The 124,593-nt window shown below is 48.2% G+C and overlaps 4 protein-coding genes, 2 long non-coding RNA genes and 2 pseudogenes across 6 annotated transcripts; 2 read left to right on the plus strand and 6 right to left on the minus strand.

The window, feature by feature from the left end:
- The first annotated feature begins 36,103 nt into the window (after window positions 1-36,103).
- LOC136661084 (apolipoprotein A-IV-like) lies at window positions 36,104-40,397 on the plus strand. The gene is made up of 3 exons (XM_066638104.1): window positions 36,104-36,146; window positions 39,232-39,319; window positions 39,854-40,397. Exons 1-3 carry the CDS (start codon window positions 36,104-36,106, stop codon window positions 40,395-40,397), a joined length of 675 nt encoding a protein of 224 aa, XP_066494201.1.
- Window positions 40,398-42,188: 1,791 nt separating this feature from the next.
- On the minus strand, window positions 42,189-52,735 carry LOC136661549 (galectin-5-like). Its single transcript, XM_066638839.1, has 8 exons — window positions 52,491-52,735; window positions 51,783-51,871; window positions 51,123-51,318; window positions 50,085-50,204; window positions 49,172-49,210; window positions 48,644-48,682; window positions 43,618-43,732; window positions 42,189-42,690 (listed from the first exon to the last, which is right to left on the minus strand). The coding sequence occupies exons 1-7, from the start codon at window positions 52,503-52,505 to the stop codon at window positions 43,679-43,681; spliced, it is 552 nt and encodes a 183-aa protein (XP_066494936.1). The 5' UTR covers window positions 52,506-52,735; the 3' UTR covers window positions 42,189-42,690; window positions 43,618-43,678.
- A 1,589-nt stretch (window positions 52,736-54,324) lies between these two features.
- LOC136661085 (32 kDa beta-galactoside-binding lectin-like) lies at window positions 54,325-98,006 on the minus strand. Its single transcript, XM_066638105.1, has 12 exons — window positions 97,992-98,006; window positions 96,940-97,025; window positions 96,412-96,610; window positions 95,334-95,450; window positions 87,548-87,588; window positions 70,224-70,422; window positions 68,223-68,342; window positions 66,524-66,571; window positions 64,966-65,062; window positions 63,144-63,230; window positions 55,622-55,725; window positions 54,325-54,503 (listed from the first exon to the last, which is right to left on the minus strand). The coding sequence occupies exons 1-11, from the start codon at window positions 98,004-98,006 to the stop codon at window positions 55,715-55,717; spliced, it is 1,020 nt and encodes a 339-aa protein (XP_066494202.1). The 3' UTR covers window positions 54,325-54,503; window positions 55,622-55,714.
- LOC136661551 (uncharacterized) lies at window positions 71,424-73,347 on the minus strand. The gene is made up of 3 exons (XR_010794938.1): window positions 73,150-73,347; window positions 72,891-73,039; window positions 71,424-71,512 (listed from the first exon to the last, which is right to left on the minus strand). It is a non-coding gene; the product is annotated as an uncharacterized lncRNA (long non-coding RNA).
- LOC136661824 (5S ribosomal RNA) lies at window positions 74,640-74,760 on the plus strand (annotated as a pseudogene).
- On the minus strand, window positions 77,546-85,762 carry LOC136661550 (galectin-9C-like). Its single transcript, XM_066638840.1, has 6 exons — window positions 85,649-85,762; window positions 84,994-85,079; window positions 84,192-84,390; window positions 81,831-81,950; window positions 80,473-80,514; window positions 77,546-78,050 (listed from the first exon to the last, which is right to left on the minus strand). The coding sequence occupies exons 1-6, from the start codon at window positions 85,661-85,663 to the stop codon at window positions 78,036-78,038; spliced, it is 477 nt and encodes a 158-aa protein (XP_066494937.1). The 5' UTR covers window positions 85,664-85,762; the 3' UTR covers window positions 77,546-78,035.
- Window positions 98,007-109,329: 11,323 nt separating the features above from the next.
- LOC136661552 (uncharacterized) lies at window positions 109,330-110,910 on the minus strand. The gene is made up of 3 exons (XR_010794939.1): window positions 110,843-110,910; window positions 109,997-110,077; window positions 109,330-109,416 (listed from the first exon to the last, which is right to left on the minus strand). It is a non-coding gene; the product is annotated as an uncharacterized lncRNA (long non-coding RNA).
- A 1,951-nt stretch (window positions 110,911-112,861) lies between these two features.
- LOC136662042 (5S ribosomal RNA) lies at window positions 112,862-112,981 on the minus strand (annotated as a pseudogene).
- Window positions 112,982-124,593: the final 11,612 nt, after the last annotated feature.

Genomic DNA, 124,593 nt, shown 5'->3' on the forward strand with positions numbered 1-124,593 from the left:
CATAAAGATGCCTACTAAGCCTGCACTTTAAACCACTGCTAATGGCACAGCTACACCAGTGGGTTGAAAAGTTGGCAACCTCAGTTATATTTGTCACACCATTTTTTTTTAATTGACCCTATTCCTGGGCCTAGCATGCAAAAATTGAGCAGGTGGTGCTTTCCACTCACCCATTGCAGCTTCATCCCAGGAAGACCTTAACCTGTTTAATTTTTATATATTAGCCTCTTAAAAAAGCAGGCATGGGAGCAGGGTGGATTTGAAAAGCTGGCAGCTCTAAGAGGGCTCATTACGTGATGGGGTAATGATGAATTAGAATAAAAGACTGGGATGCTGGGAAAGGTCCCTCCAGAAAGAAGCAGCTCTCCAGCACCCGCCCGGCTTCCTGCCGCCTGCTGCGTGCCTCCCATCTCAAGCTCTGACCCAAAGTAACCCTACAGTGTATTGAGAGCAGAGGTCGGGGTGATACAATCAGAGGATGGCAGTGACGTGGAAAAACAGCTGCAGGTTTTATTTTTTTTTCTAGGAGATAAGCAAAGAGATGTGGTGTGGCTTGGAGTCCCTTAGGCTAAGCTCTTTTCTTCCTCACCAAATCTCTGCTTGTCTCTGTTGCATTTCAGGCAGAAATTTCACAGGTACAGCTTTGGCCAAGGTTATGAAATGCTACTTGTTCACCTCTGTTCCGGGGTTGCTTGATGGTATCTAACAGCTGCATGAAAAGGAGAAGTCCATCAGGGGATTGGTTTTTTGCCCCCCACCTTGGAGATGCTATGACGGGGAGAACCACCAATTGCCTTTCTCTGATACACCCGGACAATATTTACTTATTTGTTGAATGCTGACTCTCCTTCTAGCCTCCCCCTGGGATTATACTCTAAAGTAGAAGGGAGAGCCTCTATCAGTGGAGGGAGAGAGCCTGTTCTGCGCAAAGTATTGGGAGAGACATTCCCGTAAAAGGGGTTTCAACCCCCTCTTATTCTAGATTTGTAGCTTGCAGGTACCCCGTGACCCTCTCAGCCCCATAGCATCTCATATTAGAACTCACGTGTGGGGATGTGTGCTATTTACCACACCTTTGACTCAAATGGTGTAAAGAACCAGATGCTGCAGTGGTTGGGAACTGGACTTAGGGTGCAATCCTGGGGGGGGGGGGATTGTGCCTGCCCACCAGTCTCACGCAAGTGCCATAAAGCACTTTCATGTAACTGGGAGAGGAGGGAGGCTGGCCCAAGCCCCGTTGGGCCAGCACAAAAGGCAAGCCTGCACCAGCCGAGCTAGGCCAGCATCAGGGTTTGGGGGTGTGTGTGGCAAGGGCAGAGAGGAAGTGTTTCGGGGGGGGGGGGAAGGCAGGATCAAGGTGGGACCATGGATGGGTGGTGGGTGAGGGGGTCAGAGCCAGGATCCAGCTTTCAGGCGCCCACAAAACTTAGGATCCAGCTTTCAGGCGCCCACAAAACTTAGTGCTTTGCCCCCCTCTAGCTACGCCACTGCTGTGACATCACCCAAGTAAAGCTTGCGGGTTGCTCATGGCAGGTCTGTTCTGCATATGGTCTGCCAGGGCTCACAGTCCCTATTTGCGGCATCTGAAATCATTCTGCTCCTTAATTCTTGCACCCTGTCGACTGCCTTGAAAGGCTTTTGGCGTAAACAGCCCAATAAAATGATTTAACGAACAATTAAAAGAAGAAGCAGCAGAGGATTTTCCAGGACAGGAAGCAGCAAACTCGAAACATCTGAACTTGTTAAGAAATGGGCTTCACCCACCAGGGGTAAACACAGTAAAGCAACAGGCATTTGGGTTCTCAGCAAAGGCTCTGCTTCTTCGCCCCTGCAAAGGAGATCCAACTCCTGGATTCGTCACTTGCATGTGGGAACGCCAGTCTTCTGCCTGGTCTTCAAGGAGGTCAGAAACCAAGCGTTATCTCCTTGCCACCCAACGTGGCAATTTCTTGCAGTCACAGGGAGCAAGAACAAGAGTCCAAGAGCACTCCTATCTCGTTTTGCGAACAGCGAGGGGAGGAGTGGCAGTGCTGCCAACAGCACTGTCGACGCAGATGACAAGAGGTGAGGTTGGAGCCTCAGGTTGGCAAAGGTGAGATCAGCACCTTCCTTCCCACCTGTCCCTGGGCCCTGCAGTCTCAGCAAGAGAAACTCTCTGCAGCTTTGATGTTGTCAGGGATGGAAGGAGCTCCCCTTGAGGTTCTTTTTACTCCTCTGACTTGGACATCTTGCCTTAGCTTCCAAACCGTTCTCTACATTTGGCACTTGGTGAGATGCAGTGGCCAAATGGAGACTGGGGGGCTTCTGCACCCACCTTGGCCTCCCAGCCGCTAAATGGCAACCAGTGCCGGCGGGAGGCAAATGATGTCATCGTCCACATGGTTTGATGGGTAGTCTGGGATTATCCATGCTTTCTCAGGAGTAGAGTTTTTCTCCCAAGTAAGTATGCAGAGTATTGCAGCCAGTGGTATAGCTAGTGGGGGTGCAAAGCACTAAGTTTGGCAGGGAGTGTCACCGCAGCGTGCAAGTTCCTCCTCCCCTTTGGGGCCATTCCAGTTTAGGCCTCCGTTTTGCTCCCTCTACCTGGAATGGCTCCGAAGGAGAGGGGGAGGGGCCCCTTGCATGCTGCGGTGACACTCCCTGCAAACTTAGTGCTTTGCACCCCCTCTAGCTATGCCACTGATCGCAGCTTTGCCTCAATTACACGTCACATATGCAGTTTGTTCCTCTGCACATTTTTTTAGGCTATAATTCTATAAGCCAGTAGTTCTCAAACTTTTAGCACCGGGACCCACTTTTTAGAATGAGAATCTGTCAGGACACACTGGAAGTGATGTCATGAACGGAAATGACCTCACCAAGCAAGAAAATTTCACAATCCTAGGCTGCAATCCTATCCACACTTACCCAGGAGTAAGTCTCATTTACTATCATTGTTAAAAGCATATACATAGTAGCCTGTTAAAAGTACAGATCTGTAACATTTCCCTGAATGCAGTCACATACCAAGGTAGCATCAAGTCTAATATATTAACAATAAAATATTGAAATGAATGGGGACCCACCTGAAATTGGCTTGCAACCCACCTAGTGGGTCCCATCCCACAGTTTGAGAAACACTGCTATATGCACTTTGATGGGATTAACCTCATTGAATAGAATGGGATTGACTTCTGAGATAGCGTAGATAGGATTGTGCTGTGAATCTCCAGAAGGGGGAGAACAGGCTGCCAGATCCTTCCCCCTTCTGGCCCTTTCCCAACTCACAATTACCCTCTCTAAGGGAGCAGAAGCAAAGAGACAAGATCACAGCTCTCTCTCTCACACACACGCACACACACCCTGGTAATTTTCTCAGACGTAAAAAACAGTTTCAGCCTCCCTTGAAACTCTCCAGCAGCACCATTTATCCCAAGGCAGAACTTCCAAAGCGGCTCAAAAATTCACTTGGGGCAAAAATGGATTGCAACTGCTTGCAGTCATTTGACATCCTGGGCAGGCTTGGAGCCAGATGTTTTGCGATGGTGGCAGGGCCAGGAGTGCACGGGGGGGAAGCACCCTAGTTGAACTGCAAACAGCAAAACAGTAAGAACAGGGGATCGCGTGTGTCCACAAAAGTCACTTGCCATATATTTCAGAGGTGGTAATAAAGTTTGATTTGAATCAAACTCCAGCTCTGCATCCCACACCTCCTGAAGCCGATCCTAGCAATCTCCAAAGTATTTGCTTCCAAAGTCCCTTTGGGCTCACCCCCTTCCAACCTGCTTGTTCCCCCCCCATCTCCCCTTGACCACCTTTTGCAAAAATGTCTCCATATAAGGAGGTAGTGTCATCCCACTGGGGCCTCCCCCCCCCCACTTCTAGCCCCTGCTGTTCCCAGGAGTGGCACAAATCCCTCTGTCAACAGAACATTTTTTGCTGAAGATAATCAGAAACGCGAAGTCTCTCTCCCCCTCTCCTCGGGACGAAAAAGCCTTTGATCACTGACCTCCCCATCATCAAACAGATCTGGGAGAGTTCCTGGAACAAGAAGACAACATTGTCTCCAGAGTTTGACTGATGGGAAAAAATCAGGAGGGTGGGCCGGTTAACTGGTTCAGGGTCAAAACATGACTGGGTGGGTGGGGGGTGAAATCAGGAATAAAGAACTGAGACTTCCTGACCCCAGAGCCCCATCTCTCATGATCACAAGACTGAACACCTGGCTCTATTATGATTAAGTAAATCCAGAGGGCGTCCTGAACCATGATGGTGGCCAGCTTTCAATAAACTGAATTTTTATGATTTGTTATGCAAAGGACTCTCTTTACAAGCCAGTGGGCTCAGTCCTATCCAACTCTCCAGCACTGATGCAGCTGTGCCAATGGGGCGTGCACTGCATCCTGCAGTTGGGGAGGAGGTCAGGGGAGCCATGGTGGCATCCTCAAGGAAAGAGAACTTTTGCCCCCTTATCTTGGGTCTGCATTGTGGCTACGTTGCTGCTGGAAAATTGGATAGGGTTGGACAGAAGATCTTTATTTTCTTCGAAAAGCACAGCAGCTGCAGTGGAAAGGGGGAGGCTGAATTTAACTGGGGCAGCAATGCTAGAGAGGAGAGTTAAACCTGTTACCCCGATGCCGCTTTACTAGACTCAGTCCTAAAAGGATAGGGCCCAATTCTATCCAACTTTCCAACACTGATGCAGCTGTGACGAGGAACGCATTGCACCCTTTGTAGTCCCAGAGGCCTTCTCAAGGTAAGCGAATGTTTAATCTCTTACTTTGGGGCCAGTGGCATAGCTAGAGGGGGTGCAAAGCACTCAGTTTGGCAGGGAGTCTCACCGCAGCATGCAAGGGGCCCTTCCCCTCCCTTCGGAGCCAGGTGTTCACCTCCATTTTGCTCCCACCACCTGGAATGGTTCCACAGGGGAGAGGGGAGGGCCTCTTGCATGCTGTGGTTGAGGCTCCTTGCAAAACATAGTGCTTTGCACCCCCTCTAGCTCGGTCATGTTGTGAGAATGGATGATGGCCGGATCCCAAAGGATCTCCTCTATGGAGAACTCGTGCAAGGAAAGCGCCCTATAGATAGACCACAGCTGCGATACAAGGACATCTGCAAGAGGGATCTGAAGGCCTTAGGAGTGGACCTCAACAGGTTGGAAACCCTGGCCTCTGAGCGGCCTGCTTGGAGGCAGGCTGTGCAGCATGGCCTTTCCCAGTTTGAAGAGATACTTGGCCAACAGACTGAGGCAAAGAGGCAAAGAAGGAAGGCCCATAGCCAGGGAGACAGACCAGGGACAGACTGCACTTGCTCCTGGTGTGGAAGGGATTGTCACTCCCGAATTGGCCTTTTCAGCCACACTAGACGCTGTGCCAGAACCACCATTCAGAGCGCGATACCAGAGTCTTTCGAGACTGAAGGTTGCCAACAATGAATGATAGCTGCACCACTGCTTGAGGCTGCATTGTGGCTTCATCAGCGCTGGAATGTTGAATAGGATTGGGCCCTTAATGACAGATCTGAACATGCCTTGGCCATCAGTTTGGCCTGAAATGATCAGAGCGGTGATTAAGGGCGAAAGAGCAGGTAAGGTCCTTGCCGGCTCAGCTCTCGCCTGTGTCCCAGGAAAACACCTCGATAGACAGAGGTACCCCATGTTTGTGAGTAGATGGTGGGTGCATAACCACCGGGATTTCCCATATCTGGAGCTAAGCCTGCTTAGCACTATGAGCACATTTCCCACTAGTGTTTGCACTGGTGAAAGGTCATGGGGGGGGGGGCTTTTTCTTGCCTTTCACTGCAAGGCCCAACAAGGAGAAACTGTTCCCTTTTTGCAGTTCCCATGCTCAGCAGTTTCCCCTTCTCGCCAGACTTGGCTGCAGAATCCAGAAGTTGTGGTTTGTGTAGGCCTCAGAACTCAGTGCCCTACATAGCACACAACAGTCTCTCTCATACACTACCCCGAGTGTCGGCAACCCTGCTCTATGACTCACAGTCATTTGCTTTAACCACAGAGGTCAGCCAGCCCCGCTTCAGACACTGGGGCAAATGTGTCCTTTGGCTTCTCTAGGCACAACAGCTGAGGTAGCAAATTGTCCATGTGATTTTTTTTTGGGGGGGGGGGGAGGTAGGGGGTCAGAAAAGCTGGCGATGTGATCAGCTCTAACAATCCAGCCAGGCAGAGGCTGAAATGCAAGGATTTGGGAGCAGGACCGGAGCCGTTGCAATCATGCGGCTCATGGAGAGAAAGTATACGTGGACACACCACTGTGCCGGTTCATGAAACAAACTGCACACTCTTTCAGTCTGGAGCAGGGCAGCGGTGTGGGAGGGATGGAGGCAGAGCCAGCCCCAAACCTCCCAGCACCTGAAACACCAGGCCAAATGTCACCGCCCAGACCCAGCAGCACACCAGCTCTTGCCTCCACCACACTTCCTCTGCTCTTGCTCCTGGGATTTGAAAAGGACCAGTGATGGAGCAGAAGAGGACGTGTGGAGGCGAGGTGGGCTTGAGCAACGGAGAATCTCCGCCATGCTTCTGCTCCATTTCAGGTCCTTTTCAAATCCAGGGAGGGGAAGGGGGTGCAGAGGTGGGTAGTGTCAATCTGCACCCCCCCCAGGTGGTAACCTCAGTCGGCCTCATGGATGGACCTGCCCTAGAGGGAGGGAGAGAAATTCCAGTACATAGAAAATGATTCTCAACCAGGTAGAGGACCAAACTAGACACAGCATGAAACATGTCAGCATCTCTCTCTCTCTCTCTCTCTCTCTCTGTGTGTGTGTGTGTGTGTGTGTGTGTGTGTGTGTGTGTGTGTGTGTGTGTGTGTGTTTTCCCCCTTTAAAACAGCAGCTCAGAGGACGGGGAAACAACCCTGACCAAACCACAGGGCAGGTGAAAGCAGAACTTATTGCTTTCCACTCTTGCTTTCTTGCCACTGAAATTTGCTGTAGTAGCAACTTCAGAGTCACATAGCCTCTTGCGGGAAATTTTGATAGGGCAATGGTGCGGGTATAATATTTTAGGAGCTTTGACTGTGTTGAAATTTCACATCCCGGAGTAACCAGAGCAAGGTTATCAGCACAGGACAAACAGTCACGATTGTTTGAAACACACGCAGGAATTTGGGCTGTTAAAGTGTTTATCACAACAGTTCTATATGTAGAACCCACCCACCCCCAACTCCATCTCAAGAAGGATCTTGGCTTCCCAACAGGGGCAAAGGGTGAAGCTTGCTACATTTGGCAGTCCAAAAACAGATACAGTCCAGTTGTGTTGACCAAGGAGTGACTAAGCCCAACTGCCTCCTAAATTGGGAAGTTTGAGGGGGCGGCAGGAGGAGTTACGAAGGGGAAGGATATTTCAAAGAAGAACTGAATCACTTTGAAAAGAATGCCCGGAGTGCTCACACGAAGGCCAAAGGTCACCCAAAGATGCTTCCAGAAAGCAAGCACCACAAACGTTTGCCCTTTGAACAGGCTCACTCCGGCAGAGGTTGCGTGGCGGAGAAAACTGCGGCGTCCTTCAAAAGCAAAAGCAAAGAGAAAGCTTGTATATTATTGTTTCTGACTCAGGGATGGGATGGCTTTCTGAACTGAACTCGTGCAGGGACCACCCCAGGGGGGAAATAGCTGTGGTTGCCCCATCTTGCAGCTCCTATGCGCCTCCCCACCCACCCACAGCAAATTAAAACAGAAAAACAGAGCAAATGCACAGTCGGAAGCATGTTGAAAACACGAGCGTAACCTGGGCTGTGGGGCCCAATGCAAAACATTTGTGGACAGGCTTGCTCCCCGGAGCTTGAGTGGCGGGCGAAACTGCCGTGTTCTTCAAAATAAAAGCAAAGATAAAATTTTGTATATTATTGTTTCAGAATGTCTCAGTTTTGTTCCCACCGCCCAGGATGACTCCAAAGAGAAGGGGGAGGGGCCGCTTGCACACTGCGGTGAGGCTCCCTGACAAACTTAGTGCTTTGCACCCCCTCTAGCTACGCCACTGAACCAAGGCCATGTGTTCTAGACCAGGGGTGCCCAAACCCCGGCCCTGGGGCCACATGCGGTCCTCGAGGCTTCTCAATGCGGCCCTCAGGGAGCCCCCAGTCTCCATTGAGCCTCTGGTCCTCTAGAGATTTGTTGGAGCCCACACTGGCCCAACACAACTGCTCTCAGTGTGAGGGCGACTGGTTTGACCTCTCGCATGAGCTGTGGGATGAGGGCTCCCTCCCCTGCTTGCTGTTTCTGTGATGCAGTAGTGGCAGCAAAGGAAAGGCCAGCCTTGCTTTGTGCAAGGCCTTTATAGGCCGTAAGCTATTGCAAGCATTCATTCATATAAGTTCATCTTTAATATATTCATTTATGCAAATTTATTCAAATTTTAAATGTAAATTAATTCTTTTTTTCCCCCTGGCCCCCGACACAGTGTCAGAGAGATGATGTGGCTCTCCGGTCAAAAACTTTGGACCACCCCTGTTCTAGACACCCACTAAACAGGGAAAAAGGAATGGAGTCTGGGGTCTATTGGGGTCTGGGAATTCTATGAACTGAACAGAGTGACTTACTACTGGGGCTGAGTAGTTTTGGACAGAAAGTGTAAGTTTCACTTTCTCCTGTTTGAATTGTACTAATACATGTTGGTGTTTAAGGAAAAGACCTGGGCTGCATTTCCACTACAGTTTAATCCACTTTCAATGCACTTCTATTCCTTCCCCCCAATGCATTTGGGGGGACGGGAGACCGGACTGTAGTTCATTGAGGAAGCTGAGACCTCTTAGAGCTGCCCTTAACAAACTGCAGTCTCCAGAAGGTGTTGGGGGAATAGAAGTGCACTGAAAGTGGATTAAAGCGGTAGTGGAAACACAGCCCTGGACAGGCTGTGTTTTTTTTTATTGTGTAGTTTGTTTTGTCATGGCCCTACCCCTGGAAGCCTGAGCGAGGGGTCCAAGCTTGGAGCATACCCTCCTGCCCCCCCTCCTCAGGCCAGGGGGGAAGTGCCCCCCACTTGTGACTGTAAGCAAGTGGGGGGGGAATCTATCCTTGTCTCCATGAGTCGCAGAAGGATGGCCTGATTGCCTTTGGAGAGACAAAAAAATGGGGAGGTTGAGATACTGTGGGCAGCTGCAGCAACGGAGATGGCTTGTGACTGACTAAATGCACATTTGGTGTTTGTGAGTGGCGGCTGCAGAAAGCCCATTGCTCCCGCTGAACTCCCCACTGAGGCATTGTGAGTGCGCTGATGTGGCCGTCCTTCAGGAGCTGATGTTTGGGGATCCGCCTGTGGAGGGGAAATAATCTTATCAAACCCACAGACAATGCTCACTCCACAAACAGATTGGAACTCAGTGTCCAGTTACTGTTTGTTCCCTTGCCACATTCCCTGGCTCCAGTCCTGCCGCGAAAGTGAGTCAGGAGCATTTGGACAGCAACTGGAGAGTAGCTGATGTGCAGCAAGCGAGGTGGCTGCTGTGCCCTGCCCCTCCACTGCCTTCCCCAGCGTTTGCTTTACAAAAGGGGTGAACTGAAATTCCTCGTATGAACTTTGGGGTTTTTCTGGACGGGTGAAACAGGGCTTAAAGTTTTGCCCCGCCTTCTTCGCTGCTCCCTGTCCTGTCACGGGGCAGTTCCCACTGGGTGATCACCATATATACCTCTCCAACTACTGACATTGTGTTATCACACAGTGACAAACCAAGATATATTCTGGGGAAAAACAGCACTTGCCATTTCCCCCCCCCCCCCCAACCCTTCTGGTGACATCACTACAGCATGATGATGGCATTGTTCTGAGGTTTACTGCTGAAACACAGGCGCCTGCGTTGGCTCGGTCATGTCGTGAGAATGGATGATGGCCGGATCCCAAAGGATCTCCTCTATGGAGAACTCGTGCAAGGAAAGCGCCCTACAGGTAGACCACAAGCTGCGATACAAGGACATCTGCAGAGGGATCTGAAGGCCTTAGGAGTGGACCTCAGCAGGTGGGAAACCCTGGCCTCTGAGTGGCCCGCTTGGAGGCAGGCTGTGCAGCATGGCCTTTCCCAGTTTGAAGAGACACTTTGCCAACAGTCTGAGGCTAAGAGGGCAAAGAAGGAAGGCCCATAGCCAGGGAGACAGACCAGGGGCAGACTGCACTTGCTCCCCAGCGTGGAAGGGATTGTCACTCCCGGATTGGCCTTTTCAGCCACACTAGACGCTGTGCCAGAACCACCTTTCAGAGCGTGATACCAGAGTCTTTCGAGACTGAAGGTTGCCAACAGTCTGAGGTTTACGTCATCTGATGCAGGAGACCAGCATGTCACACACACACCACCCCCATGGGCCTCTTCCCACGCTGTGGTTGGGGCAAAGCCCCAAACTATGGGTGTGGTAATGCACCAATTGCCCGCCCCTGCTGGTTTTTTGGCTACAACTTTTGATAGAATAGAGATATTTCAGTGCAGTTTGTTTCACTGCATACTGCATGAAATTACGCATCGAATGATATATAGCATAGTTCTATTGAGAATACCAAGATTTTGGCTGGTAGTGGTGTCATCCCCCCATGTGTGTCACACAATGTATCCCACGCTCCCCGGACCCTTCTAGCAACTCCACCCGGCTCTGAGGGACGTTGGGCATGAGAGGAAATGGTGACTTCCAGAAGGAGTGCTATGACTGACACAGCCACCAGCTCACCAGCAGCACTTGCCTGAGACCATGGCCAACTGAGGAGGTCAGCTCGAGCAAGTGGACTGACAGGGGCACCTTTCTCCACCTGCCTGACTTGTTTTGTTGCCTCTCCCCCTCCCATTTCTGAGACTTGAAAAAGAATAGGGGGAACAGGAAATATGGAGAAAAAAAGAAGTGTGGGCTAGAGTGTTGTCACTTTCCTGTCCTCCACACTTCTTCTTCCTGTTTGAATGAAGAGGGGAGAATCATGATGAAAGTGGGGACTGGCAAGCCCCTGAAGACGGGAGGGCAAAGTTTGGCACCCCTCCCTCATATTCCAGGAGGTTTGGGGGAGACCCTGGCCATCAGGACGTTTTGCCCCCAAATTTCATGCTCACTGAAAACAAACAAACAAACAAACAAACAAACAAACAGATTCAATTCAGCTGTAACAACTGCTAACTAAACTCTTGGGAACCTCTTCTACATAAACTATCCAGTGCCCCCTAGTGGCAGATAATGAATTTTAATTTTGTTTCGCAATTGGACAATCTTTTTTAAATAATGTACAGTACTTCCTTTCCTGGTTTGTAAGCCCAGAACCGCTGAGAGCTGGCATTGGGCCTGAGGCAAAATGCCTGATTGCCCTTCCCCTTCCTAATAAATAAGACATTTGTTTTGTACTGTATTGTTTGTTTCGTCATAGCCGGGGCCCATAGAAGCCCGGGCTTGGGGGGGGGTTGTCCCCCTGCCCCCCCTCTCCTCACACTTGTGTGTGCCACAGAAGCAGAAGAAGACCTGATCAATGGTCAATGGTCTTTCTCACTATTTCTCAGGCTCTAGACCTGAAGAAAAGAAGCAGGGCTCTTCTTCAAAGGGATCTAACCCATAGGTGTCACTATCAACATTTTGGAAACCAGTTAAGCATTTCTAAGCCAGTTCAAGGAGATAAAGGGGGAGTCTAGGAATGCTGATTGCTTTAAGGTCCAAGGATTTGTATTTTTGTAGTTTTGGGGGCTACTTTCTCTGATGACTTATCAAACTGAGGTTTAGTTTCTTCAAACTGCTTCCTTTATTTTTTTTTTCCCCCTCTCAGTGGTTTTGGAATGAAAGTAGTGACCTTGGGGAAGGGGCTGCACCTCCCTATCTCCTGGAACCTGGAGCCCCTGTGTTAATGAATGACAAAAGGGTGGGGTGGGATCCTATATCCCCCACTCCCCAGGGGCTCCGACTGCTCAGAGACAGCCAACGCCTTCATCTCACCAGGATCCCGGGAATCTCCAACATGAAGTTCCTTCTGGTTACGCTGGCCTTTGCCATTTTCACAGGTAAGTGAAGAGTCAGTGGCATAGCTACAAGGGGGGCAGCACGGTAACTACTGTGGGTGCCACACTGTGCTACATAAGCTGCCTCTCTTGTTCATAATTGGAGCCATTTCAGGCAGCGACAGCATTGCACAGGCGCTTACTGCCCAGAATGGCTCCAACAGCAAGTGGAAGGGGCCACTTACATGGTAGCCCCCCCGTAGCTACACCACTGTGGAGGGTATTCTACAGAGGGACATCCTGGACCTCCCTGTTTGCACCTATCCTTAGGATGGATGAGGCCTGATTATTTTAAAGAGTTGGCGGGAGGGTGTTTCTTAAAAAAAATCTGATTAGATTGAAGCTGCTCCATTAGTCCTTCAAAAAATTCAGGTATGATATTAATTATTGTCATTGTTATTATTGATAATGATATACTGCTTTTCAACCAAAATTATCTATTTAATTTTCACCTGCTTATATGACCCTTCCTCCAAGGGGCTCAGCGTAGTATACATAGCTTCTTCTCTCCTCACAACAACCCTGTAAGGTAGGTGAGGCTTCACCCAGGAAGCTTCATGACTGAGGGGATTTGAACATGGCTTTTCCAGGTCTGGGTCCAACTCCCAAACCACTCAACCACCCCCGGCTGTTAACATAGCTAAACAAATCAATAAATGGTTCCCTGTCCCCAGCGCTTCCAATCTAAAATAAGGTGGAGAAGAGACACCAGCAACAGTCATACTGGAAAAGACGCCCCATGCTGGGACAACAAGGGACACTTGCTTTCCCCCTGCTAAGAAGACACCAGTTTAAAAGATGCCTCTTTGCCCACTTAGCAGGGGTTAAAAATGCTTTGGAGGTCATCTTTTGTTGACCAATATGGAGGTCAACATATTGGTAAGGGTAGCAAGATTTCGGGTCACACAGAATTCTGCAAAGATTTCTGTCCCAGTCACCACTTGCAATGGAGAACCAATGAGTTCAAATTTGGGGGCAGTAGGAACAGGTATGCACAGAGACGCCTGTGTTGGCTCGGTCATGTCGTGAGAATGGATGATGGCCGGATCCCAAAGGATCTCCTCTATGGAGAACACGTGCAAGGAAAGCACCCTACAGGTAGACCACAGCTGCGATACAAGGACATCTGCAAGAGGGATCTGAAGGCTTTAGGAGTGGACCTCAACAAGTGGGAAACCCTGGCCTCTGAGTGGCCCGCTTGGAGACAGGCTGTGCAGCATGGCCTTTCCCAGTTTGAAGAGACACTTGGCCAACAGTCTGAGGCAAAGAGGCAAAGAAGGAAGGCCCATAGCCAGGGAGGCAGACCAGGGACAGACTGCACTTGCTCCCAGTGTGGAAGGGATTGTCACTCCTGGATTGGCCTTTTCAGCCACACTAGACACTGTTCCAGAACCACCTTTCAGAGCGCGATACCAGAGTCTTTCGAGACTGAAGGTTGCCAACAACAACAGGAACAGGCTACAAAACAGGATATTTGTCCCGATGAATATTTACATCTAAACTCCAGCAGGAAAGTTCATAAGAACTGATGAAAATGATTCCTCTGAAATGGGTCGTTTTCTTTAATGTTGAAGTGGCTCCTCCTACAGAAACAAGTTTTGCATCTTTTTATGACACCAAGCAAAGGTTTGGTTCACGGTATGCTCTGGTGTAAGAAACAAATCCCCCCCCCACCTCACCTCCTTTAGAAGCAAAAGTCATGGGTGGATTTGCTGTTTTACAGGCTCCCAGGCATCTGTCATCAGGGAGGAGGATCCAGACTCCAAACTGGCCCAGTTAAACCAGCAGTTGAAGGTGCTCCTGAGCGACATCACAAAGGGAGTGAATGAAACCGTGGGCTTGATCGTGAACTCGGAGCTTGGCCATCAGCTGCTGTAAGCAAGTCACACATTACTAGTGGCGCAGCTAGAGGGGGTACAAAGCACTAAGGCTTGCCGGGAGCCTCACCACGGCGTGCAAGCGGCCCCTCCCCATTCCCTTCGGAGCCATTGCAGGAGGTAGGAGCAAAATGGAGGCAAACGCTTGGCTCCAAAGTGGAGGGGAGGGAGGGGGTCACTTGCCCACCATGGTGAGACTCCCAGCAAAACTTAGTGCTTTGCACTCCCTCTAGCTAAGCCTCTGCATATTACAGTATTTCATCACACTGTTGTATTTGTCCTGACTCAGAATACCAAGGCTGTTTCCAAACAATGTCTTTTCCCTTGAATTACTGCCCTTTATTCAATGTTTGAACAATATTATTAAGTGCCTGCAATTACAGTGGGTCCTCTGTATCTGTTCCCAGACCCGCAGGGGATACCAAATTCTGCGGCTAATTAAATCAGGGGGGTGCCCATGGTGCCGCTATTCCTTATCTGGGAACCATGCCTGACTCTCCAGATGTCATATGTGGCCTCCTGGCCTTCTCAGAAGCCTTCTGTCCCTTCTCCTCTGAGGTCCTCCAGCTGCAGGCTGTAAATGGATACAGCACCATGTTAAGGGCTGTACCCCTGCAAGGTTATAGGGCTCTGGTGTCGGTGCAAAAGGAGCCCAGGACACTGTGCATAGAAATGGCCTCTGTGCTGAAATCAAGCAGGACTAGACGTGCGCTCACTTGCAGGACCCTTGTGCTCCGTGATGGGAGGAAGGCAGGATGTGAAGCAATACAAGCAATGGATTAACAAGTCCCCTGTTTGTGTACAGCCCCCCCCCCCAAATTCCAGTTTCTCTTACTGCTAGCACCGCTGGCTGAGACTCCCTTAGTTGGCTTTCCAGGGCTGTGTAGCTGGGTCCCAGCCTCTATAACTGGCAAGCATGCAGAGTCTTCCTCCTCTGGACTGGACGCCTTTAAAAGGGGATTGGACAAGTTTCTGGAGGAAAAATCCATTATGGGGTACAAGCCATGATGTGTATGTGCAACCTCCTGATTTTAGAAATGGGCTGTGTCAGAAGGCCAGATGCAAGGGAGGGCACCAGGATGAGGTCTCTTGTTGTCTGTTGTGCTCCCTGGGGCATTTGGTGGATCGCTGTGAGATACAGGAAGCTGATGGGCCTATGGCCTGGTCCAGTGGGGCTGTTCGTATGTTCTTAACTACAATTCCCAGAAAGCCTTGCAGGTCTCTTGTTATCTGGTGTGCTCCCTGGGGCATTTGGTGGGCCGCTGTGAGATACAGGAAGCTGGACTAGATGGGCCTATGGCCTGATCCAGGGGGGCTGTTCTTATGTTCTTAACTACAATTCCCAGGAGGCTTTGCAGGTCTCTTGTTATCTGGTGTGCTCCCTGGGGCATTTGGTGGGCCGCTGTGAGATACAGGAAGCTGGACTAGATGGGCCTATGGCCTGATCCAGGGGGGCTGTTCTTATGTTCTTAACTACAATTCCCAGGAGGCCTTGCAGGTCTCTTGTTATCTGGTGTGCTCCCTGGGGTGTTTGGTGGGCCGGTGTGAGATACAGGAAGCTGGACTAGATGGGTCTATGGCCTGATCCAGTGGGGCTGTTCTTATGTTCTTAACTACAATTCCCAGGAAGCCTTGCAGGTCTCTTGTTATCTGGTGTGCTCCCTGGGGCATTTGGTGGGCCGCTGTGAGATACAGGAAGCTGGACTAGATGGGCCTATGGCTTGATCCAGTGGGGCTGTTCTTATGTTCTTAACTACAATTCCCAGGAGGCTTTGCAGGTCTCTTGTTATCTGGTGTGCTCCCTGGGACATTTGGTGGGCCACTGTGAGATACAGGAAGCTAGACTAGATGGGCCTCTGGCCTGATCCTGAGGGGCTGTTCTTATGTTCTTATGCCAGTCCCAGAACAAAACCAACAAGGAAGGAGAAGCCCCACTGCAACCACGTGGTGGGGCTAAATGCACTTCTGGCTGTCTCTTCCTCCAAAGAGCACAGGGTAACACAGGCTGTTCTTACTCAATTCTTTGCTCACAACATCCCTGCGAGGTAGACTGAGAAGTAGTGACTTGACCAGGTTCACCCTGTTGAGCTTCAGAGCTAAGCTCAGGAATAAGTCCTGTTGAGTTCAGGAAGGCTTACTCCCAAGTAAATGTGTATAGGATTGCAGGCTTAAAAAAAATCAGCTGAACCTCTAAAACTTTAAGAAGCTTTTAAGTCCCTGTCATGCACACAAAACCACATGCATTAGTGGTTCAACATGCTATCAGACACGGATTGGGAGGAAGAGAGTAGCGGAAGGTAGATTTGCCACTATTTTCTGAAGGGGGTGTGAGTTAAGCAGCTTTGTGTGACCAGCTGTGGAAAGGGACATTTCAATCCATGCACCAGAGATCTTTAGAGGCCCATCCGTGAGGTCAACTGAGGCAATTGCTTCAGGCAGGGGAATGGTGGAGGGGCAGCCACTTTAGTCCACTCGCTCAGCTCCAGTGCTCCTCTCCTTTTGCCACTCCCTGGACTGGAAAAGGAAGAAGGGAACAGAGTGGGAGAGGAAGTGTGGAGGAGAAGAAAACAATGGGCTAGAGTGTCCAATAGAGAGCTCTAGTCCACACTCTCCACTGTCTCCTCCTTTTCTAATTCAGGAAGTGAACATCCCTGGTTAAGAGGGGGCTGCTTTTGATTCTTGGAAGTCTTGGGCCAGCCCTGGCTGGAGATGAATCACAGAAGGACACAGCTGGGCAACATTCCCACCTTGATTGTTTGGCAACAAGCCTTTCCAGCTTTTCTTTGCCCCTCTGGAAGGAGCTGAACCAGGCAAGCCAGACTACTTTTCATGTCGGAGGTGCAACACAAGGGTCAGCTCCTAAATCCAAAAGTTCCACATTCGGCGAGGGCGCCCTGCCCACTTTGCCTAACTCCCCCAACCTCTGTTCTTCTTCCACAGAGACCAAGTCCACGACGGCTTCTCAAAAGTTGGCAGGCGCTTGCAAGCCTTGGAGGCTAAGTTACCCGCCAACGTCACACAGGCGTTCAAGGTGGTGGTTGGAGCTTCATGGGGCCTGGGGGAGAAAGCCCTCCACATGCTCTCTGCCTTGAAGCAGAAGGTGAGGCCTGCTTCACAGGAGGTGTCCGAGAAGCTCTATTCCATTCTGGCCCCGTATGCCAACTCAGTCCTAGAGACAGTGGGCCCATACACAGAGGCCCTGCAGCGTGCCCTTGCCACTGCCAGAACTGAGGGCCTGAACCCCAAGCTGATTGAGAAACTGAGGCAGCAGCTGGAAGAGCTGAGGACCCAACTGTCTCCTTATGTCGAGAAGCTCCAGGCCCAACTGCAAGAACTTCAGGCCAACCTGGTACAACCCATCACTGATCAGGCACAAGAGAAGTTCAAACAAGGTGTGGAGAAAGTCAACCAGAGACTGCAGCCTTATGTCGCCCCCATCCTGAAGGCCCTCCGTGAATACGCCGAGGACATTAAGAAGTGGGTGAATGGCCCTTCTGTTTCCTAAGGCCGTTTTGCTTTTCCTGACTAGTAACATAAAGTGGACGCTTGGGCAGCCTTGAAATGAGCGCTGGCAAGGAAAGGTGTCAAACGGTGTATGCACACTACAACTGGGGGAACTAGACAGTTATCAAGAATGTCTTGCAGCTTGGGGTCACATAATAAAGGAAATGTCCCAGATACTGCCTAGTCCACGTTCCGGCTCTGTGATGTTGTTCTGCCAAATCCCAATCCACTGGGCCTTGTGCCCGCTTAAGGCTGATTAGTTTCCCTTGTGAAACTCACCACTGCAGCAAGCAAAAGTCAGAGTCCAGTTCCATTCCACAGATTCCAAGTAAACCAGTCCAATCAATGAGAGTTGCCAAATCAGAGTCCGGAGCCAATAAGCCGAGTTACAGTCCGAGGTCAGGTTCCAGGTAAGTCAGTCAAATCAGTCAGGGTATCCAAGTCAAAGTCCAAAGTCAATACGCCAAGTCACAGTCCGAGGTCAGATTCCAAATTCAATAAGCCAAGTCAGTCTCATCTCCTCCCTCCAACCTGCACTCCTTCTACAACCCACACCCCTTTCCTGCCTCAGGTGCTCCTTATAGCCCTGAGGGCCCTATTGCCTTCAAGTGGCTGCAGCTGTGCAGCACACTCTGCTGGATGCCCAGGCCTTACCCTTAAAGGGGCCACTGCTGACATCACATCTACCTCCTCACCAGATCTTCCAGGATTCCAATCCAGATGTCAATTTCTTATGACTCTGTGGCAGCAGACACTGACTGGTGAAGGGTTGTGTCTACACAATCAAAAGTCAACAAGAACAGGCTGTTAAATGTTAGTCAACTTCTGCAAGAGGTGGTGGGGGGTCTGTATCACGCAGTTCATACCATACACACAAGGACATGCTCCACTCAGGGCTGACTTTAAGCCAATTGATTGCTCTCAGTTAGACCCCATGCCTAAGGGGGCCCCTTGCTAAGGTCATCTACTCTAGTCTTGCATTAAATTTCACATTAAAATGTGCTTAGATTCATTTGGTCCATTAACCCACATGTACCTTTTCAGCACACATTTTGCTGGCTTTCCATTCATATCTTGTTGGCATCCTTCAGTCTTGGAAGACTATGGTGTCATGCTCTGAATGGTGGTTCTGGAACAGAATGTCCTCTCCAGTGCGTGAAGCCTGGGTAAAGTAGGTATGGAGGATAGGCTGTTACCCATGCAGCAAATCCCCCCTCTCCACGTCGCTGAAATGGTCCAATGGAAAGGCAGAGGCCAATACGGTTGGTTCCAGCGGCGCAGGAGTTGCCAGAACGTGACTGTGTTCAGCCATGAACTGCCTCAGGGACTCCGGCTCCAGATTTTGCCTCAAGGTTGGCTCCTGAAGCCTTTTCCATAACTGGATGTAGCCACAAGGCAGTGGAGGTTTGGGATCAGAGTTTTCCTTCTCTCAGATGAGCTGCCTTCCCAGGCTGACGAGTCCCATCTACCTGGTGGCTGTTTAATCGCTTCTTACGACAAGTACAGCCAAACTGAGGGCCTCTTCTTATCCCCAGCCCCCAGGGGAACCATTCATATACAGAGGTATAAAGTCTATACTACATTTTATTGATATCTCTGAGCTCCTTGACTGTGAATCTGGGGCTCTGCAAAAAAGGGTTTCCAATTGGGCCCTGCAGTGCCCAAAGTCTGCCCTGATCCCCCTCTCCTCCTCAATGGTGTGTTTTTCATTTCCCCAGAACGCTCTCCCCTTTCTTCCAAGATAAATGTCATCTTGTGGGTGGTGTTGTGCAGCAGGTGAGAGACTGAGGATTTCGAATGAGGATTTCTCCAGTTCAGATTTCTCCTCTGACCATCTCACAGTGGCCTTAAGTGAGCCACGACCTCTTTGCCTCAGTCTTCCCCACCTGCAAGCCCAACCTTCTGCTTTTCCCCCCCTCCACTTTTTCAAACCCAAAGAGTAATGGTGATGGCAGATGGCTGGATGAAGATGGGCACCCACACCAGTTGGTACCTGAGGCAACTGCCTCAGTTGGCTTCATGACAGGGCCTGATCATCAAACCACCACAATATTCAGCCTAGCCAAGCAGCCTCACAACACACTCAGAGCAGCTAAGTAGCCATCCTTCTCTCCCTTCCGCATTGCATTGGTACCCAACAGCATCCCCACCTGTCCGCAAACACCTTATTAACTTTGCTGGCAAGGGAGATGGGATAGGCAGGGGATGCTCTTCACTCTTCCTCTGCCCCCAAAGGACTCTGAAAGTCCTTTGCCAGCCATTTATCCCAACTGGAGAAAGAAGAGCTGGTGGTGTGAGGATTTGCAGGGAGGAAACAGCAGAGAGGAACTCGGTCTCCACACAGCACTGTGGCAAGGACCAAGTCTGAGGAGCTTCCCCACTCTGTGGGCCCAATCCTATCCAACTTTCCAGCACCAATGCAGCTGCAAGGCAGCCCCAAGGTAAGGGAACAGCCCCATTCCACCCCATTGACACAGCTGTACCTGCACTGGAAAGTTGGATAGGACTGGGCTCTGATACAGATCCTGAGGATCAATACCCTGAGTTAATGAATGACAGGAGATGGGGTGAAAAGGGTTGTTTATCCCCCTTGGAGCTCCCACCACTCAGAAACGGCTGTTCCTTTGATCTCAGCAGGTTCTCAGAAGTCCCCACCGAGGAGAGATCATGAAACCCCTCCTCATCTTGCTGGCCTTGGGCATCTTCACAGGTGAGTGGAGGATCTGAATCAGGAGGAAGGAAATTCCAAACTCTCTTTGCAGCTTGGATGGGTGACCTTTAGAGAATGGGCAACCCCACCCTCACTAACTTTCTGCAGTGTAGCAGTGCTGAAATGGCCTCCGATGTATCCAGTGTAGGAAGAGAGGCTGCTGGAGGTCTCCCCAAGGAAAGGGGAGACTGCTGCCCTATTACCAGTGGCTGCCAATAGGGCACTACCTTCGAGAAACCCTTTGGGTGCAGGGGGTACAATGGATGACGTGTGTTCCAAATCAACTGCCTGGCATTCCCCCCCCCCCCCCCGTTCACTGACTGCAGCCTCATCTCCCCACTTCATGCCCCATGTACCAAAGATCCAAGGCTTGCATTGCTAGAGCAGAGTCCATGCTACACATCACAATATTTCGTTAGGACAGGAGCCATGAACTATACACACACAATCTCTGCACTGATAGCACAGCAAGGTTAGGTGATTGAGGGAGAAAAAGGACAGTGCAGCAACTGTTACCCTGCACATGCCTGATCTTGTCTGATCTGGGAAGCTAAGCAGGGTCAGGCCTGGTTAGTACTTGGATGGGAGACCGCCTGGGAATACCAGGTGCTGTAGGCTTATACCATAGTCTTTTGAGACTGAAGGTTGCCAACCATTCAGTCTGAGTAGCTACTACGCTGGCAACCTCAAATACCCCTTCAGTCTGAACATAGCAGTTGGCTGAGGTCCTAGCAGGATCCTGCAACACACAACTGGAGCCACTGATGGAAGCTTGGAACCAAAGGAGCAGGAATAGAATATCTATATCTATACACCTTCTTCCCCTCTGCAGCCCCTCGTGTCCAAAGCCGCCCCCAAAGCTGCTCTTAAGGGTCAGAAAACCCCTGGAATCAGGGGTGGGTACAAGCAGGGATGGAATTCCAGCTCAAGACCCTGTGATCCAGTGAGGCCAAAGGGGGCCAGAAAGCATGTGTGAGAATGCCGAACTGACAACTGTTGTCCAGAATGGGAAGCCCAATCTACCAGGGCAGCAGTGCCGGTCTCCAGTGCACTGCCCTGGCAGTGGCTGCTGCAAAAGTGCCAGAAAGCACTTTGAGGCAGCCAAGCGGAGGCCAATGTGGTTGGGCGCTGAGCCTTTGAGCCGGTCGGAGAGGCACCAGGTACCAAAGGCAGTAAGTTCATCACCGAACAGCACAGAGGCATTCTGGGGCAGCAGGAGGGCAGGGAGTGGGTGATACATTGAGGGTGGCACAAGGTGGGGGTGGGCGGACTGGGACCAAAAGGGGGCGGGGACAATGGCAGAGACTGTCACCACATCCTATACCCAATCCACTGACACAAAGCTGCAGGTGCAATTTTACTGGTGCAGGACTGAGTAGCCCCATTGCAGCTTCTGGGACTTTTCCCAGGGCAAGGGTAAAGTTGCTCATGCTGGATACAGTGGCGGCCATTTCGGGGCCGCTGCATCGTGGTGTGGGCCATTCAAATAGGATTGGGCTGTAAAGCTTGACATTTCTTATATGATCTTCCTCAAGAAGAGCAGCTTTTGCAGAAGGTGTGACGCTGTTCCTCTTTCTCTGTCCTCCAGGATCCCAGGTGTTTGTCCTCAGCGACAAGCCAGACTCCAAACAGGACCAGTTACAGCAGACATTGAAGGCCTTCTTCCGAAATCTCACTGCAGACCTTCAAGAAAAAGGCAGCATTGTTCAAAGATCTGAGTTTGGAGCAGGACTGTTGTAAGCAAATTTTCCTACAGTGCTCTCCAAGTATAGAGGATTTAGGGCAGGAGTCAAGCATAGGATTGCCATATCCAGTGGCATAGCTAGAGGGGGTGCAAAGCAATAAGTTTTGCAGGGAGCCTCACTGCAGTGTGCAAGCAGCCCCTTTTTCTCCCCTTCTGAGCCATTCCAGGCAGGGGGAGCAAAACAGAGGTGAATGCAGGGAGGCAAATGCTTTACTCCCCTCCCTGCCCAGAATGGCTCCGAAGGGGAGGGGAAGCTTGCACACTGCGGTGAGGCTCCTTGCAAAACTTAGTGCTTTGCACCCCCTCTAGCTACACCACTGGCCATATCACTTAGTTTGGTGGGGTTTTGTGGCTCTTAGGTCTCCTGTTCGGGGCCAGTTTTGCCCACTAGCTTGCCCGGATTGCCAGAGTTCAATGTTATTTTAAAAATTATAATAAATCAAATGGTTTCTAGGTGCTCTGGAAAGGAAGTCAAGACACACTCTTGTCCCCCTGTGCATCAGGAGAGCCTGAAGGGAGGTCCTTCCAGTCCTAGTCTAGCCATTGGGGGACAGCAAAGCTGAGATTGGCCTGAGAAGGAAACAGGGATCAGATCACACTCTCTCTGTCCCACTCACAAATGTGATCCATAAAGCTAGGAAAAGACTAGAGTTACAGTTGTCTGACCTCACTGCCCCCAATTTTAAAGCAAAGTGTATGGGAAATATCCTCACCCCCTTTTCTAGTCCAGGAGGGAGCAGGAGAAGCAGGTTTTATACAGCAATGATTTTAAATTTCTTCTGGATTCTTAAAATGTCAGTAGTTTTGTTTGCCATTTTGTTTGCCGATTTGTTTATGCCATGTATATGACATTTTTTTTACAATACTTGAATGACATAATATGTTGATTAAATACAGAACATTACAGACATTTATTTATCTGAAAAAAAGTTAAAGAGATAAATATGTCACTGTTTACTTTTCAAAGGCAATCAACACATTTTGTTCATTGAGCTCTAGGCTGACATGGATGCAATTTTATATTAAAATGTGCTTAGAGCCATTTGGTGCATTAACTCACATGCACTTTTTAAGCACATATTTTGATTGCTTTCCATTCTACAATACAGCTAGAAAGTAGATAATCAATTTTCTTTAGAGCTTGAAGATTCTGCACACCTTGGCTGTGAGCCTGGGGCCCTGCACCAAAAATAAAAGTTTCCAACTGGGTTCCGCGGCTCCTAAGGCCAGCCCTGAAATGCAGAAGACCTTCTGCTTCCTCTTCAGTGTGGGAGGCCTACCTGCTTCGCTCAACCTCTTGTCCTTCTCCTTCCCTCTCCAGGGGCCTTCTGCATGGTGCTTATGTCCAAGCCTCCCGGCGCTTACGGAAACTGGAGGCTGAGTTACCCACTGAAGTCACAGAGGGGTTTGACGCAGTGGTCGGCATACCAACAGGTGTGGTGGAGAAAGGTCTTACGGTGCTATACGAAGCATGGAGAAATGAGAACATAGAGTTGCGCCTGAAATGGGCACTAGCGGATTGGTATGCCAATGGAACTCTAGGCAGGGGCGTTTCGTACGCGGAGCCTTTTCTGCTCAACCTCCTCACCAGAATCCAGGACACCAACCAGAAGCTGAACAAAAACCTGAAGCACAACCTGGACAAGTTGCGTTCTTATGCCCAGGATGCTCAAAGCCAGGTGTACGAATTCCAAGAGCTGGTACAGCCCATCGCCGACCACACGGTGGAGGTGTTCAAGCTGGTGGTGGAGAAGGTCAACGTGGTCACAAAGCCATACTTTGCACCCATTCTGAAGGCAGCGCGAGAGCACACTGTGGAATTCAAGAAGTGGGTTTCTGCTCCTGTGTTTCCTCCCAAACAGTGACATTTCCCCCCTCCCACAAGCAACGGAAATTAGATCCTGGGCCAAGTGGTGTAGCTAGAGGGGGTGCAAAGCACTAAGTTTTGCAGGGAGCCTCACAGCAGCATGCAAGTGGCCCTTCCCCCCTCTTCATTCTGGTCGCTGGCAGCAAAACAGAGGCATTCCACTCCGAAGGGGAGGAGGAGACGCTTGCAAGCTGCAGCGAGTCTTCCTCAAAACTTAGTGCTTTGTACCCCCTCTAGCTACACCACTGCCTGGACCAACTTCAAAACAGAAATCAGCAAGAAAAGGCATACTGGAATATGTGTCCTCCACCACATGGCAGGAGGGGTCTTCTACCTTGCTCTCCTGCAGATCATGCAATAAACAAAACACCTACCCCCCCCGCATCTCAAAGCCTCTCCCCCCCCCAATAAAGCCTCATCTGTGATCTGTTCATATGTGTCTGGGTCCTCATTGCCCTTCAGAGCCCATGTCCACTGCTTCAAGGTGCTGTTTACACAAGCAAAAGTGAACAGCATTAAAATGCATCTGCAGGGCTTCTATGCATTGTTCTGTTCACATGAAACTGTACATAAGACATAAAGTCTACACGCAGAAGGATATCAAGGCATCTCCCAGAGCTCTCTGCTCTAGGGAGGAAATCATGGAGAGAATATCATGGAGTCAGAACCGAAAACACAATCAAGAGGCTGGACCACATTCCCAACTAGGGAGGGCTAAAGCAGGCAGGAAAAAGCCACCACGCATGGTGTGGGGTGTCACAGAGGCTTGTAAGGTTCTACATGATCAGAGACTATAAAGAGAGAAACTCTTCTCCCTTTTTCCTACTACCAGACCTTAGAGTCACCCAGTGAAATTTATTTAGATACCACAGAACATATAATTATGAGATTTTGAAGCCCCAAGATGTAGACTAGAAACTTGTTGTGAGCTGGAGAAGACGTTCACGCAGCTGGCTGCCGTCTGACTGCTCATCTTGCCTATCTCCCAAGGTCGGAGCGCACACGCTCCTGGCGACAAAGACGATACAAGGCAGAAGTCCTCCACCAAACGCGTCTTTACTATGTACAATATTTACAAGAGCAACAGTCCAAATAGTACAAATGGTACAGGAATCACTGATCACACTGATGTAGCCTTCGGCACAAAATCCACTCCGCATCTCCCACAACCCAGCTTGCTCCTGCTGGAATATATATGCGTGACAGCCAATCAGAGAGCAGTAAAATCTGCAGAGTGACTTGGCATGTGCTGCCACACACACACACAGAAAATGTCACCTGGTCTGGATCACCAGATATTACATCATCCTTTGCTCCCAGGATGCTGTGCTGGCTTAGTCAGGCCAAGGCTTCAGGCCTGCTACTATTCAGCCAGTAAATTACCTAGCAGTCCCTGGGATGAACCCTTGACAAAACTTTAATTTCTGAATCACTTTAGAAGGGTGTAACTCCTGCAGAAATACAGTCTAAACAAGAAAGTCAAAAGAGGCTAAAAGAGCCAAGGAAAGGTCTCCAGTGGCCGGCAGCAAGGACAGCGATCTCAGATGGCAGAATTCCGGTGGCTCCAGACCATGTCCAGATATCCCCCCAGGAAGATGCGGTTTCCTCCACCTCTGCACTAGCCTTGATGCAAATGTTGGGGTGATAGCAATTTGGTGTCACCATCATTGTCGTCTCCATCAGCTGCCTGACCATTGCTCCATACCAGTGAATGGAGCCCAAGTGTCCATTCATTTGTAGGGAACAGGGAAAGGGGAGATGACCCATATAAGAACATAAGAACATAAGAAGAGCCCCACTGGATCAGGCCATAGGCCCATCTAGTCCAGCTTCCTGTATCTCACAGCGGCCCACCAAATGCCCCAGGGAGCACACCAGATAACAAGAGACCTGCAAGGCCTCCTGGGAATTGTAGTTTAAGAACATAAGAAGAGCCCCACTGGAGCAGGCCAAAGGCCCATCTAGTCCAGCTTCCTGTATCTCACAGCAGCCCGCCAAATGCCCCAGGGAGCTCACCAGATAACAAGAGACCAGCAAAGCTTCCTGGGAATTGTAGTTAAGAACATAAGAACAGCCCCACTGGAGCAGGCCAAAGGCCCATCTAGTCCAGCTTCCTGTATCTCACAGCGGCCCACCAAATGCCCCAGGCAGCACACCAGATAACAAGAGACCTGCAAGGCTTCCTGGGAATTGTAGTTAAGAACATAAGAACAGCCCCACTGGAGCAGGCCAAAGGCCCATCTAGTCCAGCTTCCTGTATCTCACAGCAGCCCACCAAATGCCCCAGGGAGCACACCAGATACCAAGAGACCTGCATCCTGGTGCCCTCCCTTGGCCACTTGACCCACAACTTGACCCACAACTGCTGTAAAGAACGATACAAGGAAATTCAGTGGAAGAGAGCTGGACCTGGCCATCAGCTGAATGCCCAGGAATGGCAGACAAGAAAAAGGCAGGTTAACCTATTTCATCTTGGAGGGGAATGTGGATGTATCATAGCTGTTTTCCAGGAGGCAAAAGGAAGTCTTGCTGGTGGATTTCTCAGCTGGAAACAGGATATGGACCAGATGGGTCCAGATGGCTCTGATCTGGCCTGATTCTTGCAAAGCCTGGTCCTTGCTCTATTGCCACCCTCTTGCTTGGCATAACAAGATGCAAATTAGTTTCTCCTTGTTGTGGCCTCATCCCTTTTGGCTTTGGACATGGTGGCAATGACCTGGGAGAGAAAGGGGAAAACTCCCCTTTGCCCAGAGATACCTGGCCAGTTAATGACTAATGAGAGAGAAGGGTGGAAAGAACCAGATTGTCCCAGGAAATCCGACCACTCAGAGGCAGCTGGTCCCTTCATAACTGCAGGTTCTTGAGGATCTTCGCCATGAAGCTCCTTGTCGTCTCCCTGGCCTTGACCATCTTCGCAGGTGAGTGAAGGGGCTCCACCAGGGATGGGAAATACAGGAAGCATCTTCTTTTGCTGCCTGAGGATCCCCAGCCAACTACAAGGCCTTGGGCAGCCCGATTTGCTACTCCTTCCTCTTTCCAACCTCCCTATGGATGTTTGCAAGGGCCAAAATGAAGGACCCCCACTGCAAATTCTGCATCAGAGCTGAACTTAACTCAGTTCTTATCTGTATTGGGATTCATTTTGAAATTTTGCAACAAAAATATAAGCCAGAACCAAAGAAACCAAAAATAGAAGCCAGAACTCTTGCAAACAAGGCAAAATTAGTGTCACCTGTTATGTTGGCAACCTTCAGTCTCGAAAGACTGGTATCGCGCTCTGAATGGTGGTTCTGGCACAGCGTCTAGTGTAGCTGAAAAGGCCAATTCGGGAGTGACAATCCCTTCCACACTGGGAGCAAGTGCAGTCTGTCCCTGGTCTGTCTCCCTGGCTATGGGCCTTCCTTCTTTGCCTCTTTGCCTCAGACTGTTGGCCAAGTGTCTCTTCAAACTGGGAAAGGCCATGCTGCACAGCCTGCCTCCAAGCAGGCCGCTCAGAGGCCAGGGTTTCCCACCTGTTGAGGTCCACTCCTAAGGCCTTCAGATCCCTCTTGCAGATGTCCTTGTATCGCAGCTGTCACCAGTGCTGAGCAATTTTGTGCTCTGAGACAACCATGGAAGCAGGTTGAGTGTGCTCCAGAAAGATGACCCATATCATACATTAACATTCTTGATACTAAGCCATTATTCTTCCTCTTATTATCCTTTTAATTTGAATTTACCTTCCGGTTATAACAACAAGAATTGCATTTGAGAAGTTTTACCTTGACAGTTGGCGAAGTTTTCTAGAACTTTGGTTCTTCCTGTATTGCACCCGTGTTCTTCGGCTTGACGTTAATTATCACGCTTTGCAATTAATGAGGACTGATGAATTTTGTTCTTAGAAACAAAAAAAAAAATGAAGAACCCCTCAGTCAAGAGTCAAAGGATCCTCCGTGACAGAAATTGGTTTGGTTCTGATCCAGATGTGTCCAAGACCCTTCCCTGGGACTAAACACCTTGCAGTAGAAGATACCATGATTCACAATTGTTCTTTGTTCTCCAGGGTCCCAAGCATTTGTCCTCAGAGATGAGTCAAATTCCAAGGTGGATGAATTAAAACAGGAGTTGAATCAATGTGTCGAACAGCTCTTCAACGCATTTTACGGGAAATATCAGATGGCAGAGGAATCAGAGATTTACAAGGCACTGAAGTAAGCAAATCAGCCATGTTTCCCCAGACAATGGTACTTGCCAGGCATAGGGGTTCTGGGCACGAACCTCAGGGTCAGAGCTAGGACTGGTGTTGCCACATTATCCATTTGGAATGGAATATGACCAGAGAACCCACCCAGAACAGCCCCATCTCCTTTGCTGTGCCGCTATCGGTGAAGTGCTCCTGCTGTTGGGAGGGTGGAAAGCCCGGGAAAAAAGAAAACCTCAGAGCAGGAAAACATTTTGGAAGGTAGCTGAGCTGCCAAAATTTACAGAAACCATTTGTCTGAGAAAAGGGGAAAAGATACTCCCCCCCTACCAGTACTGGCCTTCTCTATCTGCCCGACATCCCCTCCCATTCACATTACCACATTCTGAAGGTCCCATTAATTTTCTGTGTTGTCCGTCCATCCACCCCCCCCCCCAATCCCAAAGGTCCTTCAATTGCAGCTCCAGCAAGCAGTCGCTTCTGGGCAGACAGGAGGCAAGAATTCCAGGGTCTAACAGAGGCCCCGATTCTCATTCATCTGGCACCCTGGCCAAGGCGTCACCAGCCTTCCCCACTTTACTAGGTTTGCTGGTAGCCTGACAGCAGTACCCTCTTTGGGCACATCAGGTCAATGTCCTGTGGTTGGGACATCATTTGGCGAGGCCAAGCAGGCCCCAAACCAAAAATGAAGCCCATGCCTGTTTATCTCCACTTATCTTTCTCCCAGCGGCTCAAAGATTAGCTGCAGAGAGAGAGGGAGGGAGGGGGGGGGAGATTGCACACACACCAGGGACAGAGGGCAAAACGAGTCAGTTGGCCAGTGGCTCTACCATTGCTGTCAGTCTTGACTTCAGATCTCTCCAGTTTCTGTCTGTCTTTTGGGAGAGAGGTGAACATGCAAAGCAAGGATGCTTTTCATGGGGGAAGTGCAACAGAGAGGATGGATCTTGAAACTGACACATTCCAAGAGAAGGACTGAGAGAGAGACAAAGGAATCTTGTCTACTGTGACCCAGTCTTTCATTCTTTCTTTCACAGTTCCTGGTTTAACGACCACCAGGAGAAATTTCAGCAGCGTAAGAAAGCCCTGGAGGATGCACTCCCCCCAGAAGTCAAGGAAATAGAAGGCCAGGCGTCGTCAGCATACCGGGACGTGCAGAGGAAGTTTCGCAACGACCTGTGGGCGTTAGATGGAGAGGTGCATGCTGAAAAAGAGGCCTTCTATCAAGCGCTGGAGCATGACCTGAATCCAATCCTAGAGAAGCTGGATCCGTACACACAGCCTGTGCGCCATGGCCTTGTCAGAACATGCACAGAGTTGGACGAGAAACTGACTGAGTTTCTGAAGCCACACCTGGACAGGCTGCAGCCCCTTGCCAAGGAGATTCCAAGCACGTTGCAAAACATGAAGGATTCCCTTGATCCTGCTGTAGATCAGGTGCAGAAGTACATCCTAACAGAAGTGGGGAAGGTCCACGATGTCTTGCAGAAGTCTGCTGCCCGCGTTCTGGGATTCTTCAACAAATATCTGGGGGGCTTCGATCAGTGGGTCTGTTCTTCTCTGTTTCCTGAAGATCAGTGATTCCTCTCGCAGGCAATCCAGACTGGCTCCCTGGCCAGCTTCTAAAATGTGCTAGAACATGTATCTTCAGCAGGTCAGAAGGGCATATCCATCACACCTCCCTCCTCTAGATTGTGCAATAAAGGGGAGATCCCGAACGATGCCTGTTGTGTGTGTTCTCTTGGAGCAGCTGCAGTCCAAAGGCTCATCATCCTGTTCACACATGTCAAAGGGAAGAGTATTAGATGTGGGTTTCACAGGGTTGGTCTGCGCTGTCCGGTTCTCGGGACCCACAAGCGTACCAAACCCTCTCCTTGCTTCAGAGGATTCTGTTCAACAGATATTCCCACTGTTCCATTCTACTTTCTAGCCAGGGAATCCTGGTAGGAATACAGGGGAGGTGGAAAGGGGAAAATATAGATTTTTTAAAAAATGATGCTTATTATGGAAAATATAGACTGAGAAAATTAACTAATTCACAATTTTTACCACTCTCTGGTGAGCACATGATGTAGCTATGCCCAGAGAGGGCTGACGATCACTGAACTGACACAGCCCAAAAATTGACCATAAGAACATAAGAAGAGCCCCGCTAGATCAGGCTAGAGGCCCATCTAGTCCAGCTTCCTGTATCTCACAGTGGCCCACCAAATGCCCCAGGGAGCACACCAGACAACAAGACCTGCAAGGCCTCCTGGGAATTGTAGTTTAAGAACATAAGAACAGCCCTGCTGGATCAGGCCATAGGCCCATCTAGTCCAGCTTCCTGTATCTCACAGCGGCCCACCAAATGCCCCAGGGAGCACACCAGATAACAAGAGACCTCATCCTGGTGTCCTCCCTTGCATCTGACATAGCCCGTTTCTAAAATCAGGAGGTTGCGCATACACATGGCTTGTACCCCATAATGGATTTTTCCTCCAGAAACTTGTCCAATCCCCTTTTAAAGGCGTCCAGGCTAGACGCCATCACCACATCCTGTGGCAATGAGCTCCGCAGACCAACCACCCTCTGAGTAAAGAAATATTTTCTTTTGTCTGTTCTAACTCTCCCAACACTCAATTTGAGTGGATGTCCCCTGGTTCTGGTGTTATGTGAGAGTGTAAAGAGCATCTTTCTATCCACTCTGTCCATCCCCTGCATAATTTTGGATGTCTCAATCATGTCCCCCCTCAGGCGTCTCTTTTCTAGGCTGAAGAGGCACAAACGCCGTAGCCTTTCCTTGTAAGGAAGGTGCCCCAGCACCATAATCATCTTGGATCCCCGTGGATAACGAGGGCCCCTGTATTCAGGGTCTTGACAAGGGCATGTGTAGGCATCCTGGTGCAAATGGCTGCAGAGATGGCAGTTGATTAAGGCTTCTGTAACTCGGGGGGAGGGGGTTGCACCCCGGTCTGTTGTTGATGGTCACAAGCCCTTCATGGCTTTGAATGGAGCAAAATTGTCCTATCCATTATATAAAATGGAATAGAGAAAAGGAACTGCAGCCAAGAAACCCCTGACCCTGGGCAGAGGGGAAGACCCATAATTGCCCCACCTCTTAATAGTAAAATACACAGTAAGGTGGGGGATTAGCATTCTTTTTTTTTTTTTCCTTAGAGCAGCAAAACAGCCTGAGCTGGCTAGAACTGCTGCCTTTCCTAACAGACACAGAGCCAAAGAAGGAAGGTGACCAGCAAGAAGACCTTTGAAGAGCAAATATTTTCTTTTTCCCCAGCAATGCTAATTGATATAATACCCTTCACCTCCTTTGAGTACTTCTCCAAAGAGGCCTGACCCGTAGAAGCCACCAAAAAAGGCACTCTCCAAAAATGGAGACAAACAGAATGTGACCTTTTTTGAGTTCAGGGATATTTAAAAAAACAAAACAACAACACATCAACACTTTCACTAACTTGACTTTGTCCCGCCACTGCCCCTGTTTGGACAGTGTGACAATGGCCCTGGGAGGTCGAAAAGGAAGCTCCCTCCTGTTTTCAGAGATGTGGGCCCTGCATTAATGAATGACAGGAGGTCATGGCGGAAGGGATCATTTATCCCCTCCAGATCTCCCTCTAGTTGGAGAAAAGCCGCTCGCCTTGTGCCGTCAGGTTCTCCAGAAAGCACAAGAGAGTGGGGCAAAGCTGTCCATTCATTCCTAAGGAATGATGGACAGAGTCAGAAATACCCTTGCAAGGGAGACAACCCCTTTTGGCTTTGAACTCAGTGGCAATGACAAGGGCGAAAGAGGGCAAAGCTCCCCCTCGCCTAGAGATACCCGTGGCCAGTTAATGAATAATGAGAGAATAGGGTGGGAAGGATAATTGATTGTCCCAGGAACTCCCACTGCCCAAAGGCAGCTGGTCCCTTCATCACCGCAGGTTCTTGAGGCTCTTCACCATGAAACTCCTTGTTGTCTCCCTGGCCTTGACCATATTTGCAGGTGAGTGAAGGGACTTCATCAGGTGGAGAAAAATCATGAAGCACAGTCTTCTGTAGCCTGAGGACAAGGCCTTGGGCCACCTGACCGGCTATTCCTTCTTCTTTCCAGCCTGCCTAAGGACAGTTGTAAGGGCCAAAAGATTCAAGCACACCAAATGTGCCACTGAAAATTTTGCACCAGAACTGGCTGCATCACAGTTCTTGAAAGCCCCAAGGAGTTAGGCTCCTACCTCATTCCCAGGGACATTTGGGATGGTATTATCATGAACTTTCCACATAAAAGAAAAAAATAAGAGCTGGACGGTGGAGAGCCAGAGGGGAGTCAGCAGTCCCGATCTCTCCTGATTTAGTTTTCTATATTTAACTCACCTTTTCCCCAGAAAACAGGCCCCGGAGGTAAAGTAACTCATGACTCCCTGAATTCCTAAATACAAGACACATACAGAATCCAAAGATGGCAATAGAGGATACCATGATTCACAAGTGCTCTTTGTCTTCCAGGGTCCCAGGCTTTTGTCCTCAGAGATGAGTCGGATTCCAAGGCGAGCCAATTGAAGCAGGAGCTGAGGGAATATAAAGAAAAAACGACTGATGCATTGATAACAAAATTCATCTTGGTTGAACATTCAGATGTTGGCAGGGCATTGAGGTAAGCAAATCAGTCACATCTGCTGTTCTGGTCGCCGCATCTCAAAAAAGTTCTGGTCGCCGCATCTCAAAAAAGACATAGTGGAAATGGAAAAGGTGCAAAAGAAAGCGACTAAGATGATTATGGGGCTGGGGCACCTTCCTTATGAGGAAAGGCTACGGCGTTTGGGCCTCTTCAGCCTAGAAAAGAGACGCCTGAGGGGGGACATGATTGAGACATCCAAAATTATGCAGGGGATGGACAGAGTGGATAGGGAGATGCTCTTTACACTCTCACATAACACCAGAACCAGGGGACATCCACTAAAATTGAGTGTTGGGCGGGTTAGGACAGACAAAAGAAAATATTTCTTTACTCAGCGTGTGGTCAGTCTGTGGAACTCCTTGCCACAGGATGTGGTGCTGGCGTCTAGCCTAGATGCCTTTAAAAGGGGATTGGACAAGTTTCTGGAGGAAAAATCCATTATGGGGTACAAGCCATGATGTGTATGCGCAACCTCCTGATTTTAGAAATGGGTTATGTCAGAATGCCAGATGCAAGGGAGGGCACCAGGATGAGGTCTCTTGTCATCTGGTGTGCTCCCTGGGGCATTTGGTGGGCCGCTGTGAGATACAGGAAGCTGGACTAGATGGGCCTATGGCCTGATCCAGTGGGGCTGTTCTTATGTTCTTATGTTCTTATTTCTTTAGACTGCCCAAGCATGGGAGTTGGGAGGAAAGAACCTCAGGGGTTGGAGCTGGGTTTGGTGTGGCCAAGTTATCAGTTTGGAACCCCTGAACCCAAGTCACAGACATCCCTGGCATAAATTGGAGGGTTACAACCCATTGCGTGGGGCGCAGTGGCTGTCGGAGGACCCGCCCCCAACTAGAGCCATGTCTAGAGTAGAGGCAGTCTATTAGGAACAAATCAACCCCTGACCAGAGCAACAGACAGAGTGGATAGGGAGATGCTCTTTACACTCTCACGTAACACCAGAACCAGGGGACATCCACTAAAATTGAGTGTTGGGAGAGTTAGAACAGACAAAAGAAAATATTTCTTTACTCAGCGTGTGGTTGGTCTGTGGAACTCTTTGCCACAGGATGTGGTGATGGCAACTGGCCTGGATGCCTTTAAAAGGGGATTGGACAAGTTTCTGGAGGAAAAATCCATTACGGGGTACAAGCCATGATGTGTATGCGCAACCTCCTGATTTTAGAAATGGGCTATGTCAGAAGGCCAGATGCAAGGGAGGGCGCCAGGATGAGGTCTCTTGTTATCTGGTGTGCTCCCTGGGGCATTTGGTGGGCCGCTGTGAGATACAGGAAGCTGTACTAGATGGGCCTTTGGCCTGATCCAGCAGGGCTGTTCTTATGTTCTTAACAGAGAAGGAAGGGAGCCCCATCTCCTGTGCTACAATTCCACTGGTGAAATGCTGCTGCTGTGGGGATTGGGCAACTCAAAGCCAATCCCCTCTGCTACAGACAGGGATCAGGAAAGCTTTTTGGAAGGTAGTTGAGAATCCAAAACTCATAGAAGCCATTTGGCTGAGATAAGGCAAAAAGGAAACTCCCCCTTTGGTTGGTACTGGGCCCCTTCTCCAGCTGTCCAGCAAGCCCTCCCATTCCATTGCCCGACTCTCGCCAAACACATCCTGTTCCCCTAAAAGTACCTGCTCTGGCAGGCTGTGCCAGAGTAAAGTTGCATCAGGACAGACATACAAAAATCCTTTGGCCGGTGGATCCTCCCTTGTTGTCACTCAGACTCCAGATCCTTCCAGTGTTGGTGTGTCTTTTGGGAAGGAGGTGAACAGGGAAAGCGAGGATGCTTTTCACGGAGAAAGTGCAATGTGGAAGGCGCAAGTGTCGGCGGCCAGGACTGCAGGATGAAGAGCAGAGTCTGGAGAAATGGAGGCTCCTAAGAGATTTCCTCTAAGAACAGGGGTTGATAAAAGCTCATTGAAAAATGGGGTTTATGTTCAGCCTGCCTATGTAAACCACCTTGAGTCTATGAAAAAGGTGTAGCCAGGTGAGCACCAGGTTGTGTCTGTTGTCTTGTGTGCTCCCTGAAGCATTTAGTGGGCCACTGTGAGATACAGGAAGCTGGACTAGATGGGCCTTTGGCCTGATCCAGTGGGCCTGTTCTTATGTTCTTAAACTACAATTCCCAGGAAGCCTTGCAGGTCTCTTGTTATCTGGTGCGCTCCCTGGGGGCATTTGGTGGGCTGCTGTGAGATACAGGAAGCTGGACTAGATGGGCCTAAGGCCTGATCCAGTGGGGCTGTTCTTATGTTCTTAACTACAATTCCCAGGAAGCCTTGCAGGTCTCTTGTTATCTGGTGTGCTCCCTGGGGCATTTGGTGGGCCGCTGTGAGATACAGGAAGCTGGACTAGATGGGCCTTTGGCCTGATCCAGCAGGGCTCTTCTGATGTTCTTATAAGTTCTTATGTTCTTGTGAGATATAAATACATGAATGAACAGGGAGGTTGGCTCTTAAATTTGAGACTTTCCAAGAGACAGAGAGAAAAGGGGAGAGAAATCTGTCTGACCCAACACTTTTGTTCTTTTGTGCACAGCTCCTGGCTTAGTAAAACATATGAGAACGTTGAGCAACACCTGGAAGCCCTGCAGGCCGCATTGCCTGCAGAAGCCAATGAGGTCAAACGCCAGGTGTCCTCGGCATTAAGGGATTTGGAGCGGAAGGTTGCCAATGGCCTGCGTTCAATACATAATGAGGTGGCTCCTGAAAGAGAGGCCTTCCGTCAAGCTTTGGAGCACGACCTGCATTCAAACCTAGAGAAGCTGGATCACTACATACGGCCCTTGCGCCACGGCTTTGTCAAAACCTGCTCGGAGCTGAACGCGAAACTGGACGAGATGCTGAAGCAGCAGATGGAGAAGCTGCAGCCGAAGGTTGAGAAGATTCAGAGCTGGGTACGAAAAGTCCAGGACTACCTCGAGTCTGTCACAGATCAGGTGCAGGAGCACATCAGAATAGAAGTGGAGAAGGCCCATAATGTCTTGCAGCGGCCTGCTGCCCGCATCCTGGAGGTATTAAAAAAACACAGGGAGGCCTTCAATCAGTGGGTTCGTACTCCTCTTCTTCCTGAAGATCACTGATTTCTTTCACAGGCAGTCAAGACTGGCCCCTTGGTCAGACTCTAAAGATTACCAGAATACGTATCCTCAGCAGGTCAGTGGGGCATGTCCATCACATCTCCTCCCTCTAGATTGTGCAATAAAGGGAAGATCCTGAATAACGCCTGGTCTGGGCTCTGTCTTTGTCCTGAGTTCTTGTTGTCCTAGAGCAGCTGCAGACAGAAGGTTCACCGTCTTTGTTCACGAATTTACTCTGGTTAGGGACCAGAGCATGGATGAAAGTAAAAAATGGATGCCTCTCAAAGTAGAGCCTTCTATAGCCTTTTTCATTTATGCAAACTTATGTAAATTTATTCAAATTTTAAATGTGAAGTAATTTCCCCCCCGACCCCCAACACAGTGTCAGAGAGATGATGTGGCCCTCCTGCCAAAAACTTTGGACACTCCTGTCCTAAGTTAATGAATAATGAGAGAACAGGGTGGAAAGGATAATTGATCGTCCTGGGAACTCCCATCGCTCAGAGGCAGCTGCTCCCTTTGTCGTAGCAGTAGGTTCTTGGGACTCTTCACCATGAAGCTCTCTGTTGTCTTCCTGGCCTTGACCATCTTGGCAGGTAAGTGAAGGGACTCCATCAGGTGGAGGAAGATCATGAAGTACAGGCTTTTGCTGCCTGAGGATCCCCAGTCAATGATACCACCTTGGGCAGCCCGATCTGCTACTCCTAGTCTTTGGCTTCTGGGTCCCCTTTTTGACCCTAGGCCTGGGAACAAATTACCCACTTTACCCCCCTCTGAGGGTACTTGTCAGGGTCAAAACAAAGGACACCAAATGTGCTGCTGCAGCTTTTGCACCAGAGCTGACGTTAAAGCAGTTCTTGGAAGCTGTAAGGAATTAGGGTCCCTCCACACGTCCGGAGATATATGGGATGGTATTGTCATGATCTGTCTTCCCCAAAGAAGAAAATAAAATAAGGAAGAGAAATATCCCAGATTTCTGCTGGCTCCAGCCAAATCCTATTCCTGGGGCCGCCACCAGTTGCAGCATGCCAAAACAACTATTGCTCCACTGGAAATACTGAAGGTCTCCTTGGAGGAAGGAGACTTTTGTCCCCTTCCTCTGGGGAATGCCTCAGTTCCCGCAATGGGGCTTCTCGAGGTTGCGCCGCCTATTTTGCCAGCACAGACTTGAGAGCCTCTGTGTCAGGTTTTGCAGCCTGACACAGTTAAGATACAGCAAAGGAGGGCTCCTTCAGTCCCACCCCCTCCCACCCCAGATCCTCCCCACCTTCCCCCTGCCCCAACAGACCTTATCGCCACCTGGAGCTCTTCCCTTGGTCTGGGCAGCATCCGTCCGGCATGTGCTTTATGGCAAGTTTACAACACCCAGTGCCCACGCTGGCGCTGGCCCAGGATAAGATGGGGCCCTTAACTTTGTGTGTTTTCACATTTCTGCCATAAAAAAGGCCCCTGGGACACCTTATGATTCCATAAACTATCACAGAACATTGGCTTATAGGAAGACAATCCCTGGTGCATTTAGCTCACTACAATCTACACCAGGTAGCAGAGGCTCACAGGGTTTCAGAAACAGGGTCTTCCTCACTCCTAACAAGAAGATGCTGGAGATCTGGGCCCTTCTGCATGCAAAGCAACTTCTGGACCACTGAGCTAAGGCCCCACCATCAATCCCCCCAACAGAGAACTTTCAATGATATTAAAAAAATAATTATAATCAACTCCAGTAGTTCATCAAACAGGCCAATTACAGGAACCATGAACAGCTATAAAAATCCCCAGAATCCTTTGTATGAGAACTACGTTGTTGGCAATCTTCAGTCTCGAAAGACTCTGGTATCGCGCTCTGAGAGGTGGTTCTGGAACAGCGTCTAGTGTGGCTGAAAAGGCCGATTCGGGAGTGCTCCCGAAATGAACACTACAATATACCGTTTATCTTTAGACAAAGCAAGAAATAATGCTTTGGAGGTTGGAGGCTGGACAAAGTAGCAGGACATGTTATCTCTGATTGAAAACAAATTTCCACTCATCTCCCACCATTTGAGACAACATTGCAAAAAACACTTTTCCTCTTATAAACACTTTTCCTCTTTTTATAAACACTTTTCCTCTTTTCCTCTTATAAAGAGTGCGATACCATAGTCTTTCGAGACTGAAGGTTGCCAATATATCTTATAAATAGCATGAGATCAACCCTAACTTTGACCAGAGCCATTGGTGTTGCAATCAAAAACAATCAATTGTTGCAATCAATTGTTGCAATCAATTACAAACAGTGTTGCAATCAATTACAAACAGATCTGACCCATATAGAGTGGAGATGTTGCTCAGTCAAATACCTGGAAAAATCCTAAACTGTGCCACCTCTACAATACTTTTGACAAGCCCGCTAGTGAGGTACGGCCAAAATCAGGTTGAATTGGGGGGAAGAGTTTGATACAGGACTTTTTCACAGCTGCGAAAAACCTTGAAAATGTGGTATACCCGCATCAAAGGTGGGGAGAACCTACAGCCAGTGGTGTAGCGAGAGGGGGTGCAAAGCACTGAGTTTGGCAGGGAGCCTCACTGCAGCATGCAAGCAGCCCCTCTCCCCTTCGAAGCCATTCCGGGAGGGGGGAGCAAAATGGAGGCAAACACAGGGAGGTGAACACCTCTGTTTTGCTCCCAACGTCTGGAATGGCTCCAAAGGGGACGGGAGGGGCCACTTGCATGCTGCTGTGAGGCTCCCTGCCAAACTTTGTGCTTTGCACCCCCGCTACCTATGCCACTGCCTACAACCCCAGTTTTGGCATTCCTGGAGGCAGACGTGTGGGGAGTGGGAGGTGGGGCCAGGATTTGGTAGTTATGCCGAATCCTGATCCCATTCCCAGGTGGCGCGGAGCAGCCTCTGATCACTCTGTTCTGCTCAGATTTGTGCCACCTCCTGAGTAGGCCCATTGGGGCCAGTGCAATGCGACACACGGTAAGGAGAAAGTTTTCCCCTTGCTTTGGGTTGCGCCAATTCTGGCCCCAAACTTGTGCTGGATACAGCGCATGTCCATTGGCCTGCCTGTTCCCACACAAGTTAGGCTGTAAGACTGTAATTTACCTTCTGGTAATAACAACAAAAATTGCTTTTGAGAAGTCCCCATGCTCTTTGGTTTGACATCAGTGATCTTGGTTTGCCATCATCTTGGAAGGATATGTTTTGTTCTTTGAAAACACAGGCCAACACACATTTTGCTTCCTTAACCGTTACACCAATTCCTGGGTATATTTGGGGTGGTGATTCTAAAAATGGTGTCCGTTTTGCCCTATCACGTCTAGTTTTGGAGATATAGTATAGCCTCATTAGTGACTGGTTCAAGCAGCTTCCTCATGAGGAAGTCTACACCATGACTTCCTCATGAAGCAGCTGCTTGAACCATTCACTACTGAGGTTATACTATATCTCCAAAACTAGACGTGATAGCGCAAAACGGATGCCATTTTTGGAATCGGCACCCCAAATTCATATCAAGCCACCATAAAGTTTGGGAAAAACCTATCTGACCCTCAATTTTGTAGGCCTGTGAAATCAGGCAAGAAGAAATCCTCAGTCTCAGCCAAGAAACAAAAGATCTTCTGTGATAAAAAATAAATAGGGTTGGTTCAGATCCTTGCAAGAGAAGATGCCATGATTCAGAAGTGCTCTTTGTCCTCCAGGGTCCCAGGCTTTTACTGATCTTCAGCTTCCAGAATTGTCTGAAAAAGGGCAGTTGGCTCAAGAATCAGAGATTGGCCAAGTGCTGTTGTAAGTAAATCAGCTACATTTCCCTAGACAGCAGTTCTTCACAAGTGTAGGGGACGTGGCATAGGAACACAGAGGATTGGAGCTGGTGCTCGTGTTGCCAGATTATCCATTTGGAACCCTTGAAATAGAGCTTCAAAGCTCCCTGGCATGAAGGGGTTCAACCCATTTTTTTGGGGGGGTGGAGCAGAGTTGCTGTTGGATGAAATCAACCCCTGGAACCCCCTGAAACAAAGAGGGAAGGGAATCCCATCTCCTGTGCTGCACTGCCGTTGGTGAAATGCTGCTGTTGCAGGGAGTAGAAAAACACACAGCAGCCCCCCCCCCCACACACACACACACACAGCCGAGGGGAAAAGACATTTGAGCAGGAAAACATCTTTTGAATTCCAAAACTTAGAGAAACCAGGATGCTTGTCATGAGAAAACCACAAAATGGAGGCTGGATCTTAAATCTGACACTTTCCAAGGGAAATAGAGAGGGGGAGGTCTACTTTGGGTCTACTCTGACCCAAAACTTCGCTCTTTTTTCCACAGCGCCTGGGCAAGTGACAGATTTGCCCGAGTGAATCAGCGCCTGGACGCCCTGAGGGATGCCGTCCCCCCAGAGGCCCAGGAGGTAGGCAACCAGATAGCCCAAGCATCGTGGGATGTGATGAAGAAGGTTTACGACACATTGCGTACACTGAATGCAAGGGTGGCTCCCGAAAGAGAGGCCTTCACTCAAGCTTTGATGTCCGACCTGAATCCAATCCTAGAGAAGCTGGATTCGTACACACTGCAGTTGCGCCACAGCGTCACCCAAAAAGGCCCGGAGCTGAACGAGAGAGCGAACGAGTTGCTGAAGTGGCTGCTGGAGAAGGCGCAGCCCCTGGCTCAGGAGATTCAGACCAGCTTGCAAGCGGCACAGGATTCCCTCGAGCCTGTTGTTGATCGGGTGCAGAAGGAGATCCTAACAGAAGTGGAGAACACGCGCAATACCTTTCAGCAGTCTGCTGCCCGCGCGCTGGGGGTATTCAACAAACACAGGGAAGCCTTCGATCAGTTCATCCGTACTCCCCCATTTCCTGAAGATCACTGATTCCTCTTGCAGGCAATCAAGACCGGTTCCCTGCCCAGTCTCTTAAAAATACTACAATATGTATCCTCGGCAGGTCATGTCCGTCACACCCCCCTCCTCTAGACTGTGCAATAAAGGGGATATTCCAAAACAATGCCTGGTCTGGGCTCTGTCTCTGTGTTGTGAGTTCTTGTTGCCCCGGAGCAGAGGTGTTCAAACTTTTTGGCAGGAGGGCCACATCACCTCTCTGACACTGTGTCGCGGGCCGGGAATAAAAAAAAGAATGAATTTACATTTCAAATTTGAATAAATTTACATAATTGAATATATTAGAGGTGGCATTTATATGAATGAAAGAAGGTCTTGCAATAGCTCAAGGCCTATAAAAGGCCTTGCACAAAGCAAGGCTGGCCTTTCCTTGGCTGCCACTGCTGCATCACAGATGTGAAACAGCAAGCGGCGGAGGGAGTCCTCGTCCCACAGCTCACATGAGAGGTCAAACAGTTGCCCTCAGCTGTGTTGGGCCAGCACGAGCTCCAGCAAGTCTCTAGAAGGCCAGAGGCTCATTGGAGACTGGGAGCCCCCGGTGGGCTGGATTGAGAGTCCCTGAGGGCCGCAAGTGGCCCCCGGGCCGGGGTTTGGGTACCCCTGCCCTGGAGCAACTGCAGCCAGAAAGCTCACCATCATGTTCACACACATCAAAGGGAAGAGCTTCAGATGCAAGATTTGCAGGGCTGGTTTGTACTGTCCTGTTCTCATGGCACACAGGAGTAGCCTCACCTCGCTGGAGAGGATTCTGTTCAATAGATATTCCTGAGCACACGTGTGGCTAGAGCAGTGCCAGCAGCGCTGAGCGACACCAATTTCGGGGGTGTTTGGGGGGTGACGCCACACTGCACCTCCGGGGCTCTGTGGGTTTTCTTCCACCCCTCAGAGTGGCTTCTTTATGTTTTCACAAGCAAAGCAGTTGCAAATGGCCAACCAAGGGGACTGGACACATTGATGGTTGTGACACCCCCTTGGCTTGTCTTTCTTGGGTGGTTCCACCGTTGGTTCAGAGATGGAGCTGCCAAACACAGCGGAGCAGGGGGGCACCATCTGGCTTGTCTTTCTTTGGCCAATCCAGCCCACTTGGTGTCTCAGGTTACTGACGGTTACGTGATGACATCAGTCACGTAACTGACGGTTACGTGATGACATCATCACATCAGTGCCAATAACTTGTGCACCAGGTGACATCCGACCTTGCTGTGCTGCTGTTTGAGTTCTGATCTGCTCTGCACTTTAGGCAGAAAATCCTGGAGAGTACACAGAAGCGGTGGCATAGCTAGAGGGGGTGCAAAGCACTAAATTTTGCAGGCAGCCTCAGCGCGGCACGCAAGGGCTCCTCCCTCTCCCCTTTGGAGCCATTCTGGGCTGTGAAAGCAAAGCGGAGGCAACAGGGAGGGGGAGGCTCCCTGCAAAACTTAGCACTTTCCACCCCCCCTCTAGCTACACCACTGTACAGAAGAAATACTGGAACCCCTTTTCTATGGAGTCCTTTGCCTCTTTACAGCTTTGTCCAAAACTGGGTTTGTAATTGATAAATTGATTTTAGGGCGGTTTAAATTCCAGATGGTTGCCTTGGAAGCCTCATTCGCAAAGCAGCCTCCCACAAACTGTTCCAGCAAATAAACTCAACCCAGTTGCCCCCTTGGGAGTTTTGTAGTGCAGAAATCCAGACACCCCACCCAACTTCACATCCCTCTGATCTTTCCGTGCATCTCTAACCTCCCAGCCCAAGGAAGGCCTCAATGAGAGTATCCATCAGGAGACATTTATTGCCCTGCAAAGTGCAGGCACCGAGTCATGGCAGAGAGTGAGGACAGGTGGTGGCAGAGGATCTTTGCCAGTGGGTTCCCATGGCACAGACTCACCTCCCTCTCTCCTTCATCCCGCACCTCCCTTCCTCTTCTGCTCTTGGTTGCTAGGCTGGACTTTCCCTGGGGGTTCTCCCCCAAGCCCCCAGTGAAGAGATGAGTGTTTCCATCAGGGACTTGGCGCAGGGCAAACCTTTTGGCAGACTTGCTGGGCATAGGGCGCCATGCCTTCTTGCACCTCTTGAATTCTGCCTTCCAGTTCCTCTGTGTATGACTGCCACTGGGGCTTCACCCTCTGCTTCATTTGTGCCAGTACCTACTTAGCCAGGTCTTCCATCAGCGGCTGCACTTTCTGATCCACGTCCGCTGTGACCTTCTCCCTCGGCTGCCCCAACTGCTTCTGGACTTTCACTTGGTAGTTTTTTAATAAGTTGATGCCCTCAGTGAAATGGGTGCTGCGAAGAAAGAGTGGACGGGTTAGCCTGGGAGGAAGGTGCCTAGGGGGCAGCAGCCCTGGAATAAGGAATCACTTTTTGGGTCTGCTTGGGTGTGACTACGCAGATGGCCTTTGACAGCTGGCTCCAGAGTGGGTCTTTGGCAAGGTGCTGAGCTCCCTTCTACATGACAGGGCCCCCTCAAGGTTCCTGGCAGGGCTCAGGTTGCTCCAGTGCGCCTGTCTATCTTTGAGATACTCTTGTTGGCATCCTTCAGTCTCGGAAGACTATGGTGTCACGCTCTGAATGGTGGTTCTGGAACAGAGTGTCCTCTCCAGTGCGCGAAGCCTGGGTAAAGTAGGTATGGAGGATAGGCTGTTTCCCATGCAGCAAATCCCCCCTCTCCACGTCGCTGAAATGGTCCAATGGAAAGGCAGAGGCCAATACGGTTGGTTCCAGCGGCGTCGCAGGAGTTGCCAGAACGTGACTGTGTTCAGCCATGAACTGCCTCCGGCTCCGGATTTTGCCTCGAGGTTGACTCCTGAAGCCTTTTCCATAACTGGATGTAGCCACAAGGCAGTGGAGGTTTGGGATCAGAGTTTTCCTTCTCTCAGATGAGCTGCCTTCCCAGGCTGACGAGCCCCATCTACCCGGTGGCTGTTTAGTCGCCTCTTACGACAAGTACAGCCAAACTGAGGGCCTATTCTTATCCCCAGCCCCCAGGGGAATTGAGATACTAAAAGCACAGAAAAAAAATTGTCCCCCATTCCAGTGCTCAGCAGTGACTCTCCTATCAAGGGCAATGTGGTTTTCTGGCAGGGCAGCGATGTCAGCCTTGCCCTGGGTCAGTACAACCTGTGCTTGTGACAAAGGGGGGAAGATGAGGGAGGGGGGTGCTGTTTGCCCATTTCACCAGCTTCCAAAAAAAAACCTGGTCCATCCAAGTACTTCATCTCTTGGCCCGCTTCTGCGTTGAGAAATGACTCTGTAGTCTTTCCAAAAATGGTGCTCAGGCGGTTGAAGATGTCGCTGGGCTCCTCGGTCCCAGGAGAGGCCTGGGAGCCTGTGGGAGGAAGGGAAACCACAAGATAAAACCATTTGCAACAGAATGTCCCTGGTCCTCTGACCTTAGTGCAACACTCCCGTGCAGTGTGACGAAGGGCACAATCCTAACCAACTTTCGAGCACTGACATAGCTGCACCAACGTGGCGTGCACTGCATTCTGCAGTGGGGAAGCAGTCAAGGAGGCCTCCTCAAGGTAAGGACATGTTTGTTACCTGACCTTGGGGACTGCATTGCAGCTAAGTCAGTATTGAGCTCCACTTCCGCTTTAGCGGAGGCGGGGTGCGACTGCTCCGCTTTTACATTCACTGCTGCGAGGAGCTCTAACAAAGGTTCGCACCGGGCTCCCTGCACCCTGAGGAGGCTGCAGGAGGCTTGGGTAAGTGCTCCCAAGCCCCTGCAGCCCCTTGAGTGGCGCAATCCTGGGGATCGCGCCGCTGCCTTCCACCCACCCCCACTGCCTCACCCGCCCCCCCGCAAGAACTTACAGTAGCTCAAACTCTCCTGGAGAGTTGGAAAACCACTGTCCTATAGAGAAACACTTTCTCCTTGCTTTGTCTGAAATTTAGGTGTTAACTCTTTGCAAGTTTGGCTGCTGGCTTTCTGACCTTAACAAACATGATTTTGAGCCATGGAGGGCTCTGATAGCGCTGGTTAGGGAGCCACGAAGACCTGCTAAGGTTATGCAAACAAGCTGCTTTCTTGTGGTTGCTTACCTGATGGAAGGTTAATTGACACCTCTCAGGTGTTTCCAAAGCTCAGCTGGAAATATAGAGTTTCAGCTGTTAAAAAAGCACATGCGGAGGGGATTTAAAGTTTGATCTACGGGCATGCTTTGGGGGGGGGGGGTTGTGTGGAACCCTTGTTTCAAATTGGTGCGGTGTTTAAAAGGCCAGGATTCAGTTCTTGCCAGAATGCGGGAGGAAGTGCCCACAGTGGAGATGAGGGGTGCAGGCAGTGGAAAGCATTTACCTCGGGGCTGCACTGCGACTGCACCAGTGCTGAAAAATTGGATAGGACTGGGCTCTTTCTTTCTTTCTTTCTTTCTTTCTTTCTTTCTTTCTTTCTTTCTTTCTTTTATATTAAACAGTAGAAGTGATCCAATAAATCAGTAAAAAAAAAAAAAAAAAGGCAGCAGCCAACTTGATGACACTCTCTCAACTGAATAGAATTTTTAGTATTGGCTCTGATACATGGAAATGAGAGCTGATTCATACTGACACCTTATTGGTTCCCTGCTGCGTCAATCATAACATCTCATTGGCCAGTTTTGAGTTAAGAAAATCCACTTTTTGTTACATAAGGCAGTTGTGTTTATAACATGATGGTATTATTCATAAATACAAATTTTCCAAGTGGTTTCCACAATTTTGGACACTAATACTGTCAGCGCTCCCTCCAAGGGTGTCACCCATGTGGTCTCCCACTCCCCAGTAATGCCACTGCCAGAGATATTGGTTGGCAACCTTCAGTCTCGAAAGACTATGGTATAAGCCTACAGCACCCAGTGTTCCCAGGCGGTCTCCCATCCAAGTACTAACCAGGCCTGACTCTGCTTAGCTTTCGAGATCATGGTATAAGCCTACAGCCCCCGGTATTCCCAGGCGGTCTCCCATCCAAGTACTAACCAGGCCTGACCCTGCTTAGCTTTCGAGATCAGACGAGATCTGATAAATCAGACGAGATCTGATAAACTATGAACTGATAAACTTTCTCTCCATGCAATGAAAAAGCTTCCTCTATTAATTTCCACAGATCAAGCTGCTGCGAAAGACTCAGGAACTGGCTGAGACAGTCGTTTCCCATCAGTTGCCAACTCTGATCTCTAGCCTCTTTGGTTCTCCATGGTTAATTTCTTTGAAAGAGAAGTATGTGTTGGGGCAGGGGGGCTCAAAACATTTCTGGAAGCAAGCCTGATCCCTCATATCACAGAGCAGTGCAAGGTGAACTGTAGCGGTGCAGAAAATGTACTCTGCACATGCTTCAAGGGACGGTCTCATCTCTTTTGATTTTCTTGCCAAAGGCATTGAAAGACATGAGCTTTGATGCTGTACTTTGGCTCATGCTCAGCTCTTCGATCGTTTTGGGCAGCCCTGAAAAGCGGCTGACATTTTAGATCAGGGCAACCCCTGTTTACAAGGTTGGGTTCTGGAACTGAAGCAGCTGCTGTGGCTGTCAATTTCTGGCTCCCATTAAAGAAAGATCAACAACTGCCTAACTACTGCCCCCATTTCCAGAAGCCATTCCAAAGAGTATGATAGAAAAAGAGCTTTTCTTCCTAGGGCACTGACTAAATAAATTGAGTTCCAACTGAGCCCCAGGCAGTGCTTGTTCCCTGTTGACAAGGGATCCACTCCCCCTCCCTCACAGCCCACCCCAGCCCTTGATGGGGATGTCAGGGGTGGTTCCAGTAGATGCCATTAACCTGTGGCCACCCTTGTCCTCACAATAACCCAGCAGAAGAAGACTGCTTTCAGGGCCTACATCTGTCCTATGACATGCTTCCCCTCTTCATGTGGCCCTCCATTATTTTGTATGTGTCCTTATCGGTGTTCTTTTCTCCCCACTGGCTCTCCTCTCTCCATGTGCTTCTCCTCTCTCACATCTGTGCCCTGCAATCCCACGTGTGGCCTCAGTGTGGCCCAGAACCAACCACAGACTGTGCCACTCCAGCGACACCTGATTCCCACTCCTGGTCAGACTGAACGAGCTGGAAGAACCTAAGATGTGGACTAGCTGTGGGAGCTACAGGTAGTGTGGTTGGGGTTGGGTTTAGAATTCCGTAGCAAGAGGCAGAATGTCAATGTTTGCAAGCAAGATGTTCACCAGATTCCACAGATGTTCCATGGTGATCATCTTGGTGCCAAACAGTGGCACAAAAGACCTTTGGTGTGAAGCATTTGCACAAATGATTGTGCACATTGGAAGGGGGCATTGCTAAGAAAACCTCTGACTCCCTCAACCTCAGAACACTGCTTATCCCTTTTCCATGAAAAATTCACCACCAGCTGCTTTTGTCCTGATGCAGAAAAGATGAGTGTACCCAAGGCAGGGAAAAATTCTCCCAGGCAAGGAGAATTTTAGGGGAGACACTGCCACGGCATTCACCTTTCCCAGCTCTTCTGACTATACAACGCCACCTGATTTCTTTACTCAGCATGTGGTGGGTCTGTGGAACTCCTTGCCACAGGATGTGGTGATGGCGTCTACCCTAGATGCCTTTAAAAGGGGATTGGACAAGTTTCTGGAGGGAAAATCCATTAGGGGGTACAAGCCATGATGTGTATGCGCAACCTCCTGATTTTAGAAATGGGCTATGTCAGAATGCCAGATGCAAGGGAGGGCACCAGGATGAGGTCTCTTGTTATCTGGTGTGCTCCCTGGGGCATTTGGTGGGCTGCTGTGAGATACAGGAAGCTGGACTAGATGGGCCTATGGCCTGATCCAATGGGGCTGTTCTTATGTTCTTAACTACAATTCCCAGAAAGCCTTGCAGGTCTCTTGTTATCTGGTGTGCTCCCTGGGGCATTTGGTGGGCCACTGTGAGATACAGGAAGCTAGACTAGATGGGCCTATGGCCTGATCCAATGGGGCTGTTCTTATGTTCTTAACTACAATTCCCAGAAAGCCTTGCAGGTCTCTTGTTATCTGGTGTGCTCCCTGGGGCATTTGGTGGGCCGCTGTGAGATACAGGAAGCTGGACTAGATGGGCCTATGGCCTGATCCAGTGGGGCTGTTCTTATGTTCTTAACTACAATTCCCAGGAAGCCTTGCAGGTCTCTTGTTATCAGGTGTGCTCCCTGGGGCATTTGGTGGGCTGCTGTGAGATACAGGAAGCTGGACTAGATGGGCCTATGGCCTGATCCAGTGGGGCTCTTCTTATGTTCTTATGTTCTTTAATGAAGGAAATCCTGGGAATTGACTCATACACTATGCTGACATCAGGGGCTGCTCCAAACAGATTCTGTGTTGTTCAGGTTCAAAGGGGAGCCAAAGGGAGCCAGACAACATGTTAGAAAGAACAAGATTTATTGATTTACAAAAGAAGAAAGGAGTTAAAATATAGGTCAATGTACATACATTAGATGAAAGACAAAAACAAAAAGCCAACAAAAAGCCAAAGAAGAAGCATTCAAACAACATCCCTGGTTTTGCATCCCCTCTAGCAATGCAAATGTACTACAAAATGTACTACAAATGTACTACATATGCACATGTATATGTATGTATGTGAATATATGTATGTATCTAGCAAATGTACTACACAGATGAGCTACAGTCAGTTCTTGGTATCCAGGTAGGTTCTTGGAAACCCCAGCAGATACCAAATTAGTGGATTGCGAATCATTGACCCTATGGGGACAGTGGGGTTAGGGGGAAGGGACAGCTTACCAGCCAGCGGTGGAGACCCTCAGGATTACAGCACAGACCTCCAAAATGGCACTTGCGCAGAGAAGCATGGAGCACTTTAAAATGGCTGTGGGAACCTTCAAAATGGCATGGATAGCTTCTCCACGGGCATTTTAAAGCTTCCCATGGCCATTTCAAAGAGCTCCGTGCTGCCCCGTGCAAGTGCCATTTTGAAGGACTGTGCCGCATCCTGAGGGTCTATGCTGGCATTCGGAATGCAGCGAAGACCTTCAAAATGGCACGGAGACCTTTAAATGGAACCCACGAATAGCTTCAGGATGACCACGAGTGCCGGGGAGACATGAACGCTGAGGATCACTGAGAACAGATCGTGCATACAGATAGTTAGGTGGCAATCCTGGTCCCCACACATAAACAAATCCGCAGGTCCCAAATCCATGCATAGAACTGACAGAATATGAATAATCACCACCAGCCCGATCCCTTCTTCCCTTTGCATATAAAAGAGATACATAAGGACAAGATGAGCGGTAGACCTACCATGGTAGCTGTGGTGTTTGCATTGGCAGGTGGTAGATCCTGAAAGACAGAGAAATACATGCCAGGAGATGAGATCTAAAATAAATCAAATTATCATGCTATATAGATGACCTATATGAATAACACAGGCCTACAAAATTGAGGGTCAGAAACGTTTTTCCCAAACTTTAATGTGGTTTGATATGAATTTGGGGTGCCGATTCCAAAAATGGCATCCGTTTTGCCCTATCACTTCTAGTTTTGGAGATATAGTATAGCCTCTTTAGTGAATGGTTCAGTGGTGTAGGCTGACTCATGAGGAAGCTGCTTGAACCATTCACTAAAGAGGCTGTACTATATCTCCAAAACTAGATGCGATAGGGCAAAACGGATGCCATTTTTGGAATCAGCACCCCAAATATACCCAGGGATTGGTGTAATGTTTAAGGAAGCAAAATGTGTGTTGGCCTGTGTAATCTGCACCAGCTCTATCCCTTCTTGCCTTTGCATATATAGGACGTAGATAAGGAGTGGGGAGGGGTGACCTACCCAGGTGGCTGCAGTTTTCTCATCAGCAGGAGGTGGACCCTGAAACACACAGAAATATGTGTCCACAGATATGAACCAAGCAGCCCAATCTTAACCTGCCCGCAGGATTGGGGACAGTTACGGCTCAGCCCGGGGTAAGGGGAATTCCTTCCCCTTACCCCGGGTACTGCTGCAGCAGCCCCAGTGGGGCTACTCAGATCTGTGCCACCTAAAGAGGTGGTATAGATACAAGTAGCCCCATAGGGGTAGCTGCCCACGACACAGGGTAAGGGGAAGGAATTCCCCTTACTCCAAGTTGCACTGCAGACATGCCAGGCCTTGCTCTGTAAACAGCACAGGTCAGCTGGCTTGCCTGCTCCAGGGCATGTTAGGATTGGGCTGGAAGGGAATTGGCACCTCCAGAGTGGGAAGATGGGATAAAGATCCACGAATAAATACATAAATTGCTAACAGGAGATGTGCATGGAGTCCGGAAGACAGAAATGTACATCTGGAGATTAGAATTGATATTAAGAGGTATGCCAGGTGACCCTCTGGACCTCCGTTTCCAGTTGACCTCCTTTTCCAGTATGGCCCTTGTTGACTGGTCCTTTGATGAGGCCAAAAGAGGCAGTTGCATTAGGCAGTAGACAGTTGGGGGTGAGTAGTGCTCTCCTCTGTTGGGCCACTCACCTCCCTTGATTCCCTCCCCCCCCCCCGACTTTTCGAAGAGGGGGCAGAGCACAAAAGTGTGGAGGAGAGGAGAGCAGGGAGCTAGATTGTTAGCAACAGTACTAAACCACCAGGTATCTTCAAATTGAGATGGCCAGGTTCCTAGGTGCCCTCACAGGGTGCCAATTGGCTCCTTCCTGCATGATAAGCAACATCAATTAAAGCTGGGAAGTTCAAATGGGAGGCAAAGAATGCACCTCACCTTTTCTGATGGCTGGATGACTTCCTCAACACTGATATCTCCTCTAAACTCCAGTTTCTTGACAGTGTGGTAAGGAAGACGGTGTTCATATCTCAGGAAATGCTTCCCGTTGACAGAGACCTAGAGAAGGAGGGGAAGTGGCTTGACAACCCCCATTCTCAACCCCCATTTGGAAGCTTTACAACCCCCACTGCAGTGGCTCCCAAACATTTTTGACCCGCAGCTCCCTTGGCCTACTGGCCGTTGACTGCAGCTCCCCGTTACATTCCATGGCAACAGTCAAGATCCCCTAGGACGTGAGGAGCCTGTCTGAAAAACCACAGTGACCCCTGGAGCCAGGGCACCCCTTAACTCATAACACACACTCCTAACAGTGATGGCCATCTCAAACCATGTTCACCAGTGTGTTGCAGCTGTCAAAGATCCCTGGCATTTTTCTGGCTAGCAGAGTTTATTAAGAGCTAATAGCCTTCCTCAGGCCAGGAACCCCAAGGCAATCCTATACAGCAGTGATTTTCAACCACTGTACCGTGAACAGTCCAACGGTTTGCCACAGGAATTTGGGGGATAGGAGTTGGTCATTTATTTGTAGGGCCATGGGGGATGTGAGCCCCTGGTTGGCAGCGCGGAGTGCCTTGTCCCTTGTCAAAAAACTGATGGGATGCCTTGACAACTTTAGCACCTTGTCAGTGTACCAACAGATGAAAAAAAAAAGTTGAAAAGTGCTGCTATACAGTCATCATGTGAAAGTCAAATCACGTTGAAATGCCACCGTCCTCATCAATACAATGTTGCAGCCACTCCGGCTGCGATTGACCCCTCCTTCATAGGAGAGGAAAAAGGTGGCCTAGCGTGGCTCCCCAAATCCCAAGGACCCCACCTCTATCCGCTTGCTGACTGCCCTAATAATAAGACCATCCGCTTCCACAACAGCAGCAAAGCCTCAGCATCTTTTACAACAACAGTCAAGGCCCCTCAGGACACAAGGAGCCTGTCTGAAAAACCACAGTAGCCCCTGGATTTAGGGGCATTCCTTACCACATAATAAGCACTCCTGACAGTGATGGTCATCTCAAAAGATTCACCCTTACGGAAAGGCAATCTGGAAGTCCGCTCCGCTTTCCACCACATGTATGTCCATGTGTTGCATACGACCAGAGGTGGGGATTCATCAAATCGTGGGTTGAAATGGAAGGCAATGTCACCATTCGAGCAAGTCAGATCAATGGAAAATCTAAAATTTGAAGGGGTTTTGAGGTGAAGCTGGTTGACTGTGGGGTAACTAGAAAAAAAGCCTACATGAAAAAAGTCCACACAAACTTTGACAACAGTGATTAGGGTTAAGGTATTGGGGGGGGGGGAATTCAATGGATTAGTGTTAGGGTAGGGTAAGGAAAGGTATCTGACCTGCATTTCTGTCCTTCCTCTAGTTTTTTTTCTATTAAATATGCAGGAATGACCAAAGATGCCCTGCGAAATGCTGATTTATCCCAAGGTATCTGGAGACTTATAACCCTTTTTGCAGAGAATAAACTTACGAGTTTATACCACACCTTTTACAAATCAAACTCCAATATCAGACACTACCTAACTAAATTTTAACCACAGAAGGAGAAGGAGCTCGAATGAGGGATGGAAATTGACAGGGTGGTGAAAATACCAAAGTGGATGGATGGTGAAAAGGAGGGCAGGGCGAACCTCTTTGCAGAGGAAGCAACCCGGGCTTTGATCAAAATCATTCTCCCCTCCTCCAGGGTCCCTAAAATGTATTGGGTCTCAACAAGACTCTGTGGAATAAACAAGCAAGAAATTAGGTCAATTTTTGATAGCCCTACTAAAATATATATATTTCATATATATATTTCATATATATATATTTCAAATATATATATATATATATTTCATTATTTCAAGCCCCCAAATTAAAAATCGGGATCTTTTTATTTTATTTTTTTAAAGGACTTTGGGCCTGAAAGATTGGGAGTGGGAATACCCTGAGCAGAAATCTAACTCAGGGCTGGAAGAGAGAAAAAGAGGAAATGGGGAGATGAAGGGGCCATGTTTTGGCTGCATCAACTTGAAGGTCACAGACAAGGTCGCTACTTCACCTGCCTGCAGGTAGTGCCTTGAATGTCAGGTGAAGGGGTGCCCATCTATCTTGTTTCTGTTCCGCATAAAGTGTACATATGTTTCTGACCCTGGGAACAGAGGCAGGGAACAGAGGCAGCTCTCTGTACCCACGTCTGAACATCTCTGCTTTTGCCCTTGTTTTGAGTGCCCCTTTGTTATTTATGAAACACCAACTGTGCCAAGTGATCTACAAAATGGATCGAGACCTAAGCCAGATTTCCTTCTGTCTGTCCCCTGCACTGAAAGTCTCTCCCCCCCCCCCACACACACACTCACCTTTCCCGCACCCATTATGGAACCTCCTGGAACCCAGCACTGAGTGCTTCAATTCCCAGGTTCTCCAAAGATGAGTGAAAAAGATTGGTCTGGAAAAAATAGTTTAATGAGATGAGATATAATGGTCTCCATTATGGTTGGCAACCTTCAGTCTCGAAAGACTATGGTATAAGCCTACAGCACCCAGTATTTCCAGGCGATCTCCCATCCAAGTACTAACCAGGCCTGACCCTGCTTAGCTTCCGAGATCAGACAAGATCAGGCATGGAAAGACTATGGTATAAGCCTACAGCACCCGAGATTCCCAGGCGGTCTCCCATCCAAGTACTAACCAGGCCTGACCCTGCTTAGCTTCCAAGATCATGGTATAAGCCTACAGCACCTGGTATTCCCAGGCGGTCTCCCATCCAAGTACTAACCAGGCCTGAGCCTGCTTAGCTTCCAAGATCATGGTATAAGCCTACAGCACCTGGTATTCCCAGGCGGTCTCCCATCCAAGTACTAACCAGGCCTGAGCCTGCTTAGCTTCTGAGATCATGCTATAAGCCTACAGCACCCAGTATTTCCAGGCGATCTCCCATCCAAGTACTAACCAGGCCTGACCCTGCTTAGCTTCCGAGATCAGACAAGATCAGGCATGGAAAGACTATGGTATAAGCCTACAGCACCCGAGATTCCCAGGCGGTCTCCCATCCAAGTACTAACCAGGCCTGAGCCTGCTTAGCTTCTGAGATCATGCTATAAGCCTACAGCACCCGGTATTCCCAGGCGGTCTCCCATCCAAGTACTAACCAGGCCTGACCCTGCTTAGCTTCCAAGATCAGACATCCGCAGGGTAACAGTGCTGCTAGTTACCCATTATAACGCTCCATATTATAATTATAATATTATCTCCATTATAACACTCTCCATTTGAAACTTGAAATTTATTTATTATTATATAACCATAGGTCATTACAATATATGAGAGCACATATTACAATATATACATATAAAAGCACACAATAGCATTACAACCTACAAAACACGTAAAATAAGGCAAGAGATTTTAATACTTAACGTAGGTCAGAACCGTAAAATAGAGGATATTTTTGGAATAGTTCAAAAGTGAAAAAAGCTTAAACAATTGTCAGGATCTTGCAAACTAATAAAGAGGACAGAGAAATTTGAGTTTAAGACAACACAAATTTGGCTCGTATTTTCTTTGCCACAAGGGCAAAGATAGCCACAAAGTGACATCAGGGTCAGAGTCAGCAAGAAGCCAGCAGATCAAGGCTGAGGTGGATCTCTCTTGGAACAGAGCAATGATATTAAATAGATATTTTGTTCTAGGAAGCTCATATAAAGGACATTTTAATAGGTAGTGAGAAATATCCCCTATTTCACCTGAGTTGCAAATGCAAGTCCTAAGATGGTAGGCAGTATTTTTATATCTGCCTTCAAGGACCGTAGTCTGCATACCCTGAAAGCACAGGGCAGTAAAGGCTTTGCGCAATGCTGGAACTGTAAGATAGGTTAAATAATTTTCTGATACAAATGATAACTTATACAATGGGAGCCAGGATGAGTAAGGTGAGCTGGAGCTCTCCATTTAAGTTCAAGAAGTCAAACCAGAAAAGGCACTGACTACTTATCCTCTTGGCACTGGTGTTCCTGGAAGGAGGGCAAAATGCTGAGTTTCTTTGGGAGCCGGGATGCCAGGGTAAAGCATCTCCCTTGCCTTCCACGCCAGTCACAGCTGCAAAAGAAAAACAGAGGTGTTCTTGGCTCAGAAGCCAAGGGGAAGGGGCCACTTTACACGGGCATCCTGAGATCTGAAGAAACTTACTGCTTGTCCCCCCGCCTCCAGGAATGCCAACGCCATTTGGTGATTCTGTTTGAATAACTGCCCAGTTCTCCTGTCCCAGGTGCCTGAACTCTTCTTTATTCTCATGCATGATCTCCCTCTTTCTGAGTGAAGTGGGTGGGCAAGAAAGGCAATTCATGAAGAAAGTCTCGGGTGCAAGCTCACCTCTTCAGGACAAAGGACGAGGAGCAAAGATGATTAGCAGCTATAAAACTGCTATGCAATAAATCAGCGGTTGCCAACCTGGGGTATGTGTAGCCCCAGGGGTACTTGCCAGGACCTTTAGGGGTACTTGAAATTGAATAATGGCTGAAAAAGGCAGGTCTGTATTAGAATGCCTTGTGGGGCTGGCAAGGCAAGAAGGAAGGTAGCTAGCTGGCTGTGAAAGACCCACCGACTGCTAGCCTAACTGCTATCACAGTGTTTCTCACTCTTTTAGTGCCAGGACCCACTTTTTAGAATGAGAATCTGTCCGGACCCACCGGAAGTGATGTCATGACTGGAAGTAACATCATCAAGCAGGAAAAGTTTTTACAATCCTAGGCTGCAATCCTACCCACACTTACCAGGAATAAATCCTATTGACTATCATTGTTAAAAACATATAGAGAGTGGCTGGTTAAAAGTACAGATCAATAACATTTCCCCAGTGCAGTCACATGCCATGGTAGCATCAAGTCTAATATATTAAAAATTAAGTATTGAAATGACTGGGGACCCACCTGAAATAAGCTCATGACCCATCTAGTGGGTCCCGACCCACAGTTTGAGAAACACTGTGCTATCAGATATGGACCAGTAGTGAAAAGCAGATAAATTTAAAAGAACAGAAACTATATTAATTACAAACATTTTGCTAATAGGAGGGGTACCATTTATAGAAAGGAGCTGCCAAGGGGTACCCAAGTGGGAAACATTGGAAACCACTGCAATAAATTGCATGACATAGAAAATGAAAATGAAAGTACTGATGCCTTGCGTTGAAACTCAGCAGTTACAGGAAAACAGGCTACTGCTGTTGACGGCTGTTTACCACCTTTTGGATCTTGTCCTGGTGTCCCTTCCCAGGAGAATTCAAGCTTTCCTGCCTCATCTACCTTATTAAAACAGGGTCGGTGTGATGACTGGAACTCACCAGCATCTGCATAGAGGCAGCTAATGCTCCAGCCCTAACTGCACAGGGTAGTGTTGATTCGTCCTCACATTAAAAAGGGAGTGGATAGAGGAGGGCAAAGAATGCAATGCAAGAACATAATAAGCTGCATCACACATGAGAATTTCTTACCTTCTAGAGAAGCAATTTGTGACATGGATCTTCTCCGGGACTGGAAACACTGTCACCACGCAGGTCTTCCTGTCATCTTTAACAGCTGTGTCACTAAAGGCTTTCTGCAAAAGAAAAAACAATTAAAATGTAGATGGGAAAAGGGAGGGGACCGATCAGGCAGATTTGGTGCCCATGAAAAAGGCCAGATACCAGATTCTCATAAAAAGCTGCATCCAATGTGCTGACAGACAGGCAGACAGGAAGGACACTGTGAAGCTGATGGGCAAGACAACCAATTCCCTAGGAAAGTTGACAAGTTCACCTCGTTAGGGCAAAGAGCTACATGCAAAGAACATAAAGCAGACTCAAAACCACTTTGCTGCAATCCTTATGAAGTGAACAGAAAGCAAAAGGGCTGCTGTCCTGACTGAAACACAGGCAATTTCCAGGAATTCACGTTGCTGATATTTTGATCTCAGAGGCAGGCCAAACAGGGAGAATGGCAGCCTTGCCTTGCAGCTCAGACATCACTGTTTTGGCAGCTGGTCAAACTCTGGGACAATAGCTAAGAGAGCAACTATTCACTGTGGCTCAGATGTTACCATGGGGCCAGTGTTTCCCAAACTGTGGATTGGGAGCCGCAAGTTGGTCGGGAGTTGATTTTTGGTGGGTGGTAAAAATTTCTGAAATATTTTCTTAAAAAGAAAAACTTTGCAACTTGCCTAATTTGCAAAACCTTTGCAAAAATAAAAACTTGCCTGGTTTGTAGAAGAAATTTGCAACAGAAGGAAATTCAGGTGAAGAGACCGCTTTGATGGCTGGAATGCTAATCTGTGGTATGGGGCAAGCTTCATACCCCCAAACTAAAATGTCACATTTTCCTATTTTCTCTATTGGTGTGCCGTAGATCACATGTAAACCCAGTTTCAACCTTTTGTCTGGCCTGGAAGTCCTTAACTCCACATTTTGCTCTCCACTTCAGCTTTCTGTGTACCCTGGAATGATTGTAAAGGTTTTGGGGAGCAGACTTTGAACTCCATTTCTAGGGAGAGTGTAGCAAATATCTACTTGTATTGGCAACCTTCAGTCTCGAAAGACTCTGGTATCGCGCTCTGAAAGGTGGTTCTGGCACAGCGTCTAGTGTGGCTGAAAAGGCCAATCCGGTAGTGACAATCCCTTCCACACTGGGAGCAAGTGCAGTCTGTCCCTGGCCTGTCTCCCTGGCTATGGGCCTTCCTTCTTTGCCTCTTTGCCTCAGACTGTTGGCCAAGTGTCTCTTCAAACTGGGAAAGGCCATGCTGCACAGCCTGCCTCCAAGCGGGCCGCTCAGAGGCCAGGGTTTCCCACCTGTTGAGGTCCACTCCTAAGGCCTTCAGATCCCTCTTGCAGATGTCCTTGTATCACAGCTGTGGTCTACCTGTAGGGCGCTTTCCTTGCACGAGTTCTCCATAGAGGAGATCCTTTGGGATCCGGCCATCATCCATTCTCACGACATGACCGAGCCAACGCAGGCGTCTCTGTTTCAGCAGTGCATACATGCTAGGGATTCCAGCATGTTCCAGGACTGTGTTGTTAGGAACTTTGTCTTTGTTGTTAGCAAATATTTACACACACGTACTATATGTAAGGTCTCTAGCAGCCTCAGGAGCACAGGACCTTGATTATTAATTAATAATTTATTTATTATTATTATTATCATCAATAAATTAAAATCTTTCCAAGCCTCTTTTTTTGTCTAGTACAGCTGTGTGGGTTGTGATAGATTATTCTTTTAAAAACTGGGTCCTCGTGCTAAATCATTTGGGAAGTACTGAAAGGGGACCCTCTCAAGGAAGGCAGTGGGGAATTCATTTCTACTGGAAAGTTGGCAAATTATCCCTGTTTTGCAAACAGCTGGCTCAGTGCAACAGGATGAACTTCATCCCCTCAATTAGGAACTCTGGGGCGTACACAAAAAAACAGCTAATTCAAATTAGTTATCTTGTGTAAGAGCTGTGGACCTCTGTGGCTTAGTCTGATTTCCCCCCTCCTTTGAGTACTCAAAACACCATCACCACATCGTAGACGTGGCAGTGAACTCCACAATTCCCGCACTACAGAGAGAATGTGTTGGTGTTGCAGTTTTCCTGCACTGAGTAGGGGGTTGGATTAGATGACCTCCAAAGTCCCATCCAAGGTCAACATTCTCCAATTCTCTGCTTCCTTGCCAGCATTCGTATTCACCTGCTGATGGAGAATGTTACGCTATCACACCCTGTACAAAACCCAGGGGTCCCATGTTGTGAGGCAGATAGGGAGGAGAATAGGCCTGTTGGCAAAACAGTGACAAGCAAAGGGCATTTGGTGGCAGGTAATGCCTGGAGAAGAATGAATGTCCAGAGAAAGCAATCAAAAAGCATATTCCCAGCCAGCCAGACTGTGCTCACGGCAGGAGTTTGCAAGACACACTTTCTTCACTGCACCCATCCCTCCTTCATTGTCTTTGTTGTTGCTTCATGTGGGGGAAGGTCCAAGGCTGACCCTCTTTGAAAGGAGCAGTGCTTTACCTGAATGAACATGCAAGCTACCAAAGCAGATGGCAGGAGGTTGGTGGAGCTTGGTGAGAACGCCATGGGGTGCCCTGTCAGAAGCAACCATGTCTCTTTATCTTTTCTTTCTGTACATATTTCTTACTGTTATGATGTCTGTTCAGGCTGTGACAGGAAAGACAGCTGGCAGCTAACCAAGGAAAGCAGTACCTAGTGGTTAGTGCTCAGTGCACCCCTTCCTGGTTTGTCATTTCCAAATTTACTGGGGTAGCAGCTGAATTGGGGTAGGGACAATTCCACCGACTGCAACCATCCCAAAGTAAGGAGACCAGGCACTGGGGGGGGGGGGCGTCTGGGAAACCCCCCTCCCCCCCAGCACAGAACCTGTGATTCTTACTTATAATCAAATCGCAGTAGTGCTTGCAAGCCCCATGAAATGCCCCGTGAATATATGGGTTAGGCAGGCAGGGAATATAACCCAATTATTAAGATACACAAAAAAGTTATACAAACTGGCAAAGGGGGGTAGAAAAAAATTTGCCAGCATGCTGATGGGGAAATGCCTGCACTGGGGTAGGTCAACGCAAAATAATGGCTTGTCCAAATTGGATGCAGTAACCAGGTAAGCCCAGCAGAGCAAGCTGAGTAGCTATATGACAGGAGATTTGGTGGGGGAACTGCCACACCATTTGCCTTTTCCAGTTTTTCTGACTGTAGGACACCACCTTTAATCCATGAGATCCTGAGAATCGACTCATATACAGAAAGACATTGTCTTGACATCAGAGGCTGCTCTAACCAGATTCTGTGTTACTCGGGTTCAAAGGGGAGCCCAAAGGAGCCAGAAAACATGTTAGAAAGAATAAGATTTATTGATTTACAATAGAAGACATGAGTAAAAACATCTCAATATACATTCATTTATATGCCTAATAAAGGTTTGTTGTATGTATATACATTCATTAGGGGGGAAAAAGAATACTTGCATCTACAGCTGATGCACTGGCAACAAAAAGAAAAAGAGCTTTCAAACAACGTCCCTTTGGTGTGTTGGGGATTCTGGATAGCAGCAGACAGACAGACTCCAATGGGGCCGGGGCTACTCTTGATTGGCTACTCTAATTGAAGGGGCTACTCTTCCCTTATACCAGGGTTCTCCAAACCCCAACCCAGGGGCCAGATGCAACTCGTGGAGAGCCTCTATCCGGCTCACAGTCAGCCTCTATCTGATCCCCTGAGAGCCTCTGGCCCAGTTGACCAAACACAGCCAGAGTTGTGCTTGTGGGGTGGGGGAATGGGGGACCATTTAAGTGTGTGTGCTTTATATCTTGGGCTATGTTGGTGCTTGAAGAAATCCTGGACATTTGAGCCCATTCATTCATTCATTCATTCAAGTTCCATCTCTAATGTATTTATTTCAATTTTATATTTAATTTTTTTCCCGGCCCTCAACACTGTGCTAGATATTTGATCCAGACTGGCAGAATGGGCAACAAAATGGCAGATGCGCTTCAATGTCAGTAAGTGTAAAGTCATGCACATTGGGGCAAAAAATCAAAATTTTAGATATAGGCTGATGGGTTCTGAGCTGTCTGTGACAGATCAGGAGAGAGATCTTGGGGTGGTGGTGGACAGCTCTATGAAAGTGTCGACCCAATGTGCGGCGGCAGTGAAGAAGGCCAATTCTATGCTTGGGATCATTAGGAAGGGTATTGAGAACAAAACGGCTAATATTATAATGCCGTTGTACAAATCTATGGTAAAGCCACACCTGGAGTATTGTGTCCAGTTCTGGTTGCCCATCTCAAAAAAGACATAGTGGAAATGGAAAAGGTGCAAAGGAGAGCAACTAAGATGATTACGGGGCTGGGGCTCCTTCCTTATGAGAAAAGGCTACAGCATTTGGGCCTCTTCAGCATAGAAAAGAGGCGCCTGAGGGGGGACATGATTGAGACATCCAAAATTATGCAGGAGATGGACAGAGTGGATAGGGAGATGCTCTTTACATTCTCACATAACACCAGAACCAGGGGACATCCACTCAAATTGAGTGTTGGGAGAGTTAGAACAGACAAAAGAAAATATTTCTTTACTCAGCGTGTGGTTGGTCTGTGGAACTCTTTGCCACAGGATGTGGTGATGGCGACTGGCCTGGACGCCTTTAAGGGGGGATTGGACAAGTTTCTGGAGGAAGAATCCATTACGGGGTGCAAGCCATGATGTGTATGCGCAACCTCCTGATTTTAGAAATGGGTTATGTCAGAATGCCAGATGCAAGGGAGGGCATCAGGATGAGGTCTCTTGTTATCTGGTGTGCTCCTTGGGGCATTTGGTGGGCCGCTGTGAGATACAGGAAGCTGGACTAGATGGGCCTATGGCCTGATCCAGTGGGGCTGTTCTTATATTCTTATGATCCAGTCCTTAGTTTAGAGACCCCTGCCTTACACAGGCAGCTTTCCCATCCAGGCAGAGCCCTGCCATTATCTCAGCTATGCAAGAATAGATAAGCAACGCTGGACAGCTGTTCTGAGCATGTGGGGTGGCAGGTAAGAAAGCAAAACATCTGCTAGAGGTCTGGCCACTCCAACTGTGCTGGTGACATGAGACCTGCGAAAGATCCCTGATATAGTGACACTAGCGAACTCTATCTATTTGAAAGGCAGCCTCTCCTCCTACTTTCCACCTGGTACATTTGATCCATTGGGGAAGGATGAAAAGCTTGCAGAAGCAACATCCTTCAGTCTGCTGATCTGGAAGAAAACAGGAGATGCTGGTTTCCACAGAGCATTAAATCAAATTCACAGGCATGCATGTCGCTTGGGGCTTCCAGTTATCCATTGGCTTTTGTGTTGTAGCCTACAACTACAGTGGCGACTGAGGGCCCAATCCTATTGGGCCCAGCACTGGTGCTACGCCTGTACCCCTGGCTACAGGTGACACAAACGTATCGTAAGGCATGTCTGTGGCACTTGGTGAGGAAAGATCACCAGCACTGGGTCCAGGCCAGCTGGTGCCAGGCCCAGTGCTGGAAGAGGTCACCGCAGGAGCTGTAGGTTCTGTGATAAGTTCTGCTGCCATCTAGTGATGGGGTGTTTCGGGGTGGGGGAAGGACAGGGAGAAGGGCAGAAGGACGGGGCAGAAGGACGGGGAGGAGGGGAGGATCAGGCCCGGGAGGGTGGCAGAGACAGTGGCAGCCTCTACCACCATATCCTGTCCTCTGCCACCACATCCACCATATCCTTCCAGACCAGGCAGCCGGACACGGGCCTCCTTGACTCTGCGCCCACTCGAAGGCGGGCCGAGGAGACCCACTAGCATCATGGCAGCTCTAACCAGGGAAAGACAGCAAATGCTCCCTTGCCCCGAGGAGACTCCCGACGCTGGTCTGGGGCACATAGAATCCAGCGGCAGCCCGTTTGGCACCTCTGGAACCCTGGGTTCCGGAACAGAACTCAGAACAGAAACCAACGGGAACAGGGAAGACCAGGATCGCTGCCTGACCTGGGCAGCGTTGGCAGCTCTCAGGAGGATGTGGGCAGAGGAGTGTTCCCTGCTAGAGCTCACCCCCCCCCCCCCACATCCTTCTTGCACTTAAATGTGGGGGGAGCATCTTTGCCCTTCTCCTGTGTCCTGTTGCCTGGCAGCTTTTATTTGTAGTACATTGTTGGCAACCTTCAGTCTTGAAGGACTCTGGTATCGCGCTCTGAAAGGTGGTTCTGAAACAGCGTCTAGTGTGGCTGAAAAGGCCAGTTCGGGAGTGACAATCCCTTCCACACTGGGAGCAAGTGCAGTCTGTCCCTGGTCTGTCTCCCTGGCTATGGGCCTTCCTTCTTTGCCTCTTAGCCTCAGACTGTTGGCCAAGTGTCTCTTCCAACTGGGAAAGGCCATGCTGCACAGCCTGCCTCCAAGCAGGCTGCTCAGAGGCCAGGGTTTCCCACTTGTTGAGGTCCACTCCTAAGGCCTTCAGATCCCTCTTGCAGATGTCCTTGTATCGCAGCTGTGGTCTACCTGTAGGACGCTTTCCTTGCATGAGTTCTCCATAGAGGAGATCCTTATTTGTAGTATGTGCAGGTAATATGCACAACATATGTACAAAGTGCTGGAGGCCAGGTCAGCACGACCGAGGCCAATAACCTCATGCTGATTTCATGACCGAGGGCAAGAGATCCACAAATCCACACCCATCCTGTATTAAGCTGGCTTCGGTGATGCCAGCAGACAATTGGTGTAGCTAAAGGGTCAGTGGGGATACATTGTCCTGGGTGCCATGTCTTGAGGGTTATGGGAGTGTCAACTAGCACCCCTGATGGCAGGCCAGAGGCAAAAAACAAAAAGGCAGTTCAAGGCCTCCTAGAGGCCTTTCACCCGCAGCAGGATCACGCCCAGTGGGAAGATGGGAGGAAGACAACCCTGAGATAGGGGAACCCCAGGACAGGCTGATTCCCTGCCACACAGCTGAGGTAGCCCCTGGCTGGCCCAATGCCTGAGCGGTGACTGCACTCCCTTGGTGTCATCAACTGTATGCTCACAGGATGGAGTGTCAGCTGGGGAATGGTCTCCCAGCTGTGGCCAGGCCTCAGGCTGGCCCAAGATCTTGGGCCGGGGGTGAGACCGGAAGGAGTGGAGTAGCGCAGTACAGAAGCTAGGTTCATAAGTAGCTTGGCCACCAGAGGAGCAGGATTCTCCTCCCTGGTTCCTTCCCGGGGACAACGGCACAGAGAAGCCTTGGGAACCCCAGACCCACACTTTGGCCCATCACTGGCCTGTCCTGGCCTGGAAGGGACTCAAGAAGCCCCTTGGGAGAACGGAGAGTCCTACCCTCCTGGGTCCAGAGGACTCAGGCAAGGCGTAAGGGTCGTTTCTCCCCCAGCAGCCCTGGGGTACCAGGCCTCCAGCCTCCCTGGGGCCAGGAGGCAGCCCCTGGCCAACTCCCCAGAAGACTCCCACAGCCATAATTCTCAACGGAGAACCCAGGGGTCTCTCAACCAGCACACACTGGCACCATAACCTACCATGCTTATTTGAAGAATGATCTCTGGAAGCCCTCCGGTTGTGGCTCACTGGGATCTTGAACTCCCCACTCATGTGGGCTCCTGCACCTGTGGAGAGAAACCGGAGGAGGTCTTGCTAAGGACTGGAGGGCACTCTGGCTCCTGTGGAGTAACAGGGCCAGATGAATGCAAAGATACTGACCTGAATAAACCGCTGGTGCAGACCACTTCAGAAGCCTTCACCACTCCTTCTTGGGCAGGTTAAGTCCAGGGACACCCAACTCCCCATTATAAGAGCCCTGGCTAGGGAATTAGCAGAGCAGGCCCCCCCCCCCATGGATGTGACAAGGCCTTAGAAAGGCACTTTCTAATAGGCATCAGGCACCCTATGGGGTGTTATAATGGGGGGGTTGTTAAAAAATTTTGTGCCCCAGGTGTCAGATGCTTTAGCTACGCCACTGCACCAGATAGTGGAAAAAGAAGTCCATACACAGCATTCTGGAGGTCAGCTACTCTGCATAAGGAAATCTCAAAGGGCAAAGGTTGAGGTGGAAAGAATCCAAAGCATCCCCCTCTTGCTGAAATATGGGCATTGGGTTTAACAGTGCTTGGAAAGAACACATTTCCCAGTTTGCAGGACTTTTGTAGATGTAGCAACTGTGGAATGCCCAGGGAGTGCGGGTGTGTGAATCGCAGAGAGAGCCGAGCACAGCAGATAAATAGGGAACTTGAAAATGTGCGCTTCGGTGTCTGAATCTGTTAGAAGCTCAGGGCAGCACAAGTGTAGGAGGCGGGGGGGGTGAGCGATGGCTGAGAAAGCGGATGCCCCGAGAAGATCTCGTTCTGATGAGGGCCCCGTCCCCAGTGAGACCAGTGCTGAGGCCAGAGGAGCAGAGGGCCTTTGGCTGTAAGGAGTACCTTCCTAAAGAGCTTCAACAATCAGGTTGTCCAGAGGCACAGATCTGGCACAGATCTTAAAAGAGTGGGCTCTGTCCTGTCCCAGGACAGTACCTGTATATCTGTTGCACATCTGTTGCTAGCTTGGTGAATATAGGGGTGTGTGTGTGTGTGTGTGTGTGTGTGTGTGTGTGAGAGAGAGAGAGAGAGAGAGAGAGAGAGAGAGAGAGAGAGAGAGAGAATGAATGAATGAATGAATGAATGAATGAAAGCCCAGTTTGCTTTAAAACCTGGGAGGATGACTTGTCTCTCTCTTATGAATTAAAGAAGGGCCTTGATTTCTTGTCATTGGCTGGATCTGCTCCTTCAAACAGAGGGACTGGATCTCAAGAGGGCAACTCTGGCATCCAAAACCCCTTCTAGCAGTTTCAGTTCAGGCGGCAACACATTTAGATTCTAACAAAAGAACCATGTTATCTTGGTTTGCTAATAAGCTGCATGCCTCTCCAGGTCAGGGGCAGGGCATGTGTCCACACTGCCTGAATCTCCGCCCCCCCACCCCAATGCTCCTTCTGCACATGTGCACCCCAGTGGGTGATGGGGGAGGATGGGCAGGGCTTCCGTCCCCTTTTCCCATTCCTGATAAACAGCTTGGTGTGCAGTCTTCATACTCCACCCCACTTCCATTTGAAATGAACGGGAGCAGTGGGTGCTGGGACCAGTGGTGAGGGAACTGTGGAGAAAGAGCAGCAGAAGGGGCTGTCAGCCTTGGAGCCCCAAAGAGTTTCTCATGGCCAGATCTGACTATGGACCAGATCAGTTGCTTCCCCGGCACCTAAATCAAACCTCACTTGCTGTTCCAGGATAAGAGTCACAGTGAATCGCTGGCAGCAAGGCAAGAGGTGCGCCCCACATCATTTCACAGTCCCGATTCCCGCATCCTCACCTGATTTAGTCACGTCTACAGAATCACTCCGTGTCTCCGTCCCCTCTAAGTCAACAAGCTTCAGCCATTCTGGTGTAACCTTTCCAGGGTTGCCGACCTGGTGGGAAGGATTCAACCATCGTTCCTTAGCTGCTCTGCAAATCCCCCTGGTATCCCCCTGCCCTCCCCCGCAAAGGTTCAACCGTGTCACTCCTATCCAGAGCAAGAGGAATTTTTATCAGGGGGTACAAAGTTTCTTTTGGGACCCTTCCCACCTCCACTGGATTATAATTTCATATAATTGTTGGACCATAATTTCTACAAATCACAACATATAAAATTATGTAGGCTTAGTCAAAATGTGAATGTGAGTCTTCATACAATATATGCAAACATTTTCTGAGATTCCAGGAAATTTCCAGCACCCCTCTTTCGACTCCTGGGTTCCTTTTTTGACTCTGGGTTCTGTATTGGAATCGCAGAAGATCTGGCGAGAAGGTAAGTGTGGTGTCAGCAGTGGCCCTTTTAAGGGTAAGGCCTGGGCATCCAGCAGAGTGTGCTGCACAGCTGCAGCCACTTGAAGGCAATAGGGCCCTCAGGGATATAAGAGCACCTTGGGCACGAAGGGTTTGTGGGTTGTAGGAGTGCAGGTTGACTTTGGAAGCTGACATTGTGTTGTGCAATATTGGCTCATGCGGTTATGCAAGGTACACCAACATACATTATATAGAGATCTTCCCTCCCCCACACCATTCCCCTGTTTTTGCACTGGTAGGTATGGAGATCTGCCCCCCCCACTTGTACTGGAATGGAGGAAGATCTGGTGAGGAGGTAATGTGGTGTCAGCAGTGGCCCCTTTAAGGGTAAGGCCTGGGCATCCAGCAGAGTGTGCTGCACAGCTGCAGCCACTTGAAGGCAATAGGGCCCTCAGGGATATAAGGAGCACCTGAGGCAGGAAGGGGGTGTGGGTTGTAGAAGGAGTGCGGGTTGGAGAGGAGACTAACTTTGGAATCTGACCTCGGAATGTGACTTGGCTTATTGACTTTGCCCTGGATACTCTGACTGACTTTGTGACTAACAGACTAATGGACTGCTGGAGCTAATGGATTGGCTGCTTGTATGCCAATAAAGGTTCTCGGAATTCGACTAATGGACTGCTGGAGACACTGGAGTTTGTTGTGTAGCTGCTGTGCCCAAGACCTGCTGAGGACCCAGGGTCTGCTGTAGTGGCGGGAGGCTGCTGGCAGGAGAGAGGACCTCTGCAGGTTGAACAGGCGAGCTACCCTGGAGGTGGGGTCCAGCAGGAGTGCAGGGCAGAACCAGGGTCATTTGTTGGGGGAAAGAAGGGGAGCTAATTTGCTTAAAGTGGGCATAATTCTCCAGGCAGAGCTTGGCCTTGGAATCTGGCAAAACAGGTTCGGGTAGAGTTTAACCCCTGCACCCCCCTCTCATGGGCTCTGCTCCTACCCTTCCCATTAAGTCAACCCATGGCAATGAAGGACCAGTACTTTGCTCCCAGCTCTATTGCTCCCAGCTCCAAATGTTCCCAGGACAGAGGCACCAGAGGCACTGCACTTACCTCAATGGCTGCAGCACCATTTGGAAGAGGTGGGACGCAAGGTGGCTCCTGAAACACAGAGAATTGTGCAGTGCTCAGAAAGGAGAATTCAAATCACAAATCAAATGGGCTACATAAGTGATGCTTCACACTTCTTGTCTTTCCAAATGCAAGAGGTGCAAAGGGACAAGTGAGGTGGAATACATACCTGGTGGAGTCAGCAACTGACCCCTGCCCACCTGAGTGGCCATTCTCAGGACTGTGGAACAAACACCTGGTTTGATGTCCCCACCCTGTGCCCCCAGCAGGCAGCAGAAGCAATCTGTGACAGTTGAGACAACAGAGAAGCCAGAGATACATTTTGGCATCCAGCCCCCAACTCTTTTCAGGCTGCCATGGGGAAGACCAGCAACAAGGAGCTGTTTCCTCACTGATTGTATGGCTTATTTGCATTTTCATTCTAATTGTAAGCCAACCTGGCCACCTCCAGGTGGAAAGATGGGAGAAACATCCAACTAAACACATAAATAAATTGCTGGCCAGAGAGGCACATGGGATCTCAAACACAGAAATATACACCTGGAGATCAGAACTGATGTTAAGAGGTTTACTATGTGCCCCTCTGGACCACCTCCATTTCCAGTCTGGACATTATTGACTCTAAAGCCCAGGGCTGGCCCATCAATGAGGCCAACTGAGGTGGCTGCCTCAGGTAGTAGATTGGTGGGGAGTGCCCGTCAGCCTACATTACTCACCTCCACTTCTCCTATAATTCTCTGGATTGGAAAAGGAATTGGGGGCAGAATGTGTAGGGAGTGAGAGTGATAGACTAGAGCAGGGGTGTCCACACCCCGGCCCTGGGGCCACTTGCGGCCCTCAAGGCTTCTCAATGTGGCCCTCAGGGTGCTCCCAGTCTCCAATGACCCTCTGGCCCTCTGGAGATTTGTTGGAGCCCACACTGGCCCGATGCAACTGCTCTCAGCGTGAGGGCAACTGTTTGACCTCTCGCGTGAGCTGTGAGATGAGGGCTCCCTCCACTGCTTGCTGTTTCACATCTGTGATGCAGTAGCAGCAGAAAAGGAAAGGCCTTTTATAGGCCTTGAGCAATTGCAAGACCTTCATTCATTCATATAAGTTCATTTTTAATATATTCATTTATGTAAATGTATGTAAATTTATTCAAATTTGAAATATAAATTAATTCTTTTTTTCCCCCGGCCCCTGTCACAATGTCAGAGAGACGATGTGGCCCTCCTGCCAAAAACTTTGGATACCCCTGGACTAGAGCACAGGCTCCCAAACTCCTTACCTTGGCAACCCAAGTGGATCCAGGGCCTGCTGAGGCCACGGCACTGCAAGGTAAAACAGTGGGCAATGGCCTGGCCAATGACACACAACCTGGCGTGTGCACAACCTAGAAGTGACTTTCAGTTCATCCACCATTTTACCTTGCAGCATCCTGGCCTCAGCTGGCCCACTACCCACCAAAAATCAGGTCATGACCCAGAGTTTTGAAAAGCTACAGGGCTATAGAGTTGGCCCCTCCCACTAAACCACACTGTCCTCTTTCTCCACCGGCGATTCGCTTCAACATTAGATGGCCAGGGTTTTAAGGGCTCTCGTTTGGTTCGCACTTCGCTCCTCCCTGCGCGATGAGCAACATCAAACACAGTCGTAAAGTTCAAATTGGAGTGAAGAAAGAGACCATCATTTGGCTCACCGGTTTTAAAGGACTCCCATTCTCCTCAAACTTGATGTCCCCGTAAAATTCAAGTTTCGTCACCGTATGGAAGGGAAGGCGGTGTTTATACTTCAGAATGTTCTCGCCGTTGACAGAGACCTAGGGAAGGAGGGGACGGGAAGTCCTGTTAAGGAACTGAGGTGGTGTTGGGGCTTCACAACCCCTCTACCATGTCAAAAGAACATAAGAACAGCCTGGCTGGATCAGGCCAAAGGCCCATCTGGTTCAGCTTCCTGGATCTCACAGTGGCCCACCAAATGCCCCAGGGAGCACACAGGACCACAAGAGACCTCCATCCTGTTGCCACTCCCTTGCATCTGGCTGTGACGGGTATGCGCAACCTCCTGATTTTCGAAGTAGGCTACCTCTGAGTGCCATCACATGTTTGTAATGGACTGGACCTGTAATGGACATCACAGGTCTGCGACAGACTTCTAGAAATCTGTCCAATTTCCTTTTCAAGGTATCTAAGCCAGACACCATCAAGTGATAAGTGAGAGGACCATTTCTTTGCCCAGATGAAATGCCCAGTGCATTTCTTTGCCCAGATAAGTTTAGGTGCTAAAGACGGCAATAAAAAATACCTCTGCGTTATGCTGGAGCAGAAAACGTGATCTGACACTAAGCCAGTGTGTGGCAATTCATTGAAAGACCTGTGGCACTCAACCCCACTGCCGCAGGAACTTTGTGACACGGCTGTGCTTGTCCTGGCCCCTCTGGTGTGATATGGATACGTGCTCGCCTCTTACTCAAAAGTAAATCCTATTGCGTGCAGTAGGAATTACTCCTAGCTAAGTTTGCTCAGGATTGTAGCATTAACATAACATGAGCTACACAGCCCATCAGATAGCCCATTGGAAAGATGATGGCCTAGACATGGCTGGGTTCCCAGTGTCCCTATTACTGCACCTGATGCATCTTCTCTGCTAAGATCTTTTGAAAAAAGTCCCAAACACAACCCTGGGTGCTCCTGCTGATGACATCATGGTTCCTGAGCTCTTCTCCACTTACATAAGAACAGCCCCACTGGATCAGGCCCTTCTCCCATCTCCCACTGGATCAGGCCCTTCTCCCATCTCCATCCCTGTCTACAAGTTACAGTGGAGAAGCAGCGTAATAACCAGACCAATTAAGAACTGATAAGCTTCATTTAGGTTTGCCTAATATGCAATCTCAGCCTTTTCCTTGTCTTTCCTTGCACAGTTTGTCTAAGATTTTGCAAGGAGAGGACCTGAAACAGAAAGAGGAACCTGAGCAAAGAACTGCTGAGAGTTTGTTTTGTTTTGAGGAACCAGCCCTTTAAATCTTTCTCGTTATCATGTCCCCATCTCAGCCTGCACACAAAGCCCTCCTCTAGCCTTCCTGTAGGCATGGCAGCCATTTCTGTCCACCAAACCACATCTCTCAAGCAGGGAAGGAAAGAGTCCTTCCATTCCCTTGTTGATTGCCCTAAGGATAGAGGCTGGTATTAGGGTATTTGCATCTAGGACAATTGTGTCCTGGTCAAACGCGTCCTGGTCACTGGTGTCCCTGGACATTCATGTCTGGTTTTGTGTGCGCGCCTTGGTCCTTTGCATGTCAGTATAACTGGGCAACAAACAAACAATAACTGGGCAACAAACCCCATGTTATATATGCTAAGCCTCTTATCCCAGCCCTAACCCTACCTTTGTGTTTTATAAATTTTAAAAAGTACATCTAATATAAAAGACACATATACTGGGACACAAATGTCCAGAACACAAAAAGAACAGACGCAAATGTCCAATATCGGGATGCATTTAACAGGGAGACAGTTGTCCAGCAGTCACAATAGTCCTATATGGTCACTATAAAGGTCACTATAAAGGTCCTTTATGGTCACTATAAAGGCCATCTTGTGACACAAGAGAAGCAAAAGGGATGCCATCTTGGACAGCAACAATGAAGGCCCCCCAGGAAGCGAGGAGGCCGTTGGATACACCCAGGGTCATCTCTCACCTCATAATAACTATTTTGGGTGGTGATGGTCATCTCAAAAGATTCACCCTGATGGAAGGGCATCTGGAAAGTCCGTTCCTCCAGCCCCCACTTGTCTTCCGTACATGTGTTGCATACAACCACCGGCTGTTTTTCATCAAATCGTGGGTTGAAGTGGAAAGCAATGTCGCCATTTTCGCACTTCAGATTGACTGAAAAGCTGAAACATGAAGTGATTTTTGAGGTGATGCTCTGACAGAGAAGCTGGTTGGCCACAGAGATAGGGTACAAATGCAGGAAGGATCTAAAGATGCCCTGGGAACAGCTTAATCAACCCAAGTTGTATGGAGACTTACAACTCTTCTTCAGGTAGTAAACCTAAGTACAATTCCTTTTATGATGGGAAACAATTCTTGTTTTAGAAACAAATATCCTTAAAATGAACCCCAAAGTGCATCCAGCAACACAGCTTACACAGCGGGACAAAGTAAAGAACATGGCAACAACACAACAATAACAAAATGTAATCCAATTTCTTTTCAGAGAACCACCAACCCTAAATGCTCCACCTGCTGCCATGTTTTTTCCTGGTGCTGGCCATTTCAGGCAAGACGCTATTGGGAGTTAGGAGAACACCAGATGAGAGCTGACAGCCCACCGTATCCCTCCATGTTGATTGACAGCCTAATCCTATCCACCCCACAGGCAAATGCAGAGGTGCTGAAACAGCTCCCACAGCATCTTGTGTGGGAAAGGAGTGAGCACCTTGGAGTACAGAAACATTCATTTCCTTATTCTGGGTAAACCTGATTAGCTACTCGTGTGGTGCAAGTCTGAGCATTCTTGTGTCAGACAAACAAGCCCGGGAGGGGGTATAGGATACAGCAGAGGCCTTTTCCGCTGTTCCTGTCCCCTTCTCAGGCCTGATCAACCCATTCCCCACCCCTCCACCAGCCCATGCGGAACTTATCTGTTCCGGTGCATGCAGATCTTTGACTGGCGCCAGTGGCTGGGCTGGCTTTTGCCTATGTGCTCATGCCTTATTGCACATTTGCAACAGTGCACATGCTCATCCTGCCCGTGGAGGTGGGCATAGGGCAGCACCATTAGTTAGTTTCAGTGTCCAGAGAAAGAAATGAAGAAAGAGCGCATATGGGGCATTGCAGACATGGAAGGATGGTGAGAATGAAAAGCAGAGAAGAAACCAAGACAAACCTTTTTGGATTGGGACTGACTCGAGCTTTGATTGGAATTATCTTTCCCACTGCCATATCCCCTGAAACAGCACAGGCAAAAACAAGGGGCACACTCTGCGGAATGAACAAGCAAAGAGTTATGGTCCATGATTGGTGGTCTTCCCTTGATGTCCATCATCATTCCCAGCTCGCAAATTAAAATCTGGATCCTGTTACAAAAAGAAGCACTTTGGGCCTCAAAGCCCTGAGAAGGGGAATTCCTGAGCAGAACCTGGACTCTGCAGGAGGAGGGAATGGGGACACACTTGGACTCTTTGAGTCTCTATGGTCCTGTGCTGGATGTTCTCTCTGTGCTCTTTGTTGTTTCTAATTTCACTGGAGTGTTTAATATTGCTTTTGTTGTTCTGGTTTTATGATTGCTTGTTTCTTTTTTATTGATTAATTTTTATTAATTGATTTTATTATTGATTGATGTCTTTTTCTCCATGATTATTTTGTATTCTCCATGAATATTTCTCCATGAATATTTTGTATTTGTCTTTTGGGGACCAGAAAGGGTAAAATCCCCAGATAAATGCTTCCATAAATAATTCTTGCAGAGTTGACTTGCTTTTAATACATTCAGCAGCATTTACTCTCTTTCTCTCTCTGTACAGGTAAGTGACCGAGAGCCAAGATGCAACTGTTTTCTGTTCAGATAATAAATGTGTGGGACCCCAGGAGGTGAGGTTCCTGTAATCTAAAGTACTCCAATTCACTCAGCACAACATCAAGAAGGCATGGTCAACATCTTCCCAGAAGGTGAAAAGTGGGCAGTGTTTTAACAAAGTACAGAGAGCTGAAAACAGGGGCTGCCTCTACTATATAGCCACACTTGGAGCCTACTCCTCACTTTTTGGGAGTCATGTTGTCATTTAAAAAGCCCAATGGGCCAAGAATGAAGCCACTAGAACAGGGGTGCCAAACCCCGGCCCTGGGGCCACATGCGGCCCTCGAGGCCTCTCAATGCGGCCCTCAGGAAGCCCCCAGTCTCCAATGAGCCTCTGGCCCTCCAGAAATTTGTTGGAGCCCGCACTGGCCCGACACAGCTGCTTGCAGCGTGAGGGCGACTGTTTGACCTCTCACATGAGCTGTGGGATGAGGGCTCCCTCCACTTCTTGCTGTTTCATGTCTGTGATGCGGTAGCGGCAGCAAAGGAAAGGCCAGTCTTGCTTTGTGCAAGGCCTTTTATAGGCCTTGAGCTATTGCAAGGCCTTCATTCAGTCGTATAAGTTTGTCTTTAATATATTCATTTATGTAAACTTATGTAAATTCATTCAAATTTTAAATGTAAATTAATTCTTTTTTCCCCCGGCCCCCCACACAGTGTCAGAGAGCTGATGTGGCCCTCCTGCCAAAAACTTTGGACACCCCTGCACTAGAATCTCCTTCCTCCATTCATCCTTCACATTGACCCAAGGAAGGCTCCCTCCCCTCCAATTTACACACTCACCTCCGATGCACCCATGCTGGAGCGTCCTGGAGCCAAGCACTGAGTCCTTCACTTCCTGGGTCCTCCAAATGTGAGTGAAAAAGGTTCCTCTGGGAAATTAAGTTGAATTATCTCAGAAAGGGATGGGACATAATTCTATCCAGTTAGATCTAAAAGTCAAACCAGAAAAAGCGTTTGATTACTAGAGGTGTACTTTTTTGGTTTTATAATTTTGCAGATACTAGCATCAGAGAAGCAGGATGATTGGCTCCAAGCTGACCTTGGCATAAGGACCAGATAAGAAACGATGAAATGTATAGATGCTCTCGGAAATTATTTTGCTTTAAAGTTTGCCCGAAATTGCTTGCTTGCTTGCAATCGCGGACACTTCCCAGGAGAAGAAAAGCTGAGAGACGTCTAAGGAAACCAGTGTGGCTGCCCAGAGACCGTTCTGAGAAACCGAGAAGTGAGAGAAGCACATCCAAGAAGTGAAAGAAGTTAATGAAGGAGCTGTACACAAGCAAAGCCTTGATGTCAGGGTTGATGTCAGGAAGGCTAAAGCACTGAATGCGCTGAGGCTGCTGGGGGATGCCAGAGACAAGAAAAGAGGGTTTTCTGTTATTTCCAAATGAAGAGGAAGAGCAAGGAAGGGGGAGGCCCATTGCAAGAAAGAGATGGGGAAGTGGTAAGAGGCGATGGGAAGAAGGCAGAATTATTCTGCATTTTCCCTCTCCCACCAGGGGAAGGGGGGTCCAACACTAACAGTTGCACCACAGAAGACCTTGGGTCAGGGGAGGTGAGGGGATGACATGGAGTCCATGACTCGCTGCAGTACAGAAGTATACTCAGGACGCAAGCTCTGTAGACCTGGATCTTGGTATGTTCCATCAGCTTCTTGTTGGACCAGACTCTCTTTGTGAGTCTGGAAAACGTAGAAGCTGCTTTACCAATGCGCTTGTTTAGCTCGGTATTGAGAGAAAGAGTGTCGGAGATCGTTGAGCCAAGGTACAAAGTCATGGACAACCTCCAGTTCATGCGCAGAGATTGTAATGCAGGGAGGTGAGTCCACATCCTGAACCATGACCTGTGTTTTCTTCAGACTGATTGTCAGTCCAAATCATGAGCTAAAACGATCCATGAGATCCAAGGAAAAAGAAAATATAAAATGTATATCCTGGAATAACCCCTGATTGTCTCTGTTCCACCAGGTTTCCATTATGCCCACAATATGGATGTCCTCCTTTTCAACCAATCATTCCAACTCCTCATCTTAGTCCAGAGGCTTCTGGCATTTGCATACAAGCATTCCCTGTACTGAGTCCTTTCCCAAATGCTCTCCCCGTGTGACTTTTTCTTCTGTGGCCTTTCCCCTCTCTTTGATTCATTGTTCTACCAATTTGCATCCTTTCTCCTTCTGGATGTTCTGGAACAGAGTTTCACAAAGTGCACCCCTAGGAGCCCTGGGGCTCCCTAGGCCACATCAGGGTCACCACAAGCACACCATAATTGGGCAGGAGGTTCTGGTCTAGAGGGTAGAGCCTCCATTTGCCTGAAGATAACATCCTCAGGTCACCAGTTCGAGGCCACCGACACCGTGTGACCTTGAAGCAGCTGACAAGCTGAGCCAAGCGATTCCATCTGCTCTGAGCATGGGAGGATGGAGGCCAGAATGTGAAACCAGATCAGAGTGAAACATCTGGACTGTTGTGGTTCTTGAAAGATAGAACCTTCTTTCAGTTGTAAAAATCCCTACAGGGATTTAATCAGCCTGCCTATTAAACACTGTTACCCTGCACATGCCCGATCTTGTCTGATCTTGGAAGCTAAGCAGGGTCAGGCCTGGTTAGTACTTGGATGGGAGACCGCCTGGGAATACCGGGTGCTGTAGGCTTATACCATAGTCTTTCGAGACTGAAGGTTGCCAACTATGTAAACCGCCTTGAATAAAGTCTGAGGAGAAATCTGACGACCAAAGAAGGTGGTATATAAATACCTGTACTATTATTATTATTATTATTATTATTATTATTATTATTATTATTATTATTATTATTATTATTATTATTATTGGCTGCTATCTGCTCAGTGATATGGCACTCTACGCATGCACTCACACACTGGGGCTCACCGAGACTCCATGCATGCTCCAGCAGAGCTCCTTGAGACTCCGTTTAAGAGGGTGAAGGGCTTTGGAGATTGAGAACTGCTGATCTAGCACATTTACACCCTCATCCCTTGGGCATGCTTTGGTTCAAACCAGGTGCTGCCCAGCTCCTATTGGATTTCCCCCAGGACGGAGTCAGCTTCAAAGCTTCTCCGCAGCCTTTTGGCACCAGCAGTCTAGGTCAATTTAGGTTGAAGTGGAGCCTGTCACTTTCATACAGCTTCAGTTTGTTCCAAAATGTTCCTCAACACCTAAGAAATCCAAACCCCTTCTCCTGACACCACCATTTCATCCATGAATTGATACCTCTCCACTCTGCCTGTCAAGTCCCTACGCATGGAATGCATAATATTTCTGACAATGCAACCCTGGAGGTCCTGTCCTGTCTAAGTTCAGCATCCTATCCAGCAAGCTCAATTTGACTCCCAGGACTACATTTCCCAGCATGAACCATGGCAGCCTGCTGCCTCCACCCCAGCACTGTCTACTGACCCATCTTGATTATGAGCAACACCAGCAACCTTTGCACCAGGCAGGCAAGTCACCAGAAGTCCTCACACCCATCACAAACCCACCTGTGTTCCTAATCACCCATTCCCGGGTTCAGTCCCCCCCCCCCAAGCTGACAGTGCTACAAATGCTAAAATGTGAGCCGTTTCCAGGAAGGTGCCATGTCAGAGTGACTCCTCTCCACAGTGCAAAGCAATCAGCGCATACACAGAGCAACCCCAGGCCCCACAAGAAGATGGACCTCAGCCCAGTGGGAAAAGCAGGCTGAGCCCTCACTGCTCTCCAAACCTTTTCCAGGCTCTTGTGCTGGTGAGAAGGAGGACAAGGGCCCCAATGCAACAACATTTAGTAAGTGACACCATGGAGGAGAAGTTCTCACCTTCTAGGAAAAGCCACATGTGCTCTGGGTGTGCTTCTCTGGTCACCGCGCAGAGCTGCCTGTGGTCCGTAACTACCTCTTGCAAAGGGAAGCTGCAAAGCTTTGATGGGAGAGGAAAACTGTCAACAATTCTGTGCAACCAAAAGAGGCCAAACACTGTGTTTGTTTCCACGGGGGGGGGGGGGGGTGACACCTCTCTGAGAAGCGGATGTCGGTGCTAGAGAGAAAAACTACTGTGTTATGCAACAAATGAAGTGGATCGAAGAGGGGTGGGACTCTGCATTTCTTTGAAACCCACACAGTTACGGGTATTCACATGGCTTCAGCGGTAGATCCAGGGGCAGGACAAAAAGGAAGTCTTGTTTGGGAGCGGGACAGTGTGTAGAAATTTTGGCTGCCCGTGGAAGTCACGTTTCAGAGGCCATCCAGTGTCGTCATCTTCCTGGCCCAAACTTCACCCTGTTAGGATCAGGAGAGGAGAATTCTCTGGCAGAGAAAAATGTGCAAATAACCACTGGCAAGTGCAGGAGGCTTGCAAGGGGGTCCCTGAAAATCGCAAGCTCTGAAGCGCACAGTAAAGAACATTAAAAATATTAATGCGTCACAGGACCTGTACTACAGCTTGGGGGAGAATGGGGAGAGAATCTTCCTCCCCAAGATTAATACACACACTGACACCCTTGCCCAAAGCGCTTGATTCTTCAGTCCTTACAAAGGGTTGGCATTCTGAAGTGACTGTACCACAGGGTATTGAAGTGACTGTACCACAAGGACTTAAGAAGTACAAGCTCTACTCTCTCTCTCTCTCTCTCTCTCTCTCTCTCTCTCTCTCTCTCTCTTTTCATACAAGCCAAGCCAAGGAGTGCTGATCTTGCCAGTTGTAGTAATGGCAGGAAGGCACTTGCCCTCTTAATCTCCCTGGACAGCAACATGAATATGGAACGCACACTATCCTATGCTACAAAACCACAGGAGGGGATAGGGAGGCTTCCATGGCGAATCGCATGTCTTCTAAAGCAGAGAGGGTCTGCTTATAATGCAAGTACAGCTGCTTGTAAGTCGAGGTTAACTCAGTGAAACAGGAAGTGGTTGAAATGAGCAGTATTTTTACCAAATGAACTTGCATGTCTCCAAGAGCAGAGGGCAGAAGGTTTGTGGAACTTGGTAAGAATGCTATGGGGTTCCCTATCAGTAGCAATCATGTCTCTTTATCTTTTTTTTTTTTTACATATTACTTATTTTTCCTTGTTAGGCTCAGGCTGTGACAGGAAACAGAGCAGGCAGGTAACGAGAGCAGCACCTAGTGGTTAGCACTCTGCGTGCCCCTCTGTGCTCTTTGCTTTCCAGTTTTACTGGGTCCACAGCTGAACTGGGGATGAGGGTAGGGACAATTGATCCACCGCAACCATCCCAAAGCAGAGAGACCAGGCACAGGGGAGTTGAATGGGGAAAAACCACCCCTCCCAGAACAGCACAGAACCCTGCAGTCCTTTATAATCAAATGACAGTGAGTGTCACTGGATAGCCCATGAATATGGACTAGGCAGACAGGAAGTCAAAACATAACCAGTTTATTAAGATGCAGAAGAAAAGACCACTGGTGGCCAGGCTTTCAACTTTAGGGCTCCTGGCTTCTGTTGTTTGCCAACACTGTGCACGAAAGTATTCGCGCTGCAGAGGTCATATACAAAAATAACATTTTAAAGGATTATTTTACACAATCATCTATCAAATCTAACGAAAAGGCTTCTGGTTTCATCTGCATATTCACTTTTAGAATTAACTGTACATGCTAATGGATCTGGGTTCGGTATTTTTTTTTTTTTTTGCCTTACTACAGGTCCACCACATATGATAAAAGGAACTTTTACACTTCCAACTTCTATTTGACATATTATCCTATATTTTTGCTAATCTACATGGAGTCCTATATTCTTCATGGGTCACTTGAGCAGAAATAAAGAGAGGCAGGAGGAGCAAACCATGGCAGGGAGTCAAGAAAAGGTTTTGTGAAGAGCAGAGATTCCTCAGCCCCGTGTGCAGGAGAGGACAACATCCCCATTCACGTAGTCCACATGTGCTGGAGGGAGCCAATGGACACTGCTACAGCTAGTTATACTTCATTTTGCTGAAAGAAAACAGGAGAAGCTGATTTCAACAGAGCATCAAATCAATTCACACCTGTGTGTGCAGTGTCAGGGTTTCCAGAATAAGGCCTTCCGGCATTATCCATTGACCTGTGACTTCTAGCCTGCATCCAGAATAGCAGCTGAGCTTCCGAACCAGAGTGAATAGAGTGCGTTCTCTCAGGGCCTAGGAGAGGGGGGTAAAGGGGGAATTTGTACCCGGGCCCAGGATCAAGAGGGGGGCCCTGGTGCCAAAGGAGGGGGATTGCAAAAGTCCCTCACGACGAAGAGTTCAAGCTTTTGGCAGTAGTTCGTACAATTAAATATGAAATATTAGTTACCCTACCAGCATGCTTTGCAAACACAATATGATTTACAATTATAATATTTATATGCACTGCTTGTACTCAGTGCCATTTTATTTGTTGTCTATGTGATGAGGTATAAAGAATCTCCTTAAATTAACACCATATGTCTTGACCAATGAGTGAAACGTGTTAAATTGGCTTACCTGTTATGTTGATTTATATTATTATAAATAATAATAATAATAATAATAATAATAATAATAATAATTATTATTATTATTATTATTATTATTATTATTATTATTATTATTATTAATAATAATAATATATAATATAATAATAATTAATTATATATTATTTAATATATTATATATTATATATAATATATATAATTAATATATATTAATATATATATTAATATATATATAATATATATATTAATATATATTATTATATAATATATATAATTAATATATATATTAATATTATTAATATAATATATTAATGATATTAATGATAATAATAATAATAATAATAATAATAATAATAATAATAATAATAATAATAATAATAATAATAAACTTTATTTATACCCCGCCCTTCTCCCCAAAGGGACCCAGGGCGGCTTACAACATGTTAAAAACAGATTAAAACATAATTTAACAAATAGATAAAAACGTATTAAACACATTGACAGATATCATAAAAAAACAGTAGTCAGATAAAAAGTCAGGTAAAAGGAGCATAAAGCAGCATCAGGCCTGTAAAAAATACTAAAAGATGTAGAAAAGATGTTAAGAAGGCCAAGAACTCAATGGCTTGTTTAAACAGAAGAGTCTTCAGGCCTTGCTGAAAAGTCTCAAGAGAGGGAGCCATTCTTAAGTCAAAGGGAAGGGAGTTCCATATTGTTGGTGCCACTACTGAGAAGGCCCTGTTTCTTGCCGCCACCCCACTTACCTCCTTAGGCGGCGGCACTTGTAAAAAGACCTTCTCTGATGACCTGAGAGGACGAGCCGGATTGTACGGGAGTAGGCGATATCTAAGATACCCTGGCCCAGAGCAGTATAGGGCTTTAAAGGTCAAAACCAGCACCTTGAATTGGGCCCGGAAACGAATGGGCAGCCAATGTAGCCCCTGGAGAAGCGGGCTGACAGAGTCAAACTGCCTACCTCCAGTGACCACACGGGCCGCCGCATTCTGCACTAATTGCAGTTTCCGAACCGTCTTCAGGGGCAGCCCCACATAAAGCGCGTTACAATATTACATGTCAGACATTTTCAGATTAAGCACAGGAAGACAATATGTAATTTTTTTTTTGGGGGGGGTGATATTGCACAGGGTCATGGGGAAAAAGTGGGAAGGAGGTTCAACAAGAAAACACACACTGACTTTGGCTCCTGATTAGAGATGGAAACGGAAAGACAACAGCAAAGGCACACTCATGTTGTGGGGGGAGACAAGCCACATCAGAAAACCACACCTCCTCACAGAGGAAACAACTGTGCAATTATTCACCTGCTTCAGACTACCAGAGAATGTGAACCGTGTCATGTAAACGCCTCTTAAAAATGCACATGAAACGTGAGCAGCCATTCCAGAGTAAACCTCTTGTCTGGAAGAGCCTGGTGTGCTGAAAAAGCATTTGATCCAAAATCACCACTGACGGTTCATGCACGGGTTACAGGGCCCCAGCATGAAAAATTACCAAGGGATCTGTTTCCACTATCACTGCTCTCAATAAAACTTTGTGTACTTATGTGCCTTTGCAAGAAGAATCGCTCATTTGTGGTCTACTGACTCTCCGTCTTCCTGCATCAGAGGGAGTCCAGCAGGGTATTTAGACCTTTCATTCCGGATATGAAATTTTCTACTTAGTCACTCCTTGAAAACGTTAAACTCACCCAGTTGTTAAGATCCAAAGCAGGTGAACACAGAGCACAATCCCAGGCTGGTCTACTCAGAAGTAAGTCTTACTGCCTTCAGTGGTACTTGCTCTCAGGAAAGTGTGCATAGAATTGCAGCCATGGTAAAGTAAGGTATTTGCTAGATTAGATGAACTCGGAGCTCCAGATGTGACTGGGTAAGAGGTACAAAGAGACAGAGACACAGCACTCACCTTAGAAATTGCATGCACAGGTGGGCTGTAAGGGGGTGGATCCTGAAACATAGAGAAATGTATGCCCAGAGTTGAGAACCAGAATCAGAAATAAAAAATGCTGCATAGATTATCCATACCATTACCTGCCCTGTATTTTTTTTTCTTCCTAAATTCGGGTGGTGCAAATGGTGAGTGGGTGTGCCCTGGTGGATGTGGAGTCAGCAACTGACCCCTAACCCACCTGAGTGGCCATTTCCAGGGCTGTGGAACAAACACCTGGCCTGATCTCCACACCAGGCAGTTGAAGCAGCCCATGCCAGTTGAAACAGTGAAGCCATATTTAATAATAATAATAATAATAATAATAATAATAATAATAATTAATATACTGCCTTTCTTGGTCTTTATTCAAGACTTTATTCAAGGCGGTTTACATAGGCAGGCTTATTAAATCCCTGTAGGGATTTTTACAATTGAAAGAAGGTTCTATCTTACAAGAACAACAACATTCAGATGTTTCTGTCTGATCTGGTTTCACATTCTGGCCTCCATCCTCCCACGCTCAGAGCAGATGGAATAACTCGGCTCAGCTTGTCAGCTGCTTCAAGGTTGCACGGTGCCGGTGGCCTCGAACTGGCGACCTGCGGATGTTATCTTCAGGCAAACGGAGGCTCTACCCTCTAGACCAGACCTCCTACCCATATTTGCTTTTTGGCATCCAGCCCCCTGCTCCTTTCAGGCTGTCACGATGAGGCAGGGGACACCACAGAGGAAGAGCCCATGGAACTGTAGTCTTAACACTGATTTTCTTTCTTCACTCTCTTTTTATTCCAGATGGAAGCCAACTGGAATGGCTAACACACTACTAGAATGGATTGGGCACCTCTAGAGTGGGGCAATTGGATAAACATTCACAAATAAATACATAAATTGCTGACAGGAGAGATGCCTGGAATCCAAAACACAGAAATGTGCTCCTGGAGATCAGAACTGATGTTAAGAGGTGGATCAGGTGATCCTCTGGACCACCTCCAGTTTGGCTCTTGTTGAGTGACTCATTAATGAGGCCTGGAAAGGCAGTTGCATTAGGTAGTAGACGGGGGGGGCACTCTTCTTCATTAGTCCACTTACCTCCCTTGTTCCTCCTCCCCTCCAACCACTCTTTGGAACAGAAAAGCAAGAGGGGACAGAACAGAAGTGGAAGGGTCGAGGAGAGAAGAGCAGTGGGCTAGATTGTATTGGCAACAGTATTAAACCACCAGTTAGCTTCAACATGAGATTGCCATGTGCTCTCATTTGATCTGCCGTTGTCTCTCCTTCATGCATGATATGCAAGCACCAATTAAAACTGGAAAGTTCAAAAGGTTGTAACTCACCTGTGCTGAGGAAAAGCTGATTTCCTCAATAGAGATATCCCCTTTAAACTCCACTTTCTTGACAGTATGGTAGGGAACACGGTGAACATATCTCAGGAAGCGCTCCCCATTGATAGAGACCTATAGAAGGAACAGAGGAAACATTCCTTTGGGGGGGGGCTTGACAACCCCCTATGTGTCCACCAATAAGTGACAGATTCCCTATGCAGTGTTTCTCAAACTATGGGTCAGGACCCACCAGCTGGGTCGCGAGCCAACTTCAGGTGGGTCCCCATTCATTTCAATATTTTATTTTTAATATATTAGACTTTATGCTACCATGGTATGTGGCTGCACTTGGGGAAATGTTACAAAACTGTACTTTTATCAAGCTACTATGTATATTCTTTTAATACAAGCCCTCAAGGGAGGGCACCAGGATGAGGTCTCTTGTTATCTGGTGTGCTCCCTGGGGTATTTGGTGGGCCGCTGTGAGATACAGGAAGCTGGACTAGATGGGCCTATGGCCTGATCCAGTGGGGCTGTTCTTATGTTCTTAACAGTGATAGTAAATGGGACTTACTCCTGGTAAGTGTGAGTTGGATTGCAACCTAGGATTGTTAAAAATTTTCCTTTTTGGTGATGTCACTTCCGGTCATGACATCTCTTCTGGCGGGTCCTGACAGATTCTCATTCTAATAACGGGTCCCAGTGCTAAATGCATGAGAACCACTGCTCTATTGCAGTGATTTTCAACCACTGTGCTGCAAATGGTCCACAGGTGTGCCGCAGAGGGTCATTTATTAGTAGAGCCATTGGGGGATGTGAGCCCCTGGCCAGCAGTGTGGCATGCTTCGTTCATTGTCCAAAAATGAATTATATGCCTTGACAATTTTAGCACCTTGTCAGTGTGCCGTGAGATGAAAAAGGTGCTGCACCATGGGAAAGTCAAATCAAGTTGAAATGCCACCATTCTCATCAATGCAAAGAAAGGAATCCAAGGCCCCGTGGGGAGTCTGTTGCTTTTCCTCAAGGGACTGTCAGTGAATGAGAAAGGGGAACAGACAGGAAGAATGACGTTGACTTTTATTCTAGACTTTTCTAGTTGGAGGTGTTGCAGTTGATGCAAACATTCAATGCCCACACTTTGTTCCCCCATTCTTGATAAGTGGGAGGAGTGAGCTGAGAATTGAATTGCCCAGATAATTTTAGGCCCTAAAGACAGGCAGAAAAATAGCTCTGTGAGAAATACAAAGACCGATCTGAGAGCAGCGCTGTGACAACACACTATAAGACACGTGGCCACAGATCCTCCCATTTCTGCAACCACGTAAACTGGCAATCATATTCAGAAAGGGGGATCTTGTAACAACCACAAAGATTGAAAAGCTCTGCTAGGAGCTAGGCTAAGCAGGAGCTCTGGTGTCAGAACAAGTTACTAACAGCCAAGTTTCTGAAACACAGAGCATTTCCACCGTAAAAGGATCTACCAGTTTGGCCACATTGCTTTCAACATACGATGCTCTAATTTCCAGGTCAGTGCATTGAGATCCTACACCAGTGATCCTGACACATGGCATGGTTGCACTTTGTGCAATTAGCAAGCAAAATGTGGGGCATCAGATTTGTACCATGGACCTGACTCCAGAGCCTTCCCAACACTGCACATATGGCAGTGATCTGAGTAAAGAGGAGTATGGGTCCTCCTCTGCTTCCTACCACTTCCCCACCCCGTCACTCTGGCATGTTCTAGAGTAGGGTTGTCCAAACTATTTGGTAGGAGGGCCACATCATCTCTCTGACACTGTGTCGGGGGCCAGGAAAAAAAGAGTTTACATTTCAGATTTGAATATATTTACATATATTTACATAAATGAATATATTAGAGATGGAACTTACATGAATGAATGAAGGTCTTGCAATAGCTCAAGGCCTATAAAAGGCTTTGCACAAAGCAAGGCCGGCCTTTCCTTCGCTGCCTCTGCTGAGCCTCGCAGCTCATGCAAGAGATCAAACAGTTGCCCCCATGCTGATAGCAGTTGCGTTAAGCCAGCACGGGCTCCAGCAAGTCTCCGGAGGACCAGAGGCTCATTGGAGACTGGGGCTCCTCATGGGCTGGATTGGGGGTCCCCAAGGGCTGCAAATGGCCCCCAGGTCGGGGTTTGGGCACTGCTGTCCTAGAGCAGCAGCAGTAGCCTATGCAAAGGTCCTGAATCCCAAGGACCCCTCCTCTATTCCCTTGTTGACTGTTGTAAAGATAAGGCTAACCTCTTCCACAGCAACATCAAAAGCATCTTGAACAGCAATAGTCAAGGTCCCTCAGAACATGAGGAGCTTGTCTAATAAACCACAGTGACCCCTGGACCCTGGGGAAGCCCTTACCTCATAATACTCAGTCTTGACAGTGATGGTCATCTTAAAAGATTCACCCTGTTGGAAAGGAATTCCAGAGGTCCGCTCCTGTGACCCCCACATGTATTTAAAGAACGTGTTGCATACGATTATTGCTGGCTGTTCATTATATCGTGCGCTGAACTGAAAGGGAATGCTCTTGTCCAAGCCTGCCAGATCGATGGAAAATCTGAAATGTGAAGGAGTTTAGAGGTGAAGCTGGGTGTCCATACCAGTGGGGCAGAAATGCATGAGAGATCTAGTGATACCCTGGAAAAGGCTGATTTAGACCAGTGTGTTTGGAGAGTGATAACTCATTTATCAGAGAAGAAATGTTATGTACAACACCTTTGACAAATCAATGTTAACTCTTATCTTAAACTCCAGTATCAGAAACTACCTAAGGGCCCAATCCTATCCAGTTCTCCATGTCTGGTGCAGCCGTGCCAATGGGGCGTGCACTGCATCCTGTGGTGGGGAGGCAGTCACCGTGACCTCCTCAAGGTATGGGAGCATTTGTTTCCTTACCTCAGGGTTGCATTTCGGTTAAGAACATAAGAAGAGCCCTGCTGGATCAGGCCAAGGGCCCATCTAGTCCAGCTTCCTGTATCTCACAGTGACCCACCAAATGCCCCAGGGGTTGCACCGGTGCTGGAAAGTTGGATAGGATTGGGCCCTAAACCATTCATTACTTTAGCCAGAAAAGGAGAAGAAGCTTGACTGAAGGGCAGAAATTGGGCAGAGCAGATACAGGTGGATGAAAGGTGAAAAGGAGAGCATGAGTAGGGCATACCTTGTTGCACAGGGAGGAACACAGGCACTGATCGAAATAATCGTCCCCACCTTCAAAAGTTCAATGTCTTTGGAATCAACAAGGCTCTGAGGAATGAACAAGCCAAGAATTACAGTCAGTATTTGGTGACCCTACCCCAAACTATGTCATCATTCCCAGCTCCCAAATTAAGAGTCAGGATCCTAAGCAATCTGGGCTCAAAGCCCTGGGAATGGGAGTACCCTGAACAGAAACCAGACCCGGGACTGGAGGAGAGAAGAGGAGGGACTGGGGAGACAAAGGGACCACTCTTTGGCTGCGTTAACCTGAAGGATGGTCAACACATTCCCTTCCCACAGATGGTGGTTTGAATGGCAGGTGAACATCCATCTGCTGTTTTCCTTCTGCATAAGCTCTGCCTGCTTTTCCTGACCTTGGGAACAGAAGCTTGCCTGATAAAACTTTGCATGGAATGGGGAAGGGGTCCCAGCTCTGTACCCACTTCTGAACATCCCCGCTTTGCATACGTGTTTTGGGAACCTCTTTGCTATTTCTGAGGCGCCGACACTGTGCCAAGCAATCTACAGAACGATCTGAGAACGAAGACACTAGAATTTCCCTCTGCCTGTCCCCTGCATTGCCCCAAGAAAGGGGGACCACCCCCCTCCACACTCACCTTTCCTGCACCCATGAAGGAGCCTCCTGGGATCCAGCACTGAGTCCTTCACTTTCTGGGTCCTCCAAATGAGGGCAAAGGGCTATGAACGAGCAAAGATGATTAGCAGTTATAAATCTGTAACGCAATAAATCATTTGACACAGAAAGTGAAAGCACTGCCTTCACATTGAACGCAGCCGTTACAGGAACTCAGGTTGCTGCTGTTTTGCATTGGGTAGCAGTTTTCCGGTACTGAGCAGAGGGGTTGGATTAAATGGTTTCAAGGTGCCCTCCAAGGCCAACAATTCTCCATTTCTCAGTTTCTCTGCCAGCATTTCCATTCACCTGCCACAATATCCCACACTGTGCAAAACCCAGGGGCCCAACATGGTGATTCAGACGAAGAGACATGGGGGAGGAAAAAAGGCCTATTGGCAAAACAGTGGCAACCAAAGGGCTTTTGGCTGCAGATAATGCCTGAAGGAGGATGGCTTCTAGAGAAAGCCATCTCTGTCTCTTTAAAAGGCAGTGAACGAACATGTGTGTCTCCAAAAGCAGAAGGCAGGAGGTTTGTGGAACTTGGTGACAACACAATGGGGTGCTACTGTCAGGCAATCTTTTCTTTCTTTACTTCTTTTACTCTTCCTTCTGTTAGGGTGTGTTCATTCAGAAAAGACAGCCAGCAACTGACCAAGGAGAGCAACACCTAGTGGTTAGTGCTCAGCTCACCAAATTATCCTCCTCATTTGAGGGAAGTCCACCTATTGTAAGTCAAGGGTTTTTGTGTCAGATTTGCCTGGTACTCTTCCCCCAACATGCATGACCAAACGGATCACAGTATGGTCACTCTTCCTCAATGGCTTAGTAACAATCACATCCCTAACCAGGTCCTGAGTATCACACAATATTAAATCTAGAGTCACCTGTCATCTGGTGGGCTCCATGACTAGCTGCTCTAAGGCACAGTCATTTAGGCCCAAATCCTAACCAACTTTCCAGCACTGGCATAGCTGTGCCAATGGGGCATGTGCTGCATCCTGCAGTTGGGGAGCAGTCTTGAAGGCCTCCTCAAGGTAAGGCAATGTTTGTTCCCTTGCCTTGAAGTTGCATTGCCCTTATGTTGGTGCTGGAAAGTGGGTTAGGATTGTGCCCATACTGTGTCAAGAAATCTTGTCTCTTTCATGACCAGAGCATGAATTGACCCAGCCAATATGAGGATAATTAAAGTCCCCCATTAATAAAACCCTATCCTTCTTTGATGTCCCCCTGATTTGTTTCCTCATTTTGAGGTCCCCTTCAGGTTTTTGGTCTGGAGGACAATAACATGCCCCTAGTATTACATCACTCCTCGAGCCTGGTAATTTAACCCACAGCAATTCTATGGCAGAGTTGGACCCACCTTGAATCTTTGCTGGATTCTACTCCTTTCACCTTGACAGCCACCCCTCCTCCAACACGTTTTCTTGTACGGCACTGCCTTCTTCCCTCCTGCCCGAGCGATGGCATATAAGAAAGTGAAAGAAGGAGGACTAAGGGTTTGGGCCCGGGGACCTTTGTTCTTGGCGACCTTTGTCTCCTATAACTTTGGCAACTGGACAAAATGGAGGCAGAGGCTGCAGGAAGGGGGGGAGCCTTTGCATCTGTATGGGCCCGATTCAGAGACACTTGGGGAAAAAACGACCTGGGGACAGAAATGGTGGGCGAAAGAAGAGATGGGATACGTACTCACTCAGGCAATAAAACGATCTTTGCCAGAGTACATGAGAGAGGCGGTGACTCTGATGAAGGAGATGGGGCTCTCGGCCAAGCTGTATAAAACCAGCGGGCTGGAAGGGAAACAACTCAAGACGTGTATGAAACGATGGTACAGGAGTTTATAAGGAGGCCTCACCAAGAGAAACAGCAAAATAAGACGCACCTTTCTGCGTACCTCTTGCAGGAGAAGGTGGCGCACAGTGCCTTTAGCGAGAAGAGAATTCCCTTTAGTTTATGGGAATTAAGGTGGAGGGGTTTCCATCAGGTCCTCAGGGTGGAAGCGGCAAACCCATGGTTGCAAGAAGATCAGAAGAGGTGCAAGAGGCCGACCTGTTCAGGGTCAGGACCCTCTAGATTGGAAGGCGCCCCACCGCTGATAGAAACGGTAGCCCATTTCGTCCAAGAGTGTATGCCGGCGAAGGAGTTGTGGAAGGCCGTAGCGAGGGCCTTTAAGTGGCCCGAACTGGCCCAACAGGCCTGGGAGACTATTGTCTCTGGGAAGGAGCTGGCAGGCGGTATGAGGGGACCCAAGAGGATGAGTAATGCGGGACAATGGAGGGGAGGAGACGATAGGTGGGAGGTGCCATGGTCTACGGTAAGACTGATAAATCTATATGTCCTTTTTGCGCTGGGCATCCAAAGGGGCAAAAAAATAAAGGCAAAAAAGTCCACCAACACGCAGGGATGGGTCCGCTTTGTGGTCTCCAGAGTATATGGTGTTGAGGCTTACGAAAGGGTGAGAACTGGTAGGGACTGATGGATAAAATGGTGGGAGTGGTTAGATGGGGTGAATCCACCTATAAGGTGATGTCTTTGTGTTCTAGTTAAACAGTTGATGTAATGTGACTGTAGTTGAAAATGTAAAATGTGATTTCTTTCCTTTGGATTATTTATTGTAGTATGAAGTTTATTTAGAAACTTTCTAAATAAAAATCTATATTCCCCCCCCCCCCAAAAAAAATCTATATTTCCCTTCCTGTCCCTCCAGTAGAGTTTATAGCCTGGGATTGCAGTATCCCACTGGTTCTCCACATTCCACCAGGTTTCCATTATGGCCACTCTTCCCTAGCTACCAAACATTTCAGTTCTCCCATCTTTGCTCAGAGACTTTGGGCATTTGCATAAAGCACCTGTATATGGGGTCCCCCCAAAAGGGCTGCTTATTTGCATCTTTATTCCCACAGCCTCTCATTTTGCTGGACTGACTGTCACGTCCCATCATGCTTCCAGTCCCAATTCCGATTCTGTCATTTTCTTCTTGTTCTCTAACCTCCCCATCCTCAACCCCTAGGGGTGAGGAATTCCAAACCAGACACCACTCAGCTCCTATCAACTTCCTCCCAGATGTCAGTTCCAAAGCTGCTCTGTCACCTTTTTAATGTTACGCAGGAACAGTCTGGTTCTGTTTTGGTTCAAGTGAAGCCTGTCCCTCTTGTAGTGGCCCAAAATGTTCCCCAGTGCCTACAAATCTAAACCCTCCTCCCAACTCCACCATCTCATCCATGCATGGAGACCCCTGAGTTCTGCCTGCCTAGCTGGTCCTGCTTATGGAACACACAGCACTTCTGAGAACACTACCTTCAGGTTCCTGGCTTTCAGCTTCCTAACTAAGAGCCTAAATTTGGCCTCCAGGACCTGCACCATAACCACTACCTCCTCCCCAGCACGCTCTACCAGCCTGTCTAGATGAGTTGTGATGTTCACAATCTTCACACCAGGCAGGCAAGTCACCATGCAGTCGTCACATCCATGACAGGCCTCCCCCCCCTCATATTCCTGACAATCGAATCACCCACAACAAGAAGCTCCCAACCCCTCCCCCACCAAGGGGTATCCTTAATGCAACTGCATACAGGCCCATCCCACAAAGAAGAGTTCCCCCCCTTGGAATCGTTTCCCTCTTCTCCAGAATGACGTCCTCCAGCCCTGAGACTTCCTAAGCCAACAGCTGAGGATCTGCCCACCTGAGGATGGAATGACATCTGCACATCCCTGGAAGTCTCCCCATGGTCCCTCTCTGCCTACCTCTGCTTCTTCAGGTCTGCAAGCAAGGCTTCAACAAAGCAGACCTATTCCCTGAGTCCCTGGAGCTCCTTGCACCACGGTGTTTTAGAGTAGACCTATATTAGGCTTGGGCTGTAATTCTCTTCAGAGTCTGCTCCCTGTCCAACACCTGCCTTGCTGCCCTTTGTTTGGGGGGGGGGGGATACCTATTTAATTATATTTATTTCCCCACCAAACTACTGTGCCCTAGTTACTGGTCCTCCACAGTCCCCTCCTTAAATAAGTAGAGTTAAGATTAGACCAATGAAAAAGTACACTTACCTTCTCCTTCTACCTTCTCCTCACACAGCTGCTTGAGGGCCCAATCCTAAGCTTTACACACCAGTTCACCGCCGGCACCCGCTGTCGCGAATATGCCACAAGGCACATTTGTGAATCCTAGCACAGTGCTCCGCCGGTTGGCTGGCACTGAGCTAGCGCCGGCGGAGCACCAGAGCTCTGTTGTTCAGTGGTTGCGTAGACCGTGGAACAGCAGTGAAGTAGGTGAGGGCATGGGAGAAGGTGGAGAAGAGGTGTTCCGGGGTGGGGGGAGGTGTAGGGAGGGCAGGGAGTAGGCTTGCAGGGAGGAGGGAGCGGGGTAAAAGGTAGGCGGGCTCAAAGCTCCACCTGATCCAGAGCCTCTGTGTCAGGCTGGCTGCCCGACATGGAGGCTCTTACTTCTACGCTGACCCTTGGGTTGCTATAGTAGCCCCAATGCAGAGCTACTCAGTTTACCCAGGGGAAGGGGAAGGAAGTCCCCTTCTCCCAAGGAGACAGCGGCAGCTGCCTGGCGAGGATGCAGCGGCAGCCATTTTCGGCTGGGCAGCTCAGGATCGGGCTGTAACTTGCTTACCTTGGCACTTAGTCCCAATGAGGCACTTGGTCTTAGGAAGCGCTTGATGCTCATGGCACACCACTCCACATTTTTCCAGTTGTGAAAAACCAAGCTCTGTGAGACTTACTGCAAGCCTGAGGAGCATCTTGGGTTTACAAGATGTGTTTTCCCTACTCTGTTATGTGTCTTGAAGTGGGTTTTATCAGACTCAAAGTGCTGACTTGGCTGAGATCAGTAAAATTTTGGCTTGCAACCTTTTTCAGCTCTGCCCCTTCTGGGTTAATATACCAGATTCTGACTGATCCAGTACTGCCTGTGGAGGTTGCGGATATACTCACTAAGCTTAAATCGATAGGACTAGACACAGCGAGCTTAGGTATGATTGGTTTAAATGAAGCCTATAGGACTTTTAAGGAAAGATTGCTTGATATTGAGCATCAAGAGCTATTCTGTGCAGCTAACACCACATGTTCCCCCCTCAATCTGCACATCCCAGTCAGTTTCGGGAAGCCGGCTTATTTTTTTAATGACTTGCAGTGCCCGCAGGCTTGTAGAGCATTCTCCTTTGCAAGATGTAATGCATTTCGTTTAGCTCTGCTAGCTGGCAGGTTTAGTGGTCTTTCCCACTCAGAGAGAAGATGTCCCTGTGACCGAAATTGTGTGGAGATACTTCAGAACACGTTTTTTTACTGCCTGCTTCATGACATCTTTCGTAAGAACTATCTGGTTCCACTGCTGAATAAAATGCAGAGTTGGGAGGATTCTATTAAGCTACAGGCTCTATATTGGAAGCCGACTCTCTAGACAAGGTTGCTAATTTTGTGTCTGGGGTATTGGCGGGAATGAATTCTGGATCTTCTGTTACTTTATGGTGAATGAGGGGGATAAGGAATGATTATGATTGTTTTACTTTATTGTTCTTTTTGTTTGTTTGTTTGTCTATGTTTCTTTTTAAATCACATTTCCTTTATATATGCCAATAAAGATCTTATGTATGTACGTATGTACATATGTATGTATGTACAGGTAGACCACAGCTGTGATACAAGGACATCTGCAAGAGGGATCTGAAGGCCTTAGGAGTGGACCTCAACAGGTGGGAAACCCTGGCCTCTGAGCAGCCCGCTTGGAGGCAGGCTGTGCAGCATGGCCTTTCCCAGTTTGAAGAGACACTTGGCCAACAGACTGAGGCAAAGAGGCAAAGAAGGAAGGCCCATAGCCAGGGAGACAGACCAGGGACAGACTGCACTTGCTCCCGGTGTGGAAGGGATTGTCACTCCCGAATCGGCCTTTTCAGCCACACTAGACGCTGTTCCAGAACTACCTTTCAGAGCGCAATACCAGAGTCTTTCGAGACTGAAGGCTGCCAACTACTATGTATGTATGTTTTGCAACAACCTAGATCAGCTGAGGGGCTGCAGCTCTTCTCAAAATGGGACTTGGATCTACTTAGGTAGCCCTGTGAGACACTGCCTCAACCTTTCCATCCGTAATATAGGAAAATATGGTTCCTGAAAATTGGGACAATATTAAGCTGCCCTGTAAAGCTGTGATGACGACAAAATGAATTACATCATGTTCTTTTCTTCTGGATCCAGGGTTACCATTGTGTTGGTGTAACTGTCTTCCTGCACTGAGGAGGGGGTTAGGTTGGATTAAATGACCGCCAAGTTGCCTTCCAATGCCAAAATTGCCACCTGTGAAGCTTGCAGTCTGGCCTGGAGTGAAAACAGCAAGCAAAACAAAATTGATCCCTTTCACGTGTCTAGGTAGAAACACGGTCCTTTTTGCTAGCTGTTCACATTGTCCCGGGAAACCTGGCCTTTGCACTTACTGGAGAGCAAGCAGACATGCTTTCTACAAACCAGCATTTACTTCCAACAGCAGACCTGGCAAAATACACCCAAGGACCCATGTGTTTGATCTTAAGAAGCCTAAGCTTGATGATGTCATGGGGTTACCTGGTTGATGAGTGGAACGCACCTGACCACTTCATCCCACCCCTTACCTAGATAGGTGGGTTTGGCTGCCCAATTGGACGGAGGCCACATGCCAGTTTCAGTAGGAGGCTTGGCTAGGAGCTCTTATCTCCTGGGGAAGCCCAGAAGAGTGAGGGACCGGTATACACTCAGCAGTGTGGCTGTTTGGGAAGGACAGAGGCTACTGCAGGAGGGTGTCCCAATGTCCAAAACTTAGGAAACAGAGGCAATCAGTGGTGGTGATGGGGGAAAGGACATTTATTTATTACAGGTTACAAGGGCACAAGGGCACAACTCCACTTGCTGGTCATGCTTTATAATGATTGCCATTTACTTGAGCTCAGATCAAGGAGAGACAGGGTGCAGAGTTCGCATAACACTATGAAGTGCATGACAACACAACAACAGGGGGTAGGAAGCAGACAAATAAGTATTAAAATCTTATAGTAATAATAATAATTAAACATCATTTGAGAGTATCAGGATCATGCACAGCGTACAATTAAATGACTCAGGCGTCAATTGTATGCACACTTCCCTGGAAGTAAGTTCCTTTCAAATAAGTGGGACTTACATCTGAATAGACCTTCCTATGATTGCACTGTGATTGTTCCTTGATCAGGTGGCAACAATTTGAGCAGAGAGAGGCATGAGGAGCAAAATATGGTGGAGAGTAAAGGATGTGTAAAGGACTCATCTGCCCCACACACAAAAGGACAACATTCCCAGCTAATTAGTCCATCTGGGTTGGAGGGATCCAATGGACACTGCTATTCCTTGCTATGCTTCAGATTGCCGACCTACATGTACTGGAAGAAAACAGGAGAAACTCGTTTCCACAGAGCATCAGATCAATTTCACACACAAGCACACTGTATGGGGGCTTCTAAACTAGGGTCTTAATGGCTGGCAACCTTCAGTCTTGATATACAAAGGTATAAGCCTACAGCACCTGGTATTCCCAGGTGGTCTCTCATCCAAGTACTAACCAGGCCTGACCCTGCTTAGCTTCTAAGATCGGGCATGTGCAGGGTAACAGTTAATAATAATAATAATAATAATAATAATAATAATAATAATAATAATAATAATAATAATAATAATAATGGTTGGCAACCTTCAGTCTCGAAAAACTATGGTACAAGCCTAAAGCACCCGGTATTCCCAGGTGGTCTCCCATCCAAGTACTAACCAGGCCTGACCCTGCTTAGCTTCCAAGATCAGGCATGTGCAGGGTAACAGTTGCTATAAACAACAACAACAACTAGGTATTTATATACCGCCTTTCTGGTCATCGGATTACTCCTCTGACTTTATTCAAGGCGGTTTACAGACAGGCTGTTTCTAAATCCCTCAAGGGAATTTTTACAATCATAGAAGGTTCTCTCTTTCAAGAACCAACAACATTTCAGATGGATCTTCCTGGTCTGATCTCACTTCTGGCCTCCAATTGCCTCCCACGCAGGCTGATAAGCAGTGCCTCCATCTCTCACATGAAGGGCAGCCAAGATGCTTCTTTGCTCACAGCAAAGAGCAGGTGGAATCAGTGGCATAGCTAAGGAGGTGCAGGGGGTAGCGGTTGCACTGGGCATCATAATTTAGGGGGGGCAACAAGCTGAGCTTGACACTAGTGACCAAAATTGTGAAAATCTTGGTATATATGATTAATACCATCATGTTATTTATCATTGGAAAGGTAATTTAATGTAGAATGCAATTAAATAAACCTCATTGGAATATCTGTATTCCAATTGTCTCGAACCTATCTGTATTGTCTCGAACCTATCAGGTGCACACTTTTTATTTATTTACTTAATTAATTTGATTTTGTCTGGGGTGGGGGCTACAAATTTTCTTTGACCCCAGATAGAAGATAGATGCTTTTCACTTTTGAAAAAGCCCAGATGTGACATCACTTCCGGTAGTGACATCACTTCCGGGGCAACATTCTGAGCTTGGCACCAGGCTACATGATCATTAGCTACGCCACTGGGCGGAATAACTCAGCTCGGCTTGTCAGCTGCTTCAAGGTCTCACAGTTCAGGGAGCTGTTGGTGGCCTCGAACTGGCGACCTTCAGATGTTATCTTTGGGCTCACGGAGGCTCTACCCTCTAGACCAGACCTCCTGCCTTCCAGTGCTATTCACTGCCATTTGCATTCTAGCCTACATCCAGAATGGCAACTGAGCTTCTTCAGCACAGTGAGCAGAGTGCATTTACTCAGGGCTGTTCTGCATGTCGCATCCGCACAAGTGGGCATCACACCATTGATGGGCAATACTGAATTCTCTGTGTAGCCTGCTGAATAAATTCACTTGGTGAAATGAACAGGGCTGGCTTCCCACACCATGATCTCCCCTTCTCTGTTTGGACAAGGGAGCCATTTCAGTGCTTGCCATGGGCGCCATTTTCCCTAGATATGCCACTACTGTCCTTTCTTGTCTTTCCAAATGCAGGAAGTTCTAAGGGTTGGGTGGGTTGTAGTGTCAGCAACCAACCCCAGCCCAGCTGAGTGGCCATTTCCAGGGCTGTGGAACAAACAGCTGGCCTCCCCACCCCACACCTCTAGCAGCCAGTTGAAGCAGCCCATGCCAGAGGAGACAACAGTGAAGCCATATTTACTTTTTGGCCATTAGCCCCCTGCTCTTTTCAGGCTGCCATGGCGAGGCAGGAGAGACCACAATGGAGGACCCAATGGAACTGCAGTCTTCACATTGGTTTTCTTTTTTCACTCTATTTTTATTCCAGATGGAAGCCAATTGGAATGACTGACAGCCCAATCCTATCCACACTTTCCTGAGGGTAAGCCCCATTGACTCTAATGGGACTTACTTCTGAGTAGACATGCATAGGATTGGGCTGCAACATGCCACTGGAATGGACTGGGCACCTCCAGAGCGGGGAGATGGGATCAACATCAACAAATTAAAACAAAACAAATGCTGACTGAAGAGGTGCATGGAATCTGAAACATGGAAATGTACACCTGGAGACCAGAATTTATATTAATTGGTATGCCAGGAGACCCTGCATGAAAAGCAACATCAATTAAAGCTGGAAAGTTCAAATGGGAGGCAAAAGATGCAGCTCACCTTGTTTGAGAGGTAGCTGACTTCCTTAGCAGTGATATCCCCTCTAATCCACAGTTTTTGAGCACGGAAGGGAAGGCGGTGTTCATAGTCCAGGAAGTGCCTCCCATTGACAGAGACCTAGAGAAGGAAGGGAAAGTGCTCTTAAGGAAGGTGGCATCCATTTGGGGGCTTGACAACACCCTACGGTGTCCACCAGTAAGTCACAGCTGTCAGAGATATCTGGTGTTTTAAAAGGCAACATGTTTTTTTTAAGAGCTAATAACCTGCTTCAGACCAGCAGTTCCAAAGCTATCTTCTGACAGCCTTTGTGGAAAGAAAAATTCTTCCTCATCAACACAAAGAAAGACACCCAAATGTCCAGGGAGCCTGTTGTTTGTCCTCCAGGGACTGTCAATGAATGCAAAAGGGAAATGGACAATAAAAACGTTGATTTTTATTCCAGACTTCCTAGTTGGAGGTGTTGAGGGTGATGTATACTTTCAATTCCCACATGTCGCTCCTCCATTCCTGATAAGTGGGAGCAATATGTGGTTGAGCATTTATTTGCCCAGATAATTTGAGGTACTAAAGACAGGCAGGAAAAATATATCTGTGTAAAGTGCAGAAAAAGTGCAAGACCAAAGCAACTAACAGCAAATAGGAGTATGGTTTGTCCTTTGCTCCCTACCAGATTCCTCCCCCCCACTTACATAACTACCCCACTTACATAACCCCCCACTACTGCCAATCCTGGAGGTAGAGGAAGTGTTAGTAGCAGTCCCAGCAACTTTGCAGGAGAAAGAGGGCAGGTTTTCTTGTCCTCTCCCCTTCCCTGCCCCATCATAAGGCACATTCCAGAGTAGCATAGAAGCTCCATAATCTCCAAAGAGAAGGGAAGGCCCCAAGTGGGAAGGCCCTAAATCCCAAGGACCCCTACTCTATTCCCTTGCTGACTGCCCTAAAGATAAGGCCATCCTCTTCTACAGCAAGAACAAAGGCAAACACTCTTGAACAGCAACAGTCAAGGCCCCTTACGGGAGGACATGGGGAGCTTGTCTGATAAACCACAGTGACCCCTGGACCCTGGAGAACCCCTTACCTCATAATATCCAGTCCTGATGGTGATGGTCATCTCAAAAAATTCACCCCGTTGGAAAGGAATTCTGCAAGTCCGCTCCTCTGTCCCCCACACAGGTGCATAATTTGTATTGCATATGACCACTGGTGGGTCTTCATCAAATTGTGTGCTGAAGTGAAAGGGAATGGTCTTGTCCAAACACGCCAGAGCGACGGAAAAACTGAAATGTGAAGGGGTTTGGAGGTGAAGCTAGGTGTCCATAGGGGTGGGGCAGAAATGCATGAGAGATCTAATGATGCCCTGGGAAAGACTGATTTAGCCCAAGGCGTTTGGAGACTGATAATTCTTTTTTCAGAGAATAAACTTACAACGTACAACATCTGACAAATCAATGCTAACTCTTATCTTAAACTCCAATATCAGAAGCTGCTTAACTAAACCAAAGTTACTTGTTACTTGAGCCACAAAAGCAGAAGGAGCTTGAACGAGGGACAGAAATTGGGCAGTGCAGATACAAAAGCGGACAAAAGGTAAAAAGGTAGGGCGTACCTCTTTGCACGAGCGAGAACCCGGGCTTTGATCCAAATAGTCTCCCCCTCCTCCAAAAGTTCAATGTCATTGGACTCAGTTATGCTCTGAGGAATTAACAAGCCAAGATTTGCAGTCAAGATTTGGTGGTCCTACCCAGTCACGTGACTAGGGTTTCTGTCACCCGGTGTGGGAGGCTAGCATGTCACCCCCTTGATGGACCTCTTCCCATGCAATGGGTGGGGCAATGGGGGGGTGGTGAGTGTGGTGGTTCACCATTTCCCTGCCCGTACTGATTTTTTTGACTATAGCCTTTGATGGAACAAAGCAGTTCAACATGGTTTGTTTCAGAGTGTTCTGCATGAAACACATTGAATGATATATGATGGTATTATTTTAAAAAACTTTGATTTTAAACGTTTTGCACATGCCTGATCTCGTCTGATCTCGCAAGCTAAGCAGGGTCAGGCCTGATTAGTACTTGGATGGGAGACCGCCTGGGAATACCGGGTGCTGTAGGCTTCTACCATAGTCTTTCGAGACTGAAGGTGGCCAACCATTCGGCCAGTAGTAGTGTCACCCCCTAGCAATGCCACTGGTCCTACCTCAACCTATGTCATCATTCCCAGCCCCCAAATTACAAATCAGGATCTTATTTAGAAAATAAGCACTTTGGGCCTAAAAGCCCTGGGAATGGGAATGCCGGGGGAGGGACTGGGGCGGGCGAGAGGCAGGACTTGGTGGAGCAAAGCTCCACCAGATCCTGAACCTCCATCTCAGGCCGTCCACCTGACATGGAGGCTCTGAATTCTATGCCAACTCTCAGGTCATCGTAGAATTGAGTACCCCCATTGTGGGGCTATCCACTTTACCTGGGGGAAGGGAACAAAAGTCCCCTTCTTCCGAGGAGGCGGCAGCGACTGCCTGGGGCGTGCTGGATGCAGTGGCAGCCATTTTTGGCGCTGCTGCAACCCCGCATGCCGGGCAGCTCAGGTTTGAGCCGCCCGTCACTAGAATTGCCCTCTGTCTGTCCCTTGTATTGCCCCAAGAAAGGTCCCCCCCTCCACACTCACCTTTGACCGAGCCATTATAGAATCTCCTGGAACACAGCAATGAATCCTTCACTTCCTGGGTACTCCAGATGTGAGTGAAAAAGACTGATCTGGGAAATTCAATTTAATTTTCTCAGAAAGGGATGGGACAGAATGCTATCCATTAGGTCCAAAATTCTCAACAGAAAAGGCATGAATTACATAGCAACTTGGAGGTCCTGCTTGAGTGAACTGACTGGTTCTCTCATAATAATAAATAATAATAATAATAAACTTTATTTGTATCCTGCCCTTCTCCCTGAAAGGGACCCACCTGCCTGGACTCACCTCTCATCATCATCATCATCATCATCATCATCATCATCATAACAACAACAACAGGTATTTATATACCGCCTTTCTTGGTCTTTATTCAAGACTTTATTCAAGGCGGTTTACATAGGCAGGCTTATTTTAAATCCCTTATTAAATAGGGATTTTTACAATTGAAAGAAGGTTCTTTCTTTTAAGAACCACTACATTCAGGTGTTTCATTCCGATCTGGCTTCACATTCTGGCCTCCATCCTCCCACGCTCAGAGCAGATGGAATAGCTCGGCTTCAGCTTGTCAGCTGCTTCAAGGTTGCACGGTGCCGGTGGCCTCAAACTGGCAACCTTGTGGATGTTATCTTCAGGCAGACGGAGGCTCTACCCTCTAGACCAGACCTCCTGACCAGACCTCATCTCACCTGCCTGGACTCTTCTATATTCTCATGCATGGTTTGTCTCTTTCTGCATGCCCCACTTGCATGAATGATCACCCTGTCACTGGTTTGGGGCTCTGGGGAGACCATTGCATTCCAGAGCATCTCTATATGCATTTCTATAGCGTCTGCAGGGAAATATTAATTTAGCAGATTAGCCAAACGAGGGATAGGAGAGCCAGAATCACATTCTAAAAGCACTGTGACCAAAACACATTGCACTTCATGAAAGCAAGGCAAAGCAAAGTGGGGTTTGTTCCCAGGTGAGCATGTATATGATCGCATGCCTTCACCGGGGAACAAAATGACTGCTGAGTTGGCAGCCACAGAGGTCCTGTTCAAGACTGTTCACTGCCTTTCTGATCCTGTCCTGGTGTCCCATCCCAGGAGAATTCAAGCTTCCCTGCCATACCTCCCTCATTAAATCAGTGCCAATTGCGACTCTCACCAGTGTTGGCAGAAAAGATTGCTAATACTGCAGCCCTTGCCTCCAGTCCTAGCAGCAAAGGGCACTATTGAGTGACCCTCACATTACAGAGGACGCGCATGGAAGAGGGTGAGGAATGGAACGCAGTGACATAAGCGACATCACACAGGAGAATTTCTTACCTTCTAGGAAAGCAGTGCGTAACATGGATGTTCTCAGGGACTGGAGACACTGTCACCTGTTGTCCTTAACCTTGTCACTGAAGGCTTTCTGCAAAAGAAAAAATGCAAAACATAGAGCGGGGCGGGGGGGGGAATCAGGCAGATGAATGAAAAAGGCTAAATACCCAGATCTCATGGAAAGCTCTGTTGGCTGAGCTGACGGGTAGGCAGGGAGAACACTGCGAAGTGGATGGGTGAGACAGGCAATTCGTGATGAACAGCTCAGGTGACAGCTCACCTCTTCCGGCTTATGAGTAAATATTATTAGCAGGCATAAAACTATTATGCAATAAATCATATGGCACCGAAAGTGAAAGTAAAGCTGCTTTCCCCTGAAACTCAGCAACTACAAGAACTTTTGTTGGTGCTGTTTTGTATTCGTCGGCAGGCCAAACAGGGCGAAGGGCAGCCTTGCCGTGCAGCTCAAACTTGACTAGTTGCATAAAACCAAACATTGGGATAATCGCCAAGCGACCAGCCATTCAGCATGGATCTGATATTGAACAGTTGGCAACCTTCAGTCTCGAAAGACTCTGGTATCGCGCTCTGAAAGGTGGTGACAGTCCCTTCCACACCGGGGGCAAGTGCAGTCTGTCCCTGGTCTGTCTCCCTGGCTATGGGCCTTCCTTCTTTGCCTCTTTGCCTCAGTCTGTTGGCCAAGTGTCTCTTCAAACTGGAAAAGGCCATGCTGCACAGCCTGCCTCCAAGCGGGCCGCTCAGAGGCCAGGGTTTCCCACCTGTTGAGGTCCACTCCTAAGGCCTTCAGATCCCTCTTGCAGATGTCCTTGTATCGCAGCTGTGGTCTACCTGTAGGGCGCTTTCCTTGCACGAGTTCTCCATAGAGGAGATCCTTTGGGATCTGGCCATCATCCATTCTCACAACATGACCGAGCCAACGCAGGCGTCTCTGTTTCAGCAGTGCATACATGCTAGGGATTCCAGCTCGTTCCAGGACTATGTTGTTTGGAACTTTGTCCTGCCAGGTGTTGCCGAGGATGCGTCGGAGGCAGCGCATGTGGAAAGCGTTCAGTTTCCTCTCTGATATTGATATTGATCTGATATTGTCATGGGTCATATTGTCATCGTCATGATATTATCCCCTTGGCTGAAAGGGGACCTGTCAAGGAGAATTCACTGCTACTGAGAAATCCTGTTTTGCAAACAGCTGGTTCAGCGCAACAGGCTGAGATTCACCCCCCAGATTAGGAGCTCCAGGGAGCACAACAAGGACACCTAATTTGAATTAAGTTATCGTGTGTAAGAGTTGTGAATATTCACCTCTGCGATTTGGTCTGATTTCTCCCCTCCTTCAGGTGCTCAAAAAGTCATCACCACATAGCAGTAAACTCCACAATTCCCACACTACTGAGAGAATGTGCTGGTGTTGTATTTTTCCTGTTCTGAGCAGGGGGTTGGATTAGATGACCTCTAAGGAGGCTTCCAGGGCCAACATTCTCCAATTCTCCGTTTCCTTGCTAGCGTTCCTTTTCACCTGCATGGAGAATGGCACAATCCCCTTTGCAAAGCTCTGCACGTAGCCCTTTTTGGTAAGATCGAAGGAAGGTGTAAAAAGGGGCAGGTCCAGAGCCAGTTTGCCTCACTCTTGCCCTTTGCTCATGTCCCTTCTGACCTGGGGAGGTGCCACGGGCTGGCACCCCAGAGCTAAGACTTCCAGCCATGCGTGCCACTTGACATCTGTTCCATGGGCTTGGCAATAAAAGATAAGTATTTAGTGCAAGTCAATCTAATCAGACAGTTTGATTGTTTTCATATTGTTTGCTATCTGATAACAATTTGTTGTTGGCAACCTTCACTCTCAAAAGACTCTGGTATCGCGCTCTGAATGGTGGTTCTGGAACAGCATCTAGTGTGGCTGAAAAGGCCAATTCGGGAGTGACAATCCCTTCCACACTGGGAGCAAGTGCAGTCTGTCCCTGGTCTGTCTCCCTGGCTGTGGGCCTTCCTTCTTTGCCTCTTTGCCTCAGACTGTTGGCCAAGTGTCTCTTCAAACTGGGAAAGGCCATGCTGCACAGCCTGCCTCCAAGCGGGCCACTCAGAGGCCAGGGTTTCCCACCTGTTGAGGTCCACTCCTAAGGCCTTCAGATCCCTCTTGCAGATGTCCTTGTATCGCAGCTGTGGTCTACCTGTAGGGTGCTTTCCTTGCACAAGTTCGCCATAGAGGAGATCCTTTGGGATCCGGCCATCATCCATTCTCACGACATGACCGAGCCAACGCAGGCGTCTCTGTTTCAGCATTGCATACATGCTAGGGATTCCAGCTCATTCCAGGACTGTGTTGTTTGGAACTTTGTCCTGCCAGGTGATGCCGAGGACAAAATATTCCAATTTGCCAGGTGATCACCTGGCAGGACAAAGTTCCAAACAACACAGTCCTGGAACGAGCTGCAATCCCTAGCATGTATGCACTGCTGATAACAATATGAACATGTTATTCATATTGTTTGTATTATCTTTAAATAAATGTTTTTAAGTAATTCTGTGTCTTGTGAAATGAATTGGGAAAACTGAATACACTTCGTCATGCTAATCGGAGGCTTCCAGCCATGTTTGCAACTCAACGTCTACTCCATGAGCTCAGTGATCAGAGATGAGTATTAGTGCAAGTCAACCTAATCAGTTTTATTATTTTCACATTGTGAGTTATTCCATACTTACAGATGATCTTATCTTTAATAAAGGTTAACGATGTTAAACGTTAAAGATGTATGTCCCTTATGGAGAAGACCAAGAGCTCGCAGGCCCTCAGCTGATCTAGTCTCCCAGAGCTTAGTTTTTCAGGACTAGGAAAGCATGGAGTGGTGTGTCTCAGAAGCAGCTCTTCTAGGTTGTGAAAACGGGATTAGAAGTTGCAGGAGTTAGAATGGTGATTGAGGGGTGTCAGCAACAGGAGACTGGGGTTCTCCTGGAAAGTTCCAAAGAATAATTGCAGAACTTCAGCAGACCACATTGGAGGTCGGAAGTGTTTTTCTCCAAATTTGCAAGCCATCTTGAGGGACTAATAATAATAATAATAATACAGGTATTTCTACTCCGCCTTTCTTGGTCCTCAGATTTCTCCTTAGACTTTATTCAAGGCGGTTTACACAGGCAGGCAATTTAAATCCCCGTAGGGATTTTTACAATTTGAAAGAAGGTTTCTATCTTTCAAGAAACCACAACATTCAGGTGTTTCTTTCTTGATCTGGCCGCACATTCTGGCCTCCATCCTCCCATGCTCAGAGCAGATGGAATAGCTCAGCTCAGCTTGTCAGCTGCTTCAAGGTTGCACGGTGCAAGGTTGCACGGGCTTCGAACTGGTGCCCTTCGGATGTTATCTTCAGGCAAATGGAGGCTCAACCCTCTAGACCAGACCTCCTGCCCACTATGGGACTACTATGGGATATTCTCTCGGTTAGTGTGGTGAGCTGTGTTTGCGGTGCATGTGCTTTCCTCTCTAGTGCGGGAATTGACCCATGTGCTTGAGTAGCCTTGTGGAGTCCACTGCTACGTCTGCGATGCGGCAGAGGCTGTTGGGGTACTTTGAGTACCTTAAGGGGCAAGAAAAAGATCAGACCAAGTCATGTATCTGCTGCTGTTAGACACAGTATCTAAACTGATCTAAATTTTCTTTGTTGTACTCCTCAGAGCTCCTAATTTGGGGGGGATGCAGTTGCATCCATTTGGAATTGGAATACTGAAAAAATATTGACAAAATTGGAATATTTTGCCAACTTCTCAGTAGCAGTAAATTCCCCGCTGCCTTCCCTAATAAGGTCCCCTTTCAGCATAGTGGTCATGGGGAGTGCTTACTCATAGCCCAATCCTACTCATGTCTACTCAGAAGTAACTCCCATTATAGTCAATGGGGCTTAGTAAAGTATGAATAGGATTGGGCTGTCACTTGGCTATTATCCCAGTCTTTGACTGACAGCCAATACGATCAGGTTGGCGCTGCGTGGCAAGGCTGCCCTCCTCCCTGTTTGGCCTGCTGATGACTGCAAAACACATCATGGGTTCCTGTAACTGCTGAGTTTTGAGGCAAGGCAGCAGTGCTTTCGCTTTCCATGCCAAATGATTTATTGCATGACAGCTTTATAGCTGCTAATCATCTTTGCTCATCGTCCTTTCTCCGAAGAGGTGAGCTGGCACCTGAGATATTACCCTGTCTCACCCACCTGCTTTACCCGCCCCTGCCTACCTGTCAGCCCTGATTTGTCCCCTCCCTTTTCCCATCTACCTTTTAAATTTTTTCTTTTGCAGAAAGCCATTTGTGACTAGTTTGGTTAAGACATCAGGAAGGTCAATGGGAAAGAAGCCATTAGCAAGGAGGTTAAGGACAACAGGTGACAGGGTTTTTCTCCCTAAGGCATTGCCAGTTGATCAAATAAACACATCTGAGCCACCAGGGATAAGAACATAAAAACATAAGAACAGCCCCACTGGATCAGGCCATAGGCCCATCTAGTCCAGCTTCCTGTATCTCACAGAGGCCCACCAAATGCCCCAGGGAGCACACCAGATAACAAGAGACCTGCAAGGCTTCCTGGGAATTGTAGTTAAGAACATAAGAACAGCCCCACTGGATCAGGCCATAGGCCCATCTAGTCCAGCTTCCTGTATCTCACAGCAGCCCACCAAATGCCCCAAGGAGCACACCAGATAAAAAGAGACCTGCATCCTGGTGCCCTCCCTTGCATTGGCATTCTGACATAACCCATTTCTAAAATCAGGAGGTTGTGCATACACATCATTGCTTGTACCCCGTAATGGATTTTTCCTCCAGAAACCTGTCCAGTCCCCTTTTAAAGGTGTCCAGGCCAGTCGCCATCACCACATCCTGTGGCAAAGAGTTCCACAGACCAACTACACACTGAGTAAAGAAATACTTTCTTTTGTCTAACTCTCCCAACACTCAATTTTAGTGGATGTCCCCTGGTTCTGGTATTATGTGAGAGTGTAAAGAGCATCTCCCTATCCACTCTGTCCATCCCCTGCATAATTTTGTATGTCTCAATCATGTCCCCCCTCAGGTGCCTCTTTTCTAGGCTGAAGAGGCCCAAACGCTGTAGCCTTTCCTCATAAGGAAGGTGCCCCAGCCCAGTAATCATCTTAGTCGTGCTCGCCCCAAAGGATGCCTTTGGGGGATTAGAATGACCAAAAATTGGGGGTAGGGGAAATAAATGGGAGGGGGAAGGGCATTCATTTTTTATAGGCTGCAGCGACACAAAGGCACAAATCCACTTGCTGGTCATGCTTCATAGTGATTGTCTTTTTCATGATTTCAGATCAAGGAAGCAGAGGGGGCAGCATTGAGAGAACCGTATGAAGTTTGTATGTTCACAAAAACCTGGAGGTGGGGAGCAATTAAACAGTCATCATACGAGATAAACCATGGTCATCCATAGCACACAATGAAATTATTTTGGCTGCAACTCTCTGCACCCTTCCCTGGAAGTAAGTCCCTTTTAAATAAGCAGGACTTCCTTCTGAATCAATTTGCCTAGGATTGCACTGTGAGAATTCTTTGACCGGTGGCATCCTTAATGCACTGTGAAAATCTACTACTGTAATGGAAGATCAGAAGATCATCAGGTGGGTGCTGTGGTGTTGACAGCGATTCCCTGTTTTGACAGCTGGTTGACAGCTCTGGGAAGGGCAGGGCTGGCTCCACAGCTGTAATCAATCAAGGCCAATGGGACTCTGATGGACACCTGAGCTTCATTTGACCTTGATGGGACTTTGAATGGACATGGACTGAAGAGATGGCTCAGCTGAGCCTAATTTGGACTTAACAAGGTAGCTCACAGCTGAGCTGCATTTTGGATTATGAGACATCCAAGGATAAAAGGCAGCTTCAGAAGGACCAAAGGCTACCCTGACCCAGAGGGAGACGCTACCTGACCCAGAGGAGACCTGACCTACCTGGACTTTGACCTTGGACTGTGACCTGGCATATTGACTTTGGACTGTGAGTTGGCAATCTGCATTTATTGGACTGGGACCTGACTCTGACTTTTGCTTGCTGCACTTGTGAGTTTAACAAGGGAAACTAATCAGCCTTAAGCGGGCACAAGTTGCTGTGGCACAACAACTGCTGAGAGATTCTTGCTGTCTCTTCTTCACGAGACGTTTGAGCAGAAGCAGAGAGAGGCAAGAGAAGAGCAAAGTATGGCAGAGACTTTGTGTGAAGAACATAGACCCATCAGCCCTGTGCACCGGAGAAGGGGAGGTTCCCAGTTAATTTCCAGTTAGTCCATCAGGGCTGGAGGGATCTGATGGGACACTATTGCTCATTCTACTTCAGATTGCTGATCTTCAGCAGTGGTTCCTAACCTTTAGGAGCCTATGGCCATGCTCTCCCCATCCCCAGCTCCCTGCACACAAAAAATACAATTAAATTTGTAGTAATTAGAGAAGATTTATTAGTAATTTACTATGCCAATAAAGGTTCATTGAATTATTAGCAATTTATTTGATTTCTCACTTATAAAGAAGATCTGTGGGTTGCTGTAGCTTATGGCTGGGGTGGTCCGTTCTCTGCCTTCTCGGGTGGGCTGCAGGGAAGCACTTGCTTGGCCAGATGCTGGAAGTGATCAAAAGCAATCTTTTTCCTCCTGAGACCACTTCTCGGGGTCTCATAGACCACAGGCTGGGAAACAGTGATCTATAGGAAGAAAACAGGAGAAGCTGATTTCCACAGAGCATCAAATCAAATTCACACTTGTGCGCACAGCGTGGGGTTGGAAGGGTCTTCCAGTGCTATCCACTGTGTTGTATCCTACATCCAGGATGGCAACTGAGCTTCCGCACCAGAGCGAGCAGAGTGTGTATTCCTCAAGGCTATTCCGCAGGTCACAACCACACGTGTCGGCATCACTCCCTTGCTGGGCAGTGCTGGTTTGCCCACTGTTCCTCCCCCTTCTCCCCGGTTGTTTGTTTGCTTCCTGTGTTTATGAACACATGCTCACTTCTGTGTTTCTTCTGCTTTAACACGCATGTTAAAAACATGCTAAACACGCATGTTAAAGCATGTTTCGGCTTTAGTGCTGCAACAAATTGAAACACAGCCAGTGCAAGACCTCCAACCTGGGGAGAGGGGGGGGGTCCCTTAGGACAGTGTTCTACAGCCTTGAGGTCAGGACCCCAATGGGATCGCAGAGCCTCAGTTGTGGGATTGTGACCACAACAAGAATGAAAAAGATTGACGCCCACTGGACTACAGCCAAATCAGGTAAAGGGGGAGGCATCTGGTGCACCCCTTCAGGTACAAGGAGATGGTGTCCCAGTCCTGCTCAGGTTCTTAACAATTGTGCCAAAATAGCTTTTACTAGTTCCAGGCTTCATGGTAACCTTTTCTGCTTTCTCAGATAAGGATATCTGGTTACAGTGAACAGTGCTGGAAGGGCGTAACAGGCTGGGTCTCCAGTCTCATACTTTATTTATTTGTTAATTTATTTGGGTTGTGGCATGGAAAAGGTTGAAGACCACTGCCTTAGGAGGAGGTGGACATTAAGACTGTAATCACTGTGGCAGGCCTTGTGATGGACAGGAGACAACTCTGCTGATCTGGTACCTGATGAGCAAAGGAAATGGAAAGAAAACAGCAAAAGCATGCTCATGTTGTGGGGGGGACGGGACTCACCACATCCATGTGCACATTCACCGGCAGGAAACCACATCTCCTCAAAGAGGAAACAACTCCACTGACTCCAAAGTTTTCCACTGACTCCAAAGGACATAAGAACATAAGAACAACCCCGCTGGATCAGGCCATAGGCCCACCTAGTCCAGCATCCTATATCTCACAGCAGCCCACCAAATGCCCCAGGGAGCACACCAGACAACAAGAGACCTCATCCTGGTGCCCTCCCTTCCATCTGGCATTCTGACATAACCCATTTCTAAAATCAGGAGGTTGCGCATACACATCATGGCTTGTAACCCGTAATGGATTTTTCCTCCAGAAACTTGCCCAATCCCCTTTTAAAGGCGTCCAGGCCAGACGCCATCACCACATCCTGTGGCAAGGAGTTCCACAGACCAACCACACGCTGAGTAAAGAAATATTTTCTTTTGTCTGTTCTAACTCTCCCAACACTCAATTTTAGTGGCTTTCCCCTGGTTCTGGTGTTATGTGAGAGTGTAAAGAGCATCTCTCTATCCACTCTGTCATGAAGATGCTTCTTAAAATGCAACTGAAAGAACTAGCAGCCATTCTGGAGTAAACCTCTTGTATGCTGTGTGCTGAGAAAGCATTTGCTCCAAACTTGCCGCACCGACTCACTCCTCACAAACGTAAAAGCCCCGAGTGGTTGAGATCCACAGCCGCTGAACACTAAGGTGTTTGCTAGATTACAAGTGCTACATGAGAGAACAGTGTCGGTGTTTGCTCCCAGCTCTGAACATTATTGGGAGAGAGGCCCAAGGATACAGAGGCTCTGCAGTGTCACCTTGGGGAGTAGGGCTGTAAGGGGGGGGGGGTGGCTCCTGAGACACAGAGAAATATAAGTGAGAATTCAATCACAAATCAAGAATCAAAAGTGATACTTAAATGACCCTTCCCACCACCATAACACCCCTTCTGGTCTTTCCAAAAGCAGGGGATTCAGAGAGACCTCTCCTCCACCACATGTCCCCAGCAGATAGTACAGGCAGCCGAGACAGCAGAGAAGATAGAGGCACTTTGGGGCATTTATTTAAACCATTTTTAACCCACATTTAGTAAATGGAGCACTTAAAATGATAATGGTAGAGAAAGAACAGTAATGGCAGTAGTGAAAATGTATAAAGTATATGTATGTATACATATGGAAAGCGGCCCGCTTGGAGGCAGGCTGTGCAGCATGGCCTTTCCCAGTTTGAAGAGACACTTGGCCAACAGTCTGAGGCTAAGAGGCAAAGAAGGAAGGCCCACAGCCAGGGAGACAGACCAGGGACAGACTGCACTTGCTCCCGGTGTGGAAGGGATTGTCACTCCCGGATTGGCCTTTTCAGCCACACTAGACGCTGTGCCAGAACCACCTTTCAGAGCGCGATACTAGAGTCTTTCGAGAGTAAAGGTTGCCTACATGATGTATACATGTATAAAGTATGTATAAAGTGTATAAAACCATAAAATAATCGAGTAATGATGGTACACTCACTGCCATCAAGCCCACTTCTCCCATCCTCCCATCCTCCCAGCTTCTCCCACTCCCTGAATCAGAAAAGGAAGCGCAGGACAGAGCAGATGAGGAAGGAAAAGATGTCGCTCACCTTTGCTAAAAGTAGCTGACATCGTCAACCGTGACATCCCCTTTAAACTGCAGTTTCTTGACAGTATGGTAGGGAAGGCGGTGATCAAACGTCAGGCAGGGCTTCTGGTTGACAGAGACCTAGAGAAGGAGGGGAGAGACATTCCATGTGGGGACTTGACAACCCCCTTTCGTGTCAACCAGAGTGTCACAGCTGTCAAGGGTTTTGGACTCCATAAGGCTAGCATCCCTCACCTCGTAATATGCAGCCTTGACAGTGATGACCATCTCAAAAGATTCACCCCTGCAGAAAGGCATGGAGGAAGATCGCTCCTCTTTCCCCCATGCGGACTTTGTACATGAATTGCATACTACCACCGAGGAGGAGTCATCAAAGCGTGGGTTGCAGTGGAAAGCAATGTCTCCATTCAAGCAGACCAGATCGACAGAAAATCTGAAATTGGAAGGGGTTTGAGGTGTAGCTGGTTGAGTAGAGATAGGAAATGAATGCAGGAGAGACCTAAGGATGCCCTTGGAAAGGCTAATTTAGCCCAAGGAGTCTTTTCCCGGAGAATAAACTTATGTACAACACCTTTGACACAATGACAATTCTAACTAAACCATCTGTGACTTTAGCCACAGAAGAAGAAGGAGCTGGAATGTGGGGTGGAAATGGACAGGGCAGTGAAAAAAACTGGGGAGGATAGAAGATGAAAAGCAGGACAGAACAAACCTCGTTGCTCCGGAGGCAACTCGGCCTTTGATCGAAATCTTCATCCTCTCCTCCAGGGTCCCTGAAACATCTCTGGACTCAACAAGCCTCTGTGGAATGAACAAGAAAAGATTTACAGTCAATATTTTGTGGTCCTACCTTGAACTGAGTCATAATTACAAGCCCCCAAATTTCAAATAAGGATCTTGCTTAGGGACTCAAAGCGCTAGGGATGGGAACACCCTGAGCAGAACCCAGGCTTGGGGCTGGAAGGGAGGAGGGAATGGGGAGACCAAGGAGGCACTCTTTGGCTGCATTAACCTGAAGCAGCAAGGAGGGTCAACACTTCACCTTCCTACAGGTAGTGCCGTGAATGGCAGCGCCTCCCACTTCCCTCCATACCTCTGCTATTTCTCTTCTGCATACTGTCTGTGTAGATTCCTGACCCTGGGAGTCTGCAAAAACTTTGCAAGGAGACAGGGAGGGGGTCCTGGTTCTCTTGGCCACTTCTGATCACACCCACTTTGCAGTCACATTTTGGGAGCTACTTGGTTATTTATAAAGTGCCTCTGTAGAGCGATCTACAAGATGGACCAAGAACTGAGCCACTAGAATTGAGCCACTAGAATCTTACTCCCTTCCTCTCTCCTCCACATTCCCCCCCCCCCCCACACACACACACAAACTCACCATTGCACACATTGTGGAGCTTTCCAGAGCCGAGCACTGAGCACTTCCTCTGTCCTCCAAATGTGAGGGAAAGTGTTTGTTCTGGGGAATTAAGTTTCATTTTCTCAGAAAGAGATGGGACAAAATTCTATCCAGCCGAGTCCAAAAATCAACCCAGAAAAGGCATGAATTATATATTGAATCCTAGGTCCTGCTTGAGTGAATAACTGCCTGGCTCTTTGGTGCTGGACTCTTCTATGTTCTCATGCGTGATCTGTCTCTTTCTGTGCATCCCCCTTGCATGACTGAGCAATCCCCCTGTCACTGGTGTGGGGCTCAGACGAGATCACTGCATTTGTGTATCCCTACAAGCACCTGAAAAGTTCTGCAGTGAAATAGGAATTTAACAGATTAGCCAGGACAGGGACTGGAGAGCCCCGAGGGAACCCTGTGCTAAATGCGCTGTGACTGAAACATGTTGCACCTGATGAAAGAAAAGTGGGACTTTCTCCCAGGTGAGCATGTATATGTTTGCAGCCTTAGTCTGCACTCATCTAGGGACAAAAACTGTTGCTGAATTGGCAGCCAATGAAGACTGTTTACCACCTTTCTGGACCTTGTCCTGGTGTCCCACCCCAGGAGATTCCAAGCATCCTGGCCTCACCTGCCACATTAAATCAGTGCCAATGTGATTGTTGCAACTCACCAGTGTCCGCAGTGAGGCTGCTGATGGTCCAAGCCCTTGCCTCCTGTCCTAGCTGCACAGGGCATTGTTGATTTACTTTCACGTTACAGGGGAAGCGCATAAAAGGTGGCGAGGACTGCAACAAAACAACATAAGCGACATCAAGCATGAGAATTTCTTACCTTCTAGAACAGCGAATTGTGATCTAGATGATCTCAGGGACTGGAAACGCTGTCACCACACAGATCTTTCTGTGGTCTTTAAATACTTTGTCACTAATGGCTTTCTGCCAAAAAAAAAAAAAAGCAAATGTAGTTGGGACAGGGGGTGGGACAAATCAGATTTGTTGCAGATGAGAAAGGCAAATACCAGGTTCTCATGAACAGCTGTCTGTCTGTCACATGAAAGGATAGAAAGACGGGGAGGACACTCTGTGACGTGCAATGGTTGAAATAACCCGTTCACTAAGAAGGTTCTTAGTTCACCAGCCCACCTCTTGGTGGCAAAGAGGCAACATGCGAAGAACATAAGCAGTTCCCACAGAGCATCAAATGAAATTCACACCCATGCACACAGTGTGGGGTCTTCCAGTGCTATCCAGCAGCCTGCGAGTTCTTCCCTGCATCTTGAACGGCAACCGAGCTTCCACACCAGAGTGAGAAGAGTGCATTTTCTCAGGGCTACTCCACATGTTGCATCTACACTAGTGGGCATCACACCCAATCTAGGCAATGCTGGTTTTTCCCTACTGTCTTCCTCTCCCCCTCCCAGATTGCTTGTTTGCTTCTTGCAGTTTATGACCACACGTTTGCTTTTGTGTATGTTCTGCTTTAACATCTGTGTTTCAGCTTTAGCGCAGCAAGAAAGAGCAACAACAAATTACAGCAGGGCCAAAAAGGGACATCTGAGCTGGAGAGAGGGGGCATCCCTTAAAAGGACTTGGGTCCTGTGATGGGCAAGAAAACTAATAGCGCTGGTTTGGGTCCTGATGAGAGCAGGAGAGGGGGGAAAAAACAGCAAAGGTATGCTCATGTTGTTGTGGGGGGGGGATGCACCCAAATCACATACACATGTACAGGCAGGAAACCACCTCTCCTCAAAGAGGAACCAACTGCATTGACTCCGGAGTTCACTGACTCTAAGGATTACCAGAGGACATGAACTATGGCTGCAATCCTAACCACACCTTCCTGAGAGTAAGCCCCCATTGAACAAAATAGGACTTACTTCTAAGCAGACCTGGTTAGGCTTGTGTCCTATGTCACGTAGATGCTTCTTAAAGCGCAACTGAAACTAGCAGCCATTCCGGAGTAAACCTCTTGTAGGAAAGAGGCTGGTGTGCTGATAAAGCATATTCCTCCAAAATTGCCATGCCTAGTCTCTTCTCAAAAACATAAACACCCCACTGGCTGAGATCCACAGCAGTTTAACACTGTCCGACGTTGGTTAGATTTGGTTGGTTGGCTGGTTAGACGTTGGTTAGTTGGTTCCTCCAAGTGCTACATGGAGGAATGGTATTTGCTCCCAGCTCCAAATGTTATTGGGAGAGAGGCTCAAGGAGACAGAGACTCTGCAGTGTCATTCCAGGGCAGTGTTTCTCAAACTGTGGGTCACGAGCCGATTTTGGGTGGGTCCCCATTCATTTCAATATTTTATTTTTTTATACATTAGACTTGATGCCACCATGGTATGTAAATGCTTTTGGCGACAATGTGACAGGTCCATACTTTTAACAAGTTACTATGTATATTCTTTTAACAATGATAGTCAATGGGGCTTATTCCTGGGTAAGTGTGCAACCGAGAATTGTTCAACATATTCCTGCTGGATGATGTCACTTCCAGTCATGACATCACTTCCAGTGGGTCTTGACAGATTCTCATTCTAAAAAGTGGGTCCCTGTGCTAAAAGTTTGAAAACCGCTGCCCTAGGGAGTAGGGCTGAAAGGGAGTGGATCCTGAAACACAGAGAAATATAAGCCCAGAGGTGAGAATTCAAATCACAAATCATGAATCAAAAGTGATGCAGCACTCTGTCCCTTCTTGTATTTCCAAAAAAGCAGGACGTGCAAAGGGACCTCCCCACCCCACATCCAGCAGATAGTACAGGCAACCTGTGGCTGTTGAGACATCAGAGAAGATAGAGGCACTTTTTGGCACTTGGCTGGTTGGCAACCTTCAGTCTCGAAAGACTATGGTATAAGCCTACAGCACCCAGGATTCCCAGGTGGTCTCCCATCTAAGTACTAACCAGGCCTGACCCTGCTTAGCTTCCGAGATCGGACGAGATCAGGCATGTGCAGGGTAACAGTGGCTAATTCAAATGGTTTTACCCCCATGTTACAAATGGAGCACTCAAAATGGCAAAGAATGTAGAAAAAGAACAGTAAAATGCATCAATAAGAATGTCTAGGGTGCAACAATCACCAAGCTCTGTGAGCTGCAAGTGGCCTCTTGGGACAAAGTGCCGCATTGGGACAAAGTGTCCAGGTAAGTGAATGAAGCATCTGTGCAAGGAGAAGGTAGGCGAAGAGGTAAGTATACGCTCTCATTTGTCTAATCTTAAATCTACTTTACCTTAAATCTACTTTACGTTAAAGTTAGAACTTAATCTAATCTGAGGAGAAGGTTTTGAAAATCCAGTAACCAGAACGCAGGGCACTGGAGCTGGTGGGGAAATAAATATAACTCAGTAGGTGCAAACAGAATAATAAAGGCAGTAAGGCAGAAATTGGAGGAGCAGCTGATTCTGAGGAGAGTTACAGCTCAAGTCTAAACAGGTCTACTCTGAGTAGGACCAGAGTCTACTGGCGAGTAAGAACCCAAAGCAGAGATACTTGGAAAACAAATCAAACAGAGGAACAGTAACGTAGCCAGAGGGGGTGCAAATTAATAGTAATAATAACTCAGTATTTATATACCACCTTTCTGGTCATCGGCTTATTCCTCTGACTTTATTCAAGGCGGTTTACATAGGCAGGCGTTTCTAAATCCCTCAAGGGGATTTTTACAATCATAGAGGTTCTCTCTTTCAAGAACCAACAACATTTCAGAATGGATCTTCCTGGTTTGGTCTCACTTCTGGCCTCCAGTTCTCCCACGCGGGCTGACAAGCAGCTCCATCTCTCACATGGAGGGCAGCCAAGACGCTTCTTGCTCACACCAAGAGCAGGTGGGATCACTCAGCTGGGCTTGTCAGCTGCTGCAAGATCTCGCCATTCTCAGCCGTTCAGGGAGCTGCCGGTGTCCTCGAACTGGCGACCTTCTGATGTGATCTTTGGGCTAACGGAGGCTCTACCCTCTAGACCAGACCTCCTGCCTCCAGACCTCCAAAGCACTACGTTTGCAAGGTGCCTCACCGCCCTGTGCAGGTGGCCCTTCTCTCCCCTTTGGAGCCATTCTGGGCCACTAGAGCAAAACGGAGGCAGACGTTGAGCAAAACAGGTCTAAATCAGGTATAATCTGAGAAGGACCAGCATACCTGGCACCAGAACCTACTTGAAAGTAAAGGAAAGGTCCCCTGTGCAGATCCTTGGGTTACCACCACTTCCGTGACGCTGTCATGGCAGACTATAAGCAGGGTGCTTTGCCATTGCTTGCCCCAGTCATCAATCAAACTTGATCAATCAAACTTGGGGAGTGTTCTTGGCTGCAGTACTGCTACCAATCACTCTGTGCCATGCAAGACTCTTACTTGAGAGTAAAGATTAAAAAAAAAATAAGCAGAAAGGGGGATAAAAGTAGGTGGGGAAAAGCACACTTTAGTGTTTAAACTGGAAACAGGATTTAAACTTTTTATGTTTAAAATCTGCCAAGTTCTAAAACCAGAGTTTTAGAGTTTAAACCAGTTTAAATTCAAAGACCAGCGTAGGGTTTATTTGGGGTTTATTGGCCAAAAGGTCAGTTTTGAATTGACAGGGTAAAGATTTAGGAAGGGTAGATTCCCAACCAGTCAGCAATTTAGCAAATCTATGGTACTTACGGTTTAAGAAGTTTGCATTCTGTTCATTCTTTTAGCATAGAGTTGCGGTTCCAGGGGCTTTACTCAGCAATCTATTGTTTTTGCTGATCCTTGCAGATCACACCCTTGAAGGCTAACCCTTTTCAATCAGCCTGAAGGGCAGATGGAGGACTTAGGTAAAGAGTATAGAGGTAGGGCTTCTGAGAGAGTGGGCTCTCTTCATGAGATATGAGTGACCCTCTGGAACCCGGTGCCAAGGTAAGCATCTGTGTGAGTTTAGCAGCTGGGTGAGGCAGCCAGGCTCCAGACACTGCCCTTCACTTCCCTTGAGAAGTGGGGTAGCGAACGACCACAACAAACACAGCTATGCAGTCAGTCAGCCAGCAGCGGAATGGGGGCTATCCAGTGTTTTGCACTGAGCATCACATGTGTGATTATATGCCTCTTGGGCGCTAAGGGAATGGGGTTGCTCATTTGGAGAGATCCTTCTAGAGCGCTTCATAATCCCTTCTGCTCTTCACCACTCGGAAAAGTTTAGTGTCATCCGCAAACTTGGCCATCTCGCCACTTAGCCTTGTCTCCAGGTCATTTAAGAACAGGTTGAAGAGCACTGGTCCCAGGACAGATCCTTGGGGCACTCTATTTTTCATCTCTCTCCATTATGAAAATTGCCCATTGACACCCACTCTCTGTTTCCTGGTTCTCAGCCAGTTCCTAATCCAGGAAGGACTCTCATGTTAAAGGATAAGTTGCATATTATAGTTAAGAGATCAGCAACTTCATGCTTCAGTTCCTTAACAACTCTTGGGTGGATGCCAACTGGGCCCATTGACTTCTTGATCTTTAATTTATCAATTACGTATCCCCTAAATTTTCTTCTCTTTTATAATCTGACTTAAATTCTTAGACAGGAGGGGCCATTTGGGAAGCGGTATCTGCCCAAGATCTTCTGCCATGAAGACCAATGCAAATAGCTCATTTAATTTCTCTGCTATCTCCAAGTCCTCTTGTATCTCCCCTTTTCCTCCCTCACCATCTAGTGCAGGGGTCAGCAACCTGCGGCTCTAGAGCCGCATGTGGCTCTTTCAGCTGTCTGCTTCGGCTCCTCCCAGTGAAAGTGGCAAAGGGGGTAACAGGAAGCACCTGTGTTGGGAGGGCAGGCTGCTTCCCTCTGCCCCCTGAGCTCACTGCCCTCCTCTCCCTTCACCCCCACCTGCCCCGCATTGGTTTCCCTTTTCAATTTTGCCCACTCTGCAGGCTTAAGCTCCCTGTTTTTCCCTTCCCCAACTCTCCAGCAGGACGCCCTCCTCCTCAGGCATTGCGAGCCCTTGCAGCCCGCCTTTCCCTGAGCAGGTCCCCACTCAGTGCAAGGAGAGGCTTTTCCTCCACAGCAGAGGAGACATCCTGTGTGTTTACTCAGTAGTAAGCCCCATTACAGCAGATAAAGCTTACTCCCAGAAAAGGGTGCCTGGGATGGCAGCCTTGGAGCCTGCTCCTATGTGTGTCTACTCAGTTGTAAGCCCCATTACAGCAGATGAAGCTTACTCCCAGGAAAGGGTGCCTGGGTTGGCAGCCTTGGAGCCTGCTCAAGGCCAAGCACAAGGACGGGTGAGTGGGAGCCTGCGCAGGTCTGTTCGAGAGCAAGCCCCACTGTAGTCCCTGGGCTACTCCCAGGAAGGTGTGGAGGGCTGTAGCCTCAGCCCCCTCCTGTGCAGGTCTACTCGCAAGTAAGCTGTAGTCAGTGGGGCTTCCTCCCAGGAATGTGTGGAGGGCTGTAGCCTCAGCCCCCTCCTGTGCAGGTTTACTCACAAGCAGTCAGTGAGGCTTCCTCCCAGGAAAGTGTGAAGAGGACTGCAACCTGAGAGCTCCAACCAACTTGTCTGCTCAGAAGTCCCATTGTAGTCAATGGGGCTTACTCCCAGGATAGTGTGGAGAGGGTTGCAGCCTGAGTGAGGGAGAGCAGGCAGGCAGGGCAGAAGCTGGCCTGTGGCTGCCCCCCACCCACCTTCCCCACCCCAGCTCTGGCTTCTTCTCTTCCCCACCTCTGGAGTCTGTGTCCTTTTTTCCTTCCAGCAGGGTCCCTCTGGAAGGTGGGGGGAGTTCTTTAGTATCCATGTAAGATAAGCAGATGTCATAACCGACATATGTATTGGAATCCTGGAAGATCTGGTGAGGAGGTAGATGTGGTGTCAGCAGTGGCCCCTTTAAGGGTAAGGCCTGGGCATCCAGCAGAGTGTGCTGCACAGCTGCAGCCACTGGAAGGCAATAGGGCCTTCAGGGATATAAGGAGCACCTGAGGCAGGAAGGGGGGTGTGGGTTGTAGAAGGAGTGTAGGTTGGAGGACTGACTTTGACTTGGATACTCTGACTGATTTGACTGACTTACTTTGGAATCTGATCTTGGACTGTGACTTGGCTGATTGACTTTGGACTCTGCCCTGGATACTCTGACTGACTTTGTGACTAATGGACTGCTGGAGACACTGGAGTTTGGTGTGTGGCTGCTGTGCCCAAGACCTGCTGACAATCCAGGGTCTGCTGTAGTGGCGGGAGGCTGCTGGCAGGAGAGAGGACCTCTGCAGGTTGAACAGGCGAGCTACCCTGGAGGTGGGGTCCAGCAGGAGTGCAGGACAGAACCAGAGCCATTTGTTGGGGGGAAAGAAGGGGAACTAATTTGCTTAAAGTGGGCATAATTCTCCAGGCAGAGAATGGCCTTGGAATCAGGCAAAACATCATAGAGGACCAGGAGTCTGAAAACACAGGACAAGAATGCATGACAAAACTAACTAAAAGCTACAAGAGGGGGCTACATTCTAAAAATGGGACCTATAAGAGCATAAAGGTAAAAAAAAACAACACTATATATGCAGTGTTATCTTCATTTTAGATGTCAAAAGGGTTTTGTGGCTCCTGAGGTTTTTTTTCCTCCAGAAAATGGGTCCAAATGGCTCTTTGAGTGTTTAAGGTTGCCGACCCCTGATCTAGTGGGCCAAATTCCTCTCTGGCAGGTTTCCTACATCTAACATCCTTGAAGAAGCTTTTATTATTCCTCTTTATGTTGCTGGTCATGAGTTCATCAAAGTTTGTGCTCCTTTTCATGCCAGAGTTTATGTTCCTTTTTATTATCTTCATTGGGGCAAGACTTGCATTTACAGAAGGAAGCTTCCTTGCCCTTTACAGCCTCTTTGCTCATTAGCTATGCCCCTCTTGGACTTAGTTGAACCCTTCTTTCTTTGTAGTAGACACTTCCACTGGGCGCCTACTACTGTTATTTTAAACAGCCTCCATGCGGTCTGGAGAGATTGTACTCTTTTTACCTTCCCTTTCAATTTCTTTCTAACCAGCCTCCTCATTTGAGGGAAGCCCGCCCTTTGGAAGTCAAGGGTTTTTGTGTTGAATTTGCTTGGCACTCTTCCCCTGACATGCATGGCGAAACAGATTGCAGCATGGTCACTGTTCCCCAACAGCTCAGTAACATTTACATCCCTAACCAGGTCCTGAGTACCACACAATATTAAATCCAGAGACACCTGTCCTCTGGTGGGCTCCATGACTAGCTGCTCTAAGGAACAGTCATTTAGCACGTCAAGGAATTCAGTCTCTCTTTCATGACCAGAGAATGAATTGACCCTGTTGATATAAGGATAATTGAAATCCCCTATGATCACAACCTTAGATTCCTCCCTGATTTGTCATTCCTTGATGCCTCCCTGATTTGTTTCCTCATTTCTAGGTCCCCTTCAGGTTTTTGGTCTGAAGGATGATAGCATGCCCCCACTATTACATCATTAATACTGGGCCTGGTAGTTCAACTCACAGTGATTCTATGGTGAAGGCAGTCCCACCTTCAATCTCAACTCTGCTAGATTCTACCCCTTCTTTGATATAAATGGCCACCCCAACTTCAACACACCTCTCCCTGTCCCTCCTGTAGAGCTTATAGATTGACACTGCAGTATCCCACTGGTTCTCAGCATTCCACCAGGTTTCCATTATACCCACTGTATCAATATTTCCCCTAGCCTCCTAACATTCCAGGCTTCAGGCATTTGCATAAAAGCACCTATATACAGGTCCCCCAAGAAGAGCTGCTTGTTTGCTCCTTTTTCCCCACAGCCTCTAGGTGGCTCTCATGTTCCATCATGCTTCCATTCCTAATTCCAACTGTCATTTTCTTGTTCTCTAACCTCTCCACCCTCATTCCACAGGGATGAGGAGTCCTGAACCAGACGTCAATAGACTCCTGTCAGCTTTCCCCCAAGGTCAGTTTAAAAGCTGCTCTGCCACCTTTTTAATTCCAGCTAGCAGTCTGGTTCCATTGTGGTTCAAGTGAAACCCGCCCCTCTTGTACAGACCCGGTTTGTCCCAATGCCTAACAAATCTGAACCCCTCCTCCCAACACCACCGCCTCATCCAGGCATGGAGACCTCTGAGCTCCACCTGCCTAGCAGGTCCTGGTAGGTAGCACTTCTGAGTAGCACTTCAATAGGTAGCACGTCTGAAAACACTACCTTTGGGGTCTTGACTTTGAGTTTCCTAGCTAACAACCTAAATTTGACCTCCATGCTACATTTCCCCACGTCGTTGGTGCCAACATGCGCCACAACAGCTACCTCCTCCCCAGCACTCTCTACCAGCCTACCTAGACGAGACGTGATGTCCACAACCTTCACACGAGGCAGGCAAGTCCCCGTGCAGTCCCCATCATACTTCAGTATTATCAATTTGCAGTAGCTCCTGTGAGCACCAGGGAATGCTCCATAAATATGAACTTGGCATGCAGAAAGCTAAAATATAACCAGTTTATTAAGACACAAAATTAAAAAGTTTGACAATAGGCAAAAGAGAGTAGAGAAAGTACAACCAGCAGGTTGATGGAGAAATTCCCTCACTGGGGTAGGTGAGCATAAAACATGCTTGTCCAGTTTGGACGTGGTAACTAGGTAAGGCCAGCAGAGCAAGCGAGCTACTCAGCTGAAAAGCCCAGTGCACTGCTCCCTGTGAAGTTTGCAGGCTGGCCTGGAGGGGAAAGAGCAAGCAAAACCAAACTGATCCCTTCCATGTGTCCAGTTCTAGCTGTTCACACAGTCTCTATTGCTAGCTGTTTACACTGTCCCAGGAATCCTGGCATTCCACTTACTGGAAAGTAAGTAGATGTGCCTTCTGCAAACCAGCATTTAGTTCCAATGGCAGTCCTGGCAGAACACACCCAATGATCCTTGAACTTGATCTTATGAAACCCCTGTGTGAGGATGTCATAGGGTTACCTGGTTGGGTGAGTGGAACCCACCTGGCCACTTCAAACCATCTCCTATACCTAGACAGGTGGACTTGATTGCCCAATCGGTGGCCACCTTCCAATCTCAGTACATGGTTTGGCTAGGAGCTCTTGTCACCTGGGGAAGCCCAGGCATAGAGAGGGACCAAGAGACAACCAGCAGTGTGGAGGCTCGGGAAGGCTAAAGGCCACCTCTGAGGAAATGTCCAAAAATTAGGAAAAAAGAGGCAATAAATGGGAGGCAGAAAGGGTGTTTATTATAGGCTGCACAATTCTACTTGCTGGTCATGCATTAGAGCAGCGATTTTCAGCCAGTATACTGTGGCACACTGGTGTGCTGCGAATGGTCTGCAGGTGTGCCATAGGAATTTGGGGAGGGCCATTTATTTGTAGGGCCATTGGGGAATGTGAGCCCCACCAGCAGCATGGTGTGCCTTGTCAATTGTCAAAAAAACTGATGGTGTGCCTTGACAATTTTAGCACCTTGTCAGCGTGCCCTTGTCGTACACTTCGTACACTCCCAGGGCTTTGGGGTGCCCAGAGTTCTTGGTTCTCGAACCCTAGAGCCCTCAAGGACCCCGTTCGGTAGTACTGCCACCACCCTGTATGTGCCAGTGTCCCAGTCCAGGGATACTGAGACCCTCTAGGCTTAATTCTATCCCTTGCAGGCACTGAGCACTTTCTTTAATTTATTTATTTATTTTATTAATTTATACCCCGCCTTTTTGCCCAACAGGCACACAAGGCGGCTTACAACACCTTAAAAATACATTAAAAAACAATTTACAATAATTAAAAAATCTAAAAGCAAACAAACCCCGTGGATTTTCATATAAAAAGCAAGAACGCCAGCCAGCCTGTCAACAATTAAAAGCTTTTTGAAATAAGAAGGTCTTCAGTCCATGCCGAAACGTTAGCAACGAGGGAGCAGTTCTCAGTTCTAAGGGGAGGGTATTCCACAGTTCAGGGGCCACCACCGAGAAGGCCCTCTTCCTGGCCGCCGCCCCTCTCACATCTCTTAGTGACGACACAGTCAAAAGGGCCCCCCCAGATGATCTAAGAGCACGGGCAGGATTGTAGGGAAGGAGGCGGTCCCTCAAATACCCTGGACCCGAGCCGTAAAGGGCTTTAATTAAAGCCTCAGTCCTCAAGCTACTAGTCCTCAATGAGTATTTGGTAGCTTGCTGAACGGCTAGGCAGGATTCTGAACCTTTGTCCCCAACAGACAATGAACCAACAGGGTAAAAAGATTTTTACTTTATTAAATGCATAGGGATACATAAAGTTACAAAAGGCAGCAAATGCTAGAGGCATAAAACTTCTAGGAAACATATCAGCATTAAAGTAACAAAGCTAACTGGCTATCTCTATTTTTCCCTAACTCTCACCTGGGTCAGCTTTCTTTGTAGCTCTTTCAGCTCCCAGTTACCTAAGAGGCCACATGGCCCTGGTGGACAAGGCTCTCCACCTGCAGGATGTTGCACCCACAACCTTTCCACCAAAAGAGACCAAGACACACGCCTTGGGCTTTGTTCTTATACTTCTCAGGCTAACAGGACTGAGATGACTCTGTACTCATTTAAACTGTCCAATCAGAAGCTCTTGGGGACAGAATTTTCCAGAATTGGGACTGGATGCTAGCCCTCTCAGCTCTCCTCCTCCCCACTGGAGGTCCACAGCTGCATTCCCTCTTTGATGGGCGCCTTTCTGTCTGTGTAGGTGCTACATTATCACCTTCCATTGAGTTGTAAATTCCTTGGAGCTAGGAATGGCAAGCCACTTCTCTGTTACTGGTTTAGCTTGGTTCAGGCTTTACATGCTACTAGGCCTAAACTGTACATATTCATGACAGTCCTGAGATGAAAAAGCTTGAAAATTGCAACATTATGGTAACTGGCAGTAATTTGTATGACCTCACATCAAGGAAGCAGAGGAGGTGGCATTCAGAGAACTGTATGAAGTATGAACACAAAATAAGGGAGGTGGAGACCAACTAAACAATTACCACTTGAGATAAACATGGTCATCCATAACACACAGTTAAATGACTTGGCTGCATCTCGACACAAACTTCCCCAGAAGTAAGTCCCTTTTAAATAAGTGGGATTGACTTCTGAGTAGACATGCCTAGAACTGCACTGTGAAAATTCTTTGACTGGATGGCATCCTTAATCCACAGTGAAAACCTACTACCAAGAGGTTCTTGCTCTTCTCCTCTTCACAAGATATTTGAGCAGAAGCAGAGTGAGGCAAGAGGAGCAAAATATGGCAGAAATCAAAGTCTGTATGAAGAACAGGGACTTGTCAGCCCTGCGCACAGGAGAAGGTGATGTTCCCAGTTAATTTCCAGTTATTCTATCTGGGCTGGAGGAGTCCAACGAACACTGCTATTCCTTGTTCTTTGGATTGTCAATCTCAATCTATTGGAAGAAAACAAGAGAAGCTGATTTCCATGGACCATCAGATCACATTCACACTCCTGCACGCAGCATGGGGGCTTCCAAACCAAATTCACACCCATGCATAGAGTGTGGGGGCTTTCAGACAAGGGTGCTCCAACACTACCACTGGGACTTTGGTTCTAGCCGACATCCAGAAGGACGACTGAGCTTCCACACCACAGTGAGCAGAGTGAGCTTTTCCAAGGGCTGTTCCACATGTCACATTGACACTAGTGGGCATCGCACCATTGATTGGCAGTGCTGGTTTCTCCACTGTCCCCACCCCTGGTCTTTTGTTTGCTTCTTGGGTTGATGAGCACATGTTCGCTTTTGTGTGTTTTTTGCTTTCATGCGCATGTTTCATCTTTAGGGCAGAGGAATGTTTAAAGAGGTAGCCACTGTGGCAGGCCCTGCAACAGAGAAGTAAACTAAAACTGCTGCTCTGGCTCCTTATGAGAGCCGGAAACAGAAAACCGGAAACAGCAAGCACTTGCTCACGGGGAGCCACATCAACATGCACATGTAGAGGACGGAAACCTCTTCAAAGAGGAAACCACTGTGAAACCGTTCACCTGCCTACCAGAGGACATGAATGATGTCATTCAAATGCCTCTTGAAATGCGCGTGAAACAACTAGCAGGCATTCTGGAGTAAACCTCTTGTCCAGAAGAGCCTGGTGTGTGGATGAAGCATTTACTACAAAGTTGCTGTGGTTTGCCTCCCCTGGAAAATGTTATCGCGCCCCCCCCCCCCCGAATGGTTGAGATCCACAGCAGCTGAACACTGTGGGATGTTTGTTAGATGACAAGTGCTACATGAAGAAGCGGGTCCGATACTTGCTCCCAGCTCCAAAGGCTACTGGCAGAGAGGCGCAAGGAGACAGAAGCACTTACCTTGGTGGTTTCAGTGTCAGCTTGGAGAAGAGGGCTGTAAGGGGGCGGATCCTGAAATGCAGAAGCACATGCCTAGAGGTGAGAATTTACATCGCAAATCACAAATCAAAGTGATGCGTAAGTGACCCTTCGCACCACCAGCCTTGTCCCTTCCTGTCTTTGCAAAGGCAGGTGTTGCGAAGGGACTTTCCCACTCCCATGTCCCTGGCAGACCAAACAGGCAGCCTGTGGCAACTGAGACCACAGCAAAGCTAGAAATACTTTTTTTCTTCCTGTTTATTTAAATGCTTTTCATCCCACATTCAATCAATGGAGCTCTCAGCACGGCAAACAGTGTCGAAAAGGAGCAGACAAACGCAGCAGCAAGAATATACAAAGTGCAGTGACTGTAGAAGAATCAAAGAATAAAGATGCCACACTTTCTGCCATCCACCCACTCATCTCTCCTGCTCTTCCCCCTCCCAGAATCAGAAAAGGATGGGGGGACTGAGCAAAAGTGGCGGAGAACTGTGGGCTACAGACTTGGCAACTCTGCTTAATCATCAGTGCACCCTACCATCGGTTCGCTTCAAAATTAGTTTGCCAGGTTTCTGGGTTTCTTATCAGCTCTTCAGCTGTTGATTCCCTGCCTGATCAGCAACGTCAATTCAAGCTGGAGAGCTCAAGTGGGAGGCATAAGACGTCTGGGCTATGTCAGAATGCCAGATGCAAGGGAGGGCACCGGGATGCAGGTCTCTTGTTGTCTGGTGTGCTCCCTGGGGCATTTGGTGGGCCGCTGTGAGATACAGGAAGCTGGACTAGATGGGCCTATGGCCTGATCCAGTGGGGCTGCTCTTATGTTCTTAAACTACAATTCCCAGGAGGCCTTGCAGGTCTCTTGTTATCTGGTGTGCTCCCTGGGGCATTTGGTGGGCTGATGTGAGATACAGGAAGCTGGACTAGATGGGCCTATGGCCTGATCCAGTGGGGCTGCTCTTATGTTCTTAAACTACAATTCCCAGGAGGCCTTGCAGGTCTCTTGTTATCTGGTGTGCTCCCTGGGGCATTTGGTGGGCTGATGTGAGATACAGGAAGCTGGACTAGATGGGCCTATGGCCTGATCCAGCAGAGCCCTCCTTATGTGCAGCTGACAAGGGAGGGCACCAGGATGCAGGTCCCTTGTTATCTGGTGTGCTCCCTGGGGCATTTGGTAGGCCACGGTGAGGTCCAGGAAGCTGGACTAGATGAGCCTATGGCCTGATCCAGTGGGGCTGTTCTTACGTTCTTATGTTGCTCACCTTTGCTGAGGAGTAGCCGACTTCCTCCAAACTGACATCCCCTCTGAACTGCAGTTTCTTGACAGTGTGGTAGGGAAGGCGGTGA

This window comes from Tiliqua scincoides, chromosome 10 (assembly GCF_035046505.1).
Source record: "Tiliqua scincoides isolate rTilSci1 chromosome 10, rTilSci1.hap2, whole genome shotgun sequence".
NCBI classification, from domain to species: Eukaryota; Metazoa; Chordata; class Lepidosauria; order Squamata; family Scincidae; genus Tiliqua; species Tiliqua scincoides.

Excerpts from the sequence above, each read along its gene's own strand:
- LOC136661084 (XM_066638104.1), top strand. The coding sequence starts at position 36,104 with ATGAAGCTCTCTGTTGTCTTCCTGGCCTTGACCATCTTGGCAG. Across the intron at positions 36,147-39,231 it reads GGCCTTGACCATCTTGGCAG|GGTCCCAGGCTTTTACTGAT; the intron begins GTAAGTGAAGGG and ends TTTGTCCTCCAG. Across the intron at positions 39,320-39,853 it reads GAGATTGGCCAAGTGCTGTT|CGCCTGGGCAAGTGACAGAT; the intron begins GTAAGTAAATCA and ends TTTTTTCCACAG.
- LOC136661549 (XM_066638839.1), bottom strand. Across the intron at positions 51,319-51,782 it reads GTTGCTTCCTCTGCAAAGAG|ATTTTCCATTGATCTGACTT; the intron begins GTTCGCCCTGCC and ends TTCAAATTTTAG. Across the intron at positions 43,733-48,643 it reads CAAACACCACAGCTACCATG|GCTCCCAGGCCTCTCCTGGG; the intron begins GTAGGTCTACCG and ends TTCCTCCCACAG.
- LOC136661550 (XM_066638840.1), bottom strand. Across the intron at positions 84,391-84,993 it reads GTTCCTCCCTGTGCAACAAG|ATTTTCCATCGATCTGGCAG; the intron begins GTATGCCCTACT and ends TTCACATTTCAG. Across the intron at positions 81,951-84,191 it reads TCAAGACTGAGTATTATGAG|GTCTCTATCAATGGGGAGCG; the intron begins GTAAGGGCTTCC and ends TTCCTTCTATAG.
- LOC136661085 (XM_066638105.1), bottom strand. Across the intron at positions 95,451-96,411 it reads TCAGGACTGGATATTATGAG|GTCTCTGTCAATGGGAGGCA; the intron begins GTAAGGGGTTCT and ends TTCCTTCTCTAG. Across the intron at positions 65,063-66,523 it reads ATGGTGCTGCAGCCATTGAG|GTCGGCAACCCTGGAAAGGT; the intron begins GTAAGTGCAGTG and ends CCTTCCCACCAG.